General features: G+C 49.4%; 7 protein-coding genes and 1 non-coding gene across 18 annotated transcripts in view; 3 read left to right on the forward strand and 5 right to left on the reverse strand.

Moving 5' to 3' along the window:
* Window positions 1-1,668: 1,668 nt before the first annotated feature.
* Window positions 1,669-5,098, reverse strand: LOC118581369 (dolichyldiphosphatase 1-like). Its single transcript, XM_036183412.1, is given in 8 exon segments — window positions 1,669-1,747; window positions 3,415-3,504; window positions 3,849-3,977; window positions 4,427-4,525; window positions 4,669-4,760; window positions 4,762-4,769; window positions 4,863-4,947; window positions 5,060-5,098. Coding segments are annotated over 8 exon segments (579 nt in total). The 3' UTR covers window positions 1,669-1,710.
* Window positions 5,099-5,311: 213 nt separating this feature from the next.
* Window positions 5,312-23,673, reverse strand: Miga2 (mitoguardin 2). Its single transcript, XM_036186278.1, has 9 exons — window positions 23,594-23,673; window positions 19,475-19,710; window positions 18,050-18,260; window positions 14,480-14,592; window positions 13,672-13,789; window positions 13,211-13,347; window positions 7,472-7,589; window positions 6,138-6,238; window positions 5,312-5,609 (listed from the first exon to the last, which is right to left on the reverse strand). The coding sequence occupies exons 2-9, from the start codon at window positions 19,568-19,570 to the stop codon at window positions 5,490-5,492; spliced, it is 1,014 nt and encodes a 337-aa protein (XP_036042171.1). The 5' UTR covers window positions 19,571-19,710; window positions 23,594-23,673; the 3' UTR covers window positions 5,312-5,489.
* A 6,064-nt stretch (window positions 23,674-29,737) lies between these two features.
* Window positions 29,738-45,304, forward strand: Sh3glb2 (SH3 domain containing GRB2 like, endophilin B2). 7 transcript variants are annotated; one of them, XM_036186242.1, is made up of 13 exons: window positions 29,738-29,918; window positions 33,523-33,664; window positions 34,239-34,367; window positions 38,827-38,960; window positions 39,148-39,240; window positions 40,378-40,389; window positions 40,989-41,051; window positions 42,490-42,513; window positions 43,422-43,511; window positions 43,691-43,791; window positions 44,082-44,096; window positions 44,209-44,449; window positions 44,718-45,304. In XM_036186242.1, exons 1-13 carry the CDS (start codon window positions 29,856-29,858, stop codon window positions 44,823-44,825), a joined length of 1,215 nt encoding a protein of 404 aa, XP_036042135.1. In that variant the 5' UTR covers window positions 29,738-29,855; the 3' UTR covers window positions 44,826-45,304. The 7 variants fall into 7 exon arrangements, with proteins under 7 accessions (XP_036042135.1, XP_036042138.1, XP_036042139.1 ...); XM_036186245.1 differs by lacking the exon at window positions 44,082-44,096; XM_036186244.1 differs by lacking the exon at window positions 40,378-40,389 and having other exon boundaries at window positions 29,749-29,918.
* A 636-nt stretch (window positions 45,305-45,940) lies between these two features.
* Nup188 (nucleoporin 188) lies at window positions 45,941-102,903 on the reverse strand. Of its 2 annotated transcripts, XM_036186240.1 has the most exons (44): window positions 102,849-102,903; window positions 93,300-93,354; window positions 90,770-90,843; window positions 89,208-89,292; window positions 89,000-89,080; window positions 88,163-88,207; window positions 86,131-86,223; window positions 85,884-86,003; window positions 80,778-80,989; window positions 79,418-79,532; window positions 78,696-78,896; window positions 76,444-76,533; window positions 74,581-74,646; window positions 72,369-72,488; window positions 71,662-71,788; window positions 66,380-66,532; window positions 66,047-66,173; window positions 65,791-65,878; window positions 65,633-65,709; window positions 64,701-64,815; window positions 62,795-62,915; window positions 62,607-62,673; window positions 61,505-61,633; window positions 60,451-60,590; window positions 58,639-58,745; window positions 57,386-57,592; window positions 57,127-57,296; window positions 56,154-56,223; window positions 55,726-55,793; window positions 55,036-55,231; window positions 52,999-53,076; window positions 52,677-52,762; window positions 52,316-52,461; window positions 51,885-52,066; window positions 49,684-49,884; window positions 49,464-49,556; window positions 48,677-48,835; window positions 48,293-48,430; window positions 47,747-47,821; window positions 47,396-47,662; window positions 47,138-47,269; window positions 46,849-46,922; window positions 46,618-46,747; window positions 45,941-46,507 (listed from the first exon to the last, which is right to left on the reverse strand). In XM_036186240.1, the coding sequence occupies exons 1-44, from the start codon at window positions 102,878-102,880 to the stop codon at window positions 46,331-46,333; spliced, it is 5,289 nt and encodes a 1,762-aa protein (XP_036042133.1). In that variant the 5' UTR covers window positions 102,881-102,903; the 3' UTR covers window positions 45,941-46,330. The 2 variants fall into 2 exon arrangements, with proteins under 2 accessions (XP_036042133.1, XP_036042134.1); XM_036186241.1 differs by lacking the exons at window positions 45,941-46,507; window positions 46,618-46,747; window positions 46,849-46,922; ... (1 more) ...; window positions 47,396-47,662; window positions 47,747-47,821 and adding an exon at window positions 47,838-47,997 and having other exon boundaries at window positions 102,849-102,895.
* LOC118583346 lies at window positions 95,283-95,389 on the forward strand. Its single transcript, XR_004944917.1, has one exon. It is a non-coding gene; the product is annotated as a U6 spliceosomal RNA (small nuclear RNA).
* A 67-nt stretch (window positions 102,904-102,970) lies between the features above and the next one.
* Window positions 102,971-105,064, forward strand: Dolk (dolichol kinase). The gene has a single exon (XM_036184856.1). It carries the CDS (start codon window positions 103,295-103,297, stop codon window positions 104,903-104,905), a length of 1,611 nt encoding a protein of 536 aa, XP_036040749.1. The 5' UTR covers window positions 102,971-103,294; the 3' UTR covers window positions 104,906-105,064.
* Window positions 105,065-107,772: 2,708 nt separating this feature from the next.
* Phyhd1 (phytanoyl-CoA dioxygenase domain containing 1) lies at window positions 107,773-126,329 on the reverse strand. Of its 2 annotated transcripts, none has more exons than XM_036185000.1 (12): window positions 124,879-126,329; window positions 122,250-122,326; window positions 119,664-119,822; window positions 116,091-116,166; window positions 115,899-115,946; window positions 113,954-114,009; window positions 113,590-113,652; window positions 112,954-112,975; window positions 109,414-109,542; window positions 109,209-109,325; window positions 108,243-108,372; window positions 107,773-108,144 (listed from the first exon to the last, which is right to left on the reverse strand). In XM_036185000.1, exons 2-12 carry the CDS (start codon window positions 122,280-122,282, stop codon window positions 108,099-108,101), a joined length of 879 nt encoding a protein of 292 aa, XP_036040893.1. In that variant the 5' UTR covers window positions 122,283-122,326; window positions 124,879-126,329; the 3' UTR covers window positions 107,773-108,098. The 2 variants fall into 2 exon arrangements, with proteins under 2 accessions (XP_036040893.1, XP_036040892.1); XM_036184999.1 differs by lacking the exon at window positions 124,879-126,329 and adding an exon at window positions 122,734-124,670.
* The window catches only part of Lrrc8a (leucine rich repeat containing 8 VRAC subunit A), a 28,391-nt gene continuing 15,036 nt past the window's right edge, over window positions 126,324-139,678 (reverse strand). For all 3 annotated transcript variants that reach the window (XM_036184991.1, XM_036184989.1, XM_036184990.1), the window contains exons 3-4: window positions 133,787-135,951; window positions 126,324-127,216 (exon numbers count right to left, since the gene is read on the reverse strand). In XM_036184991.1, coding sequence (XP_036040884.1) covers window positions 126,941-127,216; window positions 133,787-135,943 — 2,433 coding nt within the window. In that variant the 5' untranslated portion in view covers window positions 135,944-135,951 and the 3' untranslated portion in view covers window positions 126,324-126,940. The remainder of the gene's footprint in view (window positions 127,217-133,786; window positions 135,952-139,678) is intronic.

Here is a 139,678-nt window from a genome sequence, read left to right on the forward strand (position 1 = left end):
TGTGTACCTCGGCCTAACTTGCCAAGAAAGGAAACTACCTGCTTCGGGCCAGCCTGTGCTCACTCAGTTGCAAGGCTCTGACCACCAGCTTGGCGGACAGGCATTTCTGCCAAGGCAAAAACCCGTACACACTGAAGCAGACGGCACAAGTGAGTGGACCATGGACCCCTAGGAAGGACAGATACTCCCCAGTCCTCAAGACTTCTGTGGAGGAAAAGCTGGCCAGGCTAGCCTCTACCAGGCAGGGAGGGCATCTGACAGGAGCACAGACATGATGGCAGACCCCAGAGGCTGGCAAGCTCCTGTGGCAGATTTTGAGGCCATTAAACCTTCACTTTGGGGGCTTGTGGGGACAAAGTCCCCTGGAAATGCTTGGGGCTCCAGAGGGCTGCCTGTCACAGCCTCCTCTCCTCAGTTCAGTTAACGTGTACTCAGCCTCCGGAGTTTCAGATTTTATTTTAAAACAATAGTAAAAATTTTATTTTCTTAAACCACCTCACACTTGGCTTGTCTCAAGCAAAAGTCAAAAATAAAAATCCTAGGGAAGGGGGGAATGTGACTGACTGACTACCTCCCTAGAAACCGGCCCTGGCCCTGGCATCTCGAGAGGCTTGGACACGGCCTTTAAACAAACACCAAAGGAAAGCACCAAACACTTGTGCTTCAGCAGCAGGTTAGGACCTCCACGAAGAGAAGGGGAGGGCTGAACAGCCCCCTGGGGCTGCTGCACTTCGGGAAGCATCTCCACAACTGGGGAGGCCGACCGAGACAGGTCCTAAGAGGGTCTCCTTACAGCTGTGCAGGTGGGGGTCGGAGAGCCACACCCAGGTAGCCTCCAGGGCAGGCCAGGAAGGACGGGCAAATCCAGAGCACACAGGGCAGCTGATGGGGAGGGTGTCAGCACTGCCACACTGCCAGAATCCAGCTGAGCTCCTGGTTCCTGCTGTTCATGTGGGGTGAGACAGACTGCTACTGGATGGCCAGACAAAAGGGGCTGTAACGCTCGGGTGTGCTCACCCCAGGTGCAGGCTCTTGTCAGGAAGGGATGGAGGACCAGAGAAAGCCCTTGTGATGTTGGGTGGGTCTAGGGAAGAACGCAATGACAGCAGCCGACAGACGGGTGCTCGACCTGGGCCCTGCCCCCAGGCAAGGAAACACTGACAGGTTCTGGAGGGGTGGCAAGGAGAGCAGGGGATGCCTCACTCATGGGCCCCAGGCTCCAGGCTCCACTCAGGTCCAACAGGAGGCAGGCCGCCCCAGCTCAGGGCACAGGGCCTGGAGCTGACCTGGGCCCTTTGTACCAGGGCAAGCCACTGTGGAGCAGCCAACTCCACAATCCCAAAAAATAAATAGTGTGCACTCCACCTGGAGTTCCTGGTCTCAAGACCAGAGGACCAAGCCCCCATGCTCTACCCAACCCAGGGCCCATGCCAAGAACACTTTCCACCCAGTCAGGAGCTGGCAGCAGCAGAGCCAGGGTCTCTGGCCATGTGACCCCAGACAGCAGGCCCTCCCAGGGTCCTCGCTGAGGGCCTGACTCAGCCCTTTGGTCCACCATGTCCATTTAAATGAAAATAAGGAAAAAAGGCTCCACTTGGTGACTTGGGTCTGTCAAGGTCTCTGCTTCACCCTCCTCCGTCCATCATCCTGTCCATCCTGCGAGCATGGCGCAGGCCAGATTTGGGGGCTTGACCCAGCCACGCCCACCAATCACTGCAGCTTTGTCCCCAGCTTGCGTTGTCTGTTCCTGCAATGGGGATGATTTCTACGTGGGGGTGCCTGGTATTGAGTGGCCAGCCCTACAGCCATCCTCTCTCCCTGCTCAGTCTCAACGAGGCAGGCAGATGCCCAACCATAGCCACCCTGACCAGGGCAGGCAGTTAGAGCTCCTGCCCTGGACTGGAACCTGAAGAGGGCCAGCATTAGGCTGGGCTGTGTCATGACGACCCAGGTTTGGAGCTCAGGAAGTGCCAGGGATGGCAAGATGGGGCTGGGACAAGCCAAGGAAGGTCAGTGGTGCTTGTCTGGGCCTGACTAATTGTGGGGAGTTCTGCTGCACACCGCCAAAGCGGCTACAGAAAGGTGGAGTGCTGTTCTTGGAGGTTTCAAGCAGAGGAAGAAGACACACTAAAGGGGGCTGCCTGGGAAGGAAGCTCCTACTTGGAGGGCCCAGGAAGAAGCACTGCTGTTCTCTAGAGGGCTGGCTGAGGCTCAGAAATAACAGTGCTGGGTGAGTACCTGCAGAACTAGAAAGCTAACTGTGGCCCACCGGTCCTGGTGGGACGGCCCAAGCCCTCCAGCTCACACCCCCGGCTGTTGCACACAGTCTGTCTGTCTGGAGAGCTTCATGCACGCTGTTCCTCTTGTCGGAGCCTCTTGGTAAGCCCCGCTGTGAAAGGCCTCTATTTGTATCACTCAGCTCTGTTTCCTCCTGGGAGGCCGGGGACTGCCCTGCTCTACTCGGGAGCCTGCCACTCGCTAAGCCTCTGAGCTTACGCCTTAGTGTGGATCACGTGGGCTGGCCTTTCCATCCTCATGGCCCCCTGCTGCTGTGAGCACCAGGAGGATGATGGCATGGCTGTCTCACTGTGCTTGGCCCCTGCACACAGCCTGACACGGAGCAAGTACCAGGGAGAGTTCGAGAATGAAGGCAGCTGGCTGAGCAGGGCCAAGCAGGGCTGGCTACTCTGGGAGCCAGGTGGAGAGCTGAGCCCGAGGCATCTGGGGCCTTTCTGTCAATGGGATTGCCTTGCCCTAACCTCACACCCCTTTCCTCATGGATCCAAGGCTTTGCCCTTAAGCTCATTAGGATAATGTGGACCTTGATGTCCTAACACATCTCCTAACGGCTGGACACCCACCGGCTCTGTGCTGCTCAATGGCCTATAACCTTCCTGGGAAATCTCCCAGGCATCCTCAGGAGCCTGACCTGCCGCAGCTTCCCTCAGAGCTTAGGGAGAGGCTGGCCTTCTCCTACCCCTGAGAACTCCACCCCAGATTGAGGAAGAGTTGAGAAGAGCATGAGCCAGAAGATGCCAAAGTCCAGCTTTGCCCTAACTTGCACTTGGCTTCAAGACGGCCCTCAGCTCAGTGTGCCTCAGCTTACCCAGCTAACAGAAAGCTACACAGTTCTGAGGATGGCCACACTCATATTCCCTGAAAACCCCAAGGCCCAGCTCTCTGTATCTGTGCTGTAGAGGGTAAAGGCATACACTGGGCCAGCAGTTTACCACCAGCTCCCTCAGCCACTGACACACAGAGCTCAGGCAGGTGACTTCCTTCTCTCTAAGCTCACTTTTCCCATCTGAAAAACTGGAGCAAAGGAGAATTCAATGTCAGGAATGGCAGCAAGTATCTAGTTTTTGAAGAGCCTTCCAAATAGGGGGCAGTGCTGGCTACTGTCCCTGAACTCACCTGGCTTCTGCCCTGGTTACTGTGTACTCAAACCAGAGCACATTGGGGATGAGGCTCGTGTCCCGGATGAGGAAAAACTCGGAGATGGGCCTGGAGAGAGATACCCAAAAGCCAGGGCCATGGTGGGGCATGAGTCTACCACAAAGCCCGATGTCCCAACAGTTCCAGGCCTCCACGCCTCCGCTCCTCCACGGGACTCTGCCTGCCTTCTAAGTCTAAGTGCTAAAGCAAGCACAAAGGAAAGCACTCTGGTTGCTGAGCCTGAGATACCCATAAGCCCCTGGGGGAGGTGGAAGCACCAGGAGAGTGGGCACTACAGCCTCATGTCTCCAGAGGCCCAGACACTGGGCCACCCAGGACACCAGGCTCTCCAAAAATGGTCATACCTGTAGGGGGCAGGGACACAGTGCTGGGAACAGATAGGGATTGGTTACCAGGCTGCTATCCTGGGGAACAGTGGGGTGAGAACTTCCTGGGTGAAGATGAACCAAGCGATGGCCATGAGGCTTCCAGCAATACCCCCATAGAGTACCTGGCTCCAGGTGTGGTACAGCAGGTAGACCCTCGACAAGGCCAGAAGGGAAATTCATAAGAGACAACCGAGGACAGGCTTGTACAATACCCGATGCCCAAGGGCCAGGTCCTCAGGACCCTGTGTGTACAGATGTGAGGACACACACAGAAGAGGCACTTCCAGAGGCAGTAGGGTGCTGGAGCAGCCCATCCCCTCCTGGCCAGCTCTTACACTGGAACCCGCTCCTATCCCTACCCTGCCAGGAAGCTGGGGACAAATGGCTAATACAAGAAGCTGCTGTTACACCTGGGCTGTAGCCTGCTATGTTAGCAAGAGCAGCTGGAGCCCTGTCTGTTCAAATTAGAGACCATGTTCCTTTCCAGTCCTACCATCCAGTCTCTGGGCCCAGGATCCACAGGGACTGTTCAAAAGACACCAAGATCCTAGCAGGACCCCAGATGGGCAGGCTGCAGGTTGGGGCTCCTCCTCCCTCCATACCTGCTATAGGAGACGAGAAAGGCTGCAGTGAGGAGCCCTAGGGTGAGCACATGCCTCCACAGCAAGTCCAAGAACCTGGCGTTATTTGTTTGATGCATTCTGGAAAAAGAGGTGCATCACACAGTCTCAACCCACAGCCTGAATAAGAGCCTCCCAATATCCCTTGCCCCCATCACAGCCTAGTGCAGCAGGCCCTGGCAGACCACAGCTACCACGGGGTGTGGGGGGTTGCAGATGCTCACCTTAAATACAGGAAAAGGAAGGAATAGACAGAGAAGAACCACATAAACTGGGAGTGGCTGGAGGGCATCCCGTACTTAGTGCCCACTGCTGTTGTGTGGGCCTGGGGGAGGAAAAAAGAACGGCATCTGGGAGGACCCAGGGCTTCCTCATAATGTCCAACATGAAGCCCTGGGTCCTTAAGTCCCAGCCCTACCTCCACAGGGCCGAGGCTCCTGGATGACGTGTTTGATCAGCCAGTTGACACCTTCATTCAGTGCCAGGCCCCCGAGGAATGAAATCTGCTGGGAAGATGGGCACTCAGTTGGGCCTTGGCATACTGCTGGCCACTACCCAGTCCCCATGGTTGTGGCCTCTGAATGGAGAGCCTAAACCAATGAGTGAACAACCGACCCAGCCAGGAACCCCTACAGGCTTTGCACGGTAAGGCATGCAGACGCACGCCTGTAACCCAGCACTCAGGAGGCAGAGGCAGGTGGATCTCTGTGAGTTCGAGGCCAGCCTGGTCTACAGGGTTTTTGTTTGTTTGTTTGGATGGTTGGTTTTTCAAGACGGGATTCTTTGTGTAACAGTCCTGGCTGTCCTGGAACTCACTCTGTAGACCAGGCTGGCCTAGAGCTCACAGAGATCGCTGGCCTCTGCCTCTCAAGAGCTGGGATTAAAGGTGTGTGCCACCACACCTGGCCTGCGTTTGTTCTTGACCTCTGCTAAGGTGAGATGGGCCAGGCATGGCCAGTGTGAGGCTGAGTCCTTGCCAGGCACTGTGGGCCTCTGCACCTCTCCCCGGGGCTGAAGCACCCCCCCCCCCAGCCTCCATTTACTCTCACCTCAGTGTCCGGCAGGGTACCTTCCCCTCCTTTGCCAGCTGCAGAGCCTCCTCGTAGGCAGCAGCGGGCCTGGAGAGAGGGAGCGGGTAATCTCCGACCTGCAGGGACTCAAAGAGCTGGAGAGGGGGCCAAGGAGACCAGTGAGCAGCACTCCACAGAGGCCAGAGCTCTAGGCCAAACCAACAGGGACCACCCAAGGGACCTGCCTATGGCCCATCATGGGGATGCCAAAGATACACTAGCCCCATGAGACAGGAGGTCTAGTTCTTGTTCAGCCCTAGACCTCAGCACTCCCACCTCTAGGCTCTCTTCCCAAAGGGATGGTCTACTGGACACATGCGCCCATCTTCCTGTCCCAAACAGACACCACGTCCCTTGCCCCAGCCTAGCAGCAGACTAATGCTAACTGAAGGACTGTATGTAAGATTAGAGAAGCTGAAGCGGGGCATGGTCTGGAGTCCCAGGGGAAAGGGGACACCTATGGTCTGACTGTGAAGATCTACAACCCCTGGCTCTTCAGGCCTCCCTGACCTGGCACTGGAGAGACTCTAGAAGCAGGGCTTGGTTCTCACCCAAGAAAACAACCTTACTTCCCCACAACCTAGTGCTGGCCCAGAAGGCCTGGCCCAACCCATGCCAATCACCTCAGTGGCTGAGAAAAAGGAGTCTTCCGAGGTCAGGCTGTCCTCGTCATCAGCTCGCAGACGCAGTGAGCCCTCAGTCAGGGGCAGCATGAGGGTCCTCTCTGGAAGGGAGTAGGACGAGGCTGAGACCCATAGCTGCAGGAATCCTGGCCCACAGCACTGACCCCCAGACCTCCAGAGGCTTTGTCTGGGACAAAGGGCAGAGGTCACAAAACTTCCCTGAGCCACCTCAATACACATTCTGTTGCTCTCTGTGGTCCTGCCTAGTGAGTGTTTCCTTTCTTGGTTTTTGTTTTGTTTTGTTTTTCTGAAATAGGGTTTTCCTGTGTATTCCTTTTTAAAGATTTATTTATTTATTTATTATGTACACAGAAGAGGGTGCCAGATCTCATTACAGATGGTTGTGAGCCACCATGTGGGTGCTGGGAATTGAACTCAGGACCTTTGGAAGAGCAGTCGGAGCTCTTAACCTCTGAGCCATCTCTCCAGCCCATTCCTGGCTGTCTTAGAACTCATTCTGTAGTAGGCTGGCCTCGAACTCAGAGATCCTCCTATCTCTGCCTCCCTGTGGGATTAGTAGAGCACCAGCACAGCCCAATTTACTGTTTCCCTTTCTAAAAGGCTGAAACTGCCTTAAGGGCATCCACAGGGCAATTATCCACCATTTCTTTATCTGCCACCTAGGCATGTCAAATAAACAGAGGCCACAGACTTGATGGTGGTCACCTTGAAGGCCCCTATCAACTTCAGTTACAGAGGAACAGGGTTTTTCCAGTAGGCAAAGCCACACTGAGGCCAGTGCCCAGATGCCAGGGAAGATGTGGCCTGCAGAACTGGCCAGCCCTTTTTAGACCTCAGTTGTTCCCACAGGGCTCAGTGCACTCTGAGAAAGGCCAGACACACAGCAGACATGAGGACACTGGCTATCGGGCTGAGTAAGCTGGTTCCCTGAGGTTCACATCCCTTCACCTCCACCAAGTGACAAAGAACCGTGGTTTGTGGCTCTCAGCCTGCTTCTGGCTAACTACCAAGTGAGTGCAAAGGCCTGAAGACCTTTCCAAGAGATACAGACACACAGCCCAAGGGTGCTCCCAAGAGGCCAGGGCATGGCACAATAACTAACTCTGGAGTCCCTGAGCCTCATCTTGCTTCAGTGTCTATCTGCCATCTTTAAGGGAATACCTCAGTTTCCCTATTTGTATGAGGACCTTGGGAACTGTGACTTGTTTGTGGCACTGGGGAACCAAACCCGGTTCTCTCGCTTTGTCCCCAACCTCTGTTCCTGGCACCACAGGCCTGCAGCAGCCTGCAGCAGCCTGTGTGGTCCTGCTCACCAAGGTCCAGCAGCATGCTGTCAGAGGGGAAGGTGGAGCCAAATTCTTCCTGCAGGTGGTAGGCCCGGTGCAGCAGGGACTCCAGCTTCTCGGCAAACTCCCTCCGTTGCGACTCTGGCTATGACACAATCAATGACCTTCAACCTAGAGCTCCAAGCTCCCCATTCAGATAGGGCCCCAAGGAAATGACGCTGGCTCTGGGTCCAAACAAGAATCTCCCACTACAGGAGGCACCAGCCACATATGCCTAAGGCCCAGTACCATGGGTATAAATACACATACCCTGATGCCAGAGGCGTGCAAAGGGTCTCAGTGGAGTACACCTGTAATTCTGGCACCCTATAGGCAAAACAGGAAAATCTCAGGCCAATGTGGGACATTAGTGAGTTCTGGGCAGCCAGGACTACATAGCAAGACCCTGTCTCTAAAAAGAAAAAAGAGCCGGGCGGTGGTGGTGCCTGCCTTTAATCCCAGCACTCGGGAGGCAGAGCCAGGCAGATCTATGTGAATTCCAGGCCAGCCTGAGCTACCAAGTGAGTTCCAGGAAAGGCGCAAAGCTACACAGAGAAACCCTGTCTCGAGAAAACAAAAAACAAAAAGAAAATCTTACTATGATGAGATGGCTCAGTGGTTCAGTTAGACAGCATACCAGTCTTGCAGAAGACCCAAGTTCACTCCCTAAAACCTGAATTTACATGGTGCTGGAGACTGAGCTCAGGGCTTCCTGCATGCTAGGTAAGTGCCCTATCAGCCTCTCTTACTGCTGTTTTGGTTGGTTGGTTGGTTGGTTGGTTGGTTGGTTGACTGGCTGAACATGTTTCCTAGAAAACACTGTGTCTCTAGGTAACCAACCCAAGACTGTCTCTGGACTGAAGACCCCTCCCCACTGCCTCCACCACCCAGAGTTCAGATCCTATGCATGTAGGCAAGTCTTTCAAGGTGGCATCCTCTGAGACCTTGCCTGTAAGAGCCTGAAAAGGTGTCACCTTGTCAGGAGAGCTCCTAGGACTCGGGAAACAGGTGCACACGGTAGCAGCTGTCACTAAGCAAGGGACATTCCACTGCATGAGTGTCATGCGTGCAGGTGACAAGCTGGACAGCAAAGGACTGGCTGTCCAGGGAGAGCACAGGTGGCAGGGGAAGGCACAAGCAGGCCTCAGCTAGAGGCAGAGGTTGAGAGCTGGTGTGGGGGCACAGCCTGCCACCTCTGTAGCTGTTACCACCCTTGACCTCCAGCCCCAGGCATGGGAAGTGGGGTGCTCCTTTCCACCCTGGGGCTCCTGGGTTTGGGGCCCAGGGTGAGGCAAGAGTTAGCCTGACTATTCTCTCCATGGAGGTGGAGGCAACCAGAGTAGAGACTGTTGCCACAGTAACCAGGGCCCAGGGAGGAGACAGATTAAGCCTGAGGAAGGGCCTGAAGAGCTTCGAGGCAGCCATAAGTGAGGGCTTACCCTGGACCTTGCTGTTTGGCCTCAAAGCATCTCTCTGGGGCAGAGTTTCACAGATAAGACTTATGGTGGTTAAGTGGCCCAGGGTGACCAGCTAAGATATGGCAGGAGAGACCTGGACTACAGGATTCTGGGCCACAGGCCACTCTGCTGGGTTCCTGGCAAAGCCTGCCTGGCAGCTTCTCAAAACGTCTGTTAGCTCTCTGGGAGTAACCGTGGGTGGGTTAAAGCTGCACACACAGAACACAGAAGCTCAACCAACTTAAGAAAAGCAGACACCATGAATTTCAGAATTTAAAAAAAATGTTTCTGTTTTGAGACAGGGTCTCATGTAGACCAGGTTGGCCTCAAATTTACTATGTAACCTTAAACTCTGATCCTCCTGCCTCCACCTCCCTGCTGGGATTGCTGGCATATTTCTGGCTTATGTGGATGGAACCCAGCCAGAGCTTGTATAGCAAGTCTGTCTCTGTCCAGCCAGCTCCCAACTAATAACACGAAGACTTATTAATTATGAAATTTGGCCTATAGCTTAGGCTTGTTCCTAACTAGCTCTTAAAACTTAAATTAACCCATTTATATTAATCTATGTTCTATGACATGACGTTACCTCTCCTCCATCTTGCACCTGTTTCCTCTGTGTCTCCTGGCATCTCCTGTGTGCCTCAATTCTCCTCCTCTTGCTTTCTTTCCTGGAAATCCTGCCTATGTCTCCTGCCTAGCTATTGGCTGTTCAGCTTTTTATTACATCAATCACAGCAAATACATCTTCACAGAGTGTACAAATATCCCACAATAGGCTTGGTGTATGGCAAGCAAGCACTCTATCAGCTAAGTTTCACCTCTAGCCCCAGAATTTAAAATGGTCTCATAGCCTTGCGGTGGTGATGCACACCGAAACTACACAGAGAAACCCTGTTTCTAAAAAAAAAAAAAAAAACAAAAAATAAATAAAGAAATAAAATTGTCTCGTGTGTTTCAATGGTTGCCATCAACAATGCAAAAACTTTATGGGCAAGGTGGCACACGCTTTTAATTCCAGTACTTGGAAGGCAGAGGCACGTGAATCTCTGTGAGTTCAAGGCCAGCCTGCTCTACAGAGTTAACTCCAGAGCAGAAGCCTTGGATAAGTAGAGAGACCTTGTCTCAAAGAAAACAAAACAAAAAGAACGTGAAAACTCGCCAGGCAGTGGCCTTTAATCCCAGCACACCAGGAGGCAGAGGCAGGCGGATCTCTGTGAGTTAGAGGCCAGCCTGGTCTACAGAGAGAGATCCAGGAAAGGCACAAAGCTACACAGAGAAACCCTGTCTCGAAAAACCAAAAGAAGAGTGTGAAAACTCACAGGACAGAAGATCCCTGTAAGTCACAGATTTGAAATCAGAACTGAGCCTAGAACATACAAGGGCCGTTCACACTCGACAGCACCAAAGATTAAATCCAAAAATTGAAGACAACCAGCATGCTTGTAGAACATACAAGGGCCGTGCACACTCGACAGCAGCATCGTAAGATTAAAAACAACCAGCGTGTTGTAATCCTACATGCAGGGACCAGAACAGACATTTCTCCAAAGGAAACACAAAGATGGGGACCAGCAACATTGCTCAGCAGATAAAGGTGCTTGCCCACGAGCCTGAGTTCAAGCCCCAGGACCAACATGACAGAGGTGGAGAATCAACTTCTGCAAGCTGTCTTCAGACCAGGCACCATCAGCAAAGGAATGCAGATCAAAGCTGGAGTGCATGGGGGATGGGGTGGGGTGGGGTGGGGGGTGGTATTATTTTTGTGGGGGTGAGTGTTAAAGTGTGTTGGGATTTATGAAGTGACCAAGACTGATGGCACACACACATACACACAAATAAATAATGCAAAAACCCAAAAACCAAAAATGATGTAACTAGGTATGGTGGCTCACATCTTTAATCCCAGCACTTGGGAGGCAGATGTCGATATACCTCTGTGAGTTTGAGGCCAGCCTGGTCTACACTGAGAGTTCTAACCCAGCTAGGACTACCGGTGATACCCTGTCTTATGTACACACAGATGTAAGCAGAGTAGTAAATACAGTGGAGAACCAATGCCACCTCCCTCCTCCTCCTCCCTGACAAACACCTGTGGACGCCATTATCTGCCCACACAGGAACAGGAAGAGTCTATGGCATGTGGGGTTCTCAGCTCTGCACCCCACCCATTATCTCCATGACTTCTGAGTGACAGGTTTCTGAGCTCAGCTTTCCACTTGGGCAACAGAAGTGCACCTTTACCTGTAACTGTCTGTGCCAGGTGCCCCCTGGCCCTGCACTGCAGGTGCCACCCACCCTTGAAGAGCACATTGTTTTCCAGGTACCCGATCAAGCTGGTTCCATTCTGGGGAGGTGCAAAGACAGCTAGACTAGAGGAAACACAACCCTACCAGTCACAGTCACACCCACGGTGGCTCCAGCTGCCACAAGGTGGTCCTGACCTGCACTTGGAATACACACATCCCAGGTATCCCTCACCTGAGCAACCAAGTCCCTGGGAAATTCCCCTGAGCTGGTTTATTTGGTTTGAGACAGAGTCTCATTCTGAAACCCAAGTTGACCTAGAACTCACTCTGTACCTCAAGCTGGTCTGGAACTTTCTGTGACCTTCTGACTGCCTCCTCAGTATTGGGTATGAGCCGCCACACCCAGGCTCCCCCAAATTTCTAATGTCTAAGGCTACTGCCATTTCCTGGTTGGTTCCTGACATCTTGGGGCTCCCCAAGAGGAGTCCCCACCTGACTTTGCTCAGGCAGGGAACAGGAACCTGGGGGCCTTGGAGTTGCACAAGGAATAAAACAATAGCCCACAGTATTGCTACCCACACAAGCCAATGCCAAGCACATGTGCTCAAAACATGTTACCAAACACAGGGCTGAGGCTTAGCCCTTGTGCATTTGGTCTGTGCAAGGTTCTCAGTTTAATTCCAATGTTTTGAGTTTTGTCTTTTTAACCAACAGAAGAGAAAGGCACTGACAATGTAGGTAAAATGAAAGCCTTTTTACCTTTCTCTCCAGAACTCTCCACATGTAACTACCAACTAACTCTTGCGCTCCACCTGCTTGCACACTGGTGTAGCCTACTGCCTACACCTGTTAAAACAGACACCCTGGGGCTGGAGAGATGGCTCAGAGGTTAAGAGCACCGACTGTTCTTCCAGAGGTCCTGAGTTCAATTCCCAGCAACCACATGGTGGCTCATGACCATCTCTGATGAGATCTGGCGCCCTCTTCTGTGTACATAATAAGTAAATAAATCTTTAAAAAAAAAAAACAAAAAACCCGGACACGCTGGCGGGGACATGGCACAGTAGATAAAGCACTTGCCACACAATCATGAGGACCAGAGCTGAGATCCCCGGAATAATGTCAAGCTGGATACAGGGTGTGCATCCAAGGGGCAGACACAGGAGAATCCCTTGAAGCTGCTTGGAGCATAGTGAATTAGACACCCCATCTTAGACAAGACAGAAGGCAAGGGCGAACACTTCTGACCACCGCACATGCACCTTGGTGAGCACAGTCACATACACAAAGATGAATGAATGAATGAATGAATGAATGAATGAATGAAGTAGTGGCAAACACCTTTAATCCCAGCACTTGGGAGGCAGAGGCAGGTGGATCTCTGTGAGTTCAAGGCCAGCCTGGTCTACAGAATGAATTCCAGAACAACCAGAGCAACATAGAACATGTCTCAAAAATGCCAGAGAAAAAGGGGGTTGGGGGCTGGAGAGATGGTTCAGCAGTTAACAGCATTTGCTGTTCTTGCCGAGGACCCACGTTTGGTGCCTGGTACCCACATAGTGGCTCCTAACTCCAGGTCCAGGGAATCCAACACCCTCTTCTGGATTCTGTGAGCACCAACATGGTACAAAGACATGCATGCAGGGAAACACATACTAAAAAAATTAAGTCTTACAAGAAAATAAGTTATGGAATTTTAATAAAAAACTTGAGTAGTGTTCCCAAAAATCATAAACATAATCCAAAGGCCCCGGAATCCAGTCAACTAGTAACAAAGACCCATTTCCTATAGTCTTGCACCAGCACACCCCCTCCCCCACACAGAGCTGAGAAGGGTCTATCAACACAGGACTTGTTTACCAAGCTATCACCAGGTCGACACGGCACTCAGCACACTACTCACTCTCTGTGGAGCTTTCATGGCTGGGAGACTAGTGAAGGCCTGTGGGAGAGGTCACACTGGAGTCAGTCTGTCCCACCCTGCCAACCTTCTTGCACAGTGACTGGGGCAGACTACCTACCTCTGACGGTGCCTCTGACGAGGTGTCTGGGTTCTGGAAGCTGTCCCCCGGCGTGGGGGTGCTGCCTCCATCCCCCCTCTGCCCCACACTCAGTGCCTGCTCCCATTTCTGCAGGGCTTCCTCAAACAGCTCCATGCCTGAGAACATGAGAGACAGGAGAAAGGGTCACAGTCTCACCCTTGAGGGGGATGAGCCACAGCAGGAGGCAAAGGCCATGGCAGGACCAGAACTGGGCAGGGCCGTACAGCCCGGTCGTAACTTCTTTGGGGCTGGTCAGTATTCAGGCCTTTCTCCAGCAGGCCTGTCTTCTGACCAGAAAGGGCTGCAAAGTAGTGACTGGGGATGTGGGGGCTGGGCAGGAACTGAAGAAGTGACTTGCTCTGCCCAGACTCCTAGAAGGCCATTTCCCTCGCCACACTGTTGCCCTAGCCCGAGGCCCTGGGCTAGCCTCCCAGTCGAACCTTGTACATAGAGGATCTCGGCACTGCCATCAGTGGTAGGCACAGACTCCTCCATCCCTCTGGTTTCCCAGGAACTTGAGCACGCAGCTGTGGGGCTGGATGAATTGACCACTACCATCTGGGGACCAAGGATACAGATAAGAAGTGAGGCCCTTTGTGGGACCTCTCTAAGCCCACACCACTGCCTGACCACAGGCCACATGCCCTCCTAGATACCTCCCGAGTGGGCTAGGCCAGCACCCACATCCTCAGAACAGCTTGATGATATGCCACAGAAACAGGTTGACAGCCATGTATGAAACCGCCCTGGACCCTACTCCCTGTCCTACCAGCCAGACAAGGACAGATGGCTGCCACCTTGTTTTGGAGCCTCTCAACCACAAGAGTGGCCTCTCTCTACCTTACCCCAGACTTAAGGGCATCCCCAGGGCAGAGCCTGGTCCTTGCTGAATGATTTACAACATCATCAATGCCCCTGAAGCTGAGCTCCAGTGAAAGTGTCCCCCTTTGTCTCCTTTACCTCCACCCCTCAGCACCCAGCCCTGTCCTGGCCGCCTCCCAGACACTTGCTCAATGTCTGATGCCCAAGCTCCCTGTCTGGCACCTACACACCTGTCTCTGACTGGTTTTCCAACCATCATCCACAGAGAAGCTGAATTCATGAATGAGGGTGTGAAGGAATGAAAGGGGCCTCTCTCTCATCTCCCTAACAGTCCAGAAGCTTCCTCAGGGCAGAGTCTAAGAATGTCCTGGTGGCACCTGCCCCCTACCCCCCCAAACACACACATATCCCACCCTGGCTCCTCACCGAGGCCAGGCTGTGGGAGGAGCCTGAGTGTTTGCTGGGCTCGATGGAGGAGATGCCGCTCAGAGTGTCGTTGCTCTTGCTACTGGGGCTCTGAACCCTCCGGCTGGAGTAGCCTGTGAAGAGAAGGGTGGAACTTGCACGCATCCTCCATCTGACCACCCTTCCCATCCTCATCTTTCTGATAACCTGACCTCCAACGCCAAGACACCAGCAGATCCCCGAGTGTGGACACTTAGCAGAGGAATGAGGCCCTTCCTGTGGCCTGCTGACTTAACACAGGGCCAGGACCACAGGAGGGCTCCAAATGCTGGGACAAGCTGAGAGCAAGTAGGGTCACTTCCCTACCTCTTGCTCAGTTTGCCTGTGTGCTTGATAGAGTGACTAATAAAGAATTCTCTCGTCCAGATGGCTCAGCAGGTAAGGGCACTTGCTGCCAGGCCAAACAACCTGGTTCAGACCTCGATGGAAGGAGAGCACCAACTCCTGAAAGTTGTCCTCTGATCTACACACACCCACCATGGCACACACGTCCACCCGCCAAGGATAAACCATGTAAAAATACTAAGGGGCCAGGCCATAGCTCAGTTAGAGGAGCAGATGCCCAGCATGCAGGAGGCTCTGGGTTTGCCCTCCAGCACAGCATAACAGGGCACTCAGGAGAGGGTGAGAGGGTGAGAAGTTCAAGGTCAGGCTGGGGAGATGGCTCAACAGGTAAAGCGTTTGCCACACAAGCGTGAAGACTTGAGTTCAAATCCCCAGATCCCATGTAAAGCCAGGTACAGTAGCCCATGTCTGTTATCCCAGAGTTCCTATGGAGAGATGGGAGCAAAGACCAGAGAAGCCCAGAAGCTCAAGGGCGGCTAGCCTGTGCATGCAGTTATGAAAACAAAGGATTCCATCTCAAACAGGGTGCAAGGTAAAGAGCTACACCTGAGACTGGGTCCACACTTGCCTTGGGATGAGAGCTCACACTTAGCCACAAACGCACTTGCACACATACACAGAACACATGTACACACAAATTAAACAAACAAACAAATAGGCAGAGTATAAAAACAAGCTCAAGGTTATTCTCAACTACATGGTATGTTTGAGGCGGCCAAGGCTACAGGTACCTGTCTCAAGGGGGTGAGGGATGGTGTTGGGAGATGGTTCAGTTGTTAAGAAGAGCACTGGCTGCTCTTCCAGAGGACCTGGGTTCAGTTTCCAGCATCCATGTGGTGGTTCACAAGCGGCTGTAACTCCAGTTCCAAAGGCTTCTGTGGGCACCAGGTGTACACTGACCTCTAGTCACCACACTAGCCTTGGAATGAGAGAGCTCACACTCACCCACAAACACTTGCACACACACACACAGAAAATACATGTACACACAAATTAAACAAAAAATAGGTACCTGGAGATAAAACACAAAAAATAATAATAAAAGACAGAAAAAGAATTCTCTTTCCAAAATGGGAAATGAGACTTTTGTTTTGTTTTGTTTTTTGTTTGTTTGTTTGTTTGTTTGTTTGTTTGTTTTTTGAGCTGAGGACTGAACCCAGGGCCTTGCCCTTGCTAGGCAGTGTTCTACCACTGAGCTAAATGCCCAATCCCTTTTTTGGTTTTTTGAGACAAGGTTTCTCTGTAGCTTTGGAGCCTGTCCTGGACTAGCTCTGTAGACCAGGCTGGCCTCGAACCCAGAGATCTGCCTGCCTCTGCCTCCTGAGTGCTGGGATCAAAGGCATGCGCCACCACTGCCCGTCGAGACAACTTTTTAAACACACACACACACACACACACACACACACACACACACACACACACACACTTTGAGAGAGACAGGAGCTGGGGTACAGCTCATGAGAAGACTATACTAAACACACACGGCACTGAGGGGAGAAAAAAGGGTGAAATCAAAATGGAGGTGGTGGTGCCAGGCACACAGGTAGACCCTGTGCGGTGACGTGGCACCAGCTTCCCAGGGCCACTGTAGGCCAGCAGGGCCGTCCTCACTTCTAAAAGTCTAGTTTTGCAGTAGTGGAAAGACTGTCTGCAGCTGTCACGATAAAGTTAGCATTTGCAAGGACAATTAACTATGAAAGCTCACTGCACTGGGCTAGAGTCAGGCCCTGCTTCAAACACAAACAGGCTGGAGGGATGGCTCGGTGGTTAAGGGCATTTACTGCTCTTGCAGAGGACCCAGGTTTGATTTCCAGGCCTCACATGGTGGCTCACACCATCTCTAACTGCAGTCACAGGTGGCCAGTGCCCTCTTGTGACCCCCACCAGCACGGAGTGGACATACAATACAGGCAGGCAAAGCACTCATACACACAGACAAACAGACTTAAACGACAACAGGATTGGTAAGACAGTTCAGCAGGTAAAGGTGCTTGCCACCAAGCCTGGTGACCTGAGTTTGATCTTAGGGACCCGTGTGGTGGCAGGAGAGAGCCCACTCCCACAAGCTGTCCACTTACTGCCTCATGTACACCATGGCACATGTACAGTAAACACATAAGCATATGAATAAATAAAGCAATTTTGAAACCTCGTTTTCTTTATCTTTCTTGACTTTCCTCATTTACTTCTGTTTTTGAGACAAAATCTCAGTAGTCTGTAGCCCACAGTAGCCTTAAACTGTGCATCCTCCTGCTTCAGCCTCCAGTGCTAGGGTCACAGGCATACTCTATCACACTTGGCTTTCAAATCTGTTTTCCAAGACAGAAAACTGTTTTTCCCAATCTGAGAACCTATGAGAACACTTTGAAGAGCAACATGACATTGACCCATGGCAAACAGCCACATCACAAGATTGCCAGGGGATGAAGAGTTTTCTAGGGCCGGGCGGTGGTGGCGCACACCTTTAATCCCAGCACTCAGGAGGCAGAGGCAGGCGGATCTCTGTGAGTTTGAGGCCAGTCTGGTCTACAGAGTGAGTTTCAGGACAGTCACCAAAACTACACAGAGAAACCCTGTCGGAAAAAAAAAAAAAAAAAAAAAAAAAAAAGAGTTCTTTAGGGCCAGCAAGATGGCGCAATGGTCAAGGGCACTTGCTGCTGAATCTTGTGATCTGAGTTGACCCTAGAACTCACATTATGGACGGAGGAGAGAACTTATTTCTACAAGCTGTCTTCTGACCTCCACATGTACACCATGGTACACACCTATACACGTGTATACCAAAATACAGGTTTAAAAAAAGTTTTCCCATAGTGACTTGGTTCTATGATGGCACCATCTGAAAGCTCAGGACACACTAAAAGGGTGAATTTTACCACGTGCAAATCCTTTTTTCCCCCCTAAAAAGAATTCAAGAACCACTGCTAGGCTCATGAAGCTCATGGCTCTTCCTATTTCTGAGCATGGGGGAACTGACAGCCCTGGGCCCTGACCTGGTGTCCCCTAAGGTGACAAAGACATGCAGAACCAATACCACCCACCAAGACTGAGCCCAGGGTCTCAAAGAATGGTTCTGTTGTTCCTACTTCAGAGAACCTGGCGTGAGGCAGGAAGGCACTAGCCCAAGGCCCACAGGGAACAACACTGAGACGTGACACCGTCAGGGCTCCTCCACCGCACACCTACCTTTCTTCACTGAAGGAACCTTGCGGGCCATGAGGATGGGCATGGGTACTGTGCCCAGCTGCTCACCTCCCATCTCAGGGCCCACCTGCTTCTTCTTCCGCCGACGCCGCTTCAGCTGGTGAGCAGCCAGGGCCAAGGCCACAGTCCCAAGGGCTGTGGCAAAAAGAACCTTCCTCAGGCCTGGCGTCAACCGCAGCTGGGAGAACGCAGACTGGAGGGAAGAGACAAGAGGCCCGGTTATGTCATCTAAAGGGAAGCTCTAGGTGTGCGCAGTGTCCCTCGGCCTATCGGAGTGACCAGGGGCACTGAAAAGGAAATCAGGCCAGTGTCTCTAAAATGTGAACCAGAAAGAGAGCACAATGCATCCCTGAGGACATGAATACTGGGATCTGGGACTCAGTGTGCCCCCACGCTGCTGGTCACCATTTGTACAAGCAGGGGTACAGTGCCAGATACTGCACCAGGGCATGACCTGTCACCTGTCAGAATCCCTGCCACCTTTCAAATGAGGAATCTGAGGTTCACAGCAGTTAAGACATGTATAGGGGTTGGGGATTTAGGTCAGTGGTAGAGAGCTGGCCTAGCAAGCGCAAGGCCCTGGGTTCGATCCTCAGCTCTGATTAAAAAAAAAAGACATGTGTAGATGGTGAGCAACACACAACTCAAACCCAGATGTGACATCTCCATTTCCCCATGACATCTGGAGCTAATGACACTCACTGTCCCAGACCACTCCATCCAAACAGGCTCATCCTGGTCACCCTCTGCTGCTGGCCCAGGTGGAACTCTGTCCCACAAAAGAAAGCTTTCGGGGTGTCAAGGATTTAATCAGTACTCCCATTGACAAACTGAAGTCAAGAGGTCACCTAGCCTTAGGGTAAAGACTGGGCTTAAAGACCCGACTCTATTGTTGTTTTTTAATATTTTATTTATTTATTATGTATACAGTGTTCTGCCTGCAGGCCAGAAGAGGGCACCAGATCTCATGCTAGATGGTTGAGAGCCACCATGTGGTTGCTGGGAATTGAACTCAGGACCTCTGGGAGAGCAGCCAGTGCTCTTATCTCTGAGCCGTCTGTCCAGCCCCAAGGAAGATCCATCCTAATTGTGGAGGACCACTACTGGGCAGGGCAAGTTGCCCTGTATAAAATGGAGAAAGAGGATAAGTACTGATAAACACACACCTGTGAGTCTGTTTCCTGAGTGCAGTGTGATGAGCTTGCCTCCTGCTTCTGCTGCCCAGCCTTCCACACAATGAACCACAGCCCACCGGAACTGTAAACCCAACCCCTCTGCCTCCCTCAGCTGCTTTAGTCCAGACATTTCATCACAGCAATACGAAATTAACCAAGACACACAGTATAGCCATGGAAGGACGCACCTCTCCCAGGTGCTGAGGACCCCACAGGACCACACCCATCTTACCTGACCAAATGTCGTGTATAGGAACACCGGTATCTCAGCCACAGTCATGGCTAGAGCCTGGATCATGGACATACCCTCAGTCCGACGGAACGCCATGGCAGGCCTAGCACCCAAGGCGGGAACTCTTGGGGTAAGAGCTTCCAAGGAGAATGTCTTCAACTGGTCTCTGGCTGGACCCTGGGCACCATCCACACGCCAGCCGGACAGGGGCACACATAGCAGGTCTTTCCACAGAACTGAGGGACAGATGACCAAGTGAGACACAGGAAAGTGCACACGGGACTGGGGCCAAGTGGTAGAGTGCTCACCTTCCCGTGTTCAATACCCAAGCCTGCCAAAAAGCTTTGGGCCAGTGAGATAGCTAAGCAGGTAAAAGAACTTGCTGAGCAAGCCTGACAACTGACTGAGTTCCCCAGAACCATGGCCGAATTTGCTGTTAGCCTGACAACTCTGAAATTACCTGAGTGATGGGTTTCTGAGCATATCCATGAGGGATTAACTATAATTAAGGCGGGAGGCAGGTGTGGCACCGTTCTCTAGGCTGGGGCCATGGACTGTGTAAAAGCGTACATGCATTCTTTGCCCTCTACCTCTGAACTGTGTATGTAACACGAGCAGGTGTCATGAGATCCTGTCATTGAGACTTCCCCCCATGGACTGTCACCTGGAACAAGCCAAAATAAACCCTTTCTCCCCCGAGTCGCCTTTGCCAGGGTATTTTATCACAGCAGCAAAAATCAAACCAGACACGGCAGGAGAACACTGACTCCCAAAAGCTACTCTCCGGCTTCCACATGTGCATGTGGCAGGTGCTTCTGCACTCACATACACAAGTTAGTTAGGTATGTCTATCTGCTACACACGTGCAGAAGAGGGCACTGCATACTGGAGCTGGAGTTACAGGCACCTGTGAACCACTGGATGTAGGTACTGAGACCTGAACTCAGGTCCTCTGGAAAAGAAGCAAGCATGCTTAACCACTGAGCCATCTTTCCAGTCCCAAAGAAAAATGTTTTAAACTGGGCCTGGTAGTTCACACCTTTAATCCCAGCACTTGGAAGGCAGAGGCAAGAGGATCAGAGAGTTTGAAGAAAGCCTAGTCTACAGAGTTCCAGGACAGGTAGGACTGTTAACACAGAGAATCAAAAAAAAAAAAAAAAAAAAAAAAAGTTTTAAGATCAACAGCTGCTCTTCTGGAAGACCCAGTTTCAATTCCCACCATTCACATGGTGGCTCACAGCTATCTATGACTCTGGTTCCAGGAGATCCATTACCCTCCATGGGTGCCAGGCATGAATATAGTACACAGACAAACATTTATTTAGACAAAACACATAAAATATTTTTTTAAAGTTTGGGGCTTAGACTGCCAGGTGTGTTGGCACACACCTTTAATCCAGAGGCAGGCAGTTTTCTGTGAGTTCGAGGCTAGCCTGGTCTACAGAGTGAGTTCCAGGACAGCCAAGGCTACACAGAAAAACGGTCTCAAAACACAAAAGCAAAAAAAAACTGGGGTTTAGAAAACACTCCAACCCCCCCAATTAAAGTTGATCTATTATGAAAAAAAAAAAAAGAACACTCCACCCATACACACTAAAAAATATTTTTTAAAAAAAAGGTGTACACATGAGCAAAAAAGAGATGTAAACAAGAGTGTCCTCAGGGGTTGGTCACCTCACTGAGGCTTATAATCCCAGCTGCTCAGGACATTAAGGCAGAAGGATCAAAAGTTCAAAGAGTGACTGGGCAATTTAGGCACACCCTGTCTTAATTTTTTTTTAAAGCACTGGTCTAGCATGTAGCAGTGGGGGGGAGGGGCGGGGGGAGGGACAGTGTCCTCAGTGGGTGAGATGAACACCAAGTGGGCATCTGGAATCCCAGGCCCCAGGCCACCCCCGAAGGCAGGCAAGCAACCATGAACAGACACCTCAATAAGCCTGGGAGATAAAGGCAGCATGTGTGGTATGCTGGTTGCAGAAAGAACACAGAGACTGGGAGATAAATAGGTCACCCTCTAACTCAGGGCCTTCTGCACTTTCTCAGCCTTTTTAAACACACAGGCCATTTTCTAAATAAAGTCCTCAGGCTCCCGACTGAGAACCATGACATCCGTTTCACAAAGCCAGGAATGCTTCACTTCCTGTGGGCTAAAGGTTTGTTCTGATCTGGTTGTTGTTGGTGGTAGTGGGTTTTTTGTTTGTTTGTTTGCTTTGTTTTTATTTATATTTATTTTTGAGACAGAGTCTCAAACTGTAGCACAGGCTGGCCTTGAATTCAAGATGCTTCTCACAAGCGCTGAGTTTACTGTCATGAGCCAACTGAGTCACAACTATATGGGCAGATGTTTCTCCCTGCCTTCCCGCACCTTCTGACAAAGAAACTGAGTCTCAGAGCTGAAGCCAGAGGTCTAAAGCAACTCACCTGCTAAGTGGTGGAGAGAGGGTACTTCAAGGTCTAGATTCTGCTTAACGCAGCAGGAGCGGGCACTGCAGCCCCAGCAGAGCCACAGAGGGCAAAGACAGCCTTCCTGGATCTCCAAAACCCACCTCAGAGGCTCCCACTGCTCTATCCTGAGGCCAGATCAGTGGACTGATCACATATAACCAAGACTCCAAGACCCTGCAGGGTGCTCCCACTGCTATGATCAAGTTCAAGGGTATCTCCTGGGATCTCCAGAGAAAGGAACATACAGACCAGGACAGACCCTGTCTTCCTGGGATGGTGGCCAAAAGTCACTAGGCCAGCACAAGAAATGAAGAAGGAACAGCTTATCCTTGGTGAGTGGGGAGTAAACACAACCCTATCAGGCTGGACCTGAGGCTGGGGGGAGGGGAGGGAGTGGTGGGGCAGAGGGCAGAGGGCAGAGGGCAGAGGGCGGGCAAGCAGAGTGAGTAGGGCCCAAAGAATTACCACATTGTCAAGGGCAGGAGACATTCTGCCTGGAGGTTGTGAAGTGAGCTACAATTCAGTCCCTCCTCTAAACCTCCAGCCTGGCTTAGTCTTGGGTGGGAGATGAGGACATCAGATGACCAGGAGTTACTCTTCTGTGCTTTCCAACAGGCCAGTGCACTAGCTCTCTGTGGCAATTCTAAGTGCAGTTCTCTCAGGACTGTTAAGGTAACATCTTTACCACAAGGATATACAAACTGAGGCCCCAGGCTGTGGTAGAGTGTCCTGCCTGCTGCTTGCCCATATCAAACCTGAAGGGCTTCAGGGCCTTGAACTTCTGAGGAAGCACATGGAATTAGAAGTGAGCCTGTTCTAGGTCGGAGGCAGGTAGAGGTGGCGATGGAGGCCTGTCATGTCTGTCGTAGACCAGTTAGTGTTGGCTGTGCCCATCAGGAGAAAGATCACTTCACAGAAAGGAAGGGTCCAAGCTCAACACCACCATAGCCTACCTGCCTCTCACTTCTAACGCTGGCCCTGCCTGGGCAGCCAGCCTCCTCTTCTGCTCTACATTCTTGAGCAGGCAGGTGTCTGCTCCTCCACCATGGCACGTTATGCCTGATATCCCGGCTGGCTTTCCATCCCAGGCCCTCCCCTCTTGTGCAAGACCATCCTACTAATGCCTCTGGCCTGAGCGCTCTTTCTTCCCGCCTTGACCTACCTAGCTATGGTACCAGACCAGTCAGCCCTAAGCCACCCTCTACCTCATGTCCTGTCTTTCCCATCCTGGGGTATCTCTGTGGGATCCCACGCAGCCTGATATTGGGCATCCCCAGGATGGACATCAGCAATATCCCAAGCTTCAGCATCTGCTCCTAGCTCCTCTCTGGCCGCGACCTCCCCAGAACATCCTTGAGGTTCATCCGCACACAGCGCTGCCCAGGGCCGGCAACCTGCGCCTTCCGGGCCGGGAAGTACCCGCGACCCGACTCGGATGCCCGCGGCGTTCCAGGCCCGGGAGTCTCCTCTCTGACCCAGCTGCTCCCTCCTCGTTCCACCCCCAGAGCCAGGCATCCTCTCGCGCGCCTGGTCCAGGGGACCCACTCATCCCACCTTGGACACCTCGGCGGGCAAGCTGGGCCGCGGACCCCTGCGTGGGCCGGGCTCCAGGCTCCGCAAGCCTCACTCCTGCCCCCGGCTTCGCTGCCCGCCCGCGCAGTGACCGCCACTCACCCGGGCTCCCATCGCTGCGGAAGGGCAGCGTCTCCTTTCCAAGCCGCAGCACAACCAAACCAGGCCGCTGAGAGGGGGGAGGGGGCGTGGCTCCGAGCGGCCCGACACGGCTAGGACCAACCAACGTCTCCAGATCGCTCCGCGCCGCCCTGGCTCTTGGCCAATGGGGCGGGCTACGTGACCGCGTCGACCCCGCCCCGCCCACCTTCCGCCCCGCCCCCTAAGTGTGGTTGCGGTGTGGAAATGGCCTCTTCTCTCTTCCGATTGGCCACCAGGGTTAGATGGACACTGGAAAGTGGGGCGGGACCCCTCAAAAGGGCGGTGGAGCTGGTGGCTGCTTGAGGCTTTCTGGAAGACTGCTGGTGTAGCCTTCGCTACGCTCAGGGACTAGTCCCTTCTGCACTGAGAGCCGGTTTCCAAATGCCGCGGGTTCAGGCTTCCCCGGCACTGCCCTTCATCCCTTGCCGGTCTCTGCGTTGTTCTGTACACCGGATCCCGGGCGTTGTTGTCGCTGGAATGCGCTCTGCTCACCTCTACAGCCCATTTTTTATTTGGTTTTTGGAGACAAGGGTTTCTAAAGGATCTATGCTTTGGAGACTGACAGATACCTGTCGTCCCCGGTTCCCCTCGCCTTTTTTTGTTTTTTGTGTTGTTTTGAATTTCTCTGAATTCTCTGTAGCCCAGGCTGGCCTCAAACTCAAGAGATCTAACTGCCTCTGCCTCCTAAGTGCTGGAATCAAAGCTGTGTGCCACCGACAATGGCCCCTATTTGTTGGTTTTAAGATCACGGTTTCATGTAGTTTAGGCTGGCCTTGAACTCATTTTGTAGCTGAGGAAGTGCCTGAGTCTCCGGATCCTCTTGCCTACATCTCCAATGTACTGGGGTTACAGGTGTGTGCCACCATACAGTTTTATAGGTGCTAGGGATGGAACCCTGGGCTTCAGGAATGGAAGGGAGGCACTCAAGCCAACCCTAGGTCCTTGTTTTCTTTTCATACAGTCTCATGTACACCAGGCTGGCCTCTTAACTCACGGTGTAGCCAGCGATGACCTTGAGTTCTTTTTGTTTGTTTTGTCTTGTTTTCTGAGACAGGGTTTCGATGTGTAGCCCTGGCTGTCCTGGAACTCAGTCTGTAGACCAGGCTGTCCTTGAACTCAGAGATCCCACTAGCTGCCTCTGCCTCTCAAGTACTGGGATAAAGGTGTGCGACACTGCCCTGCTTGACCTTGAATTCTTGATCCTCTTGCCTCCAATCTCCCAAAGTGCTGAGATTACAATTATGTGAATCATTGCTCAACAACATCCAAATTCTCCGTAGTAAATATTTATTGTTTTAATATCAAGAAAGAAAATAGTGAACATTTTTGTAAGAGGTGCATGTAGTGCCTGCATAGGCCAGAAGAGGCTGCCCCCACCCTCCCCCTGGAGTTACAGCTGTTTGTGAGGCATTAAGGGGGTGCTAGAAATTGAACCCAGCTCTCTGCAAGGGCAATACACTGGACTTAACAGCTGAGCCAGCTCTCTAGCCTCCAATTACTGATCCATTTTCAGTCAATGTGAGTTACTGAATGAATGAAGGAATGAATATTTGTAAGTGGCTCTTACAGGACAGGGCTGGAGTCTATCTAAATGGTCACTGTTGCCAGCTACAGAAAGATACTGGTAAGTAAGTGCACAAACAAGATGACCATAGTTTATGCAAGACAGGGAACACAGACACTTGGGGCCTGTGGAGTACATTTGGGTAGTGACACGGCATTGGTAGGGACAGATGTCACAGAGAGTAAGCCACTGAGCTGGTTAATCAAACTCCACATGCCTGGGCCCCACCTGCTTTTGCAACACTACCCAGATGCCTGAACCAGTGCCAGGTGACTCAGGTTTACCCTGTACAGACTGAAGAACAAAGCAAGAAGGTACCAGCTGAGGAACAGTTCTGGGTGAAAGTTGCCAGGCTTGGTGGTGCACACCTTTAATCCCAGCATTGGGAAATCAGAGGCAGGTAAATCTCTGTGAATTCAAGGCCAGCTTCATCTACATAGCAAGGTCCAGGCCAGCCAGAGATACATAGTGAGACCCTGCCTCCAAAAAAAAAGAAAAGGAAAGGAAGGAAAGACTTGGGGGGGGGGGGGTTGGAGAGAAAGCACCAGGTGCTTTTTCGAAAGACATAGATTAGGTTTGGTTCCAGCACCTGCATCAGACAACTCACAGTGGTCCGGAACTCCAGTCTCCCAATTCTGGCCACCTCAGGCATTGTGAAGAGGCCTAACAACATTAGTGTAGCCATGACAGGCTGCACACTAATACTAGAACTAGGCCTCACCAATACAATAACCAGGGAAAGCTGCAAACTGTACCCTGCAGGTGACAGTCAGACTTGAGACAAAAAAGTACTAAATGCTCGAGAACATTAAAGATAGCTTATGTAATCTGTGTACAAATTGACAATTTCCTTGCCACAACACTAGTACCAATCCTGTTTGACAAAACTTCTGTTGCCTCACTCCTGTCCAATCAGGATCTGTCTTTTTTTTTTCCCCCAGAGCTGAGGACCACAGCACCCAGGGCCTTGTGCTTGCCTAGCGCTCTCACTGAGCTAAATCCCCCCCCCCCCCCCCACCCCTTTTGATTCTGGAATTTCCCTACCAGTCCCATCTTTTACTCTTTAAAAACCCTGCCTCAACTGAGCTCTAGGCTCTCCCTGACCCAACTGCTGTGTCAGAACAGACAGAGTCCAAGCTTGAGCTTGCAATAAAGGTTCTTCGCTTTTGCATATGAACTCCAGACTCCTGGTGATCTCTGGGGAGGCTCATGACTCAGGCATAACAATTGCACACATGGTACATAGACATACATGCAGGCAAAACACCCATAAACATAAAAGAATAATAAAAACTAATAAAAAGAAACCCTTTTTAAAAGATGGAGCTTTGAATTAGTAACAAGAGCAGATGGAGACAGATACCAAGTCCTGTTTCCCACAGGGAGAGTAGTGGAGAATTGCAGGAGTGTCTGCAGGGCATACTCTTGCCTCCCGGGGGCTGTGAGGGCACACCCAGTTTCTCCACCTGGCAGAGGCACCAACTTAGTCCTCCCAAGGAGGATGTCTATACTTTTCACACTTGGGGCCTTGGCTTGAGAACCCTCTACCCTGGGAGCTCTCTTACACCCTACCCTCACCCAGATGAAGAAACAAGGGGCTTGTTCTTAGTTTAAGTACCCTATAGAGCCACCAAAGTCAAGGGCAAAAGAGAGAAACACTTTGGTCTATAGAAGGGGAGTCCCACAGAAAAAGAAGATAAGGAATTGGGAGAAGGTCTCACTGGCTAGAGCCGGGTTCCAGTGAAGAGAGAAAGTGACAGAGAGGGAAAAGTAGAGGAGTAACAGAGGGACACGGGGACACTGGAACCAGCAGAGACAACGCTTGTATCATCCTGCACAGCTACAGGATGGCAATAGTCAGATGTTTGTTTGTTTGTTTTTTGAGACGTGGTTTCCCTGCATAGCCTTGGCTGTCCTGGAACTCACTCTGTGGACCAGGCCAGCCTCAAATTCAGAGATTCATCTGCCTCTGCCCAAGTACTGGGCTTAAACTGTGTGTGCCGCCACCACCACCCTGAAACTAATCAGATTTTACACGTTTTAAAACTGCTAAAGAGCCAGACAGTGGTGGTGCATGCCTTTAATCCTAGCACTCAGGAGGCAAGGTAGGCAGATCTTTGTGAGTTCAAGGCCGACTAGGTCTGTGGAGCTAGTTCCAGGACAGCCAGGGCTACACAGGGAAACCCTGTTTCAAAAACAAACAAATATAGAGGATGACCTGGAATGTTTAAATTGTAGCAGAAAATCAGAAGATGAGGGAGGTGATGGTAAGTGAGCTGATTTCATTATTCCACCGAGTAAACACACTCACCTGTCATTCTGTACAGGCTGCATGTACAGTGTGCAGCTGGCAGTGGCAACCCTTGACTGTAATTGCAACAGGAAGGTGCAAAGTCCACAGCCATCTTTGACTGTATATTATTTTTAAGACCAGCCTGGGCTGCATGAGATCTAGGAACAAACAAAACGCAAAAGCAAAAACAAACAAAAACCGCAAACCAACCAACCAACAACAGAAAACCAGGCAGGAAGAGTGTCTCAGGCCTTCAGAGCAGCCACTGCTCTTTCTCAGGACCAGAGTTCAGTTTCTAGCCTGGCTGCTCCACTTCCTTTAATTCCAGCTCCAGGAGATCCAGCACCCTCTTTTGGCCGCCATGGGTGCTCCCACACGTGACACATGCTCTCATATACATAAACAATAACAACATAAAAATCTTAAAAGGAGGGAAGATCTGGAGAGATGACTCAGCAGCTAGGAGCACTGGCTGCTCTTCAGAGGTCCTGGGTTTCCGGGATCATTGGTTCCCAGTATCCACATGATGGCACACATGTCTCTGACTCCAGTCCCAGGGCTCCATCACCCTCTTCTGACCACTCTGGGCACTGCACACACAGGGTGCATAGATAGCACATGAAGGTAAAATACCCACACACATAAATAAATAAAAAATAAACATGGCGGGGGAAATAGCTCAGCAGGTAATGGAGCTTGAGAGGAAGAAGAGAAATGACCCCAGGACAAAAAGAAAAAAAAGGCTGGGCGGTGGTGGCGCACGGCACGCCTTTAATCCCAGCACTTGGGAGGCAGAGCCAGGCGGATCTCTGTGAGTTCGTGGCCAGCCTGGGCTACCAAGTGAGTTCCAGGAAAGGCTCCAAAGCTACACAGAGAAACCCTGTCTTGAAAAAAACAAAACAAAAAAACAAAAACAAAAACAAAAGAAAAAGAAAAAGACAAAGAAATGGCTCCAGGAAGTTGTTCTCTGACCTCCACACAGGCACTGCGGCTTTCTTGTGTCCCCCATCTCCGCCCCCCCCCCCTCTCCATAAAATTTAAAGCAAAAACAGGTTTGGGAAGATGGCTCCATGGGTAAAGAACTCACTGAGCAGCATTGAAAACAGGGGTGAAGAGGCCATGTACCTTGTTTTTTTTAAATTAAAGGACTTTGTTACTTCAGCCACAAAGCTAAAACAGCATTACCTCAGCTCTAAACTAGCCTTGAAGTTTACAGACAGGACTTTGTAAAGGGTTTTCTTTGTTGTGATGTCCTTTTATTTTTTTCTCTGAAAACTGCTATCATGTAAGATAAAATGTAAATTGCTGCCAGCTGTAGTAGTGATGCTTTTAATAAAAGTGACCCATGATATGCAAAAAAAAAAAAAAAAAAAGCCATGTAAAATCCTAAAGCATGGTCCTGGGGCGCCTCTGGCCAGTGAGAAGGGAAGCAGAGAACAGAGGATCCTTGCAATGTCCTGGGCCAGACCAATACCTGAGGTTACCCTCTGTTGTATACGCATGCCCCATACCTCATGTTTGGGAGTGCTCATGTGTAAATGTACACACAAACATACAACCACACACAGAGGAAAAAATATTTAGAAAACGAGAAACAGAACCAAATCAGGCAGAAGTGGTGACTCCTGCCTTTAACCAGGTGCATCTTTTTATTGTTGTTTTTTGAAACAGGTTTTCTCTGTGTAGCTCTGGCTGTCCTGGAACTCACGCTGTAGACCAAGCTGGCCTCGAACTCAGAGATCTGCCTGCCTCTGCCTTCCGAGTGCCACTGAGATTAATGTGTGCCCCCACTGCCTGGCAGGCAGATGGATCTTTGTCAGTTTCTGTGAACTGGAGGCAGCCTGATCTACACAAGGAGTTCTAGGCCAGTCAGGCCCTAGAGAGACCCTGTTTCAAACAAATAAATCCCAGCATTCGGGAGGCAGAGGCAGGAGGATCTCTGAGTACAAGACCAGCCTGGGCTACAGAGTGAGTTCCAGGAAAGGTGCAAAGCTACACGGAGAAACCCTGTCTCAAAAAAAAACAAACCAAACCAAACAAAAACTTGCACAAAATACTACCAAGATGATGAACTGTATATCGGTAAAGTTGAGTCTGCTTTATTACAATGTCCATTAGAGCGAGGGGCCGGCTGTAGCGGCAGGCGGCCGGCAGGTGGCAGCAGCGCTCCCAGCAAAGCTCCTCCCCGCCTGGCCCCGCCCCGGCCCGCTTGGCCCCGCCCCGGGCTCGGCTAGTCGGCTTCCGCGCGCGCGCAGAGGGCGGGCGCTGGCAGCAGGTGGGCGGGGTGCGGGCAGGGTGCGCGAGGCGGGGCGGGGGGCTGCCGGCTGCGCTAGGGCCGGCGCGGCTGCCCTGCGTACGGGCGCGCCATGGACTTCAACATGAAGAAGCTGGCGTCGGACGCGGGCATCTTCTTCACCCGGGCGGTGCAGGTGAGGCCTGGCGCGACGCCGCTCGTGGGGCCCGGATGTGGAGCGCGCCCCGAGCACCCTGCAGCGGGAGCCCCTTCCCTGCTGCTGCTGCTGCTGCTGCTGCTGCTGCTGCTGCTGCTGCGGTGCGCGCTGGGGACAGCTCGGCCCCCTGCTCTCCTGTCCCTGAGCTGCCCAGGGGAGCTCCCAGCGGGGTCAGCGCAGCTCCCATATGGCATGGGTGGGGGCCTGAGCTCCGGTGCCTGGGCACCCAGCAGTGCCGGTTTGCACTGACAGGATTGCCCACTGCTCTTGCGCCTGCACAGCTCGGGAGATGAATGACCACTGGGTGGTTCCTGCTTCCCTACCCTAGCCCAGCGAGCCCTGGCTGACAGGCCCAGGGCTGCACAAAAAATGTTCTGATCCCTTCTGCGGACCTCAGTCTCCATACCCGTGCAATGGGCAGGTTGGTGCTATGGTTCCACTCAGTCCCTTTCACACGCTTGGATTATCAGGCCGGAAGCCAGGAGTAATTTCCTTTCTGTTCTGCGGGAGGCCTGTTTCCTTGTACTTCCCAGGCCTAAAGGAGAAGGCTAGGATCTGGCTGGGTGCCCTCTTTGGGTTCTGTCCAAGCCGGTAATGCTGATATTGGAACAAATCCTAAACATTTGGCATCAGAAAGAGAAACTGAGGCGAACTGATATCATAGTGAAGGGCTGGGAGTCAGATGTGGATGTGAATGCTTCTCTTGTGACCTTGGGGGCAGGGACTTTACCTCACTGGCCCTCAGTCTGAGAAATGGGATGAATGGTCCCCTTGGCCGGGATGGCTGTAACTGCAGTCAGCTCGGTGAAGGCGCACCTGTGCAGCATGTGACCTTGTACAGTCATCTCAGTCTTACTGTGCCTTTCTGTGAAGCAGGTATAAGGCTCAGGTTGGAGGTTGTCTGCTCCAAGGGTGGGTGTGGAACTTCTGGGGCTTCTGTACCCCTGTGCTGACCCATCTCTGTACCCCAGGAACAGGTTCTGTATGGTGCCCTTGTGGGTACTTGTTGACTCTGCTGGGCACAGTCCCCCACCCCCTCAGGGGCCCATGTGGCCATGTTTACTAGAAAGCGAAGGGTTCCCACGAGACTTAGTGTCCCAGTGAGGATTGCTGTTCCCATTCCCAGTTCCAAGCTTGGTGGGCAACCCCAGCCCTAAAGAGGATGCTAGGCCCTAAGAGCTCAAGTCTCTGCAGGAGGGGAAATCCTGTCCCAGCGTTGGCATGGTAACCACACTATCTCACACATCTGGGAAGAACCTGATCTCCTGGGTCCTGCCACCTGACCTGGCCAGGCCCACAGAACCGGCTTGGGGGTAGTGGTGGCTTGGGCTTCCTGGACTCACTCTGCCTGATGGAGGCAGGCCCGCCCGCCCACAGGGTCACTCAGTCACACTTGAGCTGAAGCCAGTGCCCAGGCCCAGGCTGGGGTGGAGGAGGGAGCTGAGCATGTTATAAATAGAGGCTTTCTGTGCTCCACACACCCACCCTCCTGCTGATGCCATCTTGCTGGGAACTGCCTTGGACTGGTTCAGGCGTGATCCCCTTCCCCTTCACAGGAGAGGGACTAGGTAACAGAGGAGGAAGGAGCCTGCAGTGTGACCCAGAGAGGCAGAGAGGCATCTGCCATGGGAGTCATCAGGCAAGATGGAGGGATTCTTAATTACCAGTATGTGGACAGCTCCTATGGGTTAGTGTTACTTTGCCAGGCACCAGGACGTGCTGAGTAAGCACACAGCCCCTGTATGGACCAGGGACAGTTTTGAGGGACTCACTCCACCCCCAGACCAAAGGGAACAAGGCCTCCCCAACTTGAAACCTAAGGGCAGGATCTCTTCTACAAGAGTGATTTTTTGGGGTGGTGTCCCTCACCAAGGGCCCCAGAGTTGGGTCTGAAACATCAGAGTCTGTGAAGGGGGTGCAGCTGGCAGAGCGGGTCCCATCAGGGCTGGGACGAGAGGGAAGCCTGCCAGCACAGCACGTTAGAATAATATGGCTACCACGCCTGTGGGTGGCTGTGGGTAGCCACTCCGCTGATTCTCTTAGCAGTGGTCACAGTACCAGCATCTGTACCCTCATCCACTTGAGGACACTTCACCCTCATCCAGGTCAGGCAGGTAGCATGGGGAAGGCTGGATGCCCAGGGACTCAGGAAAGCCCAGTAAGTGTGGGAACCGGATGATGGCAGCATCCCTACACACCCAGTGATACCACTGGTGCCACTGGGAGACTTTATAAGTGATAGCACCAGGTAATACTACCCCAGGGCTGGGCATGGCTCAGCAGGAGAGTCCAGGATAGTTGAAGTCCCACGTTCCATCCCCAGTATTTCCAAAAAGACAACTTTATGCTGGCCAGGTACTGTGTGAGGTGGGTTTTTGCCATTTTCCAGGGAGAAGCTGAGGCCCGGGGAGATGATGCTGCCTCTCTGAGCCTTTTCCTCAATTGGAAATTGGGGGTAACAGCAGGGCCACAGAGGCAGGGGCTGTGAAGACAGGGTGAGGCCGAGCTGGACCGGGCGGCTGAGGGAGGAGGCTTTAATGCAGGGAGAAGCCCAAGGCCTGCTGCATAATTGATGGCTGCTGAGAGGTCTGGTGGCTCCTGGGCTCAGCCTAGATGATTCACCCCAGGAGTGGTTCTGCAGGGCTCCAGCCCCCTCCACCCTGACGCCAACACAGCCCTTTGTCGGCCTCAGTGGTCCTATCTGAGCAACGGGAAGCCTGAGTGCCCCAAGCTGCACAGCCATAGTCCTTATTCCTTATACCTGTAGCAGATTTGACCTTTTGCTGTTGAATGATGACCTTGGACAAGCCTGGTCACCTGGCTGGAAAAAGCTTATGCTTGGGGATATCTGTTCCTGGACTTTTCTAGATTAGATGGTAAGGACTTGGACCAGTTTCTGATTATTCCTAAGTGGCCCACATGGCTCCAGCCAGCTCTGACTGGGGACCCATGTGACCTCCCTGGTCCTGGGTACACCCAGCAGCTGGCTCTGATGGGCTGGCAATGTTCTCTGTTTACCACACCCAGAAGCCAAACATTTGGCCAGCTGCCCTTCCACACTCGCTCCCTAGCCCATCAGCTCCCAGCAGCAGCAGTGTGGACACTTCACGCTGGGCACAGACTCAATTGCCAGCCCTCATGTCTAGCCCACTGCTTTCCCATCTGACCCTGTATAGTCTGTGAGAAACATTCTTACTGTCTGTTTTCGGGAAAACTGAGGCCCTTTCCCAGTGTCACACAGCTCAACAGGAGTAGAGCTCCTTTGATTCCAGAACCCGAATTCTTGCTGGAGTCCCATGGAGTTCCCTGGTAACTTGGAGCCTTGCTCTGGGACCCACCTGTTCCCTAAGGACTTGCTACCAAGGTCTTTCCCTCAGCCCTGGTGGCCACCTCCTCAGGGCTCATATTCACTGGGAACATACATGCTTTTGTGGAGAGAGGGACCAGGGCTGCTGTACGGCTTCCAGGAGCCATGAATCCAACTCACCCAACCCCGTCACCCCAGAAAGAGGCAAGCAAGACCCAGGGTGGGTTGTAATAGGCCACCTTCCAAAGGTTTCCCCTGCCACTTCTTCCTTCCCAGTTCACAGAGGAGAAATTCGGCCAAGCAGAGAAGACTGAGCTTGATGCTCACTTTGAAAACCTCCTGGCTCGGGCAGACAGTACCAAGAACTGGACGGAGCGGATCCTGAGGCAGACAGAGGTCTTGCTGCAGCCCAACCCCAGTGAGTGAGTGCGGGACAGGAGGCAGGTGGGCACCCGGCCCAGTTCAGGGCCATGGGTGCAGGGCTCCAAAGGCCCTCTGAGCAGAGGGAAGGCCAGGCTGCACACAGGTGGGAAAAGGGGCAGGCAAACTGCGTATGCCAGCCGGGGCTCCAGCCAGAGATGGGAAGGGCTTGACCAAAGTCATACAGAGTAGCTGATTGCAGAAGTCCTGGGAGCAGAAGGCTGGCTTGGAGGCCACCTGCATGTCATCTGTAAACCTGCAGTGTCCCTGAAGTGTCCAGAGAGGCCTGGGGACCAAGGCCGGGGGGTTGCTTCAAACATGTTAGACACTGTAAATCCTGTCCACATAGGGGAGACATGGGAGGCGCTGACCTCATGCAGTGGGACCGACCACATTTATTGTTTCAGGTCTTTGAGCCTTGGCGTCCTCCCAGGTCTCCCAGGCTGGGGTGGGTGGAGGAGATGTGTCTGGAAGTCTTGGGTGGGCATGCCGGGTGGGGGTGGGGGCTGGCCAGGGTCTACCCTGTCACTGTGGCTGCCATCTTTGGTGGCTTGGGCTGCTGTCCCCTACAGGTGCTCGTGTGGAAGAATTCCTGTATGAGAAGCTGGACAGAAAGGTGCCCTCGAGGGTCACCAATGGGGAGCTGCTGGCTCAGTACATGGCGGAAGCGGCCAGCGAGCTGGGGCCCAGCACCCCCTATGGTGAGCAGACCACAGCGCCCCTAAGTTCCCCCTCCCGGCCTCCCTTCTCCCTCTTCTTTTATTTTGGACTAGGTTTCACTATTTAAGGCTGGCCTTGAAATCACAGAGCTCCTCCTGGCTTTGTATCTTGAATGCTGGGTTTGAGGGTGTAGCCCTCAGGCCAACTCCCTCCTGTTCACAGATAACAGAGATAACCTGAGTTCATTATAAATGTAAGCTCTTCTAGAATGTAGATGAGAGTCAAGCAGCTCTCATCTCAACCAGTTTAAGTGTAGGTGTATATGTGTGTGGGTGGGGGGGATGGTATGTGTATGAGTGTGTGCTGTGTATATAGTATGTGGGTGTGGGGGTGTGCGGTGTGTCTGTAGAGTGTGTATATGTGTGTGTGGTGTGAGTATGTATGTGTGATGAATGTGTGTATATAGTGTGTGTGTGGTATGGTATTTGTATGGTATGTGGTGTGTGTGTGTCTGTGTGTGTCTGTGTGTCTGTGGAATGTAGTGTGGTATGTGTGTATGTATCTCTATACATGGTGTATGTGGTGTGTATGTATGTGTGTTGTTTTTGTGATGCTGGAGTTGGGACCTAGGGCCCTGTGCATGCTTGGCAAGCACTCTACCACTCACTGACCTACACCCCAGCCCTAGGTTGTGTGTGCGCAGGTAGGTGCACGTACGTGCATGTGGGGGCCAGAGGTCCAACCTTAGGCATCTTTCACCCTGTTTTATGAGGCAAGGTCTCTCACTAGGACTTGGTGTTTGCTCTCTGGCTAGGCTAGGCTGGCTGGCCAGCAAGCATCTGGGTACGCCTTGTGTCTACTTCCCAAACACTGAGATTCCCATCCCCTGCTATGTACATGTGTTCTGGGGATTGATCTCAGGTCCTCACGCTTGAGCCATCTTCCCAGTCTGATATGTGCTTTTCAGTGGGATCTTCTGTACCCTGCAACCTAACTTCTTAAAAAGTTTTTTGGCCAGGCAGTGGTGGCGCACGCCTTTAATCCCAACACTCGGGAGGCAGAGGCAGGCGGATCTCTGTGAGTTCGAAGCCAGCCTAGTCTACAAAGTGAGTTCCAGGAAAGGCGCAAAGCTACACAGAGAAACCCTGTCTCAAAAACAAAACAACAACAAAAAAAAAATTACTTGTTTTTATGTGTATGGGTGTTTTGCCTACATATATGTATTGCGCCACCTGTGTGCTGGAAGAGGACATCGGATCCCCCAGGAGCTGGAATTACAGGCGATGTGACCTTCCTGACATAGGTGCTGGGAACTGCATGCTGGTCCTCTGGAAGAGCATCCAGTGATCTTACCTGCTGAGCTGTCTCTCCAGCTCCCAATTAGCCGGTGTCTTGCAGATTTGTCTTCATGCTCCCATGCCTCCTCATTCTCTCTTCCTTCAAACCTGAATTTCTTGAAATATACCTTATATGCCATAGAATATCACCTGGTTTATATTACTTACCCCAGTATATTTAGAGTTATACAAACATCTCCGTAGACCAATTAAAAAAAATCCCTCCATCTCATCCAAAGTCTCCCCTTTATATAGACAGTCCTGGTTCCCAGCTCGGGCTGCCAATAACGTGGTTTTGGTCTGTCTTCCACTGCTCCAGCCCCTATTCATCCTGTTAGGAAACTGTCCGGCTGGGGATCCAGCTCAGTTAGTTGATGAGGCCTGCAGTTTGATCTCCAGCACCACATAAACCTGGTACTGTGGCATAGAAAAAGAGAATTTGCCGAAGTGTTTTCCCAAGTGGCTTTTTATACCCCGCTAGCAGGAAACTTGATCTTCAGCTGTCTGGATTTTAAACTTTTTCATGGCTCCTCATGCTGTGGTGACCCCAACCATAACATTATCTTTGTCCCTACTTCATAACTGTAGTTTCGCTATTGTGAGTCATAACACAGTTATCTGTGTTTCCCTGTGGTCTTAGGCGACCCCTGAGAAAGGGTTATTTGAGGCAACCACAAGTTGAGAACCACTGGCGTAGCATATGAGCTATGTGGGGATTGTTGTGTGTTTCCTTAACAGGATCTTATGTCATGTGTTGCAGGGTACAGCGGTGTTCAGGAAGGTTGATTGCTGATGGTGCTGTCTGCTGTTTCCTTGCTGACTGTCTCACTCTGGTTATTAAGAAAGAGCCTGGAGCTTTCCAGCTGTCTTCCTCACTGTCTGTTTCTCTCTAGTTTGTCAGTGTTTAGGGTGTATAGTTTAGAGCCCCATTAGGTCCATATGTTTATCTTTCTGATGGACTGGTGTGTGTGTGTGTGTGTGTGTGTGTCCGTCCGTCCGTGTGTCCCTGTGAGTGTGTAGGCCAGAAGTCAAATTTGGACATCTTCCTCCACTGCTCTCTCACTGAACTTGTACTTATTTATTCTGCTACACCTGCTAGCCATTGCACATCAGGGACCCACCTGTCTGTGCTGCCATCTGTAACAAAGGTTATAGATGCATGCCACTGACTTTTATGTAGTGAACCGATCCCCATGCTTGTTCAGCAGTCATTGAGTGATCTCCAGACCATGATTGACTGTGTTGCCCCTATACCACTGATGAGTTTGTATTCTCACCACTTGAGAGGCTGAGTATGGAAATCATCTCAACCAGAAGCTTGAGATCAGCCTGGCCAACAGAGTAACACTCCATCTCAAAAACAAAAGTTAAAATGCTGTTCATTGTCCTCAGTCAAACTTTTTGCCTGGAAGTCCATTTTGTCTGAAAACTGTATGACTACTTAGCTCCAATGCCAGCATTTGCATAGTTTCTTTTTTTGCCCTTTTCTTCTCAACCAGTTTATTAGATCATAAAATCTCAAGCATGGCTCTAATCAATGGCATTCAGTATAGACAATATTTAGATAGTTTTAAAAAAATATCTGATAGTCATTGCCTTTTCATTAAGAGTGCTTAATCCATTTACATTTAATGTAATAGTTGATGTGGATAGATTTTTTTTCATTTAGGTCTTGAGTAATTTTTCTTGACTTTCTTTACTGCTTCCTTTAATTTTTATTTATTTTGTTTGTTGTTTGTTTGTTTTTTGAGACAAGATTTCTCTGTGTAATAGCACTGGCTGTCCCAGAATTCGCTTGTAGACCAGGCTGGCCTCAAACTCATAGAGATCCGCCTGCCTCTGCCTCCTGAGTGTTGGGATTGCCATGCCCCACGCTGCCTCCTTTTATATTATAGGTATTTTCTATTTCTTCTCCTTCTTCTTCTTCTTCTTCTTCTTCTTCTTCTTCTTCTTCTTCTTCTTCTCCTCCTCCTCCTCCTCCTCCTCCTCCTCCTCCTCCTCCTCTTTCTTCATCTGTACTGAGGTTTTTTTTTTTTTTTTTTTAAAGATTTATTTATTTATTATGTACACAGAAGAGGGTGCCAGATCTCATTACTGATGGTTGTGAGCCACCATGTGGGTGCTGGGAATTGAACTCAGGATCTCTGGCCCGCTGTACTGAGTTTTTAATCCTGGGCCTGTGTGTGCTCAGCAAGTACTCTACCACTGAGCTATATCCCAAATCCCTATTTTCTGCCCCCCCCCCCCCCCCCCCCCCCCGCTTTTTAAACAATGTCTTACAATTTGCTCAGAATGGCCTCTAACTCTGGACCTTCCAGTCTCAACCTCCCAGCAGATGAGATTATGGGCCTGCACACCATTCCTAGCTTACTCATCTTATTTCAAGCTAGCTAAGGAGCTGTCCCAGAGTCAGCACATGTCAGTACAGCCAATATTGGTCAGTGGTTGTTTTTAAATATCTTCAGCTACTGAGACTCTAAGTGTGTATGTGGTTGAGTAGTTGACAAATCTAGCTAGCTTTTGCCTCGTGGGTACACGGCTTCCTGTTCAGCCCAGGGTAGGAAGTGGCTGGTGTGCTCTCCAGCCTGTCTCAGACATGCCCCAGGTGTGCTTGCTGGGAGGTATTCCAGATGTACTCATGCTGAAATCTGGCGGGGTGGCTGGCTGCCCTTGGCCTTGGCCGGTGGCTTGCCAGTGCCATGGCTGCTGCTGTCAGTCCCCAGGGTCTGTGCTTCCCTCCTGTCAGCCTTACCAGCAGCTGCCCGGGGCAGGGCCGTGTCCCCCGGGCAGAGCCACCGGCCCCAGGATGACACCCTTCATTGTTCTTACTGGGGTCCAGTGGTTGTTCTTCAGAACGGTTCTCCATTTTTGTGCCTTTGATCAATTTCCAGACTCTGGAAGTTGAAGTCCTTGACTTCGGGGGTGGGGTGGGGATTTGTCAAACTCCTTTTCCTCGTTCTGGAACTCCAGATCTTTTGTTTTTTCTTGAGACACTGGGCCTCATCCCCTGCCTACTAGGCCCGGAGCCCTGACCATCCTTTCGGGGCTGCAGGGCTTCATGTTGGAAGTCAGCACGTCTGTCTGTCCCTGCACTTGCCTGGAGACCTCCTGGGGGCAGAGCAGCTTGAGTCCTTCCCCTCACCTTACGACTCTGTCCTCCTAGGGAAGACACTGATCAAGGTGTCAGAAGCTGAAAAGCGCCTGGGAGCCGCAGAGCGGGATTTCATTCACACCGCCTCCCTCAGCTTCCTCACACCCTTACGCAACTTCCTGGAAGGGGACTGGAAGACAATTTCGGTGAGGAGTCTGGGACCACTGAGCTCTGCGCACAGGTCGTCACCCCGGTCAGAGAACCCGGACCTCTCCAGAGGTGGTTCCTCTAGGCTGAGTGACCAAGAATGGTTGTCCGTTTCTGGGTCTCAGTTTCCCAGGGTTTCTGGCCAGGTCTGGGCTGGTCTCACTCTTCCTGTCATCCACCCTGCAGAAGGAGAGGCGGCTCCTGCAGAACCGGCGCCTTGACCTGGACGCCTGCAAAGCACGGTTAAAGAAGGCCAAGGCAGCAGAAGCCAAAGCCACGGTGAGTGCCCCGCCTCTCCCCTTGCCCCCAAGCTTTGCCGGGGGTCCAGAGATGGGGTACGCAAGGGACCTGACCTGGTGTTTGCCATGCTCTTCCTCCCTGGCTGGGGCTAGACTGTGGTGACAGGTCAGGTCATGGTTTCTGTCCCCACCCCAGGGAATCCTGGTGGCTCCAGGGCAGACATTTATGAGGTAGGCAGGCTCACAGTGCCTTGAATTGGGCTGAGCACCCTGCAAGTCTCTTAGGCATCAGATGGAATTCTTGCACGCCTCTCCCGCCTCCGTGGATGCTCAGCCTGCCCTGTCTGGACATGGCTCCCCCACTAACTCTCCCCCTGCTGCTTGAACATGGGTACAATGTGCTGAAGGCTGTGGAGAGCACTAGAGCTGGCCAGCCGCCAAACGCCATGCAGGGACTGTCTAAGGAGAAGGGCCTGCTCCTCCTTCACCCCACAGCCTACTGGGGCCTGCTCAACCAGGCAGGACAGGCTGAGCTGATTGACAGGGTTAGGCCAGGATGGCCGAGTACTGTCTTGTCATGCAGGCTGCTCAGTGGTGTAAGGGATCTAACAGCCACCTCAGGTCCTGAGAAACTTCTAGGAAACTCCTCTGTGCTTCTCAGTTAGCTGAGGAAAGGTGGGCCAGACCAGGAGAGCCTGGTGGCTGTCCACTGTGTTCTCCCTACAGCATGGTCAGTGTGGTCACTGGGGCCCACATTGCCTCTGGCAAGAGGCATAGCCAGGTCCCAAGTAAACCAGGTGTGCAGGACATACATGTGAAGAGAATGACCCGTGGCTATTGGAATCACTGTCAATCATCTGGGCAGAACGGTCCTGCTCCGTGACCTCTGTCTTTTCATAGTCAACTGCAGAGTGACTGCTTCCCCCCTTGGGGCCCAGAGAGTCTTGGGCCTGTGATTCAAGTGAGGTAGGAGCAGTGTCCCTAGGGACTCTAGCTCAGCAGCTCACTGCTGGGCACACATGTGCCACCCAGGACCCCCGAGGGTGGCTTGTGAGTCCTTCCAGTCCTTCTGTGCCTACCTCACGCTGGGCTGGCTCTGCCTGCTTCCGCTTGCTGTGGACTTAACTAACTCTCTGTTTTTGTTCCTCTCCGTTCTGCTTTGGGTAACTTGGCTCAGTGTGAGGGAGATGTGAGTATACCTGTCCCATGTGCTGTGCTGCTTCTGGTTCGCCCGTCCTGTCCCAAGGCCCAGTGCTGTGGCCAACCCAGGGCATCCCTTAGGCTTTGCAATTGGCTGGCCTCTGGTTTGTGGGGATGCAGGCATCAAGGCCTGTGAGGCAGCTTCTTGCAAATGTCAGAAGCCTGTCACTCTGTCCATCCATGCATCCATTTATCTACTCTTGGGAGGGACCTGGCCTCAAGAGGCAGAGACAGTGTGGTGAACTTCTGAGCTGGAGGAAGCTGTGGTGGGGAGGGCTGTGGACCTAGTAGCTCCTTGTGTATCTGAGACCCCAAAGAGGGGCAGGCCCAGCCTATGGCTTACTGGGGCTCTCGGCATATCTGTCCACTGGGTCTTCCTGTTGGACCCATCGAGACCCTAAGCCTGTCACCTCTCCAGATGGTTGGAGTGGCAGAGGGTCTATGTTGTATCTGTCTGTGTCCTCCTGTCCCTGGGGCCAGGGTTTCTTGCGTCTCCTTATATAGGAGACTCCGGGGCCACCTCCTGGCCTCAACACCAGCCCTGGCCCAGGGTGACCCCCCTCCCCCATGAACTCTGTTCCCCGCCAGACGGTGCCTGACTTTCAGGAGACTAGACCTCGTAATTACATTCTCTCGGCCAGCGCCTCCGCGGTAAGCACCCTTCCCACCATTCCCCGCCCCACACTGGCCTCCTCTACCCACAGCTCCTGCCACTGGCTTGCTCTGTCAGTGCAGGAGCAGAAGCCATCAGGTGAGACAAAGGGCCCTGCTCATGTGGCAGGTGGCCTTGAGAGGCAGAGGGGCAACTCAGGACAGGGAAGTGACAACTTCATCTGCCCCAGCCTGGCCCAGCAGGCAGGCTGAGCTGGCTTCTTCCTATGCAAGGTAGAAGATATTTGTCCAGCTGCACAGAGCCACTCTATGACCTTAGAACAGCACACCATACCACCTCGAGGGAACCTGAGGGCTTTCCAGTCTGTGCTCTCCTACTAGGTGACACTGGGGTTAGGGAGGAGGCTGTCTGGGCTGACTTCCTGTCTCAGACCACTAGAGAACTGTTTGCCTTAGCACCATTGTCGCTCACAAGCTAGATGGCCTGGGAAGCAGGCGGGAGGCCAGCTGGAGGAGCAGCATGGAGGTGACATAGAGGGAGCGAGGCAGGCTGGCTGCTACAGTAGCCTGGTTAGTTGGTGTACACTGACTGTGTGTGGGCTAGGCCAGCCACATGCCTCCATTCCTATAGCAAGCTCTCCCCTGTCCCGAGTGACATCGTCCTGCTCCAGCCCCCGGGCCCTCTGCTCCTGTTCTGAGCATGCCACTGTGTGATTTGTGCTCATCATTCCATGGCTGGCAACTGTCTTTGAGATGTGGACTGTTCATGCTCAGGCCTGCTAGATGGCCCTCCAACATGGCACATGACGATGATGCCTCCTGTGGGCTGTGCACTCTGCTGGCCCAGTTCAACAGTCCATCCATGTGTCAGTGTTATCCTAGGCCAGATTTCCACAAGTGTCCATAAATTGTATCACCTAAGTCACAATGCGCGGAGGGGGTGTCTTTCTTCCCTAGACTCTGGATGACACTTCCCGCTCCCCTCCCTGGGCCGAGTTGAAGGAGAAACATCCTGGAGGGTGGAGGCTGCCCTGTTTTTTTCTTTTGCCACTGGCCCCCAGTGTGACTCTGGCCCGAGGCTGCCTTTCTCTGCCGGAGGACAGAAAGGTTCAGTGACTGGCCCAGGGCCACTTGTCCTGTCCTGCCTCTAGGCAGGAGTCAGGGTGGGGTGGGGACATTTGGTCTCTAAGACCCACTTAGAGTTGGGGGCTGTAGGAAAAGTACTGCCCAGCTGGCTGGCCCTGCATGTAGCATGCTAGATGGGATGTGGTGTCATTTCCCTGCCCTTAAAGTGAACCTCGCTCCAGCCTCAGCTCCTGGTTGGGCTGTGGGAGGCTGTGCAGGCTAGGGTGGACAGAGGTTGGGTCCCTGGGAGCTGGGGCAGGCACAGGCTCTGGCACCTGGCTGTCCCTCCCCTCCACTGATGATGCCCACCTTCCCTCCTTGCTCACTGGTGCTGCTGTGGTCTCCTCTACAGCTCTGGAACGACGAAGTAGACAAGGTGAGTCGGGCCTGGGGACTTGGGGGACAAGGTCTGCTGTAGATGGGGGTCTTGGGGGACAAGGTCTGCTGTAGATGGGGGTCTTGGGGGACAAGGTCTGCTGTAGATGGGGGTCTTGGGGGACAAGGTCTGCTGTAGATGGGGGTTTTGGGGGACAAGGTCTGCTGTAGATGGGGGACTTGAGGGACAAGGTCTGCTGTAGATGGGGTACTTGGGGGACAAGGTCTGTTGTAGATGGGGGACTTGGGGGACAAGGTCTGTTGTAGATGGGGGACTTGGGGGACAAGGTCTGTTGTAGATGGGGGACTTGGGGGACAAGGTCTGCTGTAGATGGGGGACTTGGGGGACAAGGTCTGCTGTAGATGGGGGACTTGGGGGACAAGGTCTGTTGTAGATGGGGGACTTGGGAGACAAGGGCTGTTGCTGTGGATAGGGGACTTGGGGGACATAGCTGCTACTGTGGATGGGGGACCTGGGGGACCTGGGCTACTGCTGTGGATGGGGGACCTGGGGGACATGGGCTGCTGCTGTGGATGGGGGACTTGGGGGACATAGCTCTTGCTGTAGACGGGAGTCTGAGGCTCTGGACTCTGCCTCACACTCACTAGAGTACTGGCAGTGATACCAAATCCCCCTCTGGGAAATGGTTGCTCTGCAGCACATTAGGTCCTGGAGAGGCATCTTCTGATAGATCCTATCCTGTCAGGTGATGGAGGGTCTGTCATTGAAGCTTCCCACAGATCTCAAGTTGGCTCTGCCTTCTCTGGATGTCAGTTCTGGGTGCAAAACCAAGCATCTATGTTCCTAGAGGGCAGTGATACTATTCTCAGTGGGCCTCAGGGCACAGGGAAGGCTGGTGGAAGGGATGCAGGATGGAGGCTACTCTTGTTACCGCCTGTCCCACTTAGGCTGAGCAGGAGCTTCGAGTGGCCCAGACAGAGTTTGACCGGCAGGCAGAAGTGACTCGTCTCCTGCTGGAGGGGATCAGCAGCACCCACGTGAGTCCTGCATTCATATCCTGCTGGTTCTTGCCGCAAGCAGGGGCCAGAGCCAGCCCACAGACTGGGCATAGCATCCTCACTCAATGGTGCCTGGAGTATGGTCTGGCAGGGGACGGGAAGGGGATGACCTATGCTGAGGCCAGAGGCTAGATGAAGCCCCAACCTCTTCCTTCCAGGTGAACCACCTTCGCTGCCTCCATGAATTTGTCAAGTCTCAGACAACCTACTATGCACAATGCTACCGCCACATGCTGGATCTACAGAAACAACTAGGCAGGTGTGGCTGGACCCAGGTCTCTGAGACCCCCTATCTCCTAGACCCAGTGAGTGGCCCAATGCTTCTGGTCAAGGGCCTTCTCTTCAGAGCTCAGAAAACCCCACAACACGTGAGATTGGACTAGAGGCTCTGCCTAGAACCCCAGCTGGGTACCTCGTGTGGTGAGCCTCAGGGGGCTACCATCAATGACCTGGGACTCCCAGCAGTTTCTAGTGTTTGGGCTGGGAGGTGGGCAGGGGCAAGCAGGTGACCATCATCTCACCTCCCTTTGTCTTTCTCTGTGCTGCCAGCTCCCAGGGCACTATGTAAGTCATTGGGGGGTAGGGCCTCCTTGTATATAATGGATGTGGTCTACCTTGTGGAGTATGTGGGAGTCTCAGGTTAGCACTGGCTGCTGAGACACCCTCATCTCTCTAGATTTCCAGGCACTTTTGTGGGCACTACAGAACCTGCCTCCCCACCCCTGAGCAGCACCTCACCCACCACCACTGCAGCCACCATGCCTGTGGTGCCCACAGGGGCTGGCTTGGCCCCTCCAGAAGAGGCAGCACTCTGCCTAGAGGAGGTGGCTCCCCCAGCCAGTGGGACCCGCAAGGCCCGGGTGCTCTACGACTACGAGGCAGCTGACAGCAGTGAGCTGGCCCTGCTGGCTGATGAGGTAGGTCTAGGTCCTAAAAGTGGGGGCAGGGCAGGCAAGAGCTGGACAAGAGCTACCAGACAGGTGGCCAGGAATCCTTGGATCTTAGTGAGGAACTGTGGGAGTCAGGGGAGGTGACTAGTCTTAAGAAGCAGTTCCTAATCTGCCATGGCCCATTACAGCCCTGTAGTGACACCCCTCACAGGGATGAGGGGATTTTGCACCTGCTTAGCCTTGGGACCCGCCCCACCCATTTCCAGGGCACAAGTTCATTCTCTGCTCCCCACAGCTCATCACTGTCTACAGCCTGCCTGGCATGGATCCTGACTGGCTCATTGGTGAGAGAGGCAACAAGAAGGGCAAGGTCCCTGTTACCTACTTGGAACTTCTCAGCTAAGCAGCCCCTTCCAGGCCTCGCCATTTACCTTGTCTGCTGGTGACAAAGCTGTTTAGGATAGGGGACCTAACCCTGTTCTGGCTGTGGCCCTGTCATCCAGCTAGGAAGGACCCCATACGACAGAATGTATCCAGGCCCCTCTGCCAGCCCTGCTTCTGACCTGCATCCCCGCACACTCCAGGCTTCCCGGCTCCCTTAAGGCAGGAGGGATACTGCACTTGGTACCACGCCGTGCAGGAAATGCTCTTGGCGTGAAAAGAACATCTGCCTTCTAGCTGTGGGAGGCTGAGGGGAAGCAGCGAACAGGCAGGGCTAACAGTCAGGGACTGGAAAGTCTGGTGGGAGACCAGAAGGGTCAGCCAGAGCAGCAGCGCCGTGTGCTGCCCTCCCCTTTCCCTCACAGCTCTGGCTGGGTGCAGTTTCTAATTGGCATTCTTTCTGCTTGCTCTCTGGCAAATAAATCCTTTGTGTGCAAATTGCCCAGGCTCCTGTCAGGGTCTCAGAGCGCATGAGCCACCCTGAAAGTGTGATCGTTAGACTTCAGTGATCTATCTCCCCTTCTCTGGGTAGGGTTTGCATGGATCCATATCACAAGCTTCTTCCCAGACTGCAGACCAGAGGAAAAGTCCATATAACTTCCCGATTCCCAGGGTCCCATGCCTGTGCCTAAGGAAAATTTCCAAATTTGGACCCACTGGACTGCAATGGCCTGCTTGCCAGGAGGAATGCTTCAGTAGCCAATTGCTGTGGGCTCAGCCTGGAGCTATGAGGGATAAGAGATCAGTTACCTACCTCTTCAGGGTACTATAGTTTACAAATGGCAGGCAGGCACTTAGGCCTCCACCAGCCTGATTCTGGGAACATCCAACCTAGCCATGTTTTATTTTAAATGGTCCCAGTGGGCATGCTGGGGCTTCACCTGGGAAAGAGCTTTAAACAAGGCTGTACCTGGTACAAGTGCTGAGGAGACCCAGACTCTCCCTTGCTTGCCTGTTCTGGCAGTCTACCCAGGACTAAATCAACAGGTACGAGTAAGTCAGCCAATCAACAAGAGTCTTGCCATCTCCAGGCTACCCAGTCTGGGGCCTCTGAGAGCTGCTGCATGACCCATGCTCTGAAGGCCCAGTCTATAAACAGTACTTTAATATTTGTATAAATAGACCACAGTATTACCAAAAACAAAAAACCCTGGAAGAATAGATCATGGGAAATCGTCACTACACACAGGCCTGTCCTGTGCTGCCAGCACGCAGGGCCTCCCCCTGGCTGGTGACATGCCATGGGAATGCTCGAAGGAAAAGGGCCACCGTGGGGGTATTGTAAAGAGCTTGAGCACCCAGGCCCTTGGCTCCCTGCCCATGCTGTTGACCTCTTGATCTATTACAAAAATAATGTCAGCGGTGGGCGGGAAGAGGACGAAGAGGGCTGCTTGCTTTGTGGTGGCAGCACCCTCTGCCTGGGCTCAGGGCAGGTTGGTAGGGAGCAGCAGATAGCACGTCACTCCCCTATCTCTGCACATGCCGGACAAAGGCTTGCACAAGCTGGATCAGAGGTTCCTGAGATTCTGGGCTGGCTTTGGAGAGAGAGGTGGCCTTGCCCTGTGGCGAGGGCAGGACTCCAGCAGCGGGGGAGCTGGGGGTTCCCCTTCTGAAGTATCGTGAGAGGCTGGAAAGCAGCGTGCTCTACAAGAAAAGCAGCAGCTTAGTAACGAGGTCCAGGACTACTGTTCCTGACCCTAAAGGTCAGGCAGCACCCAAACAGCTTTCCCTACTGGCCAGCCCAACATCCATACCAGCTCTGAGCTCAGCTCCTGCTTCATCCGCTGCTTGTCCCGGGGGTGCACAGCCGGATCCCTGAGGTAGCGTACTGCCTGGGAGATGAGCAGGTAGAAGCAGTTCTCCATGGTGAACATCAGGAGGGACCTGGAGAGGCAGGTGTGAGCATACCTCCCAAGCACAGCTGAACCACAGCCCAGAGAACAGCCGCACACACCTGCCCCAGGCCCTTAAGACTCAGGTCTTACTTCAGTGTCCGGGTTCCTTCCGCTTGTGTACTGAGTCCCACAGCCTGGGTAAGGGATTCTTTTTTCTTGTCCAGCTAGAGGAACAGGAGCAAGCAATACAAAAGCTAGCAGTAATAGTGGCCAAAATTCAGTCTCACATACCAGTTTCCCTGGTACCTCACAGGGTACGAATGGGAACTCCTTGCATGCCACTGTAGGGAGAGGCCTAGACTCCAGGGGCTGGATATGTCTCATATTACTCAAAGTGACAAACCAAGTAGAAAGTTATGGGGCATGAGGGGTAGCCTACCTCTCCAAGCATGTTGAGGGCCACATTCACTGTAGCCAAGAGGGTTCCAAAGGAGGGGGCCACTTCAGAGTCAAAAGTGGGAGTGGTGAAACTTAGGGCAAATAGGAAGTTGTATTCGGCAAGATCCAGGGACTGAAAGACAGAAAACAGCACTCTGGTACTTGCTGGGAGCTCTCCGGAGCACAGCAGAGTATACTGTAGAGCCCACGTTCAAGACTAGTTGTTGAAAACCGAGTGTCAGGAGGTGGTAGTTAGTACCTGGTCCAGCAGGATCTGGCAGACATCTGGAGTGAAGTGGCGCAGGGCTGCCAGGGTCCTGCTGAGAATCTTGAGAAGGCCATACTGGACTGTATGTAAGGCTCGCTGCTCTGAGGCCTCAGTATCAGCAACAGGCTGCTTGGAGGAGCAGCCAGATGGGGCAGCAAGAACTGTGGTGGTGGTGGTGGTGGTGGTGGTGGTGCTGGTAGTGGCTGGTCGCTGAACTCGAGGAGTGACAGCTGAGGGGAGGCCATCTCCATTTTTGTTCTGAAAAGAGTCAAGAAATGGAGGGTAAGTTACAGGAGATCAAGGGTGGTCCCACCAGTGGTGACAGGCTGGGGCTTTGCTTACCTGTAGGTAGTGCTGCAGCATCTTGCGGCTGTGTAGGAGGGAGGTACAGGCTTGGCACAAATAACCCAGGTTCACCTGGGACATAGGCAGGACAGGAAAAACTCATGAAGCCACCCCACAGATAGGTCTCTCTCCAGGACACCAGCATGCCTCCCCTCTCACTGAGTGATGCTCCAGGACTGTTTCAGGTGCACTTCTGGCCTACTCCACAGTTCTCATGAATCAGCCAGATGGGGATTACTGTTTGCACACTACAGAAGAACCAGCCAAGGTCACATGGACAATAGCCATGGCAGCAATCTGCTGCCTCCAAAGCCACTGGGCTCCTTCTGAGAGTTTTGAACCTAAGTCTCCCTCATAAAGCCCAAGTTCTCAACCTACCCAGCCTTACTTTACTGTGAAGGGAAGCAGCAGCCTTGGTCAAGCCTGTGTCCTCAAGCAAGCAGTCCACACTCAGAACAGCCTGCGGTTCACTGAGGCTATCCACTGGCTCCCTGCCCCACCATCTCCCCAGCCCTCTCCAGGAAAGCAAAGCTCTGGGCCCACCTGGACATCCCGCATGAGCTGGGGCAGGTGAAAGTGCCACTCCTTCCTGAAGTGGGAGAGTTGTAGGATGAAGCCCACCGTGTGGTCCGCTTCCTCCAGGCAGGCCAGACTCTGCACCGTCCTCACCGCATTGAGACACTATGAGGGTAGGACAGCAGAGAATGCTCAGGAACCCGGCACACCATGTCTACCCTACCTATGGAGATCAGGTCCTAGGCCGACATAGCTGAGGTAGTGGTAGTACAATGAAGACTTCCTCTTAGTCAGGTGACTCAAGATTTCTTCCAGCATCTCAAAGATGAGGGCATTGCTACCCCAAGTCCTACAGGCACCTGCCCCAAGTGGCTCTGGGTGTCCCCTTCTGTAAGGAGGGCAGCCCCTTACCTGCAAGGTCCGCTCCTGATGGACACCCACAAAGTCTAGAGCCTCAGTCAGGAAATTGTAGCGGAGAGTCTTGAGCAAGCGCTCCATCAAGGACATGGACAAGCGGTAGACCCCTGGCCAGGACGGGGCATCCAGGGACTTTCGAGAGGTGCTGGATGTCTACAACAAATGGCACAGGCTCAGGATTGAAGCCACAGGAACCCACTGAGAGCAGCAGCACCTCTTTGTGGCCCAGTCACTGGAAAGGAAAAGATCTCTTGAGGGACAGTTACCACTAGCATGAGCAGAGCTAGGAGGGGTGAGGCTGCCAGACTCAGCAAGAGCACAGAGTTCCAAACCTGGGTCTGCCACCTACCAGATAGGTCAGCTTGGCCCTGTCCCTGCCCAACTCTGGCCCCCAACATGCTCCCTCTAAATTCAGGGAGGCTGGGCTAGAGGAAGAAGGGAGCAGACGTAACAATTCAGACAGGAGGTGCTGTGGAGATGACTCCAGAACAGGACACAACTGCTGGCCAGCCAGAGTTAAGTGAGGTCCCTACAGGGGTGGGATGGGGGACAGCCGGACGAGACACAGACACACAGACACACACACCCCCCTGCAGTAACACACCGGCTTTTGAAGTGAGGACAACTCTCCGGGCTAATGGCCCCAGGTTCATGCTAAGCATAGACTTGCGTGTTTCTGGTTGCATTCCTCTCATTAGAACTGGGATAACGTGAGGGAAGAGCAGCAAGATGGGGCCACCTGTCACTTGAGAACTACAGGAGGCATGATCCTGGCACTTACCTGTCCCGTGCCATTGCTGCTAAGCTGGTACACACTCAGGAGGGGCAAACAGATGCTCTGGGTGATGCCAGCTCCAGCCACTGCTGTGGCTCCCTTGAGGAGAAACCCATAATTAGATGGAGCCAATGGCAGGAAGAGATGAGTTAGACCCTGGCTTCTGGGAGCATGGGAACCATCCAGCCCAAGCAGGGTGTCTTTTCCACCCTTAGCAGCTTCCTACCTGCTGGGTGCGAGCCAGGGTGAGGAGCAGGTGCAGCGCAGCCTCGGTAAAATGCAGGTTCTGCTTCATGCGGAGGCTCACCTCCAGAGTGGTGAGTAGTGTGGGTAGAATGGGGAGCCTTCGGGTTACCTGTAGCCATGAGTCCCCATCCTCATCCACCTCACAGAGCTCCTTAGCTAGATGCAGTCCCAGGACGCACACCTGCTGGTAGCCAAGGACAAAGGTGGGAAAGGTGGACCAACAGCAGTTGAGGGAACAGAAGAGGAAGAGTGCCAGCCTAGGGCCTCGCTCCCTAGCTCCTCTCAGGAGTGGGACTGATGTCACTCCTGCCTCTTTCCCTGCCAGTCTCCTGTGCCCATCTCTCCAGGAACAGCAAGTCTACCCCATTCTGACACTGGCAGTCTGAGTGGCCTAACCTCGTGCTGACCACAGCATTCACCTTCATCTCCAACCTTAGGTTTTATCCAAGCACAAGTGTTCTACACACTTAGTTTTAATATTTTTGTTATTTGAGAATTTCTTATAATGTATTTTGATCATACTTACCCCTCAACTTCTCACAGATCCACCTCCACCTCCCTACCCACTCCACTAACTTTCTTAATCACCATGCATGGTGGTACATGCCCTTGGGGAGGGAGAGGCAGTCAGATCTGTTTGAGGGCAGTCTGGTCTACATAAGTGAGTCTCGGACCAGCCAGGGCTACACAGTGAGACCCTGTCTAAAACAAAACAAAACCCACCAATGAGAAACACCCTGAGTCCAATTATGTGTCCAGACAGACTTCTATGTGGGGCCATCCCTTGAGCACAGCCATCTGGACAGGGTTCACACCCCTCAAGAAACCCCCTTTTCTAGCAGCTGCCAGTTGACAGCAGTGCCACAGCTGTGAGTGGAACTTGGAATTCCAAATAAACAGGACCAGAAGAAACCTTCCCATGACACTTGTCAAAACACTCAATTACAGAGCAAAGAAAACAAAGTCTTTCTGCAGTATAAAATTTGATCTACACCAACCATGAAATAGATTAACATTCTGATTATCTACATTCAGGACATCTTCTTTTAAAAAGCAGTAGGGTAGCGCTGGAGAGATGGTTGTGAGGTTAAGAGCACTTGTTGCTCTTGCAGAGGACCCAGCTTTCATTTCCAGCAACCTTGTGGTGGCTCAAAACCACCTCTAACTCCAGTTCCAAGGGATCCACTGCCCACTTCTGACCTCTGGGGACACCAGGCATGCATGCAGGTAGTGTACATACATACACGCAGACAAAACACTCATACACATGAAATAAATATTTTAAACAATGAAAAAAGAAAAATAATGGAGCTGGAGAGATGGCTCAGCACTGAGAACACTTGCCAGCCAGTCCTAACACCCACATAACAAGTCAGGAGTTCCACACACACCCGTATCCTCAGCTCTGAGGCCTACATTGACAGCTGGATCAGTAGGTCTTACTGGCTTCTAGCCTAGGTGAGAAAATATAAGCCCCAGGTTCAGAGAGAAACCCTGCTTCAAAGGGTCAAAGAGTAAGTTGGAGGCCAGCCTGGGCACAGTAGGACTCTACTATTTAAAAGAAAAAGTGCTGGTAGTAACCAAATAACCTAACAGATTGTGAGCTACAGTTTAAAAAACACTGTTCTAGCTGGGGCATGGTGGCACATGCCTTTAGTCCCAGCACTCGGGAGGCAGAGGCAGGCGGATCTCTGTAGGTTTGAAGCCAGCCTGCCCTACAAATCCAGTTCCAGGCCAGCCAGAGCTGTTACACAGAGAAACCCTGTCTTGAAACAGGCTACCTCCCCAAAGGAACATTGTGTATGTTACACACACACACACACACACACACACACACACACACACACACACAGTATCCAATATTTTCTTCTGGAGTCCGAATGGGCCGTCTTTCTCCTTGTTAAAGACCCTCAGTCCCTGCCCTGTGTAGCAGCTCTCTCCAGCTCCCTCCTGTCCTCACTTGACTCTGCTCCTATCAGTCATTGCTCAGACCACGAGAAGATGCTGACCTGAGACCTGAAGATGGTCTAATCTTCCTGTGACTAGGCATGGCTGAAACAGCAGGGAGGCTGGAGCTTCCCCTTGGGCTTCTCAGGCTCCGCCTTCCCATTTTCCCCCAGGGTAGTGACAGCTGCCAGTATGGAGTGTCTGCTGTCAGCCCACCTGCTAATACTCCCTCACCCCATCACGCTGGTCCTTGTGCCGAGGCCGAGGGCAGTCATCAGTCTCCATGCTGTCCTTGTCCTCTGCAGCACTGCCTGATGCCAGGCTGTGACGGGTCTCATCAAAGAGTGCAATCACCTCTTCTTGGAGAGTCTCACAGACATTCAGCACCAGCTGGGAGTACTGGGGGATGTCACTTACTGCAGAACAGATGGGAAGGGGTGCTGTCACACAAGGCAGGCCACTCTCACTGCACACCAAGGCTGTCCTCCTAGGCAGGGGCTGGAAAGGCAGTTCAGTACTGAGGGAGGGCATCATACTACTGGGGGGTGGGGGACAGAGGATATAATGGTTCTCTAGGGTAAAAATTCTAAGACTGGCACTCGGAGAGCCACAGAAAGCACGTGTGCCCCTGACGTGAGGAACGCGTGCCTAGGCCGCCTGCTCACCTCTCATCCCCTTCATCTGTAACACCGTAATGAACGCAGACAACACCTTGGCTTTGGTCTTCTCCATGAGCTGCTGGTCTGCCTGCAGCACCCCTTCCAGGACCTCTGTCAAGGGCTCAAGGATTTTATCCACAGCACCCAACTCTCTGAAAGAACAAGCGGAGCAGCAAACGCACCTCACTCACTGCCCCCAGTGCACCTCACAAGGCACAGGCAGTCTGCCTCACTGCACACTGTCTGCCCAGCTGCTCCATTTCCTGGAAGTATGTTATGTTAGACCTTCTTCCCTCCAAGAAAGGAAAGGTCAGTCAGAAAGGGTGGGCCACACTGCTGAGGTCGCCTCTCCGGTCACAGCACTCACCGCTTCCACTGCCGCAGGAGGATGAGCAGCAGAGTACACATCATGGAGCCCAGTCGGAGGCAGTTCACTGATGTTGCAACAAGGAGCTGAATGGAGGATCAGCACAGTAGTCAGGAGTTTGGCTTCTTATGAGGAGAAACAGCTCTTGCTTCCACCCACAGAGTTTCTCTGGCCTTGTGCCCTCCTCACCTAGCACTGACCTTTCACAGGTGCATTGGTGCAAGGAGCTGGGGATACCTCCCAGGCCACCCGAGGACTGACCTAACCTCTATGCAACCACCAGATTGACCTTAGGGAAAGGAACCCGCCCAGACATACTTACTAATGCTTTGGTCCCATCAAGCACATCAAGAAAAAGCTGGCGCCGCACAGCCACATCAGTCAAGTGCATGATGTCTGCCTATAAGTGCACAGGGAAAGGATTATGTTTGAGACACTTCTCAGACTTTAGGAGGCAAGAATCGCAGGGGCCTATGAGGCAATCCAATTGAAAAGTCACTGTGTCCCTGATTAAAACAAAGCTTCAACCCTGCAGTTTCCTGACCCACCCTTAGATCTGATCAGAATCAAGTCCAGATCTGCCTTCTCCTCACAACTACATCCTTTCTCTGCTCAGCACTTTTCAAAGGCTTCCCGGGGGCCCAGGAAATTCAAGCCACACCTGCCACATGACCTCCAACCCCACCTGGGCTCACTCTAGCCCAGGCCTCCCCACAACCATCTTTTCTGTTTTCTGAGACTGGTTTCACCTTGCTGTTATGCAGGCTGTCCCTAACTCATGATGCTCTACCTTAGCCAACCCCACCTGGCTCTTCCATCCTTCCTGAACATATCACTGCCTTCTACTTCTGGACTTGACACCTGTGATTCCATCTGCCTAGACTTCTTGCTCCACAGGCTGGCCACCTGAGGCTTCTTCACATACTTAGGTACCTGGGGCATCACTTTGGAGACGACACCCTGACTACTCTTACCTCATGTGTTAAGCATCACAGCATCTTGTTAACTATTACAGCAAAGTAACAATCTCAAGTTACATTTTTCATCTGTGAATTTTATAAATTTGATAACTTACCTCCTTTAAGGCCAGTCTCCATGAGAGCAGACCTTTCCTGCCTATTCATTGCTATGGCCCTGGTGGCTGCAGGTACAGAACAAATATTCTAACAGCCATGGATGGATGGAAGGAAGGAAAGAAAGAAAGGAGGAAGGGAGGGAGGCCCACCAGGTCAGTTCCCAAAAGGCAGAGGTATAATTTAAGAACTGCTGTTTGGTTGGATTCTAAAAGGCAGCGACATAAACATCACACACTCAGGTGGCCAAGTCCCGCAGTAGGCCTGAAGTCTCAGGGGTCTATGGCTATCACATCATAGCACAAATATGTATAGACCTATTCTTTCTAGGCTTAAAACTCCAGGTACACAGGCAGTCTGTATTAGAGAACAAGTCAGAGCGCTGTGCAAGGTTTTTGGAACAAGCAGGCTTCTGCCAAGGTCAGGTTGTAAATCAGTAAAGACATTGCCCAGATGCCCTGGGAGGAACAGTTCAACACCATGTGCTATGACATAGCACGACAGTATCAAACTGTGAAAAACGCCAAGAATGGTGTAAAACCTTCCCAAACACCAGCATTCTCCCTCTTTAAAAACTGACTGGTGAGACTGGAGGAGAGATGGCTCCGTGTTTAAGAGCAAGAAGACCTGAGTTCAATTCTCAGCACCCACATGGCAGCTCACAACTGTCTATAATTCCAGTTCAAAGGACCTGACACCCATGTACATAAAACAAAGATCAGAACGGACTAGTGAGACGGCTCAGGGGGTCAAAGCACTTGCTGCACAAGCCTCATGACCTGCCTTCAACCCCCAAACTCACATGAAGGTGGAACTGACTCCAGACCTCTGTCTTCTGACCTCCATACACATGTGCACACACTAATAATAAGTAAAAATATTTAAGACTCACTATACAGTGAAGAGACAGTGGCCTCCATCCTTTTCCTAGAACCAATGAAAACCAACAGCTGCAGACGCGTCACAGACGCCTACAGCGTCCAGAGGAAGAGCACCAGAGGCAACCACACATCTCATGAGAGGCGCACCCCAGACCTATCTAGGCCCAATGCAGCTGAGAAGCCTTCCGGATGTCTGATGGGTTTGGAACTTCACTGTCCTGTTCCCAAGATGTCTCAGCCACGAAGTGCCCACCCACCCTGTCTCTTGGCAGACGACTGGTGCACTTTAGTTCCTCCCAGGGACAAACGTGGACTCACTTATCCCAAGGAGCTGCATGTGCTAGGCACCTCAGCAGATCACTGCCTCCTTCTTAAGCAAAAGCCAGATGCCCAAGAGGAGCTTACATGACTGGTGGCAATGATGAGAAGCATCCTCCAGGCAGAGACCAGCATCTGATACTCCAGCAAGGATGTGCAGCTGCTGCCCTCTGTTTCAGCCATGTAAACCGCCAAAGACTTGACATACCCTGACCAGTAGGCAAAGCGTTTCTCGCTGGAAAACTTCTTGAGTGTATCTTTCAGTGACTGGTCTAATGAACCCCTATGGTGTCAAGAAAACAAAAACCCTAGTCAGGATTCAAAAATAGGCAGGGAATAAGATGAACACAGGCTCTTGTCGAGGCAGAGGAAACCAGCTCATATGGCAGCCAGCTCTAGGATCAGCTCCAACATAATGAGTAAGGCCGAGGTCCTTTCAGGAAAGCCTCCTACTCCATCAAGCTCCAGTCACACAGAATCCTCACACTAACTCTGACAACCATAAATCAATGGACTGGCCAGGGAAAGTTCACTGGCCCTCTAAAAAAATGGGCCAAACCTTCTCTCTTGTTTGCCCTGCTAAGCAACCATGCATTCAGTGGTAGGCCTCCACCATCTCCCACCCCTCCATCTTTGACTACTGTTTCATGGACAGTGCTGGAGAGCATTGCTCATTGGTAGGGCACTTGCTTAGAATGCAAAAGGCCTGGTGTTGGACCCCCAGCACCATACAAACAATAAGAACAACAAAACCACCCCGCAGGGGAAAGGACTCACTTAACTACATAGTATATCTCCAAACATATTATCTTCATGATTAGGGCACAGGTTTCCAAAATGCTGGGCTGTGGAAGGGAGAGAGCAAAACACACTAATTACATGGAGAAAAACATCTCCACCCCACCCTCCTTGAGAGCAAAGATCTAACACTTAGAAAACATGTAAACACACATTTGTGGAATGCAAATGGGCACTGGCCACTGGGCAGGGCAACATGTGCATTGTGGAGAACCAGAGCCTCCCACCCAGAGCAGGCAGGCCACTCAGCTTTCCAGAGGACAGGAAGCAGGCATTGCTCTGCAGAGAAGCTTCTTTGGAAACATTCTGCATGTTTCTCAAGGCAGAATCCTCTTCTCCACCTTACAGACCAACCCTTTCCTCTCAGGGACTCCCAAGCCACTGTCCTGCCCTCCACCATGGCTCACCTCAGATGTCTCTGAGGGAGGAGAAAGAGTTCCAAACAGCGGACTGGTTAAATTCTCCCAAAACTTGGGCCTGGAACAAAGACACTTGTTGGAACAACGCTTGTTCTTCTCACAGCCCGTCTCTCTGCCCCCTTGCGGGCATTTTTTCATACTTTAACGTCCCAACCCCAGAATGTTTTTCATAAATCAAACTATTCCTATATAAATGTAGAAATCCATAAATAAAATTACATCTTCCTAGCCGGGCAGTGGTGGTGCACACCTTTAATGCCAGCTCTCGGGAGGCAGAGCCAGGAGGATCTCTGTGAGTTCGAGCCCAGCCTGGACTACAAGGCAAGTTCCAGGACAGCCAGGACTATTTATTATACAGAGATCTTCCACTTAAGAAGTGCAGCTGGGGGGTTGGGGATTTAGCTCAGTGGTAGAGTGTTTGCCTAGCAAGCGCAAGGCCCTGGGTTCGATCCTCAGCTCAAAAAACAAGTGCAACTGGAGCTGATGAGGAGACTCCGTAGATGAAGGCACCCATCACCCAGATTGAGGGTCTGAGTTCAGTCCCTGGGACCCAGGCCACAGAAGTTGCCCTGTGGCCCCCACAAAGCACTATGACATGTACTTGCAACCCATACAAAATAAAAAACAAAAACCAAAAACCTGTATTTTTACTTGTTTGAAAACAAAAACTCCAAGCAGGTGTGGTGGTAAAAGCCTTTAATCCCTGCATCTGGGAAGCAGAGGCTACAGGTTTGATACTGAGTCTGAGGCCAGCCAGGTCGACAGAGCAAGCTCCAGGTCAGCCAAAGTTATACAATAAGACCCTGTCCCCAAAAAGCAAACAAATAAAAAGAAAGAAGAAAGACATGTAAGAGTCCCGCAGCGAACTGTATGCTAAGTATTCTGTGCATAATCTGGGGAACTCCTGACAAACCTACTTTCATTTTACAGTCAAGTCAGCTACCACTCCAAGCAGACTCACTTGGTTCTGAGGACAAGCATAGCACTGTCCCTACGATCTTGCCACAGGGCATGAAGGAAGGCAATGGCTGCACGATGCAACAAGGGTGGGCACCAGTATCGATCCTGTTGCTGGGAATCAATCAGCTCCAGCACCACATGGAGACAGCTCCACACACCGAGGCTGAACTCCTACAAGAGGAACAGGTTGGGCATGCAAGTTCCCTAACCGAACTTGCAAGAAGCTTTGTCACCCGGCTCCACCCAAGGCACAGGCTGACCTTGGAGCCGCTGCTGCCATCCTTCACCTCCAGATTCAGAAACAGCTCAATGAGACCTGGCTGCGTCTCTACCGCAACAGTGAGGAACTCCAGAATCATGACTTTGATGCGCATGTCCTCGATCTTGCTCTGAAGGCGGGTCAGGAAGGCATCACGAATGGCAGCTGCATCACTGCCCAGGCAAGCATACACTGACATTGGGGCCACCTGGAGACCAGAGCACACAGGTTTAGGGCTCTGTCCCGAAAAACTCCAGCGCAATTCTGCAGAAAGGCACTGAAGAATTCCAGATGGAAAATAAGAAAACAACCCAAACTGAAATTTCTGGAGTGAAAGAATGTACAGAAAGAGAGAGAGAAGACAGTAAGGGCTGGAGAGATGGGTCAGTTAAGTGCTTGCTGCACAAGCAGGAAGACATCTGCTCAGATCCTTGGCCCCTTGGGCTGGGACCGAGGAGCCTATGAATCCTACTACTAGGGAGGTAGAAGAGAAGACCCTGGATCTGCTGATGAGCAAGTGTACGTACATACATACATACAGACGGACGGACAAAACACTCATACACATAAAGATAAATAGAAATAAAAGTTGGGACTGGAGAGGTGACTCAGTGGTGAGAGCAGGAGCTGCTCTTACAGAGGACCCGAGTCTGATTCCTAGCACCAACATCAGGCAGCTCACAACCGCCTGAATGCCAGTTCTGGGATCCAACATTTCTAGCCTCAGTGGGCACCTGCACTCAAGTGTACGTACCCACACACAAACACATACATTCACATAATTGAAATATTGAAATTAAATTACATTTAAAAAGAAAAACAAAGAGTTCAGACTACTACAAGCTTATCAGTCAACAGTATTTGATGGAGTTCTGTATAAGAACAAGAACACATCTAAAACTTAAACTTTTACTGTTTTATTATGTCTACTTTTTATGCACATTGGTATTTTTGGCTTCATTTGTCTGTGTACCAAGTGTGTGCCTGGTGCCCGTGCAAGCTAGAAGAGGGTGCCAGGTGCTAGAACTGAAGGAAGGTCCTCTGGAGGAGCGCAGTGCTCTAAGTTCTAAGTGCAGTTCTCACGGAGGCCAGAGGTACCTAACTCAGTGGGAGACTGCTTGCCCAACATGTCTAAGGTCTTGGGTTCCTTAGCAGGCCCTACATGGAGATTTATAAAAATAGAAGTGGTGGAGGGCCAGAGAGCAGCAAGGAGAGCCCATATTCCAGCACTCTAACTGGCTACACAGATCCTACCGTGGCTAGACGTTTCAGCAGCTGGATGGCCAGACGAGGCAAAGCTGGGTCATGTCTGTGGTAGATGTACTTGGCTAGAACAGCAATGAGGTTGTTCCCGTGGGCACCTGAAGCAAAGAAAACAGACAGCAGCGTGCATATTACAATTCTTCCAATGGGCCAGAATAAGTCCACATGGCCAATGCATTAATGGCAAAGATATATTTTTAAGGAAATAATCTTTAATAAATAAGTTACAAAAGCCACTGTACAGAAATTAAAAAAAATAATAATAATAATAAAGAAAGAAAAGAAAAGAAGAAGAAGAAACTTTAACCCTCTAGCAGGAAAGGCAGTGAGATGACTCAGTGGGTCAAGACCCTTTGCCAAGTCTGATGGCCTACTCAATCCCCAAGACCCACAAGGTGGGGAGAACCACAGCCTGAGACGAAGGCCTGTCTGTATTGCATGTGCGTGTGTGTGTGTGTGTGTGTGTGTGTGTGTGTGTGTGTGTGCATGCACGCACACACGGGAACACACACACACACACACACACACACACACACACACACACACCTCTCTCTCTCTGGCTGGACAAGGCAGCACACACTTGCAATCTCAGCGGCTGGGAGATGAACACAGGAGGACCCGGAACTGAAGGCCTGGGTCAGTGAGCTGGCCTACAAGTTAAGGTCCTTGCTGCTCAGCCTGATGTCTAGGGTGCAACTGCCAGGACCCACAGTGGAGAGCAAGAGCTGACCTCCAGACATAGTGCACACGAACATAGTAAGCATGAAAAAGCAGACAAGAGTTTAGGACCCCTTTGGCTACAAAGACAGTTTAAGGCCAGCCTATGTCTCAAAGGAAAATAAAATAAAATAATTGGGCAGAGCAGTAACTCAATAGCAGGGCACCTGCTAATGTGCATAAGGACCTGAGTTCAATCCCCAGCATAGCAAATGGAAAGGTTAGAAATGGCCTTAGATATGAGGTAACACACTACTGTAAATGAGTGAGCCACAGGTTAAGCCAATTTAAAATCGCACTCTAATATAACCCGATGTGTGTTTTCAAAGTTTTCTTGTGTTTGTTAATTTGAAGGTTTTCCTGTTTCTTTTGAGAGGTCTGTCAGGAAGCGGGGACAGAATGCCAGCCTCACTGTCTTGACCAGCAGTTGGCCCTGGCCCTTCTGCCTCTGGAGTGCTGGGAATAAAGGCATGAGCCCCACTCTCTGTCTCCTCTATATGTTGTTAGGTTATCCATTCACATACATTGACTGCTCAGGGCCACCATCCCCATCCTACAGCTGATTTTCTTTAGTTTTATTTTAATTTGACTTTATTTTATGTGCATTGGTATGAGGGTATTGGATCCCCTGAAACTGGAGTTACAGACAGTTATGAGCTGCCATGTAGGTGCTGGGAACTGAACCACGGTCCTCTAGAAGAGCAGCCAGTGCTCTAAACCGCTGAGCTGAGCCATCTCTCCAGCTCCAAAATCTTTGTTTTTAAAATATGGTCTCATCACACTGTAGTCATCAGGGTGGCCTAGAACTCAACTCATTAGGTAGCCCTAGCTGGTCTTATATTCCTGCTTTAGTTTCCCAAGGATGCTGGGGTTGCTGAGGTTTTCACGCAGCTGGCAGAAACCTAAATTTGAACCAAGGAACTGTGACTCCAGCCTCCATCCTCAAGCATTACTATGTCCACAACAGGAGGCCAGAATAAAGTATGATCCAGGCCCCTTGTTTCCAAGTCAAAGGAAATGAGCTGAGAACAACTTTCATGTCCAATCATAGGGCATAAAATTTAGCCAAGGAAGAAAAATACATACCATGCTGTGTGAGAGCCTGTTCCAGGGGGGATACCACATTAGAAGGAGGTTTCAGCCTAATAACATTGTTGGTGACAGAGAATGCCAGCTTCACTGTCTTGATCAGCAGTTGACCCTGGCCCTGACCTTCTGGCCCATCACTAAGGTGCAAATGGAAATCACAGTTAATTCAGACTCATAGCATGTGTATTTTCATGAATCAGACTCTTCACCAGCTTCTAGGGGCCCCAGTCCTGGCTAGGAAAGAGAAGAGGCTATGCAGCACCCACTAGCTACAGTCTGGGAATTAAAAAGTTATTTTTAAAAAGAAATTGCAAGGACCATGAAAGCTGTTATGAGATTGTGTCTTCAAGAAATGAAAACTCACACCAACAACATGGCTGCCTCAACAAGACCTGAAGGCATACAACATCAACTGACATGCTAAGGAAGGGGAGGGAGAAATCTCACAGGGCTCCACACTTAAACAGAGAACTACAGGTAAGCAAGGAATGCTAAGAACAGGAGAAATAGTCAGGCGGTGGTGGCGCACGCCTTTAATCCCAGCACTCGGGAGGCAGAGGCAGGCGGATCTTTGTGAGTTCGAGGCCAGCCTGGTCTACAAAGCAAGTTCCAGGAAAGGCACAAAGCTACACAGAGAAACCCTGTCTCGAAAAACCAAACCAAACAAACAAACAAAAAAAGAACAGGAGAAATAGTCTATCTCAGAGATTAGTCCCTTAAATGATCATCCAATACCAATTGTCAGTTTTGAAATCATATCAGCAACACCAAACATACTGAGCAAGTTGTATTTCCATGTTTATGCACACACAATTTGTGTGTGTGGGCATGTGTGTTTAACAATTAACAAAGGAAAACAGACCATTAATCTGAAGGAGTGCAAGGGGAGGAGACGGAAGGAGGTGGAGGGAGGAGAGGGAAAGAGGAAAATGGTGTAATTATATTTATCTTTAAAAAGAGAAAAGCGGGGAAAACAAACAAAGTGACTACAAGTTAAGCTAAGACGGGGCTCACCTTGAAGAGCAATGGACAGGCACAGAGGAGGCCCTACCTGCGGGGCTGAGCAGCCATCACCATGTCTATGGTGTCCACACCAATCCCCATGATACTGATGACTGTCTGTCCAGCTTCTGTATATGCCAGGCTGCAGATGCAGAGGGACGGCAGGCTGGGTGTGTGGCTGGAAGACAGGGGTCTCAGTTACTAGAAGCTTCAGAGCTCTTATTCATTAGGGAGCAGCACGGCCCTGATGCGCCCAGCCAGCTGGAGACAGGTGAGGCAGGTTAGGTGTCTGCGAAAGGAAGAGATGCTAAACACTTTTCTCAGCCTGGAATCTGTACTGACTAGGTAATAGGCACCACTGATACAGCACATCGCACCATGTGAGACTTTCTAATGGACATGCATCATTTTTTTTTTTTTCCAGACAGGGTTTCTCTGTGTAGTTTTGGTGCCTGTCCTGGAACTCACTCTGTAGACCAGGCTGGCCTTGAACTCACAGAGATCTGCCTACCTCTGCTTCCCCAGGGCTGGGATTAAAGGCGTGCTTCAGCACTGCACAGCATGTATTACTTTATAATGATCACAGCAGATGATCATGTGTATAGATGTGCACCTTCACCTGTCCTTCTCTGTCCACAGGGAGGAATGACACCCAAGTCAGGGACAACAAGTCATAGAAAGATGAATGAGCTCTGGGTTTGGGTTAGTATTTTATGTCAATTTGACAAAGGCAAGTCATTTGGGAAGAGAGAACTTTAACTGAGAAAATGTCCCCACCAGATTTGCCCATGGGGTATTTTCTTAATTGTTGGTTAATGTGGGAGGGCCCAGCCCATTATGGCTGGTACCATCCCTGACAGGTAGGTATTGGAGTGTACAAGAAAGAAGGATGAGCAAGCCAGTAAGCAGTGTTCCTTCCTGGGGTCTGCCTCAGCTCCTGCCTCCATGTTCCTGCCCTGACTTTCCTCACTGATGGACTGTAAATGTGGACCCTTTCCTCCCCAAGGTGCTTTTGGACCTGGTGTTTCACCACAGGAGTAGAAATCCTAGATAAGACAGGAGTCAATTAAGGTGAGATGTCAGGAAGAAATGAAGGTACTTGAAACAACCAATACAGTGTTTTCCTTGTGGAGTCCCACACTCTCCATTACCTGCTATGTAGGTCTGTCTCTTGGCACAGGTTCAGTATTGCATGAATCAGCTCCAGAATTAGGCAACCTAGACCCCAGAAAAGACAAGCAAAGATGCAGTCTTGTGTTGATGATCTTCATCAAAGAAAGGAGGGAAAGATCTTCAGGGAGCCAGAGGCTTTGGGGTGTTCAGCCCAGGCTGTCCTTACCAATCAGTTCCCGCACGCCATGAGAGTTATAGCGCCATTTGTGGTAGCTGGGAAGCATCTCCTTCAACACGAACATCACACATGGCACCAGGCCTTGGCTCTGAGTACTACCAAGCTGTCCCTATGGGAAAGCATTCTGTGAGGGCCTTGGCCATATGAGAAAGGATCCTTTATTACTCAAGATTTAACCTCAAAAAGGCAGACATGTCCAAAGGAGAACTAGAAACACACTGACCAACAATAGAAGGAGACATCAGAAATTCCTACTTCAACTGAACCTATACTGTGAACAGAGAAAACAACTAAAAAGGCAGGTGACAGTGTCACCAACAGTGCTGACATGAAGGAGCAGGAAGAAAGTTATTCTGACAGGAGAGAGGTCCCCTAGCCATCAAAGACGCAGAACTGTCCACCACCAAGAAAGCCACTGACCACCAATGATTTGTCACCCACACTCAAAGCTCAACTACCATAAAACACCAGAGGGGACACAGATGCCCCAAATTCTCTCTTCTAATAGTGTGATTAATTCCAGTCTATCTTAAAACTAGAGACTGCTCACTTTGACTCCACACAATGATGTCTTTCTAAGCCTTTACTTCTTTCCACAGGAAGGATATATGCGATGTGTTGAGTGGTTTTGTATATATGCAGTAATAATTGGATTAAGCCCAGGTCCTCATCCATATAACAAGTACTTTACCACTGAACTACACTCTGTAGGCCAAGCAGACTTAGAATTTGTCAGCTTTTTGTGTCTGGTTCCGGAGAAGTTAGGATCACAATCTGGGGACACCAAGCTGGTTGTGCTGAATGATCTCCTTGTGCGAGCTGCTAAACTCCCATCAGGTAGTGACCTATTCCTGTTCTAAAGAAGCTCTCAGAAATTCTGAATTGCCTAAGGTCAAAAAAATTCAAGTAGTAAGTAAAGGACTTCAAGCGTCATTCTACTTCTATTCAATTCCAAAATTCTTTTTTTTTTTAGTTTTTCGAGACAGGGTTTCTCTTTGTAGCTTTGCGCCTTTCCTGGACTAGCTCTGTAGACCAGGCTGGCCTCGAACTCACAGAGCTCCACCTGCCTCTGCCTCCTAAGTGCTGGGATTACAGGTGTGCATCACCACTGCCCGGCCAATTCCAAAATTCTTGTCCCTAACTATACACTAGTTTTTGAGAGCCAAGATCTATTAATTGAATATTTATCAGTTTACAGTCACATTCTGCTTAAGAAAGAAATGAGGAAGTTGGGTGGTGGTGGTGCACACCTTTAATCCCAGCATTCAGGAGGCAGAGGCTTGAAAAACCAAAGGGGAGAGAGAGGGGGGGGGGGGAGAGGGAGAGAGAGAGAGAGAGAGAGGGAGAAAGGGGCTGGAGAGACGGCTCAGAGGTTAAGAGCGCTGGCTGTTTTTCCAGAGGTCCTGAGTTCAATTCCCAGCACCCACATGGCGGCTCACAACCATCTGTAATGAGATCTGGTGCCCTCTTCTGGCCTGCAGGGATATATGCAGACAGAACACTGTATATATAATAAATAAATAAATCTTAGAGAAATGAGAGAACCAAGTAAGAAACATCCAAGTACCTCCTATATGGTAAACACCAGACCATGAAACTAGACAGTGGAGAGTACATCCAGGCACACACTGGAACAAGATATAAAGTCACACAGATGACAGTTAAAATAGCTTCACATGCACCACAGCAGCCACAGAGTTCTCAACTGTCACTACAAGCCTTCTGATTACTAAACAAACTCACACCATTAAGCAAGCACTAAGGCACACGGGGCACAGACTCAACCCACAGAAGCCGAGGCTCCCTAACTTCCAAACAGCTATCCTGCATACAGATAAGACTACAGCAGCAGCTAATAGGGGAGCTGTTCCAGAATCATCTCATCAGATGGTACCTTGACAAGAGTGGTGACCAAACGCAGAAAGGCAACTGTGACCCCATACTCGCCCTGGGGCTGTTCACTGTTCATCAGAAGGTTTCCATACCCTCCAGCATTCATCCCCTCCGCACTAGGAACAGAGGGATAAAATGATGAGCAACCTTTCAAGGCCAAGAAACTGGTTATACAGCATTCTTGTTATTGTCTAGATGGCTCCAGCATAAAATACAAAAGCTCCTCAAAAAGAAACAATCAAATGTAGGCAATTTTATAGCCAGGGAATAATTTAAGATTGTGTTTTATTGAAGTGCAACTCTAAGAGGTTTAGAGTGAAAAATCAAATGAGCCATTAGGGAAGCACCAGTCATCTAAGCAGAGAGTGAGGTGAGCACGCTCAGGTAGTAAGATGGCGCCCGCGTCTCAGTAACTGCTCTAGCTCACATACCCTCAGACTGGAAGAAAAGCACACTGACTGCGCTTGAGAATAGGACAGCAAGTCTCTGGATCCAAACAGCCCTGGGATGTCTCAGCTGAAAAGTAGATGCCCACATAGCTAATATAGTTACAGCTGGATGAGGAAAGCCTTATTCTATTCTCAAAGTTTAAAAACTGTCAACCATCCAGAACTTGGGAGGAGAGGCAAGCAGAGCTCTGTGAATTCGAGGCTAGCCTGGTCTACACATCAAGTTCCAGGTCAGCCAGGGGTACACTGTGATATCCTATCTCCAAAACAAAACAAAACATAACAAAACAAAACACTGAATCACCAGTGTGCCCTGAGAAGAGCAGTTCTGTACCCCATCTCCTCCTTTTCACCTTATCCTCACTCATCCTCAAGGCCAAGAGGATTTAAAGAAGCTTCTTTAAAATGAATAAAGCCAGGCTAGACCTGACCAGGAATGATTCATAGTAGGGAGTACGGTCTACCTACTCAGGAGCTGGCTCACCTTATCATCTGAGTCATGTTGGAGACAGGGTGGGCCACAAATGGCAAAAAGCCTGTGTGTCGAAGATCAGTCCAGACCTGAGAAGGAAAAAGAAATGAGGTATTCACATCCCTCTAGATGTGACACTCCTTAGCCGTTAGAAAGCCTTGGCAGCGCACCTTTGCTGGATTCCGAGCAGCCAAGACAGTTAAGCAATTGACGCAGGAAGCGATGACGCTCACAGGAGGGGAGATCACTGTTGTCAACCTGGTTAAAAACAAGCAACAAGCACTCTCCTCCACACTCCTCTTGAAGGAACAGGAAAGCCCTCAGCCGGGGAGCTGCCCCTAAGGCCTCCCACAGAGGAGCTCTTGGCCAGGCTCCTGGAAAGCTAGAGCATCACTGCAGCAAGCTCTGCCAACCACAGGCACTCACCGCTGCAGCAGCATGTAGATTCGGGATGTGATGGGCAGCAGACAGTCTGCTATAGACAAGTCTGTGCTAATGACCTTGTGAACCAAATCAATGATGGGTTTCACCCGCTGGCAATGCTGGATCACATCTGTGGGGAAAAACAGCCTGTGACTGACTTCTCGGCATAGAACTCTATAAAAAGATCACTGAGTGCAGTGTAAGACCCAGATAAACAAATCCCACAGACCCCAAAGGTAGGTGGCTTTGACTTTTATCTTGAAATTAGATCTAGCCTTCACACCTGGCAAACACACCCACTCTTCCCATCACTTGCTATCCCAAAGCTGACCTTACCTGCCGTGGAGACAACGTGGAGGAGCATTTCAATCTCGCAAGTGAACAGAGTCCAGCTGCTGTACGAGTACTCCCAGCGTACAAGGTAAGCCCTATCATCCAGCATGACTTGGCCCACGGTGCCCTGAGGAATTCGAAGGTTGGTCTGACCCCCTATGGAAGAGAACTCACTGTAATCCCAAAACAAATGTGAGAGGAGACTCTTCTACCAGACAGCACTATGCAACATACGCACAGGGACTCCACAGCAGACAACACTCCTACAACTTTTACATTAAAACACCGGGCGGTGGTGGCGCACACTTTTAATCCCAGCACTCAGGAGGCAGAGGCAGGCGGATCTCTGTGAGTTCGAGGCCAGCCTGGTCTGCAGAATGAGTTCCAGGAAAGGCGCAAAGTTACACAGAGAAACCCTGTCTGGAAAACCCTGTCAGGAAAATAAAGTGGTGGAGTGCTGCACCCCCTGAGCCTCAGACTCTTGATGGTGGAGTGGGAGGAATGCGATTCGTTAGACTCCTGGGACGGAGATGTTGCCCCAAATGTCTCTCCCTTTTTTTCTGTCCTTTTTTTTTGTTTTTTGTTTTCTGAGACAGGGTTTCTCTGTGTAGATTTGTGCCTTTCCTGGAACTCACTTGGTAAACCAGGCTGGCCTCGAACTCACAGAGATCCCCTGCCTCTGCCTCCCAAATTCTGGGATTACAGGAGTGCACAACCACCGCCCGGCTCTGTCTTTTTTTTTAAAGACAGGATTTCTCTGTGCAGTTCTGGTCCTTGCAGAAGATTGTAGCAGAGAGCAAACAAACAAGACAAGCCACAGAGAAACCATCTTCTCATGTCCTCTATACGGTACTGAGGCATCCTCTGAAGAACAGCACACATATTTAGCCACTCTCTAGTACTACCTCTCCAGTACCAGGAAGGTTTACAGGGCAAGTGATCTCTAAATATTTTAAGGCAGAACCTAAAGACCACCATTCATTTTGACTAACCTCCATGGAACATTCTAAAAGCAAGAACTAAACTGACAAACACTGTTGGAGTCTTTCCAAGTACTATCCAGCTGTTCTCACCACAGCTACACACTGGGCCACAAGGCAGGAAGACGGGATGCTCACTGGTTTGGTAAAAGGCAGCAGAGACTGTAATTACTATGTCTGAAGGGTGTGTCCAAGCACAGGACAGACACACTATTTCAGCAACTGTGGAAAGATAGAGAGGCAGTAATCTCTCCAGAACAATAACTATCCCAGGAAGTATCAGGCAGTAAAGAAAAAGCACTGTTATGTCTGTGACTGAGTGTAAGAATTTAACACATATGGTGCTGCTGGGCCAGAAGAATAAGCAATCGGCTGGAATTTACACTATCTCTCAAAATTCCCCAATCAAGATGAGGTAGGTGTTGGTGGTGTACGCCTTTAATCCCAGCACTCGGGAGGCAGAGGCAGGTGGATCTCTGTGAGTTCAAAGCCAGTCTGGTCTACAAAGTGAGTTCCAGGAAAGGCGCAGAGCTACACAGAGAAACCCTGTCTCGAAAAACCAAAACAAAAAAAGAAAAGAAAAGAAATTCTAGGATGTCAATCTCTTCCATGCAGTTTGCTAATCCAATCTTTCATTTTGAGACAAGGTCTCACTATGTAGCCCTGGCTGTCCTACAACTAGCTATGTAGAATGCCACAAACTGGTCTCAAACTCACTCTGCCTCCACCATAATCAGCGCAATTTAAAATCTTCTTTTTTTTGTTTTTTGAGACAAGGTTTCTCTGTGTAGCTTTGTGCCTTTCCTGGATCTTGCTCTGTAGACCAGGCTGGCCTCGAACTCACAGAGATCCACCTGGCTCTGCCTCCCCAGTGCTGGGATTAAAGGCGTGCACCACCACCGCCCGGCTCCAATGTAAAATCTTAACACCAGTCATCCATGCAAACAGGTAATTAGAAGGATTGTCTATTTTCTACTTCTTTAAATCCAATAATTTTTTTTGTTGTTTGTTTGTTTTGTTTTTTGAGACAGGGTTTCTCTGTGTATTGTGCTTGTCAAAAGGATACCTGATAGCATCAGAAGAAAAAAATCTCCATTATTCCATCTGTGATCTCTGCAAGGACTGTGTAAAGACTGTATGACTGAGCACAGCACTGTGGCACACACCTTTAATTTCTAGCACTCAGGAGGCAGAAGCAGGAGAATCTCTGAGTTTGAGGCCAGCCTGGTCTACACAGTGAGTTCTAGGATAGCCAGGGTTATGTAGAGACCCAGTCTCAAAAATAAACAAAACAAATAACCCCTTCAAAAAAGATTTTGGCGAGTTCCAGGAAGGGCACAAAGCTACATAGAGAAACCCTGTCTCCAAAAACAAAACAAAACAAAAAAGATTTTGGTTTTTCAAGACAGGGTTTCTCTGTGTAGCTTTGTGCCTTTCCTGGAACTCACTTGGTAGCCTAGGCTGGCCTCGAACTCACAGAGATCCACCTGCCTCTGCCTCCCGAGTGCTAGGATTAAAGGCGTGGGCCACCACCGGCCGGGTCAAAAAAAGATTTTAAATCAATCTTGATATACTAAAACCAAACACGACATAGGAATATTTAATAAACATCAACAATGTACATATAGAAGGTAGCCAAAACTGACCTTCTTTTACTTTATAACAAAAGACGGATTTTTGTTTTTTTCTGTGCACTGACAGTCTGTCTTACCAACTATTCAAGGTTGGCTGGGATTTATTGGTTTGTAGCTTTAGAAGGCTTGAATTGAACTGTATACTCCTAAAGAACAGTAAAGCACAGGAGAGAGATTCTAACTCATAACGCTTAGAATCTGTGGGGAAAATGTTTTAAAAAGCAAACAAAACCTAGCGAATTTAAGGGGGTGAAAGTCATCAAGTTAGGATAAATGACAAAGCTAGCCTGTGGGTGGGTCTCTCTCTCTCTCTTTCTTTCTCTCTCTCTCTCTCTCTCTCTCTCTCACTCTCTCTCACACACACACACACACACACACACACACACACACACACACACACTGGGATTCTAGCATTGTGGACTGCTCCCATATCCTCCTCCTTCCCTCTACCATGGTTTTTCTTTGCAAACTAAGTACCATGGATTAATGACTAGTGCTTTCTTACTACTCACATTTCCTTTCTTGCTTTCAAACAGCAAGACCAGCTGGGCGGTGGTGGTGCATGCCTTTAATCCCAGCAGAGCCTGGCAGATCTCTGTGAGTTCGAGGCCAACCTGGTCTACAGAGTGAGTTCTAGGAAAGTCACAAAGCTACACAGAGAAACCCTGTCTTGAAATAACAAAAACAAAAACAAAACAAAACACAACAAAGACTGTTGGGTTAGTATGCTCACTACCTTCTCAACTTTATACAAGATAGGCTAATAGGGAAGAAAAAAATCTCAATTGAGAAAATGCCCCAGCAGACTGGCCTGTAGGTGAGCCTATGGAGCATTTTCGGATGGTTAAGTGATGTGGAAGGCCCAGCCCATTGTAGGTCGTATGACTCCTGGGTGGTCATGTGCGGTATGAGAAAGCAGGCTGAGCATGGGCAGCAAGCCAGTAAGCAGTGCTCTCTCGTCTTCTGCTTCAGTCCTGTTGACGTCCTCTGATGAACAGTGACATGGAACTGTTCGATGACAGTAGCCCTTTCCTCCCCAGCTTGCTTTGGTCGTGGTGTTCATCAAAGCAATAGGAACACTAGGACAGCGATTAAACAAAAAGCTCCGACTCTCTCTGTTAATCATGTTGCCACCACCACCAGACTGGGTTTCTCTGTGTATCTCTGGCTGTCCTGGAACTCACTCTGTAGACCAGGCTGGCCTCGAACTCAGAGATCTGCCTGCCTCTGCCTCCTGAGTGCTGGGATTAAGGCATGTGCCACCACTGCCAGGCTAAACATTCTTTATAAGAAGAAATGTCAACAAAATATGTGGAAGCATATACATCAAATGTTTCACTGATCATATATGATGGACAGACCTCTTCACTGCTTACCTTGTTACAAATAAATACAAAATAAAAACACAGTAAGAGATTCTAGTGATACAAAAATATTAATTAAAAAAGAGACACTCGCCAGGCAGTGGTGGTGCACGCCTTTAATCCCAGCACTCAGGAGGCAGAGGCAGGCGGATCTTTGTGAGTTCGAGGCCAACCTGGTCTACAGAGCAAAATCCAGGAAAGGTGCAAAAGCTACACAGAGAAACCCTGTCTCGAAAAACCAAAAAAAAAAAAAAAGGAGACACTCGGGACTGGAGAGATGGCTCAGAGGTTAAGAGCACTGACTGCTCTTCTGGAGGTCCTGAGTTCAATTCCCAGCACCCACATGGTGGCTCACAACCATCTGTAATGAGGTCTGGCGCTCTCTTTTGTGTATATAATAAGTAAAATCTTTAAAAAAAAAAAAAAAAAAAAAAGAGAGACACTCGGGAGGCAGAGCCAGGTAAATCAAGGCCAGCCTGGTCTACAGAGCAAGTTCTAGGACAGGCACCAAAACAACACAGAGAAACCCTGTCTCAAGAAAAAAGAGAGACAGACAGACAGACAGACAGACACACTAGACAGACTAGACAGTGGTGGCAGACACCTATAATCCCAGCACTTGGGAGGCAGAGCAGGTAGATCTCTGAGTTCTAGGCCAGCCTGGTCTACAGAGTGAGTTCCAGAACAGCCAGAGATACACAGAGAAACCCAGTCTTGAAAAACCAAAACAGGGCTGGAGAGTTGGCTCAGAGGTTAAGAGCACTGACTGTTCTTTCAAAGGTCCTGAGTTCAATTCTCAGCAACCACATGGTGGCTCACAACCATCTGTAATGAGATCTGGTGCCCTCTTCTGGCCTGCAGTGACACATGCAGACAGAACACTGTATATATAATAAATAAATAAATCTTTTTAAAAAATTTTAAAAAAAATAAAAAAAAATAAAAAGAAAAACCAAACCAAACAAACAAACAAAGAGAGACAGAAGCTCAGTATGGTGCAGATGATTTTACCTCCAGCACCTGGGAGGTATGAAAATCATGGATTCTAGGCCAGTATAGGCTAGTAGCAAAACAAGATGCTCTCAAAACAAAAAAAAAGGGAAAAAAAATGGGGGGCAGGGCATGCATGGGGGGCAGGAAGACAAGACAGAGAAATAAAAAGCAAGCAGAGGCACTGTTCAGTTGTGGAACATTCTCCACAGTCCAGCAGTGACTCAACAAGCAGTGGGAAGAGAAGGGAAGGATCAGCCAGCATTAGGTCTAACCAGATGCCTTGAAACAGGGCTAGTGCAGAGCACCTGTCTTACCTAGGGGGTACAGGAGTTTGGGTGTTTGCCTCCGCCAAAGAGTTCCATCTTCATGAGAGAGCACATCATGGGGCTTGTGCTTATGAAGCTCATTGTAGAAAGACATTTTATCCAGGAAACTGTACACCTGCCAACACCCAGAAGGAAACCCAGGAGTCATACTTTCACTCATGGGTCAACAGGGTTCCACTCCAGCTTTTGAAGCCAGACTCTATGTGCTTGTCCCTCAACTTCCCCCAGACTCAGGCTCTCCGGGGACCGGCCTTCTGCTCTTCTCAGTTAAGCCTCACCACTCTTAAACTCACTCAAGCTCCCCTTAACTAACACACACGCACACGCACACACACACACACGCACACCTCTCCCCCTGCTTGCCTCTCCTTTCTCTCTCTCAACCACCACCCCCTCCAATGCTGGGGATCAAATCCAGGGCCTTGCAGCAGCAGGGGACCACTAAACACAAAGCACACCCTCCCAACAACAGTAATAACTCATGTCCTAAACCCACTGTCCTCTCATCAGCAGACATCAGGCACCTGCACACTCCCTCTCCCGGCACCTATAAGAGGTACTTGGAAAAGACTATGTAACTACACAGAACTTCAGACAACTCCGTGTCCTGACAGTGGCTTTCCGTGTAGGGTACACAGGAGTCCCAGTGGACCCTCAGCCCCCCTTCTCCTCAGGGACCTGACCCCAGCACTCACCTTTTTGGCAGTGGACTTCCCTGACACTAGGGCTCGGAGCAATTGCAAAAGTGGGGATAGCAGATGGGGAAACATCCCACACACGCTGTCCAGAATGATCCCGAGACCAGAGGTTGGTTCCTAAGGTGGGAAGGAAAGTTATCCCTCTTCACAAGGGCCCTGCAATCCTAAGAAACTCTAGAAACAGAGGCTGCAGACATAGCTCAGCAGTTAAGAAAACTGACTGCTCTTCCAGTAGCCGCAGCTCCTACAGGGCAGCTCACAGCCATCCCTAACGCTCATCTCAGTACCCAACATCCTCTTCTGGCCTCCCTAGGCTGCATGCACATGTGTACAGACATATCCACACATAATAATTTAAAAATTATTTTTTCGGGTTGGATATTTAGCTCAGTGGTAGAGCACTTGCCTAGCAAGCACAAGGCCCTGGGTTCGATCCTCAGCTCCAGGAAAAAAAAAAAGAAAAAAATTCTCTTTTGTTTTTCGAGATAGGGTTTCTATGTGGACCCTTGACTGTCCTGGAACTTGCTCTGTAGACCTGGCTAGCCTCAAACTCAGAGATCTGCTTGCCTCTGCCTCCCAAGTATTTGGAATAAAGGTATGTACCACCACCACCTGGCCAAAAGAAAAATAATTTAAAAAAAATTTAAAGTTCATATCTTTAAAAGAAAATCTAGCAATAACCCTTTCCTTTACTTTCTTAATAATGTAAGACATCCATATTCCACTGAAAAAAGATAGAAAAATATTCATGACCTGAAAATAGACTGCCTATCTATCCAATTCTCTCCTCCTGGCCACCTTTTCTCTAGGCAAACAACATAATTCCTTCCATTATGTGTTGTTGGGGTTTTTTTCTACTCTTTTTGGGGGAGCCCACCACTCAGCTCCCAAATAAATTCACACACAGAAGCTTATTATTACTTATGAATGCCCAGCCTTTGCTTGGCTTAGTTTCTGGCCAGCTTTCCTTTTCTTAAATTATCCCATCTACCTTTTCCCTTCTCTTACTTCCGTAAATCTTACTCTTACTCTGTGGCTTGCTGGTTGTGTAGCTGGGTGGCTGGCCCCTCATGTCCTCCTCCTTCTCTGGCTCCCTCTCTCTTTCCAGAATTCTCCCTCTATATATTCTCTCTGCCTGCCTGCCCCGCCTATCCTTTCTCCTGACTCGCTATTGGCCATTCAGTTCTTCATTAGACCATCAGGTGTTTAGACAGGCACAGTAACACGGCTTCACAGAGTTAAACAAATGCAACATCAACAAAAGTAACACACCTCAAAATATTCTACTACAGTTATGCTTCTATTGAAGTGAGAACTACCCCCACGTCATGTCAATGCTTAGCCAGCACACACAAGCAACACAGATGCCCAATCTAAATATGGTTTGTAACAGCTTCTCTCAGGGAGTCTGCAGGCCTCTGTAGAAGTTAGCAATGTTTCTGGAAGGAGCGTAAGCCATAGAAGCAGATCAACACAGCTGGGATACAAACGAAAAGAGACTTAGCAGCTGGACCCTAATATTTTAAATGTTAACTCTAAAACCTATCACAATGTTTTGACTATTCTCTTTGTTCTAGAGCAGCAGTTCTCAACCTATGGGTCGCAACACCTCCGGGGGTCGTTGAATGACCCTTCACAGGGGCTGCCTAAGACCATCAGAAAACACATTACAATTCATAACAGTAACAAAATTACAGTAATGAAGTAGCAATGAAAATAATTTTATGGTTGGATGTTGCAGGACATTTGATTTTACTGTGTGAAGATGTGCTACTGTTTTACCTTGCCTGTCTACAGCACCTGATTGGTTTAATAAAAAGCTGAATGGCCAATAACTAGGCAGGACTTCAGGGCAGAGACAGGAACTTTGGGAGGAAGAGAGTTGATTTTGCCAGGGAGACATGGAGGGATTCAGAGACACAGAATGAGGAGCAGTAAAGAGCCAAGTGTTAGAACGTAGATGAATAGAAATGGGTTAATTTAAGTTATAACAGGTAGTTAAAAATAAGCCTAAGCTAAGGCCAAGCTTTTATAATTAACAAGTCTCCAGGTCATTATTGGGGGGGGGAGGCTCGGTCCAAAGAAAGTCTTACAACAGTTTGCAGGTCACCAGAGCATGAGGAATTGCACTAAAGGACTGAAGCACCAGGGAGGTCGAGAACCACTGCTCTAGACACTGTCTCAGCACTAATCCCTCCAACACACTCACTGTTCCCCAGAAGAGCTCAGGAAGAGAAGGGTCTGCCAGGACTTCACATGCTGTGTCAATTATATCCTGCGAAGAGAAGGAAATGGTTTACCCCCCTGCATGAACCAGCTTATCTTTTTTGTGATATTCTATTAACATAAAGACACCAACAAACATGTTCACACAGCATGTCAGGAAGAACGCTGGTTAGTTACGGAATGGTGCTGCATGCCTATAATGCACTACTTGAGAGACTGAGGCATGTACATCGTATCTGCAGATACATTCACAAATTCACCTTTTCCTTCTGAAATAGGGTTTCTCTGTGTAACCTTGGTAGTCCTGGAACCCAGAGGACCCCAGTGCAATTCCCAGCACCCACATGGCAGCTCACAATTGTCTATAACTCCAGTTCCAGGGAATCTGACATCCTCACACAGACAAAACACTAATGCACATTAAAAAAAAAAAAAAAAAAAAAAGAGCATAAGGAGCCCCAGGCACATCCAAGAGGGAAAGCACTGCTCCACAAGCCCGACAACCCAGCTTCATTCTCTAGAATCCATGTAATAGTTGGAGAGAGAACAGACTGAAAAGTCACCCTCTGAACTCCACACTCAAGCAATCACTCATGCGCACGCACGCACAAATATGCCATGTATCTACATACCATAATAATATTATTTTAAAATTGTTTTTTCTAATTTTAAATTTAAAAAATTTTAAATTAAGAGTAAAGCTATTCTTAGTAGTCAGTACTAATCTCTGGATCCCCTGAGCCCAGGAGCTCATGCCCAATTCATGCACCACAGTGGCCAGGTGAGGCCGTGCCTACTTTTGATCCCAACACTCAGGAGGCAGAAATGAGCAAATTTTCATGAGTTCAAAGCTAGCCTGGTCCACAAACCAAGTTCCAGACTAGCCAGAGCTATACAGTGAGACCCTGTTCCAAAACAAAAACAAGAAAATACATACACAAGCAGTGTGCAGTTCGCCTGTAAGCGGTCTCAAACTGTCAGGCCAAGCTGACGTTCTCAGCCAACCATGAACCAAAATCATTTGAGAAGGGGTGTCTACAACATGTGGGAGGTTGACACCAGTCTGGGCTACCTAGTCTCAGGCCCATGCGACTATAAAATGAGACTACATCTCAAAATACAAAATAAGACAGGACAGACAATCATGTCTGTGTATCAAACATGCAGACTTTCCTCTGTAATCACTCCCTAAACAAGACAGCATAACTACTATTCACATACTAGGACTCATCAGTAACCCAAGATGATTTAAGTATACAGAACAACATGAACAACTTTTTTTTTTTTTTTTTTTTTTTGAGCTGAGGATTGAACCCAGGGCCTTGCACTTGCTAGGCAAGTGCTCTACCACTGAGCTAAATCCCCAACCTGAACAATTTTTATATGAACATTCTGTTATTTATACACAGGAAATGAATATCAGTGGATTTTGATAAACTTGGGAGTTCCTGAACCTAATCCTTGGTGGATACCAAAACATAATCATATATATCATGATTCCAATACAGAATTACATTAGGATTTAGAGTGTACATGTGTCTGTGTGTAAAATGGAAAGGACATATTCCACTGCTAACAGAATGCGTAAGTATGTATGTATGTATTATATATAATATATAAATGTATATAATTCTAATCCCATCTTGTGTGATAGGATTGTATCTTTTGTGTCACTTTCTGGGTTTGCTACAATTTATATCTCATTCATATGATAATAAATGAAAACAAATAGCAAGAAAAAAATTAACATGGGAAACGAAATGCTACATGAGATCTGAGGGGCAGCAACGTGACTGGACTGTAAATGTAGGGCAGTCAGGCAGCCCAAGGGAAATCACTTGCTGACCTGTTGATTGCCGAGTGTGTGCAGTTCCAGTGAGGTCAGAGCAAAGGAGAGGAGGCCATAGACACACATGCAGGCGGTACTTGTGGTGCACTGGAAGATAAAGGAATCAATGACTAAGTCTGAGTAACACAACTCTTTCCAAGATTCAGCCATCATATCAATAGAATCCTTGAAAACAAATGCAAAAGGAATCGCAAACATTAATAATTTTCCTAATTTAGTTACAAGATTAGGAAGAACTCACAAACATAAGAACACAGGAATAAAACCAAACTCAAAGGGACCAAAGTTTTTGTGGACAAAAAGAAAACCACATCCAGCAAAGAGACAGGATACTTACTAGAAGAGGCTCTATGAGCTAATCCAAATGAGACACCAATATCCACCAACCTGCAACACCAAGAGCTGCCTGCCTATTGGTTGCTTTGTGTTTTAAGACGGTGTGTGTGTGTGTGTGTGTGTGTGTGTGTGTGTGTGTGTGTGTGTGTGTGTGTGTGTGTGTGTGTTTCGAGAAAGGATTTCTTTGTATAACAGCCCTGGCTGTCCTGGAACTCACTCTGTAGTCTGTAGCCCAGGCTGTCCTCAAACTCAGAGATCTGCTTATGCCTGCCTCCCAAGTATTGGGTTAAAGGCGTGTTCCACCACTGCCCAGAAAGACTAATTCTTTTTTTTTAAAGATATATTTATTTATTATGTATATAGCATGTATGACTGCAGGCCAGAAGAGGGCACCAGATCTCTTTACAGATGGTTGTGAGCCACCATGTGGGTGCTGGGAATTGAACTCAGGACCTCTGGAAGAGCAGTCAGTGCTCTTAACCTTTGAGCCATCTCTCCAGCCCTGACTAATTTCTTTTTAAAAACTTCTTGTGGTCCAGGGTTTGAACCCAAGCTCTCATAAAGAATTGACTGGGCTCATACTCTACCACTGAGCTTAATCCCCAGCCCCAAAGAGCAGTTTTCCGAGCAGCTTTAGGCTGACGTCAGACAGAATTGTCATACTGTCCTAAAAATCCCATTTGGATTTTTCTTCTCCTTCCTCCCAACTCATCCTGGGGAGCAGTTGTTCTTTTGACAGTCCCCAGTGTCACACTTACTGGAGCCACACACACTGTGGCTTTCTCAAATCTACTTCTTTTACTTAGTAATATGCATCAGGATTCTCCTGTCTTTTCTCATGAGGGGTTGGGCCATGATGACTGGGAATTAAGCCTGGAGCTTCATGTCTGCTAGGCGAGTGCTGTATCACTGAGCCATATCCACAACCCTCTTCCATGTTTCCCCATGCTTTCTTCTTTACAGTGGAGAACAGTCAACTGTCCCATTTGTCAGAGCTTACTCATAGCTTCTATAAAGGGCGTTTTCCCCAGCTCTATATTCTGGCCACTATGAAGGTAACGACAACAATGATGCTACAAACATTTGTGAACAGGCACTTCTAGAAACATAGTCTTCTTCTCAGTAGGGTATAAAAACCAACCGTTACCACATTTTGCTTTTTTTTTTTTTAGGTGGCACAGCAGATTAATCCCAGGGTCAGAGTATGCTAGGTGAACACTGAACACCTAACTACTGAGCCTGCTCCTGGTGTTTCACCTGAGCACATCAGTATGAGCTGACTAAATAAACCCAACCAAGACTCAGTTCCCAGTCAGATGTCCCCGGTCACCCTCTAGAGCAGTGGTTTTCATCCCCCTCATGCGGGGACCTTTACTACAGTTCCTCATGGTGTGGTGACCCTAACCACAGAATTATTTCATTGCTACTTCATAACTGTAATTTCGCTGTGGTTATGAATCATAATGTAACTATCTGTGGTTTCTGATGGTAACAGGTGACCCCTGTGAAATGGTGGCTGGATTCCTAAAGGGGCCAGGCTCATCATCAGTTCAAACTCCGTTGACCACTCATTAAATCACACCTTCCTGAGTTGATTCGTTTTCTCATGTGTAGGTCAGGTAGTACTCCAAGCAGAGCTCTGACATAGAGACTGAGGAAGACACCACTGGGAGTGCTGAGTACCTGTCTGACCACCTACAAATGCCAGTCACAAAGCTGGCACAGTGGCACATGCCTGTAATTCCAGCCCTTGAGAGGTTATGGCAGGAGGCTCATGAGTTCAGGCCAGCCAGGGCTACATACTGAGAGCCTATCTCAATAAGGAATAAAAACCACAATGACCCACGTCACCACTAGAGTTGCCACTGTTCTCCAGGGCCTGCCCTCCTCATGCTGAACAACCAGAGACTTACATCATTCCCCCCACTGGCAAGCGACCGAAGCAGTCGAGTCAAGTACTGAAACCCGTTCAGCTGGATGGCGGTGCCTCCTATCTTCCTGACCACACTGCTGGTCTCTTCTGGGTTCAGAGTGTGACGGAGGAGAGCCCAGGCCAAAAGTACAGGGGCATGATGTGGAATGTCACCCAAGGTCAACATCACACGATCCATATCCTAATGAGGGAGAAAGCACTTGTGCCCATGCTCGACAGGAGGCTCTCACTCTCCCGCACCAACACTGCACACACCTTCGACCAGACCGCCTTCAGGACACGCCAATCACTCCTACTTCTCCACAGTTTGTTCTACTCATTTTATCATGATTTCAGCTTACAACTATAAAATCCATTTCAAATAGAGAACTAGAGATGTCATCAGCCTGATACATCTTGAACTTTCCATGACCTCTCACTTTCTGTCTTTCTACTCATCCTAACTCAGTGTTCATCCTTTTCGTTTATTCACAAAACCTACAAATGCCTAGAACCGCAAAGACTTTGTCCTGGGGCCACCTCTCTTAGTGACTCTACTCCCTATGGCGGATTTAGTTATCATCTCTGCACAAATAACTTTGACTTCTCCCAGACCTAATTAAAAATACAGAACTGAAAATTCTGTGCATCATGATAGTTCAGTGGCTAAAAACTAACTATAAACCAACTGAGGAAAGAGAGAAAATTGTTCTTCCAGGTCACCTGACAAACAAGCCCATCTTGAGCAAACTGGTGCAGCTCTCTCCGGTCATCCAAGGCACACTTGTGCAAGGACTCGATGTCCATGCCTTCCACCAGGATAAGGGCACTGAAGTACCTGGAGAGGACAACCAACACCACAGTCTCGTTCATGTTGTTCTGACATGTGCTGAAACTGCTTCAAGATGTTAGACACTTGCTACCAATAGTTTTCATGAGTCTTTTCACATTCTTTATTATCAGCGAGCTTTTAAATACAGAGGTTGCTTAGTTTTCTGGTGCTGAGGACCAAACTCAGGGCCTGCATGTGCCAAGTAGGCACTATACCAGTAAAGCTGTATCTCAGACCCTCGGAATGTACGAATGTACTTTACGCGACTGTTTCCAGCAGATCTCAATTTCAGGGACTTGACACTGACCTGTGGCTGTACTTATTACTCAGGGCAGCTCAGAGCTAGCACTGAAGGTTTTGATAGCTACAACCTACACCTGACCCAGCTCTCACCCCTCAATAGTATTTCTCTGCTCACTGAGGAAATAGGCCTCAATGTGTGGATAAATCCATGGCCATCAGTGCAGAAAAAATAAATTCAAAGACCACAGACAATGACCGCAAAGAAGGCAAAGAATGCACCACGTGCTTATCAGAGCCGCCATGCCCTGGCACTGTGCCTACAGTAGGTGCTCAACAAGCACCCTTGAGAAGATGAATGAACCTCTTAGAGTAGGACGGAACGCCTTTGCTGGGCACAGAGGCACACACTTTCAATCCCAGAGCTTGGGAAGCAGAGGAAGGTGGACTCCTGTGTTCAAGGCCAGCCTGGTCTACAGAGCCTATTCTAGAATAGCCCAGGCTATACACTGAGAAACACTGTCTTGAAAAACAAACAGATGAAAATACAGAATGTCTTTGGGGCTAATGAGATGGCTAAGAGCACTTTCTGCTTTTGCAGAGGATCCTGTTCAGTTCCCAGCACCCATATGGTGGCTCACAACCATTTGTAACACCGATTTCAGGGGATCCAATGCCTTCTTCTGGCTTCCATAGGCACCAGGAACACAAACAGTATACATACATATATGAAGGCAAAACATTCTTACAAAAAACACATTTTTTTTTTTTTTTACAAAAGTAAAAATAAATGTTAAAATAAAGAGTAGGAGGGTTTTAAGAGAACAAGCCCCCTTAATTACAGACTATACCTCCTATGTAAACAGGAACATGTCAGCACAGGTGCCCACCCACTTCCCTACCCACTCAATGGAAGGTACATCTTTCCTCTCCATGTCAACACAGAGCTACTGCAATACCAATGGTTTAAACACTATACAAGTTTCATGAACCACAATTCATCAGACTCACCCAATCCGATCTACAAAAGGATCCATGGTTTCATCCACCAGGTGTCTATTGGTCTGCCTACTACCAAATCCTTGTTCCTTGAACATCTTGGTTAGTATCAGCAGGTCACTAGGAGCCATCTCAAAGTATGCATAATAGAGGAAAATAATTTCTAGCAGCATGGACTGCTCCCGGAGGCACTGAACAAACCATCGAGACACCTGGCGCTCAGTCTGCACCAATACAGAGAAATGGAAGAGAGAGTTAGACTAGAAAACAAATTACCTTTTTCTTTGTTTCTTTCGTTTTATTATTAGACAGGGTCTCACTAAGTAGCCCTGGCTAGCCTGGAACCAACTATGTGGACTAGGTTGATCTTGAACTCAAGAATACCTACCTGTATTTGGTCCCAAGTGCTGGGATTAAAGAGAAATGTGCCACTACATTCATCTCTAAAATTGTTATTTTGTTGTTGTTTTTGAGACAGGGAACTCACAGAGATCTGCCTACCTCTGCCTCCCAAGCGCTGGGATTAAAGGCATATGCCACCACCGCCTGGCAAAAATGTCTGTCCCTGTGCCAGGCAGTGGTGGTGCATGCCTTTAATCCCAGCACTTGGGAGGCAGAGGTAGGTGGATCACTGAGTTTGAAGCCAGCCTGGTCTAAAGAATGAGTTCCAGGACAGCCAGGACTGTTAGAAAGAAATCTTGTCTTGGAAAAAAAAAAAAAGGGGGGGGGTCTCTGTAATTTCTATTTCCCAGTCAACTTTTGTACAAAGCAACCAGTCTTAGATTGTAGTCTCCTTTCAGCAATATGCCAATGTAATGCCTGATTCAGCCTATATGTTCTCTAAACCAAGTAACATTACACAAATTACTTGGCAACTTACCTTTTTTATTTAACAATGCCTCAAGAATAACTTCCTATGACAGTATATTTTCCAGTCCTTTTCATAGATGTGTTTAGCAGATTTGCTACATAATGTTTAACTAGTCACTTCTTTTTTGTTTTTTTTGTTTGTTTTTTCGAGACAAGGTTTCTCTGTGTAGCTTTGGAGCCTGTCCTGGAACTCACTCTGTAGACAGGCTGGCCTTGAACTCACAGAGATCCACCTGCCTCTATCTCCCGAGTGCTGAGATTAAAGGCATGTGCCACTGCTGCCCAGCTAGTCACTTCTTTTTAATGTTGCATAGAATTTCCCTGCATATAAATGTAATTTCAGAGTCCACTTGGAAGAATACCTTGGGGGAGGGAGGTAGATGGCGCATGTGTATGACAGTCTCATGTTGTCCAGGGTGTGAGTGTGTGTGTGTGTGTGTGAGAGAGAAAGAGAGAGACAGAGAGAGAGAGAGAGAGAGAGACAGAGAGAGACAGAGACAGAGAGACAGAGACAGAAAGAGAAAGAGAGAGAGAGAGAGAGACAAAGAGACAGAGACAGAGACTGAGACTCATGTTGTCAAGGCTAGCCCTGAATTTACCATATAGCTGAGGCTAATCCTGAATCCCCTATTCTTTTACTCTGTTTCCCAAGTGCTAAGATTACAAGTGTGCACCACTTGCAGCTTATTACCAATCTTTGCTAACATAATCATGCTACAAATCTACAGAACAATCAATTTGGCAAAAGCAATTGGCAAACAGAAGATCTGGACAGCTCAAGCAGCTGATATTTATAGACCACACTCTACAACTGTCAAGCACACATTCTTTTCAAGTAGACATGAACATTGTATATTCACTAATAAAGATCCCATGGTGGGCAATAAACCATGGGGCAATAATCATAGACTCTTACCGTAGCTTCCCATGCTGTGTGACTAGAACATGCCATAACAGCCGGAGGGACAGTAGCTTTTAAAACACTACATAGAGTTGCTGGGTGTGGCTCATGCCTATAATCCCAGGATTTAGATACTAAGATAGTAGGATTAACCTGAGTTCAATGACAGTCAGGACCGTTTAGTGAGTTCTAGACAGCCTAGGCTACAGACTAAGACCCATCTTCAAAAAAAGTCAGGCATCAATGGCATACACCCATAATCCCAGAAGATTATGAGGCAGGAGGACCAAGAGTTCAAGGCTATCCTCAACTACAAATTCAGCTGAGGTCAACTAGTGTTACAGGAAATCCTGTCTCAAATATTAGATAAAATAAATAAGTAGAAGTATACCGATCATAACATAATCAACTTTAACATAATCAGTCAGGCATGATGGTGTATGTTTATAATCCAAACACTCAGGAAACTGAGGCAGAGGATCACTATGAGTTTCAGGCCACCCCGAACTATAGAAATGAGACCCTATCTCAAAAGTTAACAAGACGGCAGCTCCATGGGTACTTGCTGCCAAGTTTGATGACTTGACTTCAATCCCCAGAATTCACAGAATGGGCAGGAGAACCAAGTCCTCCTGCAACATTTTGTCTGACTTATATATGCATGCTGTGGAGATCTGCACACACACACAGACACTTTTTTCCTTTCTTTCTTTCTTTCTTTTTTTTTTTTAGTTTTAAGGGAAACATCTAATGCCTGAAAATTAAACACTAGGTCTCACTTTTTTTTTTTTTTTTTTTTTTTTGGTAGCAGAATGGGTGGGTATTGAAACTAGGGCTAAAGCCCTACTTAGATGTCTCTTCTAAATACTTGGTACTGATTTTCTTTTCTTTCTTTTTTTTTTTGGAGCTGAGGATCGAACCCAGGGCCTTGCACTTGCTAGGCAAACGCTCTACCACTGAGCTAAATCCCCAACCCCTCTTTTTTTTTATATTTTGTTTTTTACGAAAAGGTCTACAGTAGAAATGGCGCTTGGTTCTCCAGATGGCTACAAACTGGCTCTAGTACCATTTAACTGCACGATCTTAGTTCCCACTAGAGAAATGTCACTCTCTTTTTCTTACATTATTTTACTATTTTATGCATATGGATGTTTTGCCTATCTGTATGTCTATGGACCACATTTGTGCAGAATCTGCAGAGGTCAGGAAGGAGGTTTTGGATTCTCAGGAATTCAAGTTACAGATAACTATGAGCCACCATGTGGATGCTGGGAATTGAACCCAGGGTCCTCTGGAAAAACAGCCAGTGCGCCATCTCTCCAGCCCCCAAATGTCAGTTTTTGTGTCTCCTCCCACGCTAACTTCTAGCTTTATAATCACTCTTCTTCCTCTGCTGCAGTTGAGTCACTGTACTGGTAGGGCTGGGCACACTCCAAGGGAGCACATTAGCTACCCTACTTCAATACTCCAGTAGCACAAAAGATCACAGTTGTATTATCTACCTGACAGGGCTACCTTTTATATAGTATCTAGTATCTAGAATCAATAATTTCAAAACAATTTGACAATTGACAAAACAAAAACAGAAGTGTTTTTTTTTTTTTTGGAGGGGGGCCAACTATGTGAGATTTCCATGAGTTAATATCAGGTAAACCAAACCACTCCTTAATGGTGCTCAATCTCTACATTCAAGAATGTGATATGGAGCTGGGCGGTGATGGCGCACCCCTTTAAAACCAGCACTCAGGAGGAAGGGGCAGGCAGATCTTTCTGAGTTCCAGGCCAGCCTGGTCTACAGAGTGAGTTCTAGGTCAGCCAGGACTACACAGAGAGACTCTGTGTCAAAAAGACAAGACAAGACAAGACACAACTGTAGCAGTATGTCTTCCCATTCACTTAGGGTCCCCAGCAGTATCTTCAAGTTCTCCGCACTTAGACTTCAGGTTTCTTTAAGCTTCTTTTTAGGAATTTTCGGTTTTCATTACTGTTACACTTTTTACTGTACATTTCCTAAGGATACAGAAAAATTCTATACATTGCTTTGTAAGTGGATGTTTTAAAATCTTTATTTATGCTTATGTGTCTGTGTTAGTCTACATATGTGTAAGTGTCCTTGGAGGATAAAGAGGGTGATATGGGAGGCCTTAGAGCTAGAGTTACACATGGTTGTGAGCCATCTACCATGGTGCTGGAAAGGGAACTCACGTTCTCTGGAAGAGCAACAAGTACTTCTGACTGCAGAGCCATCTCTCCAGCCTGACATGGACTAGTTTTTAGTTTTTAATCTCTTTTTTTTTTTTTTTTTTGGATTTTCGAGACAGGGTTTCTCTGTGTAGCTTTATGCCTTTCCTGGATCTCGATCGGTAGACCAGGCTGGCCTCGAACTCACAAAGATCTGCCTGCCTCTGCCTCCCAAGTGGTGGGATTAAAGGCGTGCTCCACCACCGATAGGCTTAGTTTTTAATCTTAATCTTCCTGCTTCTGCCTCCTAAACAGCTTTTTTTTTTTTTTAATTTTTTTTTTTTTTTCCCTGTGCTGGATACTAAAACTAGGACCTCAATCATGTTGGGAAAGTTCCTAGCACTAAGTAACACCCTTAGCCAGACATGCTTTGTTAATGTATTGTTTTCCAAACAAACCAAAAAAGGCTCTTGGTGTAGTGGTGCCTGTAATCCCAGCACTTGGGCAGTGGGAACAGAAATATTAGGAGTTCAAGACCAGCCTGGCTATGTAGGGAGTTTGAGCCTATGTGAGATTCTGTCTGTGAACAAGGGCAAAAAGAGGTCACACCACAGTCTAGAAGCTAGTTAGTTTGGAAATCATCAGACTAGGATTATACAGAGTAGGAAATGGTCATACAGAAATTAGAGCTAGTCAGGCGGTGGTGGCATACCCCTTTAACCCCAGCATTTGGGAGGCAAAGGCAGGCTGTGAGTTCGAGGCCAGTGTGGTCTACCAATGAGTTCCAGGACAGCCAGGGTTACACAGAGAAATCCTGTCTCAAAAAGTCAGAAAGAAATGAAATCTTCCTGGGAAGCCAAGGCAGGAGGCTACAGGAGGTCCAGGCCAGCCTGGACTGGGCGACAGAGTGAGACCTTGTCTCAGTCCTGTCCTTCCTCCACCCCCCAAATCCTAACACGAATGAGGAAAGAAAAGGATAAGGAAAAAAAGACAAAATGGACCAAGGAAAAGGTTCAGAATTAGGGACCGTTAGTCAATGTTTTGTCCTGACACATTCCCTCTGCTCTGAAGAACCCACTCATGTGCTCACCTGTGTAACTCTACTGGGGCTCCCTGAACAAGCATGTCATTCTGCTGAGCTACAGGTGAGTACAAGCACTACATACCATTAGATTGCCATGTGTCTCCCAGGTCGGCGCTTCCATTCGGTACAGCTCCTCAAACTGCTGTCTGTATTTGAAGACCAGTTCCTTCTCCAGTTTGTCAACACAGTCTGCATACTCAGCCTTACAAATGAGAGTGCAGTGAGGCATGTGTAGAATAAAAGACATTCAAATGAATACAAGTGACATGAAATTATTTACATCTGAAAGACACGGGATAGAGAGAACAAAGAAAACCGAGCTGGCTTACCCTGTAGGGATGTCGCTCATCTTGGAAATACGTCAGAAGGTGTAAGACACAACGAAGAATGCAGGTTCGTTCTTCATAATAATAATCAGCAATCTAGAGGGAAGAAAACCCCACAAAATTTCAAAATCAGTTTCTCGATCTTGCAAAAAGAAGACTCAGCTGGGTGTGGTATAGCACACACCTTTAATCCCAGCACTTGGGAGGCAGAGGCAGGCGGATATCTGTGAGTTCGAGGCCAGCCTGGTCTAAAAAGCGAGTTCCAGGTCAGCCAGGACTGTTACACAGAGAAACACTGTCTCAAAAAAAAAAAAAAAAGAAGCGTGAATGGAGGGCAGGAAAGATGGCTCAGTGGGTAAAGGCACTGCTCAAGAAACCTGACCACCTCAGTTCAGTCTCCAGGGTCCACACGGTGGAAGAAGAGAACCGACCCCACTGTCGTCCTCTGACCTTTGCACACTTCCTATGAAGGTAGACACAATAAATAAGTATCTAAATTTATTTCATTCTATTCCTCTTTGCACGCATGTATATGTGTATCTCTTATGTACAGGTGCCTCCCGAGGCCAGAGGAAAAAGAAGGACAATGCATGTCCTAGAGCTGGAGTTATAGGTATTTGTGAGCTGCCATGTGGGTCCTCTGAAAGAGCAGCAAGTGCACTTAACCACAGAGCCACCTCCAGGTCCTAAAAAACATTGTTAAACATGTATGGGGAAAAAATCTGATCACAGACTCAGTAATCACAGAAATGCAAACATATTTAATTAAGCAATACTCTTGTAGCAGGCTCTCTCATGCTGCCAGCCCCCAAATCATGACTCAGAGCCATATCTCATGCTTGTCCACTAGCTCTTACAACTTGATTTAACCTGTTTCTCTTCATCTACATTTTGCCTCGAGGCCTTTTAACTTTGTTTCATTGTTTATTGTCCTATTTTCCTGCTTCTTTCATGGCTGCCTGGCCCCAGGCATCTCCCTCTCTTCTCCCTGGTTCTCTCTCTCTCTGGAGCCTAGATTCCTCCTCCTCCTCATTCTCTCTGCCCGCCAGCCCCACCTGTCCCTCCTCTGCCTAGCCATTGGCTGTTCAGCTTTTTATTAGACCAATCTGCTGCCTTAGGCAGGTAAGGCAAAACAACAACACATCTTTACATAATTAAACAAATTCAGCATAAACAAATGTAACACATCTTTACATGGTTAAAGTTATATTCCACAACACCCCTCCATGAAGAAGAAAAAAAAAAGGCATAAGCCAAAAAATAAGCCATGGAAGATGAAAGAAATTATTATCAATAATCTAAACTCATTTCCAAAACAATTTTCTAGCATGAGTTCTCAGAGGGCCTTTGGCATCAAAGTTACAAATTGGCAAATGAAACAAATGTACAACTACCAAGTCTACATGCCCTAACCACACGCAACCAATGGACTTAAGCTGCACTGAATATCAACAGGAAACTACTCCAGCAGTCAAATCCACAGGATAGACCCAAAGTGAGAAGGCTGTAGGAAAGGCTGTAGGAGAGGCAAGGAGTACAGGGATATAAACTAACCCTGCTGAATTGAGTCTAAAAGGACTGAGAGTGGGACTCAGTGGTGGAATGCTTGCCTAGCATCCTTAAGGCTCTGAGTTAATCATCAGCACATCTCTCCCCACAAAAATACCAAGTTAGTTGAGCCTTAGAGAAGAGCCATCTATGAATGAATTGTCAGCACCAGCAGCAGAAGAAACTCCGGGAAAAACTCCCCAACTGGGTCTATGGCTAAGAGGCCTTAGCTAAGACCTAAAAACTTAGCCAAAAGGGCGGATGTGCTGCCACATGCCTTTATTACCCAGTACTGAGGAGACAGAAACAGGCGGATCTCTGTGAGTCCTATGCCAGCCTGGTCTACATAGTGAGTCCCAGGCCAGCCAGGACTGCACCGTCAGACCCTGTCTCAAAAGCACAGAAAGGCAGGAATAGTCAGGAAAACAGGATCTAGGAGCCATCACACAACTGTCTACCAAAGAATGAAACAGCAACTACTGCTTACCTTCAGGGTCAAGGCCTGGCTCTGCCTCTCATCTTGCAGGACCGTCTGAAGGGAAACAGAGCAGTCAAGAGGCTGTCTTACAGGCAGAATTCAACTGGCAAAGAAAAAGATGCACCACACCCTTTGTGGCTACCCATCTATTTTGTTCCCGTAAACATTTCCACCTCATGTTGAAGCCATGTCTAACCAAACCAATGCTCTAATCCTTTCCCTCTTCTCTGTTCTGTCTCTTTATACGTAAATTAAAGCTGAGCAGCCGGGGTGCTCTTAGATCTCTCATCTATATCAATTCTTTGAAATTTCAACCACTGCAAGAATGAAGACAGGTGCCAGCTTAAACATACACTGGGCTCTCTCCAGCCTTTGGAAGTTTTGCCTCAGGGCTGGAGAGATGGCTCAGCAGTTAAAAGCACTGGCTGCTCTTCCAGAGGACCTGGGTTCAGTTCCCAGCACCCCCAAGGTGGCTTACAACTGTCTGTAGTTCCAGTTCCAGAGGATCAGACACCCTCACACAGACATGCAAGCAAACAAAACACCAATGCACATAAAATAAAAATAAATTACTGAAAGTCTTGCCTCAGCTGGGCAGTGGTGATGCATGCCTTTAATCCCAGCATTCAGGAGGCAGAAACAGGTGGATCTCTGTGAGTTTGAGGCTAGCTTGGTCTATAGAGTGAGTTCCAGGACAGCCAGGGCTACACAGAGAAACTCTGCCTTGAGAAAACAATAAATAAATTCTTGCCTAGCACCTATGTATCTCATAATCTCTTCTGTAAAGGGCCAGGGCCCAAACTCTCCAAGAAGAAAGGTGGATGGGAGCTGGGCAGAACCACAAACCTTTAGTGAGTCCCGAGTCCCCCTGTAGTCCTCCTGAAGGTAACACTGCAGTAACTGCACACTCTGCTCTTCATCAAGACCCTAAAGCACAGAAGTCGTAAGTGGGCAACAGCTACTGAAGCTTATAGTTTTTATTAACACCATTAATAAAGAGCCACAGGTGCACACACACACAGCATAAAATGACCCCATACTAACTTTCACTCACCAAGAACTTGCTGATTCGTAAACCCAGTTCCTTCAGTGGTGACGCTACATCTTTATTAGCTCTCACTCTTTCAGCTGAACTTGAACTATGAAAAAAGCAGTGAGTTACTTCCTCATTCACAATGACCCCAAGGGTATAAAATAAACACACAATGACACTTTAGTACTGGCCTTCTTTTTCCTGTAGTGTCTATAAAATACACACACATTCATGTTTAGACTTTATAACAGAGCTGGCTTTGCCTATGTAACAAAATCATGTATGTCCATTATCAACTAGTTACAACAATGTTATTGGTAGATCTATTAAGCTACGTTATTTATTTATTTATTTTCTTTACACATTATAGGCAGTATACGTGGAGATCAGAGGTCGGTGTCAGATGTCCTCCTCTTCCTTGAACTCCTCAGTGAAGTGACCAAGGGTAACACTGTCATGTGTTCTATGGGTCTAGTACATACACTCTAAAATGATGTAATAAGAATGGTATTTTCCACCAGGTGGTGGCGCATGCATTTAATCCCAGCACTCGGGAGGCCGAGGCAGGTGGATCTCTGTGAGTTCGAGGCCAGCCTGGTTGAGCCCAAAGAAGACATGACAAGTAAATGCTACACACTGCCTTGGACTGGATTACAGGAGAAGCAGAGGACATTTGGGACTAGAATATAGGCCAGTTGGTAGAGTGCATGTGAAAGGCTCTTCAGTTCAATCCCAGAACTCAAACAAAACAAGGTTAAATGTCAAAAAGTCTAGAGTTTAATTTTAGTTTTTGTTTTGTTTTGTTTCTTAAGGTTTAACTGGTCATGATGGTACATGCCTTTAATCTCAGCATGTATGAGGCAGAGGCAAGCAGATACATTTAAGTTAGAGGCCAGCCTAATCTACATAGTGACCTCCAGGACAGCCAGAACAAATAGTAAGACCCTCTCTCAAAAAACAAACAAAATTTTTACTAGACTTCCAATCCCATGTCATCATCCCATTTCTGACTGTCTCTCTTTAAAGTTCAGCCTTTCTTTGGCTGTATATCTAGGTGTTTTGCCTGCATGTGTCTGTTGCCATCGAAGGCCAGAAGAGGGCAGCAGGACCTGTGGAACCAGGAACTTGCTGAGACTTGCACAGTGCTCGTATTCTTCGTGTGAATGTATCAATTTCTCCAGTGGACAGCGGAGAAGACAAGCAGTAAAAAGAGTCACTTTGAAGATTAAATACCTGAGCAGTGATGCACACCTTTAGTCTCAGCACTCGGGAGGCAGAGACAGGCAAATCTCTGAGTTTGAGGCCAGCCTGGTCTACAGAGTGAGATCCTGGACAGCCAGGGCTACACAGAGAAACCCTGTCTAGAGAGAAAAAGAAAAAAAGAAAAGGACAACTGGATCACTGTGAAGGGAAATTACCCTTTCTTCAATAGACAGAGAAATGTGCTGGACGAATTTGCTTATATCCAAACTGCATTCTCGATCATTTACTAGCCCAGCAATTTAAAAAGCACACAGGGAAGGTTCATTCATGCTGAAGTCCTTGGGGAAAATGGCATCACTAGACAAACAGAATAGCCATACCTGGGAGGTTTGTAGTAAGAAAGCCCTTCTAACAACCGCTGCCAATATTTATTCAGTTCTGCCTCAATCTGATTCTGCAAAAGAACAAAGCAATTACACAAACGCATCCTAGATCAGACTTCAGGATCACACTACACATTGTGTCTTCCTCTGTATCTTTCTGAAATGTTCCCACCGCAGCTTAAAGCAGCAGTTCTCAACCCATGAGTCATGACCCCTTTTGGGTTCAAATGACCCTTTCACAGGGTCACTTAAGACCACTGGAAAATATAGATGGTTACGAAACAATTCATAATAGTCACAAAGTTAGTTATGAAGTAGCAACGAAAATAATTTTATAGTTTGGGAGTCACCACAACATGAGGAACTGTATTAAAGGGTAGCAGTATATTAGGAAGGTTGAGAACCACTAGTTTAAAACACTGTAAATACAGAATTCTGTAATCTTTTCTTTGATTAATACTGTAGCATCATTTATGGAAATCTTTGTATAGGGGCTTTCCAGTGATTGCACAGTTTACTAAATAACACACCATTTCTGGCATTCTTCTAAAATGCTAGATACACTTAAGTCTTTTTGTTCTTTCCCTCTCTGTGTAATAAAATCACTATACAGAGCTGGAGAGATGGCTCAGCAGTTAAGAGCACTGGCTGTTCTTCTAGAGAACCCATGTTCAATTCCAGCACCTTCATGACAGCTCACAATTTTAACTCCAGTTTCAGAGAATGTGACACCCTCATACAGACATACATGAAAGCAAAACACCAACACACATAAAAATAAATCATTTAAAAAAATTAAAAAATAGCTGGTTGGTGGTGGCGCACGCCTGTAATCCTAGCACTCAGGAGGCAGAGGCAGGTGGATTTCTGTGAGTTTGGTCAGCCTGGTCAATAAATCAAATTCCAGGACAGCTAAGGCTATTACACAAAGAAACCCTGTTTCAAAAAAAGAAAGAAAATAGGGTTGGGGATTTAGCTCAGTGGTAGAGCACTTGCCTAGCAAGCGCAAGGCCCTGGGTTCCATCCTCAGCTCAAAAACAACAACAACAACAAAAAACCCAAACAAACAAAAAAGGAAAATAAATAAATGAACAACTCATAAGTGGACTCTAGATATAAAGCAAAGAATAATCAGACTGCAACCCACAGAACCAGGGAGTCTATATAGCAGGGGGGACCCTAAGATGACTGTGGCTTATAAGTTTTGGTTTTACTCAATTACTGGGCAAGCCTCAATGAAACATTTCACTAATACGATAAGAATTTATACTGTATCAAGCTGATAATAAAAAAATTAATTAATTTAAAAAAATTAATGAACAAACAAATGAATAAGTAAGATCATAATATTGTAACGAATTTACGCATAAAAACACTACACACCTAGACTAAGGCAGCCACTCAAGGGGCTGGAGAAATGGCTGAAAGCTCTTAGTGCTATTACAGAAGACCAAGGTCAGTTCCCAGTACCCACATGGTAAACAACTCCTCTGTGTAACTCCAGTTCCAGGGTACCAAACGCCCTCTTCTGGGCTCCTTGGGCACCAGATATGCATGCTGTATATACACATACATGCAAGCAAAACACTCACACACATAAAATAAAAATAAGTAAATCGTTTTTTAAAAGAAGGTAGCCACTCAAACAAACATTTGCCCCGTTCTAATGATTTGTTTTTTGTTTTTTTGAGACAGTCTCACTATGTAGTTTGCTGGTCCTAACTTGAGACCATCCATCCCCTCAGCCTCTGGGTTGCTGGAGTTACCAGAGTGTGTACCATGCCCAAGTCTGTAGTAGAATGCTGTGCCAGAGTACTCTGAGCGCCAAACATTTTCTAAGATGTCCTTCTCTAAGGGTTCATTCTAAAAGCATAATTATCAGATGAAGGCATAATATAATACTCTAAGGTAGGTGTAATGCTCTGTTCTATATAATAAAAATAGTAATCGAATGTCATCAGAACATTCCTCAAAAGGTGAGAAGCCAAAGGACCAACATGATGGCTGCTACCCTTCTCTGATCATGTATTTGAGACCATCTGAGAACTCACAGCCTCTATGGATTGGAAGCTAAAGGCCAACAGAGAAAAGAAGGCATGAGAGGGGCCTGACAGCCCTTCTCCGCCTGAGCAGAGACTCTGCAGCCTGGTCAAGGCAACCTCACAGTGTCCTAGGCATCTTCCCAGAAGAGTGACCAGCGTGGTACAAACAAAGGCCGACTCAGAAAATGTCAGTAGCCGGGTGGTGGTGGCGCACATCTTTAATCCCAGCACTCGGGAGGCAGAGTCAGGCAGATCTCTGTAAGTTCGAGACCAGCCTGGTCTACAGAGTGCAATCCAGGACAGGATCCAAAGCTACACCAAGAAACCCTGTCTCGAAAAACCAAAAAAAAAAAAAAAAAAGTCAGAAAATATCAGTAGCTGCACAACAAAACAAGTGTCCATTTGGGGTTTTTCTGTTTTTGGGGTTTTTTTAATAAACACTATAAAAGAAATCCTAAAAATCGCTCAAGAACACTGTCACTCACCAGTTCTCTAAGAGCTGACCTTCCAAGTAGAATTGTCCAGAGTTCTCTACTGCTCCTGAAAAGTGAGAAAGCAGAAATGTTTTTGCTCTTTTAAGAAAAAGAAAAAAAGTTAAAGAAATTTGATATTCAGCCAGGCAGTGGTGATGCGTGTCTTTAATCCCAGTACTCAGAAGGCAGAGCAAGATAGATCTCTGTGAGTTCAAAGACAGCCTGGTCTACAGAGTGAGTTCTAGGACAGCCAAGTCTACACAGAGAAACCCTGTCTTGGCAAAAAAAAAAAAAAAAAAAAGAAATTTGATATTCAAAGTAAACATAAAATGTAAGAACAAAAGATTTTAAAATTATTATTACTTTCATTATTAGATGGCTTTTTCAAATCAAATACAGACATCCAGGGACTGGAGAGACGGCTCAGAGGTTAAGAGCACTGTCTGCTCTTGCAGAAAACCTGGGCTCAATTCCCAGCAATCACAAGGAAGCTCATAATTTGTAACTCTATTTCCAGGAGATCTGACATCCTCACACCAATATATATTAAAAAAAAAAAAAAAAAAAAAAAAAAGAAGAAGAAGAAGACATCCAATCCCATGGAGTTCAAAGCCAGTCTGAGCTACATGAGACCCTATCTTCAGAAACAGGAAAACAATGGGCTGGTGAGATGGTTCAGGGAGTAACTGTGCTTGCTGCCTAGCCTTGTCAATACCAGATCCATATGCTGAAAGAGGAACAACTCCAGAAGGCTTCCTCTGACCTTCATATTCATACATACCCATAAAATAAATAATTGTATTTGTAAAGGGTTCTAAGAGATGGAGATGTTGCTCAAGTGGTAGAGTGCTTACCTGGCATGCACAAGGCCTCTGGTTTGATCCTAGTACTACATATAATCCCAGCACTTGTGAAGTAGAGAAGTTAAAGCCATATAACAAGTACCAAATTTACAGTCAGTCACCTTGGGAGACAGGAGATTTTAGCTCAAAAACAAAATCTAAGGGCTGGAGTGATCATTCACATTCACATACACACACAAAATTAAATGAAAACTTGGGCTGGGAAGATGTCTCAGTGAATAAAACACCTGCTGCCCAAGCATAAGGATGGGAGTTCAGATTCCAGAACCCATATAAATTGAGTGCAGTGTTCATGTGTGTGTGTGAGTGTGTGTGTGTGTGTGTGTGTGTGTGTGTGTGTGTGTAAATGCACACAGCAGATACCTCTGCATTTAGATGGCAGAGACAAAGGATGTCTAAAGCAAGCTGGTTTAGCCAGACATGCCATATTGATGAGCCTGGATTCAACTCTGATTCCACATCAATGAATGAAGTGGAACATATAAAATCAAAGAAGCTCCAATCAGCCTAGGGGCTCCACACATACCCACCTGTCTACACACATGTGAACATGCTTTTATGCACAGATGCACCCTCCAGACAGGCTCAAGAGAAAAAAAAAAAAAACCTGAAAATTATTTTCCTTATTAAGACTAAAACACAAAGTATTAGAGCCATGTATGCCAAAGGCTCTCATTCAGGATTTTCCCATCAAAGAGGCTTAAACACATCTGAAAATTACAAATCTTTCCTAACAGATAATGCTTCTAAGAAAAAAAGTTCGGGCTGGAGAGATGGCTCAGAGGTTAAGAGCACTGGCTGCTCTTCCAGAGGTCCTGAGTTCAATTCCCAGCAACCACATGGTGGCTCACAACCACCTACAATGAGATCTGGCGCCCTCTTCTGTATACTAAATAAATAAATCTTTAAAAAAAAAAAAAAAAAGAAAGAAAAGAAGTTCAATTCTACTAAATCCACACCAGCACACTGCAATCCCTATAATCTTTTTCTGATAACAGGACAACATTCACAATTCAGAAAGTAATCAGGAGATTAGATCCAGTTATTGGAACAAATGTTTCTCTTTATGCTGATAGTAAACCAGCCTCAAATAATAACACTGAGACAAGGTCACTAAAGAAATTTAGTGATGGTGCTCACTTTGGCAGCACATATACTAAAATTGAAATGATACAGAGAAGATTAGCATGGCCCCTGTGCAAGAATGACATACAAATTCGTGAAGTGTTCCATATTTTAAAAAAATTTAGTGATGTATTGAAAGTTATCATGCCTTTTGTCAAGGGATACTTATACTTTGTCTTACTTACTTGACAAGCCTGAACTGACAAATGTAAAAAGCTAGGGCTTTATTTAAAAGTGGCAACTGCTGTATGTCTAGTATGCATGAGTATCGTGGGATATTTGTACTCTGTAAAGATGTATTGCTGTGACTGGTGTAATAAAGAGCTGAACCACCAATAGCTAGGCAGGAGGTATAGGCGGGACTTACGGGCACAGAGAACTCTGGGAAGAAAAAAGGAGGAGAAGCCAGGAGCCACGGAGAGGAAACAGGAGGTACCAGATGGAAGAGAGGTACATGATAGAAGGTAGATAAATAGAAATGGGTTAACTTAAGTTTTAAGAGCTACTTGAGACAAGTCTAAGCTAAAGGCAGAGCTTTCGTAATTAGTAAGTCTCCATGTTATTATTTGGGAGCTGGTTGGAGGGACAAGAGAAGACTCACTCACTACACATGAGGCTGTGGGCCCAGTGTTTCTTTGAAAATTCTAATTCTCGGTGGCAGGAATTGTAGCTCAATGAACACAGTGCTTGTCTAGCAATCACAAGCCCTTGATTCCATTCCCAGCACCACATAACCAGACCAGATGGCACCACACCTATGATCCTAGGACTAGAGGCAGAGAGATCAGGAGTTCTGGGACACCCTCAGCTACATAACAAGTTCAAGGACAGCCTGGTATACACGTAACCCTGTAACAGAAAAAAGGAGGAGCTGGAGTGATGGTTCCACAGTTAAGAGTGCTTGCGGCTCTTCCAGAGCCTGAGTTGGTTTCCCAGCATCCACGTCAAGCAGCTCACTACTTACTGCTGTAACTCTAGCTTCAGGAGCTTCAACAATGTCTTTTGGCTTCCATAGATGCACAACACAGGGTGACAAACACAGACATATACATACACAAATTTTTTTTAATTTTTTGAAAAAGGGTTTCTCGGGGTTGGGGTTTTAGCTCAGTGGTAGAGCGCTTGCCTAGCAAGCACAAGGCCCTGGGTTCGATCCTCAGCTCCAAAAAAAAAAAAAGAAGAAGAAAAAGGGTTTCTCTCTGTAGCCCTGGCTATCCTGGAACTCACTCTGTAAACCAGGCTGGCCTCGAACTCATAGAGATCCGCCTGCCTCTACCTCCCGTGCTGAGATTAAAGTTGTATACCACCACACCTGGCCTTTACCTTTTCAAACAAATGAAAAGGTGTTCTGTTCTTTTTTATCTTGTTTCTTCTTTGGTGTGTGGGTGTGGGATCATTTATTGTTATTTTTATTGACATGTATGGGTGTTTAGTCTGCATGTATACCTATGCACCACTTGCATGCAATGTCCAAGGAGGCCAGAAACAGGTGTTATATCCTCTAGAACTGGAGTTACATACAGTTTTGAGCATCAATGTAGATGCTGGGAATCGAACCTTGGTCCTCTGCAAGAGCAGCTAATACTCTTAACCAGTAAGCCATCTCTGTTGTGGGATATTTTCACCCTATGTGAAGATGTATTGCTGTGACTGGTGTAGTAAAAAGCTGAACAGCCAATAGCTGGGCAGGAACAGTATAGACGGGACTTCCAGGCAACAAGAGAACTCTGGGAACAAAAAAGGCAGAGGCACCAGACTCGGAAGGATGGGCAGTATGGAGGTGAGGTAACAAGCCTCATGGAAGAATACAGATTAAAAATATGGGTTAACTGAAGTTATAGGAACTAGTTAGGGCTGGGCAGCAGTGGTGCACACCTTTAATCCCAGCACTTGGGAGGCAGAGCCAGGTGAATTTCAGCCCAGCCTGGGCTACAGAGTGAGATACAGGACAGGCATTAAAACTTCACATAGAAACCCTGTCTTGAAAAAATAAACAAACAAAAACAAAACAAAACAAAGAACTAGTTAGGAACAAGCCTAAGCTAAGGCTGAGCTTTTATAATTAACAGTAAGTCTCTGTGTCCTTACTTGCGAATTGGTAGTCCTGATGAAAGTACTACAACCTTTTGTGTTCAATGCATGGCATGACCACACAGACTGAGAAGTCAAGCCAGCTGGAGCAGCCACATGTGCCTTCTGGACCTTCAGCCTCTCCAACAGCTGATGCTTGCAGGGATTCCAGAAAATGGGCTAAGCAACTTCCCAGCACCGGGGTGGTAAATTGAGGCTCCTGCCGGTACCCTCAAGCATGAGGCTAGGCACTCAGGGAACAAAGGGGTGTGGAGTCAGCGCTGTAACCACACAGAGCAGGGCCTAGCTGCTACCTAACAGTTTAAGATTTGTCTCACAAGCTGGGTGGTGGTGGGGCATGCCTTTAATCCCAGCACTTGGGAGGCAGAGGCAGGCGCATCTCTGTGAGTTCAAGGTCAGTCTGGTCTACAGAGTTCCAAGATAGCCAGGGCTACACTGAGAAATTCTGTCTTGGGGGCAGTAGGGGAGAAACAAATTGTCTCATGCAGTCAGAGAACTCTGCAAGTACTTAGTAAAGCCAGGTCCAAACATAGAAAACCTCTTAAAAGGAACAGTATGCTTTAAAAGGTGCTTAGGTGCTGAAAAAAGCAAAAAAAATGAGTACTGACAAATCATAGAAAAAAACAGTTTAAAAATAATAACATCTTGGGCACACTGACTGCTCTTCCAGAGGACCCAGGTTCGATCCCCAACACCCACATGGCAGCTCACAACTATCTGTGATTCAGGTTCCAGGGGATCTGATATCCTTTACGCAGACATACATGTATGCAAAACACCAATGTACATAAAAATAAATTTTTAAAAATAAAGTCTTTAAAGAATGAGTAAAGTGCCGGGCATTGGTGGCGCACGCCTTTAATCCCAGCACTTGGGAGGCAGAACCAGGTGGATCTCTGTGAGTTTGAGGCTAGCCTGGTATACAGAGCGAGATCCAGGACAGGCACCAAAACTACGCAGAGAAACCCTGTCTTGAAGAAAAAAAAAAAAAAATGAGTAAAGTAATATAAAAAAATTAAAAAGCCACATAAAGATGGGAAATACACAGGGGTTTGGATCCTATGTAGTGCTTTGTTGATTTTGAATTTTAAATGCTAATGAAAAAGAAAACAATACCTACAATACCTGCTGAGAAACAGTGGACTGTGAAAAGGATTGCTGAATTAAACCAGCCTATGTACTTTGTGGATGTCTTAACTTTAAAATGGAAGTCAAAAAATACATTGCTTTAGGGAAGAGGTTATGCCTTTGTTTCCATAGGAAACAAAAGCTGTGTTTCCTTCAAAACTAATAAAGATCATTTTTGACTGGGAAAGACCTCCTAAGGTTCCTGGCTACAGACATGAGGAAGGAAGCCAAGAAAGACTACAGGACAGGCTGATATGTATGCTGATCCCTCTACATGGGAACAGCTGAGACTGGATGAGACATAATAAATTTTGGTTACAGAGTCCTCATGATTTTATTATATTGCAGCTTGGATATGCAGTCCAAATGGACTTCTACCTATATCCTACAGGAACTAAGTGTACAGGGGAGAAACTAAGTCACTGAAAGTAAGTATCTAGCCTCACAAACAAGATTTAAAAAATGCACTGACTGGGCTGGCAAGGTGGTACAGCTCTTGCTGCAAAAGCCTTGTGACCTGTGCTCAACCCCTAGACCCCACAGTAGAAGAAAACTGACTAGCAAAAGTGTCCTCTGATTACCTGCCATGGTACCATATTCATGCTCTCTCCTGTGAGTGTATGCACACAGTAAGTTTGTTTTGTTTTGTTTTGAATACATTGATAGGCCAACAAGATGGCTCAATGGGTAAAAGTGCCTATCACTGAGCCTGATGAAATGAATCTCCAAGACTCTTCCACATGGTAGAAGGAGGAAACCGATTCCAACAAGTTGTCCCGACCTCCACATGTACTCCTAAGCAGACACCCACATGTACACAGTAAGTAAATACATAAATAAATGTAAAAATAAAAAAACATATAGCCCATTAATCTAAAGTCCTAGGAGACAACATAGAGTTTTATTTCTAAGAGTCAGAGGATCAGCCAGATGAGATGGCTCAGTGGGCACAAATACTTGTCACACAAGCCTGGAGACCTGAATTCCAGAGCTGTCCTCTGACCTACACTCACACACCATGGTGTGCACACACTGTAATAAAAAAATGAATAAATGAGAACGGGAGAGATGGCTTAGTTAAGAACAATTACTGCTCTTGCAGACGACTTGGCTTTAGTTCCCAACACCCACATCAAGCAGCTCATGACTTGTTGGAATAATCTTTTTGTACACTGTAAAGATGTGTCTCTGTCCTTCCTCACCTGCCTAAGGCACCTTCTGGTTGGTTTAATAAAAAGCTAAATGGCCAACAGCTAGGCAGGAGAAGATAGGTAGGACTTCCGGAGATAGGAACTCTGGGAAAGGATTGGAAGTACGGGAGATTGACCACCCAGATAAAAGAGGAAGTCAGACAGACAGTACTGAGGAGAGGTAATGAGCCACATGACAGAATGCAGATGAATATAAATGGATTAATTTAAGTTTTAAGAGCTAGTTGGGAACAAGTCTAAGCTAAAGCCAAGCTTTCATAACTAATAAAAAGTCTCATGTCACTATTCAGGAGCTGGCAGTCCAAAGAAAGTCCAGCTGTATTTTGCTCAGCAGCAACTGGCCGTAATTCCAGCCCTAGATGAATCAATGCCTGCCTCTGTGGGCACTAACACACCTGATGCACATAAACTTAGGCTGCACTTGGTTGTTCTTAGAACCCAGGTTCAATTCCCAGCACCACAAGGTAACTCACAATCCTCTGTAATTCCAGTTCCAGGGCACTACACAAGAGTGATGCACATATGTAGGCAAAACACTCATAGACCTAAGAAACAATAAATAAAATGTTCAAGAAAAAGGTTTTAAAGAAAACTTTTGGATAGAAAGTAAAGAACAATCAGAGTCCATCTGGAGAAGAATGAGCTATCCAAATTATTCTAGTGAAACAGTCCTTTTGAGAAACAGTTACATTCTCCATAGAGTAAATGCAGTTACTGTCTACCCGACTCCACAGAGCTGCGCCGTTCTTGTAAACAAGGACTTCAGCTTAGGAGCAACAGCTTTTAACTTAAAAAAAAAAAAAAAATTAAATTATGTATAATGTTTTGCCTGCAGGCCAAAAGAGGGCACCAGAGCTCATCATTATAGATGGTTGCTGGGAATTGAACTCAGGACCTCTGGAAGAGAAGACAGTGCTCTTAACCTCTGAGCCATCTCTCTAGTCCCAGCCTTTAACATTTTTGAGACAGGCATTTTACTGTGTAGCTCTATCAGCTCTGGAACTCAGAGATCAGCCTGCCTCTGCTGGGATTAAATGTGTGCTTCAGCACACTGGGCCCAGCAATAGCAACAGCTTTTCAAAGAGTGGCTTTACTTTGTTCACATACCTGCCCCACTCAGACTTCCAAAACACCAAGACCTCAAAACACCAACATTCAAACCAACCTTCTGAGTGACTTCCACAAGATTCTGGGTGGTTTAAAGAGCATCATTCTAGTGTCATTCACCAGTGCTGACTCCTATGCACACACCTGCAACAGCAGAAAGGCTGAGGCAGGAGGGCTGCAGTGCCAGACCAGCCTAGGCCACATACACTACACTACGCTTCCCCATTACTTCCATAAGCCTCTAAAAAACAACACAGGACTGAGATGGCTCAAACAAAGCACCTGACGTGAAGACCAGATTCAGATCCACAGCACTTACAAAAAAAAAACAACAACTAGGCAGGTGTGACAGCCCACAGTAACCCCAATGCTCAGGAGGAGGAGACCTGGGAAGCTGAGTCTAAAATGGCTTGCTAGACTGAATCAGCAAGCTCCAGACTGATCAGGAGGCCTTGGTAAAATGGAGATCTAAGAAAGACACCCAACAGCCTCCACATACACACCCACCCCCACACAAAGATTAAAGATTCCCATTTGGAAATGCAAAAGTGACTAAGGTCAACCATAGAGCAATAGGCAAAAGGAACAGAATGGACTTTTCTTGGTCTGGATCTCAGGTCTTTAAAGAGACCACTATTCCCAACTACTAGGGATATTCCAGTGCTAAATATCACGCTCCAAGGCAGTGCCGAGAATCCTCCTTCTAGGAGCCCCCAGGTTGTAGCTAATAATAAAGTGCTTGCGTAGCATTCCTGAGGCCCTGGGTTTGACCCCCTAGGACCTCGAAATAAAAATAAGATAAAAACCCTACGATCAGTCAAAGTCCAGCCTCAAGGATGGGTTTGGTAAGCTCTTCAATATGATGAAAGCCTGCTGGCAAGCCAAATTTTTCCTTTCCTTTTGAAAAATTCATTTTTTAAAGTTTCATATAAGTATGTATCCATAATTGTGGATACAAGGACTAGCATAAAACAGCAGAGGGAAGGAAACCGAACTGACCCTCACAAGGATCACAAGACACTCCAAAGGAAATTTTACCACTGTAAGGCGAAGAGGCTGACCTACAGAAAGACAGGCAATGTGTGAGACACTGACGTGTTTGTCTGCATGTTTAAGGGTTCAGCAGGAAGCCAAATAAAGTTAGCAGAATCAATTCCAGGTAACAGGTATGTTTAAGTTTTAGGAGTGGGGAGTATTGTCTATAATATGGAAGATGTAATGAGCACAGAGGTCTGGTTATGGTTTTTGTCCGTCAGCCTTCGACCTGGATCCTCATGGGGATTATCACGAGAGGCAGAGGGGGGCTGTCTATGTATGAATTGGACTTCTGAGTCATGTGTAACAGGAGGCGCCTCTCTCCTAGTTATGAGAAATGAATGAGATAACGCCTGCAAGGCACCTTCCCAGGGCCTGGCGCTAGTAAGCGCGCTTTAAAGGCAAGCAAGTCTTGTAATTCATGTCCGTAATTTCCGCACTAAGGCAGCAAAGGCAAGAGGATGGGCGTTCAAGGCCAGCCCTCGGTACAAGAGACCTTGGCTCAAAAAAAAAAGAGCACTCCTTAAGTGAGAATCGTGTGTTTGTTTTGTAATAATTCACCTTGTGTCCGAAGATGAAGGCATGTCTGCTGATTGAATCAATACCGGCATCAGCCAAAAATAAAAGAAGGCGGGAACTAAGGACGCCCGCGGGAAGGACCCGCGGTGTGGGCAAGGCACACCCGAGGCGGGGCCCGGCAGGGGGTGTCTTCCAGGCGACCCCGAAATGTCCCGCAGCGCCTACACGGAGCGTGGTGGAGGAAGCGTGGGGAGACGGGAGGCATCAGGACCGCGGAAAGGGAAGGAGAGTGGCCGGCCCGCTCCAGAAGTGTCCTCAGCCCCGCGAGCGGGGACGGTTTGGACTTAACCGCCTCCCCGGCGGGCGTCCGTCCACCCAGCCTGGGCTCGTTGCCGCCACTGCCGCTGAATCCCGTTTCCAGCTCCCGCCCTGCTCCCACCCGGCGCCTCACGGCCACCCCGCCGCCGCGCCCCACTCCGCACCTCACACACGGCCCACCGGCGGCAGCCGCCATCTTCGCGCGCGCGCCCTAGCCCCGCCCCCATACGCCGGGCCCACGTGACCCCGCACCGTTCGGGTAGGGGCGGGGCTTTCCGTCACGTGACGGCGGGGCGGGCCCAGGATGGGACTGTCAAGATGGCGCTGCCCAGGGCTGAGAGGCGTCCGCGGTGGAGGCGGTGGAGCCTGTGAGAGGTGAAGAGTGCAAACGTCTGCTACCCCGTAGGTTGGAAGCGGTGGAGGGTGACTGGGCGCCGGCTGTCAGGCCTCAGAGTGGCCCGTGGTGGAGCACCCTTTTGGAAGCTGGAGAGGGTGCTGGCTGGGTGAAGTTGCTGCACGCACGCACTCTGCTTGGCTGGTTGAGGGCCCCAGAGGCCAAGGCGTCCCTAGTCACCAAGCTGCCTGCCCCTAGAGCCCCAGGCCTAGAGACATGACCCGACAGTGCCCTCCCTCAGTCCCGGAGTCTGGGTTTCCGCTGAGCGGCTCGGTGCTGGCGGAGGCTGCAGTGGTGTTCGCGGTGGTACTGAGCATCCACGCTGCGGTGTGGGACCGATACTCCTGGTGCGCCGTGGCCCTCGCAGTCCAGGCCTTCTACGTCCAGTACAAGTGGGACCGGCTGCTCCAGCAGGGGAATGCCGTTTTCCAGTTCCGAATGTCCGCGAACAGTGGCTTGCTGCCGGCCTCCATGGTCATGCCTTTGCTTGGGTTGGTCATGAAGGAGCGCTGCCAGACTGCGGGGAACCCATACTTCGAGCGCTTCGGCATTGTGGTTGCAGCCACTGGCATGGCAGTGGCCCTCTTCTCCTCGGTGTTGGCACTGGGCATCACTCGCCCAGTGCCCACCAATACTTGTGCCATCTCGGGTTTGGCCGGAGGCATTATCATTTATATTATGAAGCACTCCCTCAGTGTGGGCGAGGTGATCGAGGTCCTGGAAGTCCTGCTGATATTTGTTTATCTCAACATGATCCTGCTGTACCTGCTGCCCCGATGCTTCACTCCTGGGGAAGCACTGCTGGTATTGGGTGGCATTAGCTTCCTCCTCAACCAACTCATCAAGCGCTCTCTGACTGAAAGCCAAGGGGACCCAGTGGACTTCTTCCTGCTGGTGGTGGTGGTAGGGATGGTGCTCATGGGTGTCTTCTTCAGCACCCTCTTTGTCTTCATGGACTCAGGCACGTGGGCTTCTTCCATCTTCTTCCACCTCATGACCTGTGTGCTAGGCCTGGGTGTGGTTCTGCCCTGGCTGCACTGGCTCATTCGTAGGAACCCCCTGCTCTGGCTTCTTCAGTTCCTCTTCTACACAGAAACTCGAATCTACCTCCTAGCCTATTGGTCTTTGCTGGCCACCATGGCCTGCATGGTGGTGCTGTACCAGAATGCTAAGCGGTCATCTTCTGAGTCCAAGAAGCACAAGGCTCCTACCATTACAAGAAAATACTTCCACTTCATTGTGGTAGCCACTTACATCCCAGGTATCATCTTTGACCGGCCACTGCTATATGTGGCTGCCACTGTATGTCTGGCAGTCTTCATCTTCCTGGAGTATGTGCGCTATTTCCGAATCAAGCCCTTGGGTCACACTCTGCGGAGCCTCCTGTCCCTCTTCCTGGACGAACGGGACAGTGGACCCCTTATCCTAACACACATCTACCTGCTTCTGGGCATGTCTCTTCCCATTTGGCTGATTCCCAGGCCCTGTACACAGAAGGACAGCCTGGGAGGAGCGAGAGCCCTGGTCCCCTATGCTGGGGTCCTGGCTGTGGGTGTGGGTGATACTGTGGCCTCCATATTTGGCAGCACCATGGGGGAGATCCGCTGGCCAGGAACTAAGAAAACATTTGAGGGGACTATGACATCTATATTCGCACAAATCATCTCTGTAGCTCTGATCTTAGTCTTTGACAGTGGAGTGGACCTGAACCACAGTTATGCTTGGATTTTGGGGTCCATCAGCACTGTATCCCTCCTGGAAGCATACACTACTCAGATAGACAATCTCCTTTTGCCTCTCTACCTGCTAATATTGCTGATGGCCTAGTGGTAGCAGCTGTGCCGATGGAAGCAGGGAAACAGGGAGAAAGAATGAATGGTCCCCACAGCAGCTAGCAACTTGGACACCAAGAACCCAGGGGTGGAAAGCAGATTTGGTTTTTTCAGTTGATTCAGACTTAAAATAAACAAGCAAAGCTCTCTTGGTTTTATTTTTGCTGATAATTAGAAAACAAAAATAATTAAGGGCAGACACCAATTCAGGGAAGTTGAATATGCTGCAGAGCCCCCCATCTTGTAGTCTGGGTAGGGCATAGTTGGAATGGACCTTGGGGGCAGCAGAACAGAAAGCCTAATGCTTAGGTGTCTGGTGTCAAATAAATCTGATCAAAATCCTTAGCCATACAGGTTAACTGTATGGCCTTAAGTGAGTCTAAGCCTCAATTCTTCTATCTGTAAGATGAGAATAATGACAGCCCGACCCTCACTGGACACTAGAAGGCTCTATTGAGAGCAGGTGTGAGGTATCCACAGTATCTGGCCTGGGGGCCAGAGAGATGGCTCAGTGGGTAAAAGTACTTGCCACATAAGGCTGAGGACCTGAGAGCAGTCCCTAGAACCCACATAAAGGTGGAAGGGGAGAAATGACTTCCCAGAATTGTCCTCTGACCTCCACATGTGTGTGCTAGCTCATGCATGCCTCCACAGATGTCACATACACATACACTACTAATAATTTTCTTTTAAGTGTTCAGCCTGTGATCCACCTATGACCAGAAATCAGTACAGGAAATTGTCACTATTACCCAAGAGTAAACTTGTCTTAGGAAAAAAAGCCAGGGAAATTGGAGGAAGCAGGAGTGACCTTTCATCTCCTGGCTTCATTCAGGAAAACCCAAGAGGCAAAGAGCTGAATGCATGCAGTGTCTCCTACTTGGACTAGGAAGAACCTGTATTTCATCTCTTCTGGTGCAGAGTCCAGATCCACAGAGGCTGGCAAGTTCCTGGAGAATTCATAATAGTTCACTGCAGGTGTGGGCACAGGCTGTCTAGTTCCGTGCCTGAGTCTCCATGTTTCCCAGGGTTTGCACAGAGCCTGATCCTGTGGCAAGAACTTGGTATCTATTGCCTAAACAAATGAACAGTTGCCATCAGCAAGAGGATAACAGAGCATTCCCAAGGCCAGAAGCTGCAACTGGAGCTCTAGAGAGCTGAAGTCTCTTCCTGGCAGTCACTGTCAAGCCCTTTCCCTCAGAGCACTGAGCTGTTCCTCCAGGGACGATGGGAAGTAACTACCTCCTTCTTCATTCTCTCCTCTCTCTGTGTCAAAGGAGGTGGTCCAATGTTGGAGAGAGGGCACCAGCTTGGCACACATGAGATGCACAGGCCACATGCAGGCAAAACACTTATACACATAAAAAATACGTTAATCTTTAAGCCGGGTAGTGGTGGTGCACACCTTTAATCTCAGAACTCAGGAGGCAGAGGCAGGCGGAGCTCTGTGAATTTGAGGCTAGCCTGGTGAGATCCAGGACAACCAAGGGCACACAAAGAAACCATCTCAGCAAAACAAAACAAAGCCGGGAGGTGGTGGCACAAGCCTGTAATCCCAGCACTCGGGAGGCAGAGGCAGGTGGATCTCTGTGAGTTCGAGGCCAGCCTGGTCTACAAAGCGAGTTCCAGGACAGCCTCCAAAGCTACAGAGAAACCCTGTCTCAAACAAAAACAAAAAACAAAAGCAAAAACAACAACAAAAAATGTGTGGGTGACACGAGACAGAGCCCAGGGCCTTGTGCAAATATCCTATAGCTGAGATCAAAAGGAAGTTGTTTGCTTTTAAAAAAGGAAAAAAAGAGTTGGGGATTTATCTCAGTGGTAGAGCGCTTGCCTAGCAAGTGCAAGGCCCTGGGCTCGATCCTCAGCTCCAAAAAAAAGGAAAAAAAAATCTGTGGTTGCAACAACTAACTCCTCTCTGTTTGCAGTATCTGGCCAGTCTCCAGCTAAGCAGGATTGGGATCTAGTAGTTGTAGAAGGTGCTGCTGAGCATACCCACAGGAGTGGCCCTGGCAGGCCCTCATTGACCTTTGTTACACATGAATGAAAAGGCCCTGAGAGCCGGGCAGTGGTGGCGCACGCCTTTAGCCCCAGCACTCAGGAGGCAGAGCCAGGCGGATCTCTGTGAGTTCGAGGCCAGCCTGGTCTCCAAATCGAGTTCCAGGAAAGGCACAAAGCTACACAGAGAAACCCTGTCTCAGAAAAGAAAAGAGAAGAAAAGGCCCTGAGAGAAGAAGTACCTGGCCTGGGACCCTAGAGCAAACTGGCCTCAGACACAGGGCTATCAAGATCTGAGACTGGATTCCTAGCCCCAGGAGTCTCTCTACTTTCCAGCAGAAGACAAAAGGGTTGGAGGTTAGACACTCAGGCCTGGAGGGAACAGGATAGCTAAGCATTTGTGAAACTTGGGCAGGTCACTTGCCCTTTCCTGGTCAAGTCCTGGGTCCATAAACACAGATAAGAAACCTATCCCCCCCACACACCCCCTCCCCTGCCTCCTTGTAAGGACTTGAGATAAAGTCTGTTCACAGTGAATGCCCACTAAATATTGCTCAGTATTATTACGTGTAACCACACCAGGCAGGGTAGGTGCCCTTGATGGCTTTCTGCAGGGCTGCTAGTGAAAGAATGGATGGAGAAGCTGTGTTCAAAAGTCATTTTGTGGGGACTGGAGAGATGGCTCAGCAGCTAAGAACATTGGCTGCTCTTGCAGATAGGGGTTCAATTCCCAGCAGACACATGACATCACACAACCATCTGCATCTCCAGTTCTAGGGGGTCCAACACCTCTGGCCTTCACAGGCACTGCATTCAAGTGGTGTACAGACATACATATACACAAAACACCCATACACATAAAAAATATTTCAAGTCATTTTTATTCTGTGCTTTACACAGTAATTTCCATTCAAGAGAAAACTGAAAATCAGAATCATTTCACTACTGAGAGGCAACTCAGGCTGCTTTAGGACAGAAAGGTGGCAGTGAGACAACATTTTGGAGGAAGCCCTTTACCCAGCCTGGGCTGCTGCCCTGTCACCTCTGCTTCTTGGCTCCCTGTCTGCTGGACCAAGGTTCACAGACACCATCAGAAAGCCAAACAGGAAGATGTGCCCTTGGGTTGCAGCCAGAGGCCCTGGTGCTGACAGCTTCTCTCTGTGGGGACCAGCCCAGTCCTGCCAGGGCCTTTAAATGTAGAGTAGTGGAAAGGGCAGCTCAGTTGTGGGCTGGAGCCTGCAGAGAGCAAGAGGTAGCCTTAAGGGATCACTGTGTCTAGTGTGGAGGGTCTTCTCAGGAGGTTCTCTGAGGCACGCACCAACCCTGCTACCTACCAATTCTCTGGGCTCCACACAGTGCTGGCAGCGGCCTCCATGAGGTGGAAAGTATAGGCCTGGCGCGAGCGGTCGGAGAGATTCTGTTCACTCTTATGCACCACTTCTCCATGGATCAGGACCAGACCCCCTTGGGGGATACCACCCAGTCACCAGCAAGTCACCACCAGCCCCGCAGCACAGCCTTCCTCTTCCCGAGGCAGTGGGAGAACATGGCCCTCCTCCGTCAAAGGGTGGAGTGTCCCCCACCCTCCCTGTTCCTATCTTTAGAAGCTCAGGCTCTCACATCTGCTCCAGGATGAGGACACAGTTAGACAGAGGTTTGCCTGGGATCAAATCTCAACTTTGACCTGCCTCAGGAAGCCTTAAGAAGGGCCTCCCCAGATCAGGCATGGTGATACACACCTTTAATCCCAGTATTTGGGAGGCAGAGGCAGGTGGATCTAGTGAGTTTGAGGCCAGCCTGATCTACAAAGCAAGTTTCAGGACGGCCAGGGCTACACAGAGAAACCCTGTCTCGAAAAAACAAATAATATTATTATTATAATGGTTCCCCTTCCCTGGGCCGGGGAATCAGTCATCTGGGACCTGGTGACACTGACTTGGAACCCAGTATTCTCTTTCCATAAGGAAAAGCAGGGAGCTCCTGCCGACATCCACTGAAAACTTGTGCACCTCACAGACTCCCTGTAAACATCCTGCATTCACTTGGGAAAATGGAGGCTGAGATTCAACCATCTACTCCAAGAAATATCCCCTAAGCGGGGTTGTAGCCTGACCTCCTAACCTGATGGAAGCAAACTGCTTGCTCACATCCAAGCCCAGGACCAGCACCCCACCTGCCATTCTGCAATTCCATGGCCCTCAGGTGGCAGGCACCACGGAGCCTTTTGGATGCCAGGCGTGGGGCAAACACAGACCTCTAGGCATGACCACCTGCCTCTCTGTGCTCTGCACCCCACGTACCTCTCTGCACTGGCAGAGGCACAAAGAGCTTGTTATCCCAGGCTGGCTCTGACCCAAGGAATCTAGTGGCAGGCCCAGAGCCCTCAGAGGCTCTGATCATTCTTCTTGACACTCCACCTGTGGGCCAACATGGAGCCGTTAGCATCTCCTTTCCCATGTCCCTCTCCAGAGGGGTATCCTGGGCAGGGATAGATAGGATCCTCACTGGTATGGGAGCCAGGGATGAACCAGAGGCAGCCGTTCTCCAGCAAGGCATCTTCAATCGCAATCCACACGCCCAGCACGCGGCCCAAGGGCTCCGTGTACAGAAAGGTAGCATCTTGGTGAGGGGAGACTGTAATAGACCATCTGGGGGTGAGGTACAAAGCCCTTGGCCAGGCCTCACCTCACCTGGCCAAGTTCTCATTCCATAATCTTCCCAGAGCCAACCTGTCACCAGTGAAGAGGCTCGCCACCGCCTAACCTACAAGCTCTGGGCAGAGATTGCATCCCCGAAAGTTTCCATCTCTAGAGAGGTTCCAACTACAACCACCTCAAAGGCCTGCTAGAGGTGTCTGTAAAACGACTTATTAAAATTGCCTAGTACAGGAGAGACGGCTGGAGAGACGGCTCAGAGGTTAAAAGCACTGGCCGTTCTTCCAGAGATGCTGAGTTCAATTCTCAGCACTTACATAGTAGCTCACAACCATAAAATGGGATCCAATACCCCCTTCGGGTATGCAGACTACATGCAGACAGAGCACTCATATATAGAAAATATATAAACCTTTTTAAAAATTGCTTAGTACAAGGCCCAACCTTGTAATGCTAGAAAGTACCGATTGTTTAATCCCAGCCACATCACTGAAGCCATGATTTTAACCAGAGGCAAGCAGATTTGAACTACCAAATGGCCTCCAGTAGCATAAGCTAGAAATGTGAGCAAAGCACATTAACTGAATGAACAAGCCACTGCATTTCTTTGTTGTGTTTTGTGATAGGACCCAGCTGTCGAGCCTGGAACTCATAATCCTCCTGTCTCCAGAGTATGGGGACTACAGGCTTGTGCCACCAGACCCAGATAGCACCCATATTTGCATAGTAGGCAAGTGTTCTCCCACTGACCTATCACCCCAGCCCTCTTTCCACTTTGGTTTGGAGATAAGGTCTCAGGAAGTTGCTGAGGCTAACAACTCAGTTCTCCCGAGTAGCTGCAACTCCAGGATTGTGTCTCAGCACTAGTTTCCTGTGTTACTAGTCAGAAGACACAACCCCAGCTCATTTGCACCCACTTTTTAAAGCCTCCCTGTGTTGATGGAGATGCCACTGGACAGAGGAGCTTAGTATATAGTAACAAGTCATGGGGGGTTGCCAATCTCACCTTCATTGTTTCTAGGTAACTGCACTCTAAGCACCCAACTTTGAGAGGGGCTTTGAAATCCCCCATGTTGTCCAGGAGTATGTCCAGTCAGGGGGGCTTCAGAGTCTTTGAGGGGGGGAAAATGGCCAAGGTAGCTGGATGTGCTGACCTTGGGCAGAGCAGGTACAGGAAGATGGGAGGAGCGATGTGGGAGGAGGAGGCTGCTCACAAGGAGTCAGATGGGCTCATGGAAGAAGGAAAGAGCTGCATGGAAATGGGGCAGTCTTCCTTGGTAGCCGAGGTGAACAGAAGGCCACCCACCCACCATGGAGTCCCCAGACTGAACAAGTCAGGGGAGCAGGGTTATCAAAAATACACATTTGTAGGCTGGAGAGATGGCACAGAGGTTAAGAGCACTCGCTGCTCTTCCAGAGGTCCCCGGTTCAATTCCCAGCACCCACATGGCAGTTCACAACTGTCTGTAACTTCAGTTTCAGGGGATCTGACACCTTCACACAGACATACATGCAGGCAGAACACAAGTGAGTACACATGAAATAAAAATAAATAAATAAAAATACAGATTTGTGAGCTAGAGAGAGAGCTTTGTGACTCCAATTTCAGAGGATGCAATACCTATTCTGGCCTTCACAGGCACTGTACACATGTGGTTCACAGACAAAACTCCCATAGGTATAAATTTTTTAAAAAGGAACCCTTTTTTTTTTCAAGGCAGTGTTTCTCTGTGTAGCCGTAGCTGTCCTGTAACTCACTCTGTAGACCAGGCTGACCTCGAGTGACCTCAGAGATCCGCCTGCTTCTGCCTCCCGAGTGCTGGGGTTAAAGACATATACCACCAGTGCCCAACATAAGTAACTCTCTTTTAAAGAAATTCAGCCTTGTAGGCTCATGTTGACTTACTTCAGATCTCAGGGAGGGGGCTAGAGAGATTGCTCAGTTCTTCCAGAGGATCCAGGTTCAATTCCAGCACCCACATGGCAGCTCACAACTGTCTGAAACTCCAGTAAGGACACCCTCACACAGACAAGCACACAAAAATCAATAAGAAAGAAAATCTAACTTCTTAATCCAGGCATAGTGGTGTACGCCTTTACTCCCAGCACTGGAGAGGCAGGTGCAGGTGGATCTCTGTGAGTCTACAGAGTGAGTTCCAGGACAGCAAGAGCTATAAAGCGAGACCCTTTTTCAAACAAAAATTTAAAAAAACGTGGGGTAGACTGTGTGGTGACCACAGCTGCTTGATAAATTTCTAGCATTTTGACATTACAGACCACACTTCTCCAGCACCTTTTAACTTTCATTTTTAATGATTCTATTCATGGCTTTCCCTTTGGGAAATTTTGTGAAAGCTTTAGTAAAGGATGAAAATGTATAAAATAGCAGCCTCTTTACATAACATAATTCTTTGGGGGAAAAAATCCCTGCCACCTTGGAACCAGGGATCCCATTGTGCCCTCCTAATTACACCAAGATCGGGGAAAGTTATAGGTTTTCTAGACACACTTGATCCCAAGGAGGAAATGCCTTCAATCCAGAGCCAGAGCCTGAGGCCATTAAAGACAAGTGTAGAGAGAATGGTAAGGGTTAATGGGAAAAGAGGAAGCCATCAGAACCTTCCCTTTGGGAGTGTATAAGGGGAACAGGCCCATAGAGAAGACTAAGACACGAAGGGGCACAGTTAGGGGACAGCTCAGTGCTTCTCCCTTAAGGAGTGAAAATCACTCTTAAGTGTAGCGTCTGCTCCCCGAAGTCCTTTGCCAAGGTCAGGCATCTGCATAAGGGCCTCCACTCCCTCTGGGGCTCGAGGAAAGGGGAAAGTTCCTGCTTGCTGAGGCAGTCAGTCTCCTGGCCAGAGGAACTTGTGGCCCTTCCAGTATGAACTTAGGATGCCACTGTCAAGGTCAATGCCAGATTCCTCAACGTCTCCCCATCTCAAGCCACAACACAGTTCACATGTCCCCTTTCTTCCATTCAATCCTATGTGCAACTCGAGAGTATAAAAGGTGTATTCCTTTTCAATAAACGCTGCTGGCGGCCATCCCAATTCACCCTCAGATCATGTCTGTCTCCTTCTCTCCTGCCGTCTACTCCATGTCTCTTCTCTGGGACCTGAATCCCTGCCAAAGCTAGTCTTTGGCAAAAAAAAAAAAAAGAAAAAAAAAAAAAAAAAAGTCTCAGGAAAAAGGACCGAGGGGTTCTGGTCTCAACCAGCTAAGTTTGCTGTTGGGACCACTGGCACCAAGGACTATAGGGACCCCTCTACAAGGGCTCTAGGGATCCCTCTGCAGCCTACTCTTGCCCATTCCAGACACTGCAGAAAACACTTTCCTTTCTTCACACACCCAATGGCCACTGCCGTCCCACAGCAGCTCAGTCTCTACTCACCTTCGCCGCCAAAGTGAGGTTGCTGCAAAAGAAGACAAGGAGCTGGTGAGGACGGAGGAGAGCAGAGAGGGGTTTGGCCTGAGTCCTGTGGGTCCTGCAACCCCGCATTAGCTCCCGTCTACTGAACACCTGCTGTATGCAAAGAGAAGCCACCCCACCCAATAGGACTTTGAGGTCCACACTGAGGCAGCTTGCACCCACCCTACAAGATCACAAAACAGAACTAGTGATGGGATGGCTAGAACAGGCTTCCACAGGCCTGAGGCTGAACCCTTGTGTGTGTGTGTGTGTGTGTGTGTGTGTGTGTGTGTGTGTGTGTGTGTGTAGTGGGGGGAAGGGCGACTCTTTTCCCAGGGGATTTAGACAGCTTCTTAGAGAAGGTAGCACTGAGCTGGCCCATGAGAGCTGAGAGCAGAGTATTCAATAGAACAAAGAACGCGTCTCTCCTCCTAACAGGTTTTAACTGAGCATCTATGTGCTGCCAAGTACCTTAGCCAGAGGCTGGCTCCACACACCCTCCTAGCAACCTAACCACAGTTCCAGCCATTCCTGGCCTAGTGTAAGATGATGCTGTGTATGAACAGTCTGTCATCTTACAGAGGGTAAACTGAGGTGTGGGGAGGCTGCAGAGCTCACCTTAAAGATATACATGCTCTGCACCACCACTGGCAGCTGGAGGCCCAAACTTCTGACCAAAGCCTGGAAGATGAAAGCCACACTGCCATTCTGTTCATACATATACACTGCCGGCATGCTCACACATGCATACACACTGCTGGCCTGCTCATACATGCATATATACACTTCCTGCCTGCTCACACATCCATACACACTGCCCGCCTGCTCATACACACATGCATACTGCCCGCCTGCTCATACTCACATGCACACTGCCCGCCTGCTCATACACACACACACACACACACACACACACACACACACACACACACACGTATCTGTCCTTCACACTCTCCCACCCTCACCTTCAGCCCCCACGCACCTGCATCTTGGGAGAATGTGTCACGCTCCTGAAGACAGGGTCATGAGCATGCAAAGCTATGGGTCAGAAGACAGGGTTCATGGGCTAGCCTTCATGGGCTAGCCTGGAACCCCGGGTAACCCTCCCACACCCTGGACACCACATGCAGGCTTGTTTTAAACATTATGCTTGTTTATAACTAAGTAAAGGGCTACAGACACCTGACCCTACTCAGCCCAGGGCCTTATGTTTTATTTTGCTTTAGTAACATCCAGTCCCAGGATGGCCTGGACTTACTATGTACCTAAGGATGACCTTCCCATCCTCCTGCCTCCGCCTGAGTGTGCTGCCATCAAAGGCACAGGCCACCACGCCTGGTTTATACAGTGCTAGGGATCAAACCCTGGGCTTCATGTGTACTAGGCAAGCACCAACTGAGCTATACCCCCAGTCTGCCTGTGACCTAAGTCATGACTTTCTGACCACCTGGAAACCTCATTACAAGTGAAAAGGACTCACAGAGGCCTGTCTCTTGGTAGCAATCTCAGTAATGCCACTTGCTCTGTGTGAGCTCAGATGACAAGCCTCTCCTATAAGCCTCAATCTCCTCTATAAAATGGGAGTGAGAAGACCAGCTGTGTCCCCCAGCGATGCTGTAGGGTTCATTGAGCCCAACAGCAGCCTATATCGTAGCCTGAGAAAATCACTGTTTATAAGCATCTGCAATTGTTATTACAAGAAAGGGCTGAACATACTTAATGACACTGAGTTATATGCTTTGAAATGGTAATGGCAAACAAGGTATTATGGTGTGTGCCTGTAATCCCCTGTAATGTTTGTGAGTTCCAGGCCAGCCTGGCTATACAATGAAACCTTGTCCAAAAAAAAAAAGAAGAAGGCAGGAGGGAGGGAGAGAGGATGGAAGGACAGACGAACAAAACAAATCAGAAAAGCAGGCTGGTGAGATGGCTCATGGGTAAATGCACCTACTACTGAGTCTGACAGCCCAAGTTCATAGTAGAAGGAGAGAAATGACTCCTACAGGCTGTCCTCAGACCTCCACACAGCCTCCACGTGTACTCCTGCTGTTATACTCTCTCTCTCTCTCTCTCTCTCTCTCACACACACACACACACACACACACACAGAGAGAGAGAGAGAGAGAGAGAGAGAATAAAAGAGTGAGAATAAAAATAAGTAAATGTTTAATTAAAAAGTCTAAAAATGCCAGGCATTGGTGGAGCACGCCTTTAATCCCAGCACCCGGGAGGCAGAGGTAGGCAGATCTCTGTGAGTTCGAGGCCAGCCTGGGTCTACAGAGTGAGATCCAGGACAGGCTCCAAAGCTACACAGAGAAACCCTGTCTCAAAAAACAAAACAAAACAAAATCTAAAAACAAGTTGTTATGTGTCATCCTGAAAAAAAGGTAAGAGTTTGCACATTTGATTTGGAGGTCTTAGAATAAGGACTGGGATGTCAGATCAGGTTTCCCTTAAGGAAACTCCAGGAAGCCGCTGGAGCTAGAACCCCATCCCCAGGGATCATCCCCAGCCCAGGCGGTAGAGAGTGGAAGAGACTGCACTGCCCATCTTGGGGGCCCCACAAGTGGAGCCCTTTCCCGGTGCTGGGGTAGAAGTACCAAGAGGTCAACATCAAAGGGTGCAGAGGGTTCAGGCTGAGGAGAGTGCTGTACAGCCAGCTACCATCTTCTGGTGTCAAGTGGGGTCCAGACAAGGTTTCTCTGTGTAGCCCTGGCTGTCCAGGAACTCACTCTGTAGACCAGGCTGGCCTCGAACTCACAGAGATCTGCCTGTCTCTGCCTCCCTCCCGAGTTCTGGGATCAAAGGTATGTGCCACCCCTGCCCTGGGGTCAACTACCATCTTATGGTGGGGTTTGATCTTGTCTCAAACACTTTAGGTCTCAGATGCCCTAATTCCTTTTCTGGACTCCCAGTTTCCTGCTCACCGTGGCCGATTTTGTTGATAGATTTCTCTGGAGGGACCAAGAAATTTCCTGTGGTACAAAAGACAGACAAAGGCAGAAGACCTGGAGTCCAGCTCCCTCAGGTAGCTGGTCTCAGCTTCCTCCCAGCCCCAGGAAGTAGCTCCCCTCATCCAGCCCCATGCACCCTCATGTCTCCAGAGCCCCATTCCAAACCTTTCTTGTCAAAAACGCCTTTCTCAAAGAAGAATCGAACCTTGTCACCGCTGCTCAAGAAGTAGTCTGTGTTGCCCTGTGGAGGGGGACATAAGAGGGCCTAGAGAATGGCTGGGGCCAGAGCTGGCCATCACAAAGACAGGTGTGGATTCAGGAGCTACCCACCCCCCACGGGGCTACAGATGCCCCCTCCAGGGGCTCCTCAAACATGACCATTGGGGGTTGGGGATTTAGCTCAGTGGTCAGTGGTAGAGTGCTCTCCTAGCAAGCGCAAGGCCCTGGGTTGGATCCTCAAATCAAAAAAAAAAAAAAAAAGAAAATGACCATTGAGGTATAGACAATGGATTAAAACTCCAGGTGCCTGAAGCTACAAATTGAGATTTCCTGTACATCTCTTATTATAAATGCTCCTTAATTCACCATGGAGCTTTGTCAGCCAATCAGGATCCTAAACCCTGGAAATCCCCTCACCCCAACCTCTGCTATGATAAAAACCCTACCCTGCTTGGACTCAGGGCTCTTTGCTCTTATAGGACAGACAGCCCCGGAGCTTGAAAATAAAGGCTCTTTGCTTTTACATGCAGGATTCGGTCTCCGTGGTGGTCTTTTGGGGGTCCCTGCGATCTGGGCATAACATAAGTAGGGTTTTTCTGTGTAGCAGTCCTAGCTGTCCTGGAACTCACTCTGTAGGCCAGGCTGGCCTCAAACTCACAGATCTGCCTGCATCTGCTGGGATTAAAGACGTGTGCCACCACCACTCAGCATCAGTTCTTACAGTGTATATAACAAAATGGTCCTGCAACATGGGCTTATGTGTTGGAGTCTTGGTCCCTAGCTGTGGCATCACTGGATAGGAAGGGTACTAACTTGGCTACTGTATTAGTCCACTGATGAGCTCATGGCTGAGTGGGCTCTAAGGAGTTTGGGCCTTGTTGGAGGAAGTAGGTCACTGGGATGAGGCTTTGATGCAAGGGCACTCTGTGCCATTAGGAAGTGTGGCCTTGTTAGAGAAAGTGTGGTCTTATTGGAGGAGGCTGGATGACACACACCTTTAATCCAGACCTTAATGCTGGAGGGAGGGCTAACTTATCTTTTAAAAAGATTTATTTTATTTATTTTTATGCATACAGTGTTCTGCCTGCCTGTATGTATGCACACCAGAAGAGAGCACCAGATCTCATTACAGATGGTTGTGAGCTACCAGGTGGTTGCTGGGAATTGAACTCAGGAACTTCTGGAAGAACAGCCAGTGCTCTTAACCTGAGTCATCTCTCCAGTTCCCTGGAGGGCACACCTTTTAATCTGGGCCACACCTTCAGGAGGAAGTGTGTCACTGTAGGGGCAGGCTTTGAGGTTTTATATACTCAGGATACCATCCAGTGAATCAGTTGACCTCCTGTTGCCTGCAAAATGTAGGATACTCAGCTATTTCTCCAGCTCCTTGCCTGCCAGCATGCTGCCATGCTCCCCACCATGATGGACTGAACATCTGAAGAGTAAGTGAATACTCTCAATTAAATGTTTTCTTTATAAGAGTTGCTATGGTCAGCTGGGCAGTGGTGGTGGCGCATGCCTTTAATCCCAGCACTCAGGAGGCAGAGGCAGGCAGATCTCTGTGAGTTCGAGGCCAGCCTGGTCTACAGTGTGAGTTCCAGGACAGCCAGAGCTACACAGAGAAACCCTGCCTCGAAAAAAAAAAAAAAAAAAAAAAAAAGAAGAAAGAAAAGAAAACAACCAACTAACCAAACCCAAACAAACAAACAAAACCCAACAACAACAAAACAAACATTCCATCTGAAAAATGCTGGCAACACGCCCCCTTGGTATACTTCTTTGTTTCTCCTCCTAAGGGAGGTGCCATTCCCCTGCCTCCACCCAGCACTGCAACTGTGTCACCAGGGAAAAGAGCAAAGTTAAAATGCACAGCTTTGCTCAAACTGTGTAGCTTTTTGGGAGTAGAGAAATGGATTCATGGTGAAGAGCACCTGCTGCTCTTCCCTGGACCCTGGGTCAATTCCCAGCACCCACATGATGGCTCATAACATTCTGTGATTCTAGTCTCTTCTAACTGACACCCTCTTCGAGACTCCTCCCACACTGCACACATGGTGCACAACCATGCATGCAAGCAAAACCCACACACATGAAGTAAAAAAGTATCTCGAGACCACAGTACCCTTTCTTTTTCTTCCTTTCTTGTTGTTTTATTTTGTTGTTTTTTGAGACAGGGTTTCTCTGTGGAACCCTGACTGTCCTGGAGCTCACTTTGTAGACCAGCTGGCCTTGAAATCAGGGAGATCTGCCTGTCTCTGCTTCCTGAGTGCTGGAACTAAAGTCATGTGCCACCACTGCCCAACACACACACACACACACACACACACACACACACACACACACACACACACACACACTCCCTCTCTCTCTCTCTCCCCTAACATTTTTAAAATTTTTCCTAAGATTTTAAAATATTTTTTATTGTATGTACATTGGTGTTTTGCCCACGTGTATGTCTGCAGAGGGGGTCAGGTCCCCTAGAACTGGAGGTACAGACAGGTGTTAGCTGTCCAGTGGGAGCTGAAATGGAAGCCAAGTCCTCTGCAGGAGCAGCCAGTGCTCTGGACCACCAGCCCTCTCTCCAGCCCCATCCACCCTTTCTTTCATCCTTCCTATCTGCTATCTACTGACTGTTGGAAGACAGTGGCAGAGGGGACAAGATTCAGGCCCTCACTCTGGAGATTGTGTGTCCCTCCATTTGTGGAACAACAACAACTTAAGTTTGTAATGTGTTTTCTGAAGACTTCACACTTCCCTCCTAGGGAAGGCAGCTTCTGGCTGCTGTAATGTTTATGCCCACCAGATGGCAGAAGCTCACTGGTATCAGTATGAGTGAGCCCTGTTACCTGGATCACTCAGAAATCCAGACTAGGAAGGGTTAAAGGAACTGGCTGGAAGAACCACCTTTCCGGCAGTCACTGTGTTCAGTCTGAGGAGGCAACTGGCCTTCCTAGTCTGCCTGGGGGATGACTCACCCCAGAGTGGCCCGTCAGAATCTCAGGGCTCACTTTGGTCACAGAAGGTTCTTTGTGAAACCCCAGCAGGTCAATGCCCAGCACCTCTTGATATCAGACAGCCGGATTCAAGTCCTGGCTCTATCTGTGACAAACTGTAGCTGGAGTAACACATTATTACCCAAGGAAAAGCCCTGCTTTTCCCATCTGCCAAGTGAGAACAATGCCCACCGTATAAATTCACAATGACCAGTGATACAGCATAGCTCCTTCGCCTGGTGCCCTCCCATCTAGGCTGCCTGCCTCAGGAGGGTACTGAGCTCCCATCAAAAACCAGATGTGGGGCTGGAGAGATGGCTCAGAGGTGAAGAGCACTGACTGTTCTTCCAGAGGTCCTGAGTTCAATTCCCAGCAACCACATGGTGGTTCACAACCATCTGTAATGAGATCTGGTGCCATGTATGGCCTGTAGACATACATGCTGTATACATAATAAATAACTAAATCTTAAAAACAAACAAACAAACAAAAACAGATGCCCATCTTCATCGACCCAGGTACCTACCTGAGTTCGAAGCTGCTCATCTTCCTGGGTGGAAAACTCTGTTCGGCAGTGCAGAGGGACATCCATCTCAGCCACAATCTCCCCAATCCTCTGTTGCATGGCCTCACACTCATCTGCTGTCAAGAATCCTTCCAACAGCAGAAAGCCATCCTCCTGAAACTGCACAGAGACAAGCCGCAGGATTCCCACCACCCTCAGCCATTCCTGACGATCATGTCTGAGCTCTGACCCCTAGCCTGGACATGGGTGTCTGGCTCTCAGTGAAAAACAGTCAGTATCAGCTGTTTGGATCTTAGAAAGAAAAGGGAAGAGGAGGCTGTCTCTGCTCTTGGCTTCCAGTGGGTTTGGGACATGTGGAAATATATATGTCCTTTTTTGCTTATTTATTTATGTGTAAATGTGTCAGTGTGAGTATAGAATGTGTGTGTGTGTGTGTGTGTGTGTGTGTGTGTGTGTGTGTGTACTGTGCGTGTGCAGGGACACCGGAAGAAGACATTAGGTGTTCTCCTCTTTCTCTATTCCCGAGGCAGGCACTCTCATTGACCCTGGGCTTATGTTTTCTTCACTACACTGGTAGCCTGTACGCCCTAGTAGTCCTGTCTCCGCCCAGAAGGTAGGCTTACAGGTATGTCCAGTTTCAGTGGGTGCTGAGATTCAAACAGTGGTCCTCAAGACTGCACACATGCTCTTTCCTTTTCTTTTTTTTTCTTTTTGAGCTGAGGATCGAACCCAGGGCCTTGTGCTTGCTCTACCACTGAGCTAAATCCCCAGCCCAAACAAGTGCTCTTAACCACTGAGTCACCTCCCTAGCCCCACCCGTTTTTGTTTTTGTTTGTTTTGTTTTTTTTTAATATTTATTTATTTATTAAGTTCATAGAAGAGGGCGTCAGATCTCATTACAGATGGTTGTGGGCCACCATGTGGTTGCTGGGAATTGAACTCAGGACCTCTGGAAGAGCAGTCGGTGCTCTTAACCTCTGAGCCATCCCTCCAGCCTGTTTTTGTTTTTTTAAGACAGATGTAGTGGTACGCCTCCTTCTGGGCCCTATAGCCCAAGGTCAAGGGTGGAGCAAACACCACTACAGACAGGGTCTCTGTGTAGCCCAGGGAGGCCTCAAACTCAAGATCCTCCTGCCTCCTCCTCCTGAATGCTGGCATTACAGATGTGCACCACCACGTCTGGCTATCTTGACTAAGCATGAGTATGTATGAGACAGTTTGAGGAGACAGACACATGGTAACAAACAAGCCGCCCCCACACAATTTACAGCCCGGTGATGGAGACCCACACATCACTAATCCTCAGGCAAACACACCATCCCACACCACGTTGGTATAGGGAGAGAAGGGTGGGCTTTGAGAATGAAAGGCAGAGCAGCTAACGAGGCGAAGGGCCACAGAGCAGCTCTGAGAACGTCTAAGGGAAAGCAGAGAGTTGGGAAGCAGAGATACGAAGAAGCACTGCAGACAGAGAGTGGGGCGCAGAGCCTGGGGTACTGGTAGGAAGGACATGAGAAACTGGGAAGGAATGGGGCACAGGGTGAGCAAGGGCTGGAGGAGCAGGCAGGAAGGGAAGGGCAGGGCGGGGTCCGAGGAGGAGCTGGGCTTCCTCCTGAGTGTAGTGGGAAGCCCGTGGGGTGAACACAGAGGGCTTATCCTGACGTAGCCCCAAGGCTTTTATTTTGGGGCTGAGAGATAAGGTGAGGAAGAGCATCTTCAGGGCTGGGATGCCACTCAGAGAGACTGCTTACCTAGCAAAGACAAGGCCCTGGCTTCCATCCCGCATTGAAAAAGAAGACAAAACTAGGGGTCAGAAAGCAAAGATGAGCTGGGTAGGGTGGCACACGCCTTTAGTCCCAGCACTAGGGAGCTACAGGCACTAGTTCCAGCACACCCAGGACTACACCAGAGAAACCTTGTTTGGGGGGGTAGGGGGTGCTGGATACTGACAAGGGGCTCTGTCCTGGATATACTGTGAGACAGGAAAAAGGACTGACTTCCAGTGAGTAAAAGGACTGACTTCCAGTGAGTATTTAACCACAGTAAGTTTGAGAACTGGAACGACAGTGGCAGACGTGAGAGACTAGGGGTGTGTGTGTGTGTGTGTGTGTGTGTGTGTGTGTGTGTGTGTGTGTGTGTTGGAATCTATCAGGGCCCCAGCAAGCACTCAACTACTATGCTACATCTATAGCATCTATAGCTCCAGGAGGGACTTTGAAACATCTAAAACATTAGCCGTCTTGGCAGATGAATTCTTGGATGGATACTCCAACTCCTAACCCTGTATGGTAGGTTTTCATCATGGGACTGACCGTCTACTGACCTGTCCCGTCTAGTTTCTCTGCCTTCATCAACAGGCCCCTGGGGCTGGCTGGATTGGCTAATCTGAATTCTGGCTCCTCTGCCTCCTATCCCCAATCCCCACCATACCCCACCTGAGGGTGGAGGGGGGTCTGTGATCTGTCCACCTCAGGCTATGTACACTTATGCCGGGGGAAACTTCTCTCCGGTCAGGGGTAGGTTAAATCCAGGGGTCACTAGAGGCCTGTACCTCCTTATCTGACTCTCCCCGCCACAGGCCCCTACCTTCTTGAGTTGTGAGGGACTCAGGCAGGCCATGGGGAACTGCAGGACACTGCCGGCTCAGGTTGCTGACGCCAAGGCTGGAGAGGAGAAAGTTCCGGAGAGAGAGAGAGAAGAGCTTAACCCTTACCCACTCAGATAATAGCCCAACCCACAGATCCACCTTCCTAAACACATTCAGTCCAGTCTGTGCCTTCCACTCTGGTCCCAGTCCCTCCCCTTCCCCCCCCCCCCCTTTCTGACCCCGGAAGTGGGCCTGTTCTCTGCCCCAACCGCCTCCAGTTAATCCAGGACTAGCCTTCCCTACTTCCCTTCACAGTCCAGGCTCCCCTGATCCCTCAGGTTTCTGTCTTGAATCCACTCCTGGGAAGTTCTAGGAACTATTATTTAGTGTGGGGCAGGCAGAAGACCACCAGAACACTTAAGTCACTCCCAGCATGAGGAAGGTAAAGGCTGGAAAGTCCCCAGTCACATGATCTAAACTTACCCTGAGGCGGGGCCTGTGGGACTGAGTGGCTTTGCATTGTGAAGGCCCAAGAGGTCCTATAAAATAACTGTGTGCTTTGGTTTGAAGCCCTCTAGATGCTGGAAGACTGGAGCGGTGCTGAGGGAGGGGATGAGGGGAACTGGGGCCTCAGAATGAGGGGTGACAGATGCTTCCTGCTCTCCAGCCTCAGACCTAAGATGACTGGTGTCTTCAGAGGGGCAGGCAGGGTAGTTGGAACCACCTGCTGGCTCTGCAGTTGCTGGGGACACTGGGCTCTGAAAAGCTGTCCACTGGCCTTCCCAGAAATGGTGCTTTGAACAGCCAAGGGACAGAGTGTCTCAACAGTAAGTGAGGGGATACTGCTCAGCTGTCAGGAGCTTTGGCTCCACATCAAGTGTTTTCTGGGCCATAACACTGGGAGCTACAGCTTTGTCTAGGCTGTCCAGGCCTCAAGAAAGCCGTTGAGGGCTGTGCCCACTGGCCCCTGGGGCTAATGGAAATTCTCTTGAGTCAGGCTGGGGAAGGCCCTGGAGACAGAACAGGGAGAGTCACAAGGCAGGGCACGCAGAAGTAGCCCTTTCTGATGCAACAGCTGAGCAAAACCAGACACCCGGACCAAGTTCCAGGAACACGGAGCAGAGAGGGCCCTACTGCTGAGTCAGCAGTTGGCCTGGGGCCCTCACCAGAGGCTGGGGGCAGGGGCTCAGCCAGGCACGAGGTGGGTCCAGCCCTTACATTCTGCAGTTGGTGATTACAGGAGCCCAGTGGACAGCAGGTAGCAGTTACTGCTGATAAGGAGTCTGGCCTGGGGTACACCTAGAAAGTACCTCCCAATGCTGACCAAGTGGGGCCAGGCAGTAAACCAGGTGGAAGTATTTTGTTTTTAAAACTATTTCTCAGTATCTCCAAGTTTCCCAAGTTGCTTTTGTAAGTAGGGCTTAGGCCACCGCTGTGTTTTTAGGTGGTGGTGAGGGGTCCATTCTATTCATTCTGCTGGCCTTGAGGGGAGGGTGGGCTGTGTTTCCACATCGTTTTCACTTGGATGCTAACCAGTTCCAGATTGAATTCTCCAGAGCCCAGGCCTAAAAAGTCTCTCCCAATCCCCACTCCTACCCCAGGGTAGAAACAGGGAGGGGTAGGGCAGGGGGTGGGGATGGGAGCCGGCTCACAGCAGTCAGGACAGAACAGGAGGTTCCCCACATGAAGGTATGAAAGAGGGTCTTCTAGGGAGTGGAGCCCACTGTCCTCTAGCAGCCCACAAAGGCAGAGGGAGAGGAAGTTCTGGCTCAGTTAGGAGGGGTCAGTCCCTGTGCAGTGAGGGAGACAGGCTCTAGTCAATCCCTGAACCGCCCAAACTCCAGCCTCTTTCTCACCCAAAGCCTTGGGTGTTAAGCCCTCATGATGGGCACATGGTCCACAGGAAGTGGGAGACTGCTGACCAGGCACATACTATGGCTTGACTTGTAACCCCAAATCCATCTATTAGAAACTTAATTCCACTTATTTTGAGTTTTTGATAAACCAGTCAAGTGGCTCTCTCTGCTTGTTCCATAGGTCTGGCTGGTCCACACTATAGAGCCCACACTGGCTTTGTCCTCTGGCAATCTGAGATTACAGCTGTGACTATGATGCACCATTGGGTCCAGCACAGGGAGGGAGGGCAGAGGAGGAAGTGTTTGGGTTAATGCCTCTCCTGGGAACAGGCTAGCCCTGCAGCTTCCAACTGCTGTGATGTTAGGAAGTGGCAGGTACCCCTCACTGGACTTCTTACCTCCGCAACTGTGACCTTAAAGAAACATTCCTCCATAGATCACCCAGGAGTGAGTACAGCTCAGTGGAGGAAAAGAACACCTGCTCAGCATGTTCAAGGCTCTGGGCTCCATTCCCAGAAAGGTCCTCCCCCCGCCCGTCCATACACCATTGTTAGGAACTACAGCCTTGGAGAGCACAAAGTGGACCTGTCAACCATGGCTCCTTTAAACAAGTTTGCCCTCGACATTATTTTACAAATGAGAGGGGGAAAAAGAAACCAAGGAGAAAGAAAGATGACAAAAAAATGAGGGGAACTGGAGTCTCAGTTGAGCTGAGCTCTGAAGGCAGATCTGGAAACCAGGGAGGCCTCCCCTTGGTCACTGCCGGCCTTACCTTTGCAGAACCATGGAGACTTGGGTGTTGCAACCCCAAGCATCTTCTGAAAGCAGGATAGAAATGTCCACAGCACAGATGGGGATATGGAGGCCACAGAGGGAGAGGTGGGCTTAGCTTCATGCATAAGACAACTGGGCTCCAACTGGCTCCCATTCCAGATGACTCCTAGCCCCAACCAATCAAAGCTCATGAGGGCCCAAACAGGTGCCTGGGACAACAGAAAATGCACTGGCCACAAGACCCTGGTCAGGAACTATGCCTGAAGCATACAGGTGCAGCATCTAGCAATTGCCCTCAAAGGTACCCCAAGTTTCACAGGGTAGAGAGGTGAGCAGGGATACTGTAGGACCCAAGAAAGGGTCCTTCAACAAACTAGTCAACCAGGACCAAAACTTCTCAGAGAAGTGAAGGGACAAACCCACGTTCTGTGGCATGGAGACCTCCAGAGGCAACTGTGTTATAGATTTATTGGATTTTTGACCCATGTGTAACGGATTGCTTCATGGCTGACAGAGGCTAGTGTGCAGTATTTCCAAGGATTACATCCAATGACACGACGCAGAAAACACAAATGGACGGACAGACATAATTGTTAAGACAAGAGACGCTAAAACGTGCCTTAGTGTCCATGTGACTGATCTAAGGCGAGGCCCCTTCTAACATGGGGACCCTAGTGACTGATCTAAAGCAAAGTGGCTCACTGCCACTAGGCGCTAACTGTACTGTGTGCAAACCAGGTGCCCAGTAGAGAAACTGGCCTGGAACCAAAAACTGGGAACCTGCCCTCACAGTGGTGACCTCTCCATGCCCAACCTGCCTCTAAATGTCACAAGGGGCCAGAGGGTGGCAGAGCCAGTGTAAGCAGCAGCCGAGGTGAGTGGGGCATGAGCAAACCCATGACACACGTGGGGACAGAGTCTGGGGGAGCAGCTGCCCGGGCTCCTTAACACTGTGCGTGAGGGGCATCACGGGGGGGGGGGGGGGGGCAGGGGCAGGGATGGAGCACCGTTCATCTGGGGATTAGCCAGCCCAAGTCTCCTCCCTTCCTGGCAGCTCCAGTGCTTTCCTTTTGGCTGACAGCCGCGAAAAGGGTGCCTGCCAAGAACCATGGAGGAGAAAAAAATAACAGGACACCAAAAAAAAACCCTAAAAGCAAACAAAAATAAAAGCCCTGCCCCAGGAGAAGAGAGAACAAACATCACTTTGGACCAAGGTCAGGACAGACTGGGAAGACCTCCTGCCCCACACCACAGGGACAGGAAGTTTCCTTCCATGTCTTGCTGCTTTGCTCAAGGGGAAATACCACCCACCCTGGACTTCAACTCACTGGCCTTTAGTGTTGTTTTTTTTCTTTTCTTTCTTTCTTTTTTTAATACCCAAACCATCATTTTCAAAGCTTAAAAAAAACCCAACAGACTTAAGAAAGAAAGAAAGGAAGGAAGGAAGGAAGGAAGGAAGGAAGGAAGGAAGGAAGGAAGGAAACAAAACAAAGGATGGGGCAAGCCGCAGGCCTGGCCCTTCACCTGGAGGCCTGGTCTCCCACAAGCACTGCCGTCAGATCCTAGCCCAGTGCCACTAAGGTGACCATCCTGCACTGGCTCATCTTACCCGACTCTGCCTGCCAACACTGCCAGGTTGCTTAAACACTTCCCACAGAGCCACACCGTCTTGGGAATGTCTAAGTTATCTTAAGGGAGGAGATGGGAGGTGGAGAAAAATAAATACCCAGCTCTAAGTTACTGTCCCTGGGTCTCTGGTGCCAGCTCAGCCCGAGGCAGAGATGGCCCCCAGGGTAAAGACCCTGATTGTCCAAATACTGTACTCTGAGACTAGTCTCAGAGTTTCCGGTCCCCAGCAAGTGCCTGCCCTGGGTGTATGAGTCCCAGAGGGAGGAAGGGGCCAGCCCCTCAATTCCTGTCTTCTGCCCTGGCCCAGCTCACGCCTGGCCTGGGCTCTGCCTGGCTGGACCCGGCTGGCTGTCCAGCAGTCCCGGGAGAGCTGGACTGCCCACTTGGCCTGAGGGCCTGCTGAGGGTCCTTGCTGCTCCTCCAGGCTATGCTCAGGCCTGCTCCTTGTCAGCTCTCCAGAGCCGTTCCTTCACCTCGGGCGGCAGCGTGCTGAACAAGTCCTCCTCCACCACTAGCCCACTGCGTTTGAGCAGCGGGCACTCGCCCAGCTCCACAGGTAGGCATTCCAACCGGTTGCCCCGAAGCTCGATCTGCGTCAGGTTGGTCAGCTCGCCCACTCTCGAGGGCAGTGACTGCAGTACATTGTTGCCCAGGTGCAGGGCCCGCAGCTTCCGGCACTGGAAGAGCTCCGGGGGGAGTGCCTCGATCTGCAGGAGGGAGCAAAGAGCCAGGGTGAGGTGCACGGCTGGACAGGGCCTTTGGCCTTTCTCTGGAGCCTGGCAATCCTTAGTATGGGCCCAAATCTGGTACATAGGTATTGCCTCTGCAGTCATTTCTTCCAGGAAGCCATCCTGACTTCCTGGGTCCTACAACATCCACAGTGTTAATCCTTCTGCCTGTCATCCCCTGGACTGTGGGCTCTCAGAGTGCAGGGTGGGTCTACCTAGCGCCTGCCTGAAGAGACCGATCAAGCTGGCAGCTCACCCCACGCACCTCCACATCCCAGGGCCAGAATCCCAGCTAGACTACTCCTCCTCCAGGACCTGCCTTCCTCACCTGTCAGGTCCCTGGGCTAACAAGGGTGCAGGGGCCCAGTGCTGAGAGCGCTTGGCACTTCCTGTTTGTCCACATGGGAAGAACAGACAACATCCATGTGCAGCTACCACAAGGTGGGCTCATTCTTAGCACAAATACTTTGTTGTTTAAAGATTTCCTTTGAGTGTGTGTGTTCAGAGGACACATGTGGGAGCCAGTTCTCTTCCCCACGGGGTGTGTGTGTGTGTGTGTGTGTGTGTGTGTGTGTGTGTGTGTGTATGTGTGTGAGTGTGTGTGTTCAGAGGACACATGTGGGAGCCAGTTCTCTTCCCCACGGGGTGTGTCCCTGGGATTAAGCTCGGTTGTCAGGCCTGATAGCAGATGCTCTCACTGAGCTGTCTTTTTTTAAACTTATTTTTGCCGGGCAGTGGTGGCGCACGCCTTTCATCCCAGCACTCGGGAGGCAGCGCCAGGCGATCTCTCTGAGTTTGAGGCCAGCCTGGGCTACAGAGTGAGTTCCAGGACAGGCACCAAAACTACACAGAGAAACCCTGTCTCGAACAAAACAAAACAAAACAAAAAAACCAAACAACAACAACACCTTATTTTCATGTGTATGGCTGTTTTGCCAGCAGGTTATGACCGTATACCACATGAGTGCAGTACCCACAGGAGCCAGAAGAGGGCACCACTCCCCCTGGAACTGGAGTTAGATAGTGGTTAGCCATCATGTGAGTGCCGGGAATTGAACCTGAATCCTCTGGAGAGCATCAAGTGCTCCTAACCTCAGAGCCATCTCTCCATCCCCCCAAGATTTACTTATTTTTATGTGTGTGAGTCCTTGACCACATGTATGTATGTGCACCCATGTGCATGCCTAGTGCCTGTGGAGGCCAGCAGAGGGCATCAGATTTCCTGGCACTAACGGTTTTAAGTTGTCATGTGGATGCTGGGACTGACCCGGGTCCTCTGCAGACACAAGTGCTGACAAGCACTGAGCATCTCTCCAATCCCTCTTGGCTGGTTTGCTTGCTTGTTTGGAGACAGTCTCACTACCTAGCCCTGGCTGCTCTAGAACTTTCTATGTAGACCAGGACTGGCCTCAAACCCACGAATGCCAGGACTAAAGGCGTGTGCCACCATGTCTGACTTAAATTTATTTTTCTCTCTCTCTCTCTCTTTCTCTCTCCCTCTCTTTTTAAAGATTTATTTATGGGGCTGTAGAGATGGCTCAGTGGTGGAGCACTGACTGCTCTTCCAGAGGTCCTGAGTTCAATTCCCAGCACCCACATGGTGGCTCGTAACTATCTGCAATTAGATCTGGTGCCCTCTTCTGGCCTGCAAGGATACATGCAGGCAGGACACTGTATACATAATAAATAAATAAACCTTAAAAAAAATAGCTTTAAAAAAGATTTATTTATTATGTATACAGTGTTCTGTCTGCATGTATCCCTGCATGCCAGAAGAGGGCACCAGATCTCATTAGATGGTTGTGAGCCACCATGCGGTTGCTAGGAATTGAACTCAGGACCTCTGGAAGAACAGCTAGTGCTCTTAACCGTTGAGCCATCTCTCCAGTCCTTATTTCTCTTATTTTATGATTTTGAGACAGGGTCTTACTATGCAGCCTTGGTATTTTTCTTTTTTCTTTTTTTTTTTTTTTTTTTTTTTTGAGACAGGGTTTCTCTGTGTAGCTTTGCGCCTTTCCTAGAACTCGCTTTGGAGACCAGGCTGGCCTTGAACTCACAGAGATCTGCCTGGTTCTGCCTCCTGAGTGCTGGGACTAAAGGCGTGCGCCACCACTGCCCGGCACCTTGGTATTTTTTCAAGTTTTTGCTTTGTTTTGTTTTTGAGACAAGGCTTCTCTGTGTAACAGCTCTCTGGCTGGCCTGGAACTTGCTCTGTAGACCAGGCTGACCTAGGACTCACAGAGATCCACCTGCCTGTCTCCTGAGTGCTGGGATTCAAGGTGTGCACCACCATGGCCTGGCAGTATTTTTTAAGTTTTTAATAGAGATCTCTCGGGGTTGAGGATTTAGCTCAATGGTAGAGTGCTTGCCTAGCAAGCACAAGGCCCTGGGTTCGGTCCTCGGCTCCGGAAAAAAAAAAAAAAAAAAAAACAAACAAACAAACAAAAAAACAACTCTCTCCCTCTCCACCCCTCTCTCTAAGATTTGTTTGTTTGTTTATTATGTAGTGTTCTGTCTGCATGTATGCAGGCATGTCAGAATAAGGCACCAGATCCCATTACAGATGGTTGTGAGCCACCATGTGGTTGCTGGGAATTGAACTCAAGACCTCTGGAAGAATAGCCAGTGCTCTTAATGAGCCATCTCTCCAGCCAGTCACCACCACCACCACCACCCCCATTTAAAAAAAAAAAAAAAAAGATTTATTTATGCTGGGTGGTGCCTGAGAAGATCAGAATCGGGTGCTGGGTCCCCTAGAACTGCAGTTATGGGTGGTTGTGAGTTGTCTGATGTGGGTGCTGAGAACTGAACTCACGTCCTTAGAAGAGCACCAAACACACTTAACCTCTGAGCTCTAGCTCTCAGCACAGACACTGTTAACCTATTCCGTGTTCAAAGCCACCAGTAAATGCTCTGAACGCTTCCTATTTTAGAGAACATGGAACTGAAGACGTGGACTTGTCATGAAGTTCAGCAGTTAAGAGGTGATGCCACATCTGAACCTGGTTCAATAGTGATGCTGGTGACTATCCACAGCAGTGGCTGAGCAAGGTGCAAATCGTGGAGCTACACTAGAGCCACCCCAAGTGTCCTGGGTATGCAGGAAGAGCCCCGGGAATGCAGCCTCTCTCCTGCCCTTCTGTGGGCAATCAGCTAGATTGGTTCTTACCACACCTGTCTGAAAATTGCCACCTTCAAAAGAATGGGCACGTGGGGAGTTAGGTCTTACTCCCAAGCAGGGACTGGGTAGCCTGTACAAGGCCCACTCTCAGGGATCCTGCCACTGTTCCCATTTTCCTGCAAAGGAGAGGTGACCGGCACCCTGTCCGATCGCACGGTCATTTTGTGAGAGGATGCAAGCACTGCTTTTTGCCACCACTCAACAAGGACCACGCTCTCATTGGTCAGATACAGTGCTCTGTTCCGGAGAGGACAAAAGCCTCCTGCCCTCCTGGGCCTCGGTTTCCCCATTCCTTTTTGTTGTTGTTGTTTAGTTTTCAAGACAGGGTTTCTCTGTGTAGCTTTGCGCCTTTCCTGGATCTCACTCTGTAGCCCAGGCTGGCCTAGAACTCACAGAGATCCGCCTGCCTCTGCCTCCCGAGTGCTGGGATTAAAGGCGTGCGCCACCACCACCTGGCCCAGCTTCCCCATTTCTGAAACACAAAGCTTGTACTAGAAATCCTTCTCATCTCCAGCATTCCTAACTCAGGACCTTTCTTCAGTCTTGGACCTTAACCTCATAGGTTCTGGTCTCCAATGAGCACCTTAGTTTTCTCAGTAGGGAAATGAGTGTGGCTACAGCCTCAGTCACCAGAACAGGAGGATCACAGTGATTTGTTCAAGGAGATGTCTGACCTGGGTATCCAAAACTACCTCTGCTATGGCCAGGGATGGGGTAAGGTGGCTACAGAGTCAAGTTCAGGGATATGAAAGTCAAGCACAGATGGGAAGTGGGCCCTGCAGGACCCAGGGAGCAGCGCCTTCCCAGAATAGCCACATTGCCTTCCTGCCTCCTCCACCACCACACATCCTCTGACCTCCAATGACACACAGTCAAGGGCAGTAGAAATGGTTCTGGCCAGTGAGTGGCCAAGTCAGGTCTACTTAGAGTTGGTCTGTGCTTCCAGAGATCACTTCTTGAAAGTCCCCTCCCCAGAATCCCACCACCACCACTCTGCCATCAAGCACTTCTCCCTAGGCCTCAGAGAAGAAAGAGTGCAGGTCCTTTTGGTAGCTTGGCCATGGCCACGCTTAACCTTTAGACCTGTCCCTAGTCCACCGAAGGTTTAAAGGTGTTCCCAGTCACCCTGAATAGCATCTACCCTGTCTCTTCAGGAGACCTCAGTGGCTCCCTGATTAGCAATGACCTCAGGTCCACCTGGTCTTCAGGAAAGATGACCCTTCCAGGAGCCTCTGGGCTGCTCCCTCCTCCATGGCTCCTCAACTTTACTGACCACCATCTGGATAAGTGCTCCCTCTGAGCTCATATAACCTAGCCTCTGCCTAGCCTGGCCTCTGGCCAGTCACAATCTAGATCCACATCTGTCCTTTCACTGACACCCCCCTCCCCGCCATGCAGAAGGAGCCGTATGCTCCAAGCTAACCTCGCTTTTCACCTCAAAGTTCAAGACTCCTCTTCATCTTGGAGCACAGCAAGGATGACTCTGAAGTCTCAGGACAATTCATTGAGGGCCAACACAGGACGTACACTTCTTCATTCCTTTGAAGACCCGCACCACCTCTCAGGCCCTGAGAAAACCTTACACTCCCTCCCCAATGGGGGACCCATGACTCCCCCTTCAAAGGCTCTCCCAAACTCGTCCCCACTTCTGTCGCTAGCAGCCTTGTGCAATTCAAGCTTCCCACCTCACTGCCCACCCTACTGTAGTCTCAAATCCAGCAGGGCCCTGCCTGTCTATAACTGGTCCAAGCACATTTTTTCCTATAAAAGGCCTTTCTCTGGGTACTCTCGAGGGTGGGGACAGGATATGATTAAGCAATGTGCTTAACAGGGTGTCAGAGGGTCTCCTTCCTCCTAAAGGACAACATGCCTGCGCCAGCTCCTTTCCTAAGGGGTGACCTCAGCCTGCAGGCATGACACTAACAGGCAAGCCTGGTGTGAGAACCCGGGGGTGGAGGACGAGAAAAGGCAAGGCTGGAAGCTGTCCCACACCTTCCTGAGCCCTGTAGGAGAGTCCGGCCCAGCACCTGAAGCATAGCAGGCACTTCAGGGTGAGGATGGAGAGTCCATTCCAACTCCCTGGAGTAACCAGGCTCCAACTACGCCGCAGGGAGCCATTTGGTACCCCGCCCCACATTATAGAAGGGATTGGCCTGGGCAGTACTTTCCAAACATGTCTTGTTTTGGTTTCGCTCTTTTTTTCCTTCACGGACATCCAATTCCTCTTTTCAATGGGTCCCACTATAGTGAAAACAACCAGAGTTGGGCCATCATCCTTGAATACTCTCAAATATACATAAGCCATGCCGGGGTGGGGAAATAAAGCTTGTCCCAATCCCTCCGACATGGAGGATACCCTGCACTAAAGGTATGTACCAGCAAAGGGAGGAAGCACCTAAGCCATCACCAATTTGTGCCACGTCGAGGTGAGTCCTGAGCTAGCTCCACTGTCCTCCAAGTCTGGGGCTGGGAGAAAGGGCTGCGGTGTCACACCTGCTCAAGGCCACCGCCACGAGGTCACTCACAAGCCAGCAGAACTTAAAGGCACAGAGGCAGTGGCTGAATTGGTGCTCTAGCTCTGTCGCCTGCTCCCTAACCTCAGGCTCCCCACCTTTGACAGGAAGACATCCTAAAGGCCTTGAGTACAGCGGAACCTCCCGCCCAACATCAGTGGCTGCAACCTGGTTTCCCCTGGAGGCTAGACCACAAGCCACACAAGTGCCCTGCCCTCCACCCCAATCTAACTGCCCCATGACTGCTTGGGGGGAGCTTTCCAGTCACACAAAGAGCTGGTACACAGAGGCCACCTACAGTTTCAAGGGCATTGCTTCCCACAATGCTAGGCCCCAGTCTGCATAATTTCTTCTCCAGAAAAGCAGGTGGGGACGAGCCATTCCATTTAAGCCCAACTCTTTTCTCCACCGCCCAACACCGAAAAGAGAGGGCCCTCCCTCAGAGCTTCTCTTGCCGAGGAGACCCAAGCTGGCCCCTCGGCCCGAAATCTCACTGGAGACAAGCCGAGGGAGACAGATACCACAAACTCCAGGTTAAGACCTACCTCCCACCACCCCACTCCATGAGAACCTTGGTCTTGGGATTCCTGTGTTCTGTACAGCCCTGAAACACAGGCCCTGCCTGACCACACCACTCTCGTGGCAAGAACCCTGAGCTTATGTGACAAGGACAGACTCACAGCCCAAGATTCTGATTTAGCAGATCTGCAGTGAGGCCTGGGAGTCTGGCTCCTGAACAAGCATCCGAGTTTCTAGAAACAAGTGAGGACCTCAACCTCAGAAGCCACCACTGTCCCGAGGCACTAGTTCTCCTGAATACCCACCCGGCAGGCCATCCCGTGGCAGACCACTCACCCTATTGGCTGTGACAGCCAGGTTCTGGAGGTTCTGCAGGAGGCCGATGTCAGCGGGAAGGAAGGTCAGGTTGTTGTGGCTGAGGTCCAGGTAGCGCAGCTTGCGGCAGTAGAAGAGCTGGGTGGGAATCTTCTCGATCTTGTTGCGGTTCAGGTAGAGGCGCTCGAGGTTGGTGAGGTTGCCGATCTGGATGGGGATGTAGGCAATGTGGTTATACCACAGCTTAAGGCAGGTGAGGCGGTGCAGATGCTGGAAGCTGATGATCTCCTCGATGGTCTTGAGGTTGTTGTCCTTGAGGTCGATCTCCTGCAGGTTGTGGAGGCTGAAGATGGAGTGAGGGATGCGCTCTAGGTCACAGCGGATCAGCTCCAGCTCCGTCAGGTTCACCATCTTCTTGAGGCTGTTGAGGACGATGAGCTTGGTGCCCTCGTTGTTGATGGAAAGCTTCTGCAGGTGCACGCCCACATCCGTGACCACCTGCGGGAGCTTGCTCAGGTTGCTTTTGAGCCGCAGCACCTTGAGGCGCTTGAGCTCCCGGAGCCCATCAATGACGATATAGCGGTTGTTCTCGGCACTCAGGTTACCCGTCAGGTGCAGCTCCTCCAGCGTCTTCAGGCTGTAGATCCACAGGGGGATCTCCTTGATGTCGGTGAACTTGATGTGCAGTGCCCGCAGGTTCTCACGCAGGAAGGCCAGAGCAGGAGCCTCGATCTTGGCTGCTGTGTGGTAGAGCCACAGCTCCTTAAGGCCTGTGAGCTGGGCGATGCTGGGCGGGATGGTCACATCAGGGATCAGCTCCAGCTTCAGGACCTCCAGCTCGACCAGGTCGAACACAGTGTCGGGGATGCCACTCAGCATGAAGAGGTGCAGCTCCAGCTTGTCCTGGGCGTTCTTGGTGAGACGCTGGCGCAGCTTGTCCAGCGTCCACTCATTGTTGAGGTTCAGCTGCCGCAGCTTGTTCTCACTCACTTCAGACAGGAAGACGGCAAAGCGCTTCGAGTAAAGCGGGTCGTATTGGTCGATGAGGTGCAGCATGAAAGCAAAGTCGTTCTTGACATCCGGGATGTCGCTGTAGCTGCTCTCCTCTCGGATCGACTCAAACGAGTACTTCTTGAGGGAACGCCGCAGCATCCACCACAGTGTGTACATGCAGATGAGCCCGTAGAAGATGACCAAGCTGATGTAGAAGGACGCCAAGATCTTGAAGAGCGTGGCCAGAGGGTGGGCACAGCGGTAGGTGCGGTAACCTGTCAGGCTCTCGATGTCCACGGTGCAGTCCACATCGAACTTGATGTTGTGCACATAGTAGACAGTGTAGCAGATGATGAGGACGAACTTGATCACCTTGATGATGGTCTGCCGCATGTAGAGGCGGTACACGATGTCCCCCTCCTCCACGTGAGTCCGAAACTTCTTCACCTTCTCAAACAGAGCCTTTGCCTGCTCCCCTTCCTTCTTGTCCAGCACGCCTGTCTCTGAGCGGTCCACGATGCCCTGCTCGATCCGTGACTTGGTCCGCTGCAGCATGGGCACAGTGGCCTCCACGTCCTCGCTGACTGTCGACGACTTCTTGTCCATGGAACCATTCATCTTGCTGAAGGCTGGCTTGGGGTCACTCTCCTCCACCACTGTCTCTGACAGGGCCCTTGTGGTCCACGGCGAATCGAAGCACTTGAGCAGGATAGACACAAAGTGCTCCAACTTGGAGCTGGTGCGTGGGAACTTGAACCAGAAGTTGCTGCAGGCCAGGAAGATGAGGGTGTGCAGGAGCACGAGGTAGGGGAAGTACTTGGCGAACCAGTGCAGACGGTTCTCGTAGCACACGGCGTCTACGTAGTTGTACTGGTGGCGGTCTAGGTCATACTTTATACCTGTGGGGCCTATGTCGGTGGTCGGCAGCACTGTGGAGTTGGGGTAGGTGGGCTCGGGGCTGGAGGCTGCCCAGCCCCGGAAGGAGTCATTGCAGGAGTCTTTGGTGACCCACTTACATGGCAGGCAGATCATCTTGTCCTGGGTGACTTGCAATGTCCCCCCAAAGACAGCAATCATCAGCATGACGATGGAAATGTAGTCAGTGAACACATCCCACCATGGCTTTAGGATCCGGTATGCTGGCTGCGTGTCCGCAAAGTAGCGGAGCTCTGTCACCGGGATCATGGTTTACCCTGAAAGAGACCCATGAGAGGAAGTTACCACAAGGCAGATTCACAATTGTGGATCCCCAAGGATGAGGGAAGAATATAAAAATTCCACCACTGGAGCTGGTCAGCGGTGGCGCACGCCTTTAATCCCAGCACTCGGGAGGCAGAGGCAGGCGGATCTCTGTGAGTTCGAGGCCAGCCTGGGCTACAGAGCGAGTTCCAGGACAGCCTCCAAAGCTACACAGGGAAATGCTGTCTGGAAACAAAAGAACCCAAAGCACATGTGTAAGTCTGTACACAGTGGGTGTAGACAGGGCTGTAGGGACAGACAGCAGATCCAGTGAGGGCCCTAGAGATACGAGTACAGGAGGCTTACGTGTAACTTCCCATGAATAACCTGTGTGGGGAGAAGGGGCTGTAAACAGCAAGTACAGGCCAGTCTCCCCAGAGAGCTCCATCTGCCTGGACTCAGGAAGCCTGGGAATCTACAGTGGTTTCTGTGCCCCAAGTGGTTAGCCCACTGAGAAATGCTGGACCAGAAGCTGCTTCAGAGAGAGCCAGCCTGTGCCATAAACACGGGTGGAAGGGATCCTTGGTATCCCTGAACCCGCTGCCAAGGAGGATGAACTGTAATGAGTGGGGTGCAGGAAGCAGGTATCCCTGGAAGTTCGCTAGGGGGCATCTGGGAAGATATGAAAAGCATGAGATAGGAAAAGGCTCTGCTTACTCGGCTGCCCAGCTGCCCAGTGCACACGCTGACTGGGAGCTCCCTTGACTTCTCATTTGGTCTCATCTGAGACAGGGTCTTATACAGCTGTAGGCTGGCCTCACACTCATCAGCATAATGACCTTGAACTTCTGATCCAGTTTTCTCCCTAAGCCACCACACCCAGTTCATGAGTTGCTAAGGATCAAACCCACAACTTCCTGCGTGCTATACAAGGGCTACGTCACCACCCCCATTTTAAAAAGTAAAACTGCGCTTTTACTTAACCAGTATTTCCGTGACCAGAATCTACATTTCACACCAATTTTAAATACTGTGTTAGGTAGGTCTCGCTGTCTTGGAAGAGGAGGGGGACACCCTGGGGAGGGGACCGAGCTACTGTATTTTCATACTGACTCTGATCATGACAGCAGTAACAGTCTGTCTGTGGAATCCTCTCCACAAGTGAGTGCTAAATGCTCCCAGCCAGTCTCTTGAGGGCACCTGAGGATGGCTGTGAGGCAGGAGGCATCGGGCCTTTAGTAGAGCTGGCAATAGCTACAGGACAGGACAGGCTCCTCCCACACTGGCTCTGCTGGAATCTCTCTGCCTGTCCTTTAGCCCATTCCACAGATAGGGGAAAATAGAGTTTCAGGGAGGTAAAACATCTGCCCAACAACATCTGCCCAATGGAGTTTTTTTAATCAAGTAAAACATTGCCCCATTCCTCCTGGCTGAGCTCAGACTTCATTGCTCTATGGAGTTTACCCTCCTCTTGCCTAGGGTCCCATGTACAGGAGGTGCTGAAGAAACCCTCAAAGGTGTCCAGCTTCCCCGACCCAAACCCTGGGCTCCCATTGTTTAGGTCACCTCAGGGCCAGCAGACAATACCGGCAGCCACCCAGAGACAGCTCTCCTGGTGAGGCCCGGACTCTCAGGCGGGGAGGAGTGCCTATCCCACAGGAAGGCCCTCTAATGACCAGCTGGCTTTGTACACCACCCACACCCCTGGGAGAGGGGCACAGGGGTGAGCTGGAGAGGCTGGGCTGAATCACACAGCTGACCTCCAGCTGGGAACCACACAGGGTATCTTTTCTGCCTCCAAGGCCTCATTCCAGGGCAGCTGAAGACTGGAGAGGGGGAGTGGTTAGACTGGGCCTGAGGGAGTGAGGCATCCTGTCCCGCTCATTCAGGAGACCTGAAGGGAAGAAAGCCAGTCATTTGGGGAAGGAGCAGCTTCCGGCTGGCCGTGGCTTCCACTCCACAGTACTTCCTTTGATTTCTGGTGAGAAGCTGAGCTTGTCAGTTCGTGGGGAATATCCAGCCTCCTTACGAAAGACAAGTTCAGCTGTGTGCCCAGCAAGGTAGTAATAGCCAGGCTCCAAGATGCAGGTCAGGCAGCCCAGGCTCTGAGAGGTCAGACCAGCCAGCTGCCTGAAGAAGGAGACACTTCAGTCCACTCATGCTCATCCACCTGCCTCCTCCCCTTCTCAAAGTTCATCCTGGATTCTATTCAGCCCTTGGCGAGGCCCTGTGGGAGCGATGAACACATCCAAAGTGGCCCCCCTCAGGCCAGCGGGTGGGTAAACCCCAGGCTGAGAGGAAAGAGGACTAGCTCCCAGAGGAGGCCTCAGCCTGGTGCAGGTGAGCTGAGTAGAAAGTCCTATCACTTCTGCAGCTGAGCTGGCATGGCCAGCTACCCCTCACCTCTGGGGCCAGACGCTTCTTTGGCACAGCATTCTCAAACAGAGACGGGGTGGGAGTGGGCAGGGATGGGTGTGGACCTGGGTGTGGTGGGCAAGCAGTTTCAGGTGGATGTGGCTTGGGTAGGGCCAGCCAGGGGTGACCCCTCCCACTTCCTGCCTCAGGGAGGGACTGGAGCTATAGGGAGTGGTGAGGTGCAGTACCCTCCAGCACACTGGGAGCAGCTCTTCATGCAGAGGCTGGGGAGGGGGCCCAGGTCAGAATCCACTGTAGTGCCCATGGCTTTTCTCAGCTGGCTTTGGGACGTGAAAAGATGCAACTACCATAAATGTAGCCATTGTCTCATGCCTGTGTCTGGCCAGTGGTGTGAAGCAGTGGAGCTGTCCGCACCATCTGCTGGCACAGCCTCTTCATCTTGCAAAACAGAAACTCCGATCATTAGTCACCGACTCCTCCAGTCCCCCAAACACTGGCAGCTCCTGTGTCTATCCATCTCCACAAACCTGACGGTTCTAAGTCTGGAGGTCATGTAGCTCTGCCCTGCTGCCCGTCATCATGCTATCCCTTCCTGAACTGGAACTCCTCAGGGTTCACCACGTTGTAACCTATTGTAGACTGACTTCTGGTTTTTCGAGACAGGGTTTCTCTGTGGAGTACAGACTGTTGTGGAACTCACTCTGTAGACCAGGCTGGCCTTGAACTCAGAACTCAGAGATCTACCTGCTTCTGTCTCCCAGCTGCTGGGATTAAGGCGTGTGCCACCACTGCCAGGCTTATGGGAGCTATTTTTATTCAAACCATTGCAGAGAGGGGGGGGGGGTGAGAGAGAGGGAGAGAGGGAGGGCGGGCGAGTGAAGAGGAGGCAGGAGTTACAGGCAGTTAGTTCTAAGTCACCTGACATGGAAACCAAACTCAGATTCTCTGGGAAAGGAGCAAGAGCCTTAACTGCCAGGTCATCTCTCCAGCCTCTATTCTTCTCTTTAAAAAGATTGTTTTTTTTGAGGCATGGTTTCACTATGTAGTCCTGACTCACCTCTACTCAGCAATCCTCATATGTCAGTTTCCCAAGGGCTCAGATTGTAGACATGCAGCACACACTTTGCTTCTTCCTTAAGGCTCAGTATTACACCATGTGCCCAATTCACACACAGGCTTAAGAGCAAACTGCACACCTACGCACAGTGCAGCCCAGACAATCCACATCCCCAGGGCCACTCCAATGAGCAGCCCCACCTGAGCTCTCTTGGGTGCCCCTGGGTGTGAAGGGAGAACAGTAGAGGGACAGGATGGGTACATGGGGGTAGAACCTTTCTCAGGAAGGGACCTGAAGGCTGTCTAGAG

This window comes from Onychomys torridus, chromosome 4 (genome assembly GCF_903995425.1).
Source record: "Onychomys torridus chromosome 4, mOncTor1.1, whole genome shotgun sequence".
Classification (NCBI taxonomy): domain Eukaryota; kingdom Metazoa; phylum Chordata; class Mammalia; order Rodentia; family Cricetidae; genus Onychomys; species Onychomys torridus.

Excerpts from the sequence above, each read along its gene's own strand:
- Sh3glb2 (XM_036186242.1), top strand. The coding sequence starts at position 29,856 with ATGGACTTCAACATGAAGAAGCTGGCGTCGGACGCGGGCATCTTCTTC. Across the intron at positions 43,512-43,690 it reads AGGGGATCAGCAGCACCCAC|GTGAACCACCTTCGCTGCCT; the intron begins GTGAGTCCTGCA and ends TCTTCCTTCCAG. Across the intron at positions 44,450-44,717 it reads TGGCCCTGCTGGCTGATGAG|CTCATCACTGTCTACAGCCT; the intron begins GTAGGTCTAGGT and ends TGCTCCCCACAG.
- Miga2 (XM_036186278.1), bottom strand. The coding sequence starts at position 19,570 with ATGGCGTTCCGTCGGACTGAGGGTATGTCCATGATCCAGGCTCTAGCC. Across the intron at positions 18,261-19,474 it reads TATACACGACATTTGGTCAG|TCTGCGTTCTCCCAGCTGCG; the intron begins GTAAGATGGGTG and ends TCTTCCCTCCAG. Across the intron at positions 5,610-6,137 it reads CCTTTTTCTCAGCCACTGAG|CTCTTTGAGTCCCTGCAGGT; the intron begins GTGATTGGCATG and ends CCCCCTCTCCAG.
- Phyhd1 (XM_036185000.1), bottom strand. The coding sequence starts at position 122,282 with ATGGCCTGCCTGAGTCCCTCACAACTCAAGAAG. Across the intron at positions 116,167-119,663 it reads ATGAGCAGCTTCGAACTCAG|GGCAACACAGACTACTTCTT; the intron begins GTAGGTACCTGG and ends CCCCCTCCACAG. Across the intron at positions 109,543-112,953 it reads ACCTCACTTTGGCGGCGAAG|TCTCCCCTCACCAAGATGCT; the intron begins GTGAGTAGAGAC and ends GGTCTATTACAG.
- Nup188 (XM_036186240.1), bottom strand. The coding sequence starts at position 102,880 with ATGGCGGCTGCCGCCGGTGGGCCGTGTGTGAG. Across the intron at positions 62,916-64,700 it reads TGGTCACCACTCTTGTCAAG|GGACAGCTTGGTAGTACTCA; the intron begins GTACCATCTGAT and ends GCTTTCCCATAG. Across the intron at positions 52,067-52,315 it reads ACAGATGAAGGGGATGAGAG|TAAGTGACATCCCCCAGTAC; the intron begins GTGAGCAGGCGG and ends TCTGTTCTGCAG.
- Dolk (XM_036184856.1), top strand. The coding sequence starts at position 103,295 with ATGACCCGACAGTGCCCTCCCTCAGTCCCGGAGTCTGGGTTTCCGCTG.